The sequence below is a fragment of the Gossypium arboreum genome, chromosome 7 (genome assembly GCF_025698485.1).
Source record: "Gossypium arboreum isolate Shixiya-1 chromosome 7, ASM2569848v2, whole genome shotgun sequence".
In the NCBI taxonomy this organism is placed as follows: Eukaryota; Viridiplantae; Streptophyta; class Magnoliopsida; order Malvales; family Malvaceae; genus Gossypium; species Gossypium arboreum.
The window spans coordinates 3,216,765-3,360,943 of NC_069076.1; the positions used below are offsets into that span (position 1 = coordinate 3,216,765).

The 144,179-nt window shown below is 32.7% G+C and overlaps 11 protein-coding genes and 1 long non-coding RNA gene across 20 annotated transcripts; 5 read left to right on the forward strand and 7 right to left on the reverse strand.

Annotated features, from left to right (window-relative positions):
* Positions 1 to 18,653: 18,653 nt before the first annotated feature.
* Positions 18,654 to 20,437, reverse strand: LOC108483652 (protein LIGHT-DEPENDENT SHORT HYPOCOTYLS 3). 2 transcript variants are annotated; one of them, XM_053030443.1, is made up of 2 exons: positions 19,537 to 20,437; positions 18,654 to 18,857 (listed from the first exon to the last, which is right to left on the reverse strand). In XM_053030443.1, the coding sequence occupies exons 1-2, from the start codon at positions 20,087 to 20,089 to the stop codon at positions 18,811 to 18,813; spliced, it is 600 nt and encodes a 199-aa protein (XP_052886403.1). In that variant the 5' UTR covers positions 20,090 to 20,437; the 3' UTR covers positions 18,654 to 18,810. The 2 variants fall into 2 exon arrangements, with proteins under 2 accessions (XP_052886403.1, XP_017642652.1); XM_017787163.2 differs by having other exon boundaries at positions 18,654 to 18,883.
* Positions 20,438 to 64,161: 43,724 nt separating this feature from the next.
* Positions 64,162 to 68,453, reverse strand: LOC108458571 (U-box domain-containing protein 3). The gene is made up of 4 exons (XM_017757988.2): positions 68,173 to 68,453; positions 67,149 to 67,265; positions 65,066 to 66,961; positions 64,162 to 64,640 (listed from the first exon to the last, which is right to left on the reverse strand). The coding sequence occupies exons 1-4, from the start codon at positions 68,446 to 68,448 to the stop codon at positions 64,578 to 64,580; spliced, it is 2,352 nt and encodes a 783-aa protein (XP_017613477.1). The 5' UTR covers positions 68,449 to 68,453; the 3' UTR covers positions 64,162 to 64,577.
* Positions 68,454 to 72,994: 4,541 nt separating this feature from the next.
* LOC108460496 (mitochondrial inner membrane protease subunit 2) lies at positions 72,995 to 76,903 on the reverse strand. Its single transcript, XM_017760377.2, has 5 exons — positions 76,724 to 76,903; positions 74,780 to 74,952; positions 74,052 to 74,235; positions 73,669 to 73,775; positions 72,995 to 73,572 (listed from the first exon to the last, which is right to left on the reverse strand). The coding sequence occupies exons 1-5, from the start codon at positions 76,793 to 76,795 to the stop codon at positions 73,491 to 73,493; spliced, it is 618 nt and encodes a 205-aa protein (XP_017615866.1). The 5' UTR covers positions 76,796 to 76,903; the 3' UTR covers positions 72,995 to 73,490.
* A 6,412-nt stretch (positions 76,904 to 83,315) lies between these two features.
* Positions 83,316 to 86,300, forward strand: LOC108459147 (TOM1-like protein 2). Of its 2 annotated transcripts, XM_017758534.2 has the most exons (4): positions 83,316 to 83,522; positions 83,746 to 84,250; positions 85,092 to 85,364; positions 85,765 to 86,300. In XM_017758534.2, exons 2-4 carry the CDS (start codon positions 83,765 to 83,767, stop codon positions 86,131 to 86,133), a joined length of 1,128 nt encoding a protein of 375 aa, XP_017614023.1. In that variant the 5' UTR covers positions 83,316 to 83,522; positions 83,746 to 83,764; the 3' UTR covers positions 86,134 to 86,300. The 2 variants fall into 2 exon arrangements, with proteins under 2 accessions (XP_017614023.1, XP_052887255.1); XM_053031295.1 differs by lacking the exon at positions 83,316 to 83,522 and having other exon boundaries at positions 83,543 to 84,250.
* Positions 86,301 to 86,532: 232 nt separating this feature from the next.
* Positions 86,533 to 97,216, forward strand: LOC108450899 (structural maintenance of chromosomes protein 1). Its single transcript, XM_053030415.1, has 18 exons — positions 86,533 to 87,311; positions 87,413 to 87,649; positions 87,736 to 87,969; positions 89,058 to 89,296; positions 89,910 to 90,176; positions 90,330 to 90,600; positions 91,401 to 91,524; positions 91,829 to 91,939; positions 92,030 to 92,137; positions 92,202 to 92,341; positions 92,741 to 92,830; positions 92,990 to 93,198; positions 94,276 to 94,445; positions 95,090 to 95,199; positions 95,304 to 95,680; positions 96,001 to 96,252; positions 96,490 to 96,717; positions 96,844 to 97,216. Exons 1-18 carry the CDS (start codon positions 86,874 to 86,876, stop codon positions 96,890 to 96,892), a joined length of 3,654 nt encoding a protein of 1,217 aa, XP_052886375.1. The 5' UTR covers positions 86,533 to 86,873; the 3' UTR covers positions 96,893 to 97,216.
* A 488-nt stretch (positions 97,217 to 97,704) lies between these two features.
* Positions 97,705 to 99,333, forward strand: LOC108476748 (patellin-4-like). Its single transcript, XM_053030416.1, has 3 exons — positions 97,705 to 98,681; positions 98,780 to 98,921; positions 99,017 to 99,333. Exon 1 carries the CDS (start codon positions 97,705 to 97,707, stop codon positions 98,548 to 98,550), a length of 846 nt encoding a protein of 281 aa, XP_052886376.1. The 3' UTR covers positions 98,551 to 98,681; positions 98,780 to 98,921; positions 99,017 to 99,333.
* A 147-nt stretch (positions 99,334 to 99,480) lies between these two features.
* Positions 99,481 to 102,350, reverse strand: LOC108469384 (protein root UVB sensitive 2, chloroplastic). The gene is made up of 10 exons (XM_017770277.2): positions 102,155 to 102,350; positions 101,942 to 102,076; positions 101,674 to 101,762; positions 101,497 to 101,581; positions 101,221 to 101,280; positions 101,032 to 101,125; positions 100,853 to 100,950; positions 100,542 to 100,721; positions 100,227 to 100,349; positions 99,481 to 100,141 (listed from the first exon to the last, which is right to left on the reverse strand). The coding sequence occupies exons 1-10, from the start codon at positions 102,164 to 102,166 to the stop codon at positions 99,716 to 99,718; spliced, it is 1,302 nt and encodes a 433-aa protein (XP_017625766.1). The 5' UTR covers positions 102,167 to 102,350; the 3' UTR covers positions 99,481 to 99,715.
* A 356-nt stretch (positions 102,351 to 102,706) lies between these two features.
* LOC108453986 (uncharacterized) lies at positions 102,707 to 106,257 on the forward strand. 3 transcript variants are annotated; one of them, XM_053030617.1, is made up of 6 exons: positions 102,707 to 102,911; positions 103,712 to 104,193; positions 104,284 to 104,682; positions 104,948 to 105,547; positions 105,673 to 105,804; positions 105,968 to 106,257. In XM_053030617.1, the coding sequence occupies exons 2-5, from the start codon at positions 103,732 to 103,734 to the stop codon at positions 105,802 to 105,804; spliced, it is 1,593 nt and encodes a 530-aa protein (XP_052886577.1). In that variant the 5' UTR covers positions 102,707 to 102,911; positions 103,712 to 103,731; the 3' UTR covers positions 105,968 to 106,257. The 3 variants fall into 3 exon arrangements, with proteins under 3 accessions (XP_052886577.1, XP_017607753.1, XP_017607761.1); XM_017752264.2 differs by having other exon boundaries at positions 105,673 to 105,800; XM_017752272.2 differs by having other exon boundaries at positions 102,707 to 102,905; positions 105,673 to 105,800.
* A 357-nt stretch (positions 106,258 to 106,614) lies between these two features.
* On the reverse strand, positions 106,615 to 109,045 carry LOC108454002 (uncharacterized). Of its 3 annotated transcripts, none has more exons than XM_017752299.2 (6): positions 108,749 to 109,045; positions 108,593 to 108,687; positions 108,389 to 108,492; positions 108,083 to 108,176; positions 107,194 to 107,240; positions 106,615 to 107,033 (listed from the first exon to the last, which is right to left on the reverse strand). In XM_017752299.2, the coding sequence occupies exons 2-6, from the start codon at positions 108,656 to 108,658 to the stop codon at positions 106,934 to 106,936; spliced, it is 411 nt and encodes a 136-aa protein (XP_017607788.1). In that variant the 5' UTR covers positions 108,659 to 108,687; positions 108,749 to 109,045; the 3' UTR covers positions 106,615 to 106,933. The 3 variants fall into 3 exon arrangements, with proteins under 3 accessions (XP_017607788.1, XP_017607772.1, XP_017607782.1); XM_017752283.2 differs by having other exon boundaries at positions 108,784 to 109,032; XM_017752293.2 differs by having other exon boundaries at positions 106,842 to 107,033; positions 108,083 to 108,152; positions 108,784 to 109,022.
* Positions 109,046 to 110,807: 1,762 nt separating this feature from the next.
* Positions 110,808 to 111,718, forward strand: LOC108488818 (uncharacterized). Its single transcript, XM_017793107.2, has 3 exons — positions 110,808 to 111,002; positions 111,085 to 111,143; positions 111,456 to 111,718. The coding sequence occupies exons 1-3, from the start codon at positions 110,906 to 110,908 to the stop codon at positions 111,624 to 111,626; spliced, it is 327 nt and encodes a 108-aa protein (XP_017648596.1). The 5' UTR covers positions 110,808 to 110,905; the 3' UTR covers positions 111,627 to 111,718.
* Positions 111,719 to 117,060: 5,342 nt separating this feature from the next.
* On the reverse strand, positions 117,061 to 120,382 carry LOC108462460 (inorganic phosphate transporter 1-4). The gene is made up of 2 exons (XM_017762429.2): positions 120,150 to 120,382; positions 117,061 to 119,014 (listed from the first exon to the last, which is right to left on the reverse strand). The coding sequence occupies exon 2, from the start codon at positions 118,963 to 118,965 to the stop codon at positions 117,343 to 117,345; it is 1,623 nt and encodes a 540-aa protein (XP_017617918.1). The 5' UTR covers positions 118,966 to 119,014; positions 120,150 to 120,382; the 3' UTR covers positions 117,061 to 117,342.
* A 10,761-nt stretch (positions 120,383 to 131,143) lies between these two features.
* LOC128295525 (uncharacterized) lies at positions 131,144 to 136,332 on the reverse strand. Of its 3 annotated transcripts, XR_008286009.1 has the most exons (4): positions 136,032 to 136,332; positions 135,797 to 135,902; positions 133,268 to 133,354; positions 131,144 to 131,493 (listed from the first exon to the last, which is right to left on the reverse strand). It is a non-coding gene; the product is annotated as an uncharacterized LOC128295525 (long non-coding RNA). The 3 variants fall into 3 exon arrangements; XR_008286011.1 differs by lacking the exons at positions 131,144 to 131,493; positions 133,268 to 133,354 and adding an exon at positions 134,158 to 134,600 and having other exon boundaries at positions 136,032 to 136,330; XR_008286010.1 differs by lacking the exons at positions 131,144 to 131,493; positions 133,268 to 133,354 and adding an exon at positions 134,158 to 134,603 and having other exon boundaries at positions 136,032 to 136,329.
* Positions 136,333 to 144,179: the final 7,847 nt, after the last annotated feature.

Sequence of the window (144,179 nt, forward strand, 5' to 3'; positions counted from 1 at the left end):
GACATTTTTAAATTTTAGTTCTAACCAGATGATAACTGTTAAATTCGTTAAGTTAAGTTCAGTTGTTTTTTAAGTTTGATATGTCAAACATATTATCACACGTGTAATGCTACGTCTGTTTGCTATTTTCACATATTACTCACAAAAAATCAATTAATAGACTTAATGACTACCGTTTGCATTAAGATTAAAATTTTAGAATCCAAAAAATATAACTACTAAAAATTATCCAATTGGTAAGCATAAACTAAATTTATAACTTTACGCATAATACAATACTAATAACATAATTTAACCAAACAGATTTAGCTGTTATCATTGGGTCAGGACTAAAATTTTAAAATTCGAAAAATACAAGGACAAAAATTGGTCAAGTTATAGAAGTACTAAATCCACAAATTACATAAAGCACGGGGTGTAATAGCAGAATTTGAGCTTTCATTTTTGTTCTGGTGAAATCAATTGGGCTCTTTAAGATCACAAGAAAACTGCTCCAATGGTTCTTTATTATGGGTTGGGCTTCAAGACCAAATTAAAAACCGAACTCATAATGCTTGTTTCCAAAAAGGTTGAGGTGGAATTATATTTTCTTCAACCACAATTACGATTATAACTAATATATTTAAATCAAAATCGAAATAAATTTTGATATATTAAAATAAATGATGAAATTATAATTTAATATATAGTAAAATTGTGCCCTTAAACCCAAAAATTTAAATATATATATAATGAAATCGGGGATGAAGCTAGAAAAAATTTTTAGGGTTAAAATTAAATTTTATTTTTAATAGCTTATATCTTTATAGTTTTAAAGGATTAAATCAAATTTTATCATTTTTAAGGGAGTAAAATATAATTTTACTTTTACTAATTTAAAATTTTAAAATTTCTAAAAAGCTTAAATGAATAATTTTCTATTTTAATAGAAACCGGACTTGCATAATTATATTTTAATCTCTCAAAAATATATACCTAATTAGTATGAATAGAAACCTTAACTATAAATAAAATGATTCATTATATAGATTGAAATATAAGGTGATGTTATTGGTGGGGGAAATTGAATGGAAAGTCGGGTTTTTTACTAAACTAGGACAAAAAAATAAAAAAAATTCAAAATAATACAAATGAAAAACTATGTACCAAAGTATATTTGGGGTGGTGCCGCCTATGGCAGAGGCATGACCACCCCATGTCCAATAAAAAATTACTGTTACTGTCTGTTAAATTGCGGCACAGGATTGAAATGTAATAATATAATGTATTCAGGGACCTGTTATGCAATTGTTCTATTTAGAATGACAGCTGAAAAAAAGGGGTAAGGGTGCCGTCTGAAGTGTGGCGGCACCAAACTTAAAATATGACTAATTTCTTTGTTAGCCCTCATTATTTATTATTTTCTTTTTATTCCCCTTCAACTCAATATATTATATTTAAACAAGCCCTTAACCTATTTTTGTAGTTAAATAACCCCTTAACTTATGGTTTTACTCATAAAAGCCCTTCATTTTAATATTAAAGTAAATATATTTTACTCAAAGTAAAGCTATTTAAAAAAATATAAACTAATTCACATTTTATGTTGATGTGAATAGTTTATTAAATAAAAATAAAATTTTAAAATTTCTTGAGAGTGCTTATATACATGATATTCTTAACTATTCTTTCGAAAATTTTGATTATTTTTTAGATTTTATGTTGATGTTAAAGTGTATATAATTTTATTGCATCAACAAAAATTAAGATAAAAGCTTGAAATTTTAAAATATATTTACTTTAATATTAAAATGAAGGGCTTTATGAGTAAAAGCTATAATTTAAGGGTTTATTTAACTACAAAAATAGGTTAAGGGCTTATTTAAAAAATATAGTGAGCTGAAGGAAAATAAAAAAAAAATAATAAATAATGAGGGCTAACAAAGAATTAGTCATATTTTAAGTTTGGTGACACCCTTACTTTTTTTCTAAATGGAACAATTCATAACATGTCCCTGAATACATTATATTATTATATTTCATCTGTGTCATGGTAGACGAATAAAGATTTTTGATTGAACATGGGTGGTCATGCCTCTGTCATAGGCGGCACCACCTCAAATGTACTATTTTGATACATAATTTCTCATTTATATTATTTTGATTTTTTTTTATCCTAGTTTAGTAAAAAACCCTGGAAAGTCAAATTTTCTTGTGATGTGATTTGACTCTAGATTTGCTATAGCATCATTCAAGTGAAAAAAAGGAAAGGAAAGGATAGTATATCGTATGATTTGAGGCATGAAAAACTACAACCATTTATATACACTTGATTACATAATACTAGTACAGTAACAGTAAGGAGCAAGGCTGCCCACCGGCCAGCACCGCAGATAAGCGATGACCACAAAGTATGAAGTTGCAAAATCAGCCAAGCTTCACGTATATATCATGTCGGGAACCACGTACCCTCACTCACATTGTATAAAGCAGAGGGAAGCGGTTGGTATTCAGCATAATTAGCTAGTTAGCTAGCTAGCTAGCTAGCCCCGGTGGTCCTCACCCTCCCCTTACCTAGCTCACTGTTTGTTTACCAATTTCACCCAAATCCTTCCAAAAACCATAATTACCACACAGACACTATTCTTCCTCTCGTACCTACTACATCGCATCTGCCATGCACCAATACCTTGTAATTCTCTACATATGCTACTGCTGAAAACCCTCGAAAATTTTTTGACTGGGGTTGGAATTTATAAGTCAGGGTTGTGTTGTTTGAATGGGAGTTGGTGGTGGGTCACATCCCCAACATCCAGATTTCAGGCCGACAATCAAACCCCATTTTTTATTTTTTGAGCTTTTTCCAAATCTCAAGAACCGGAGGCAGGTGAGGGTTCATAGCTAAGGAGGATCATAAATAGGGGCACTACAGCTGATTGAGGGAGTGGTGGAGAGGTAGCAGAAACAGTTAAATTTGTCTGCTACCGTTATCTTTGTGTGTGAGGGGGGGTCAGAACGAGAAAAGATGGTTCAAAAAAAGATTATGCATTGAAATTAATTACAAAAAAAGAATGAAAATGACCTGCAAATACATGCAAGTGAAAGGTGGATTAATAATGGACCCCTACAGGCAGATACTTCAGCTACTTGACAACTCTCTTCGTTCCCTGTTTACTCCTGCTGTGGCCGTTCAAGGTATCTCTGTCAATGGAGACTGTTGTAACTGTGTATATAGCTAGATTCTTTAACTGTCTGCAATTGCTTATTGGGAGCAGTGATTCTCACGCTGCTGCAGTCTTGCACTTTCATGCACTTCTATGACTCTATGTATTGGCATTGACAGTGCAAAATTATAAAGTAAATTGAAGCTTAACGTTACTTAATAGTACTCCTCAAGGCCTTTGATAATATAAACAAATATTTGTGAGTTACTTGGCTCTAAATATGTGGACAATAGCTTAGAAAGTACAAAGTAAAACGATGCTTTTGTTGTTGTTGACTGTTGTGGTGTGTTTGAACCAAGAAAAAGAACAATTCTTAGTTCAAAAGGGGACCGTACCATGAAAAGAAACAGAAAGCCCTTAATTTAGCTGTAAGCACCGAAGAGTTTAGTTTGTTTTTTTTACCTCATGTCCATGCCTCTATAAGCTAGGAATGAAAAGCTTAAAGCTCCAAAACCGAAAAGAAACAAACCAGACGTGGACACATAAGAGATAGAGAGAGAGGTGTGGACAGCTGCAGGCGACATAAATAAAGGTATATATAAATGAGGAGCCAGCAGAGCAGGGCCAGGAGACAACCACCGTGTATAGTACAGGGAAAAGCGATTACCCACACGTGGTAAAAAACAGAAATGGCAGTCCCCTATCTATATCAATTTGCAGACGACGTACTACGTATCATTGCTTTACTCTTAAGGGAGGCCCCCATGCAATGCATTCATTCATTCATTCTCATCCCTCTCAATAATATATATTTATCAGACAAATGGTTTAACATTTTGTACTTCCTCTCAATAATATATATTTATCAGACAAATGGTTTAACATTTTGTAATTCGATTGAAGAAAAAATTTTATTTCTTCATTGCGTCTCGGTTTTCAAAAGTATTTTTTAACCTATTTATTCATGTTTTAGTATTTAAGTCAATAATAAATTAATTCAATTAATAATATTTAATCATTCTCGTATTTTATTTTTAATTTATCTAAATTCTATGGCTCGGTGGGAAATATTAGTCCATTTCCCTAAACCACGAAAAGAGAGAGATGATGACGACAAACATTGATAAATTGTACTTAGTAAATTTTTTTCACTCGGATGCTCCCTAAAAAACTACTTACAACCTTTTAACCCATTTTCGTAAACCATAAACACTAACTAGTGGGTAAACTTGCTAACCACAAGTTGCAATCTGTAATGCATAAACTTGACACTTATATGTGTCGAGGTCTGTGTAGTTAATTGTCTTTTCAAGTTGTCATCCACATTAGGAATTTCTCTAAAATGAACATTTGAAGTGTAGCTTCATTGAATATGATACCAATGGTTTATGAGTTTAATACAATAATTTAAGGTTTAAGATTCTCATTTAAAGTTTCAAGGCAACTGACATGTATTACACTAAACTCGCGACCCTCCAATTTTGAGTTTAGATGAACAAGTAAAGTTGTGACCCAATATTTTTTACTATTACTTTTTGATATTGTGATCCATAGTTGTGGTTTTAGAAATCTATAAATGTAAGTTGTCGTGCTAAACTCAGGCACTAAAAACCCATAACTCCATAACTCATGTGTCTAATCCTTGTAGACTAAACCTTAAATCTTTCTCAATAACCTCTAACTTATTTTCCTGAACACCTTATTGTAAACAACATTTGTTAAACATTGGAGGGTAAAGATGGAGGAAATACAATTATGTCGAGAGTAAATCAAACTCTATAATTTATGGTTAGGTGTATAAGAAAATGCATTAGTGTTTAGTGACGTAATGGGTTTAAAGTTTAGAGCTAGTAATAGGATGAACAATTCACCCAGATAAATAAAACACCTAGTAAAGTCAAATAACCATGAAATGTAAGTAGGTCAAATAAAATAAAAGAACTTAACATCTACTAGTGTCAAGCTCCATAAAAATGAGTATGCTTAAGGAATCTCTTCAAAGGCTTGGAAAATAAAAAGATTCCTACACTTGACACCTATTGAGTTTATTTGTATTTAAATTAGAGTTGGGTTAGGACTCAAGAATCTCTAGCACTTTTGACTAGAGGGAATTATTAAACTCAACACCCATTGTTGTCAAGTTTTGCATCATAAAGTAGGGTTAGATTTTTTAAATCTCTGGAATTTCTAAAAAGGTTATTGAACTCAACACACATAGGTGCTGAACTAGTTGATTCATGATGGCTTGACAACTCTGATTAAGGTTGTTGAAATGAATACACTAAACTCGATACATGTAATTGTCTTATTGGATCATTAAGATATTGGAAATTGTATTGTGAGTTTGGAATATTGGTTGTGGATTGTGAATTTTATTGAAGGGGTTTGTTATTGTATGCATGAAAAGATAGGGTTTTAATACCTATTTAGTAGGAGATTGAATAAAACTTAAGAGTTATTAAGAAAACCAATAGGGACAAATGCTATTGTCAAATGAATTTTATAGAAATAGAAGGTCAAAACCATATGAAAATTTCCATTAGACCTAACCAAGAGTGTTAAAGTTTGAACAATTACACAATGTCTAATCTCGATGTCGTTTAGGGAAGTATTAGGTGTCCAACTATTGCAACCAATAAGTTTGATATAAAGTAGGCCATACTACAAATGTTACAAACAATCGACCAATTTAAAGGTTTGCCTGGTGAGGACCTGAACCAACACTTGAAGAATTTTCTTGCTTTTTATTATACCTTCAAGGTTAATAAGGCCTCCAAAGAAGCAATTAAGCTTAGGTTATTTTCATTTTCTCTTAGTGATAAGACATTCTTGTGGCTCAATGACGAATGGGCTAACCAATTTTTGGCTAAGTACTTTCCTTTAAACAATACGATAAAACTTGGGATGGATATCACAAACTTCTAGTAATATGAGGGAGGGACATTATATAAGGCATAAGAGCATATATGAGTCATGAACAAGACCTAAGTGGTGAATGTCATGCAATAGGATATGTTCAAGGAATAGTAGACTAACTAAAAGCCTTGAACTAAGATAGACACTAGCTTTGATAGGAACTCTAAGAAAAACTTGTCACTACCTAATAACCATATCTGAGTCATGAACAAGACCTAAGTTATGAGTGAAATTACGTGATTAATAGGTTAGGCAATCCCTGTGCCCAAATTATACTCTAGTTGGAAAAATCACCCAATTTTTTGTTAGAACAATGACCTAGTTACCAACTATTAAAGGACACCATCTATTGGAAAAATTCAGTTTAGAAAACAGTTTTGCTACAGAAGGAAAAATTGTTTTCTACACTTGAGCAATTGTAATATTTATACGTGGTAAAGTATATTCTCGAATTTTGACCAATATGATCTTTTCTGCTATTCTTGAACTTCGACTTGCTTAGAGTATGGGCTATAATCACGAACCAATGAACTATTGGAAAAAAATTTGGTTTGAAAATGATTTTCTTGCACAACGAAAAATTTAAACTTTGAAAACTGAGCCGATTTGTCATATTTATAGTAATAAACCCTTTTACCGAAATCGCACATGTGTTTTCGGCTAGAAGGATCCTTGTCGTTCCCGAATTTCAACTGAACAACCTTGTCAGCTATTCTCGTACCATAAATTGCTTCGAGTGTAGGCTCGAACCAAAAATTATATACTTTACTTTCAGAGGGAATGCAAATTTCTCTTCAATAGAAACTGATAGAATTTTTATTTCAAAAAATAGAATTTATATTTAGAAAATAAATTCTCACTATTTTCGGGTAGAATAACAATACATCAAAGTTGTATATTTAGCCTTACTAATGCCATCTATTTATAAGAAGAAGAGGTGAAACCCTTTTTGAATTATAGAAATTTATTTCAATAGAAAAATGAACTCCTAGTAAAATTAGGATTAGGAGGCTGCAACCCTAGTTAAATTAACTAGGGTGTGCCATCCCATGTGTTGAAAAAATTCGATTCTGAAAAATTTTCTTTTACAACGAAAAGTAAAAACTTGAAAACTGACTCAGTTTGTGATGTTTATATCAATAAACCCTAAACCAAATTCGCACATGTGTTTTTGGATAGACAGATCCTTGTCATTCCCAACTTTCAACCAAACGATTTCTCTGCTATTCTCATACCACAAACTACTTCAAGTGTGGGCTCGAACAATTCGAATAAAACACAGAACTAGAAATAATTTTTTTTTCTTTGATGTGGAAATGAAAATTCTCTTCTCAAGAAACCAACAAAATCGTTATTCCAGAAAATATATTTAATTCTTAAAGAATAAAAGTCTTTATTTTCACGTAGAATAACGATATTTGAAAGTTGTGTAAATAGCCCTACCAGTGCCATCTATTTATAGGGAGAGAAGATAGACCCATTGTCGAATTGTAGAAGTTTATTTCAACTAGAAAAACAAGCTCTTAGTCTAACTAGGAGTATAAGGGGAAACAGTCCTAGTTAATAATACTAGGGTTTGTTGTCCCACACTTTTACATAAGGGACTTTTAGGCTTCTTCCATATTGAGTCCAATTACAAGTACTTCCCGGGCTTTTAATGTAATAACCCGTTTTTCAATAGTGTCGAAAACAGTGGTTTCGTGACCACAATTCTAACGAGTGAGTCTATAAATATTATTATTTAATATTTATTAGTCAAATATTATGATATAAATAATTTTGATTTAATAATTTCATTTAATTGGATAATTAGTTAAGTACAAGTGGTTTTGAAAAATGAGATATCAGGACCTCATTTTTATAAACCAAGCTTATAAATATTTTTATTAAATATTTACGGAGTTAATAATAGCATGTTAAATCATTTTTGTTGTATCTGATAAATTTGAATGCATGTTGAAAAATGCCCATTGTTTCTAATAAATCTGATCACATGTTAAAATCATGCCTATTGTACTGATTCTATTACTGCCATTGTATGCCATACTGCATTGCATTTGGGTTGAGGCGTTTGTGAAAGGAGGAATCTTTGACAGTTTAATTGCAATTCTAGTGGTTTAACCACATATATCTTGTAGCTTGACTGCAATTACTAATGGCTTGTCCACATATTTCTGACAATATATTTGCATATCTGAAGGCTTGTCCATATACATTTCTGGCAACTTGAATGCAATTACTGGTGGTTTTTCCACAATACGGCCTGTTTTTGGATGGATGAGTTCTGGGAAACTCTTACTGTGGGGTGTAAGGAGTTAGGTAGGAACTTATCTGAAAATATTACATCGACATGCTTATGCATATTGAAACTGTGAATCTGTATTGTTTTAATTTTTTGTTTAATTACTAGCTTGAATGCTACGTTTACTATCTTATATTGATTACTTGAGTTATGACTCACACTAAGCTTATTAGCTCACTCTTTAATCTACTGATTTATTTTTCAGATAGTCCTCAAGTTTAGGACTTAGACACAGCTTTTGAAGGAGCAACTCAAATGTTTTTATATTTAAAGTATTTTAAACTTAATTTTAATACTTGTTTTGGGACTGATATAAATTTTATTTTGATTGTAGCATGGGGTTTTAATTTTCGATTATTTTAATTGCATGACATTAAAAGTTTTAAAACTGCTTAAATTGGTATTTGAAATGATTATGCATGAAAATTCATTTTTAGTAAATAAAAAAAAATTGTCAATATCACTCTTTTCTACTACAATATTGAAAACTAGTTATTAATAAAATTCAAATTAGTTTTCAAAATAATTAATCTTTACAAATGCAATTACTAAAATCAATCAATTTTCGAAATTAACATGTTTTTTGCGGAATTAAGAGAAACATTTGATTTCACTAGTTTTGAACGGATAAGCAAATGGTTTAAAAATATTTTTGAAATACGAAATTTTAACTAGGCCATTTTGGTGGTCAATGTTGCCTTCAGAATTTGGCCATAACGTCCAGGACGGTTTTGTGAGGCTTTACTTCTAGCTAATAAAGTCTTGGCAAATAGGTCCACAAGGTTTTTCTTATATGCGACCTTGACTACATCTACGATTTTGTCTGCAACTGTCTCCCTTATGATGTGATACTTTCTATCAACGTGTTTTGTCCTCTTATGGTTTCTCGTGTAACAGCCCGTTTTTAGTGGTGTCAAAAATAGTGGTTTCGGGACCACAATTCTGATGAGTGAGTTCTTATTTTAATATTTATTTAAAGTTTACAGGATTATATTAAGATCGTATTAAAGTTTCGTTAAGAAATTTTGACGTTTAAATGGTTAATTAGGTAAAAAAGACTAAATCATAAAAGGTGTAAAAGTTTAATTCTATTAGTTAAAAGGGATAAATGACTATGGAAAGGAAAAATAATGGACTAATATAGTAATTATACCATTTAAAAAGTTAGTGACTATGGAAAGGAAAAATAATGGACTAATATAGTAATTATACCATTTAAAAAGTTAGTGGATGTGCATGGACAAGGTTTTATTAAATTTTTTATTATTATTAAGGGTGAATTGGTAAATAAAGCTAAAATAAACTATGAAAAATGCTATCATCTTCCCCATTTCTCTTTGGTTTGGCCAAAATCACCATTTTTGAAGGGGGGAGCATTTGGTTTCTTCTTCTACCTTGCATGGTATGATTTTGTGTCCCGTTTTTAATAATTTTTATGTTTTTAAGTTCGTTTTAGCTTAATCTAGCTAGCCTGATGATTAATTTGCAAAACTGTTAAAGGTTGAGGGACTTACCATAGATGTTTTTGAATGTGTTTTGAAGTTATTTAATAGATTATTAATCTTGGTTGTTAAATAAACATGTTTTATTAAGTAATTTTTGATGAATTTTGAAATATGGATTAAATTGTTAAAAGTACAAATCCATGGGTATAGTTGTGAATTGTTGGTAATAATGGGTTGTTTCAAGGTCTCTTGTAATATTGGTTAACATGGATTTAGGTTAAAATGAGTAAATATTCAAGTTATGAGTTTAAGGATTAAATTGTGAAAAGTTAAAGCATTAGGGATAATTTGATAATTTTATATAAATATGAATTATGGATTAAATTGAATACTAGATGTACTTAATTGAATGAAATTATTTATTTAGATCAAGATAAACCACAATCGGACTTATATCGAGGAAAGGCTAAAGCTTCAGATTAGTGTTCGACTCTACTTCTACGACCTTAGTTATCGAGGTAAGTTCGTATGAACTATGATCATATTAATGTTAGTTAAATTGATTATTTTCTATGTTATGTTAATATAAATGGACATGAAATTGTAAATGTATCGACGTATGAATAATTGACAGATAACAAGTCCCGTTTGAACCTTAAGAATTCTTAGGATACAAATGACATGTCATTAGGGATTTCATATTTCGAGTGCTAGTCTTGAATGTCCTATCAATGGCTGAGGTCTTGCATTTGTTGTGGATTCTCAAAAACTCGTGTGAGCAGCATCGTGTAACTTACATTTCGACCCACAGCTCGTGTGAGCAGGGCCACTTCACAGCTCATGTAAGCATCATTGAAACCGAAAGATTACAGTTATATGGAAAGGTAGACTATGTGTATGAGTATTCCCGAGTATCCGATGCAATTCTAGATGGTTCAACGAGTAAGAGAAGGAATGGTATGGTAAGTAAATAAATGAAATGGTTCATAATCTATGAAAAGGCAAATGTAATAAATGATGTGCATATGAAAATCTACTTATATTATGGTTAAGTTCATATGTACCATGGATGAGCTTACTAAATTGTGAGTTTGATGATGTTGTATAGGCCTATACTAAGCTTATAGCAGTGGTAATGATTTTATGCTTTATTTATGAATTGTGTTAATGAAATGGTAAGTTATGTTTAAGTTTGTACGAGCTTACTAAACACCCGTTGCTTACGTAGTTACTTTCCTTTATTTTATAGATATTTGGAAGCTCGACCGGTTGGAATCTCAATCGGTTGGAAGTTCATCGGAGACTTATCATACTATCTAGCAACCATTTCAGTAGTTTTTGAGTATTTTTGCCAAGTTTAATAATGGCATGTATAGGGTCTTTTGTAATGGTAGTTTATGAATATGTTAATGGTTATTTGATATGTTCATACTTGTGAAGTTGATGTTTGAATTTGATGAACTTTTAATACTCGTTTAAGTTAGGTCATTTTGGCCATTCTTAAGTACTTATATATAAGGCTCTTTTGGTATGTATGTGACGGTTTGGAAATGGTCATTTGTGGTATCATGTAGTGGTTAAATGAACTAGGTTTGTATGCTTGGAATATGACAATATTGACTTGTTTTGGTAAATGATGTTTGGTATAATTGTGGTGCCTTTGAATGGCATATTGGTTAGATGAATTAGGATGTTTGAAATGGTATGTTAAGTATAATGGGTCTATTTTGCCCGGAGCCCAACAACATAAATAATAAACCAATTTTAAACCAAAAACAATTAAAAACAACAGTAAAGTCCATAATGTCCAAATACAATAGCCTAACAGGCCCAACCAAATACTTAACCCCACTTTACAACCCAAAACTAAAGTCCAAAATACAAAAAACAACCGGCCCAATAACAGAATCGGCCCAAAAGGTTAACATTCACAGAAAACCCTAGGGCTAGCAAGCTTCAACCGCTGTCACTCCTCCACGCACGCCACCTCCGTACGGCGACCGTATCTCTGTAGCTGCAAGCCAATAAGAGGAGAACACAGCAACAATAGAAGACAAAAAAAAAAGCTTTGTATTTTCTTCTTTCAGCTATAAAAAGCCAGAAAAACACATGTATTTTCTCCTTTTCAGAGACAATAATACGAAATAAAAAGGCAGAAAACAGAGAAATTTTAAAAGGTGGTTTCATTATTGTTCTTCTTCTTTTCATTTTTATTCTGTTTATCCTTTAGAGAAAACAAAAATATAAAAGAAAAAGTCGAACCTTACCCCTTTGGTGCGGTCGCGTCGTCATGGGAAGTGCTGAGGTCGTTATCTCTAATGAAAGATGGCATTTTTGGGCTTAGAGAGTCGAAAAAGCCCAAAAAAATGGCATTTTTTCAATTTTTCGGCCACCGCGGTGGTCCGCCGCCGGAGCCATGGCCGGATACTTGGGGGAAGAGAGAAAGTTTGAAAGCTTTTTTTTTTTTTAGGGAAATGAGAAATGAAATAATTTTTTTTTAAAACTTAAATAGATGAAGCAAAACGACATCGTTTTGCTTTAGCCCTTAAAGGGCTAAAATGGCGCCATTTTGCCCTTGACCCATCCGACCCGACCCGCTCCGGCCTAGGATCCACGTGTTTTTTTGCGAAAGGGTTAATTGCACTTTTAGCCCTTCTGCTTTTTTATTGTTTTACAATTTAGTTTTTTATTTTTATTTCGACCCTATGATTTACTTCACTTTACAAATTGGTCCAGAATTGAACGGTGTCGTTTTGGAGGTAGGGTGTAATTGCTCAGTTAGTCCCTCCTTGTTATTCGCACGTTCAATTTTGTCATTTTCTCCTTTATTCATTTCGGATTAGCCCCAAATTTTTATTTTAAAATTCAATTTGATCCATTTTCATTATTTTTGCTATTTTATTTTCAAATTAATTAATATAACATCATTGTTATTATCAGCATTATATTTATTTGATATTCATGCGCCTAAACTTTATATATATATATATTTATTTATTTATTTTAATCTAACATCTATTTATTTGTATCCCTTTATAATTTTTTAAAATGTTAGGTTTATTAATATTATTATTATATCATTAAATCGATTAATTTAATTAATATCAAATTTTTGTTTTATCTATTCTTTTAAATAAACTTTATTTATTTCATCGTCTCCTATTATTGTCATTTTACTATTTATTTATTTATTTATATCTTTATATATATACCTTCAAATTTTAGATTATTATAATTATTGTTATTATTATTTTATGTGTTTTATTTAATATTTTTATTTCTTTTATTTATTTTTTAAATTTTTATTTAGACCTTTTTTTTATTTGTTTATTTACTTATTGTCTTTATTGATAATTAGTTTGTCGGTTATTTATTTATCTTATTGTTATTTGTTATTCTCATTATTGATCCCCATATTATCGTTTGCATCATTATTCTTTTTGTTGTTTATGCTTGACAACATTATGGTTCGTTAATGCCAATGCTATGTGTTATTTTTTTATGCGATATTATTGTCACTTCAAATGTGTGTTGTACTATTGTTATTAGCTGCGTATGACCCCTTTTAAAAGTTTTAAACAATTTTTTTTTAACATAATTAAATAAACTAAGTATATGTATCATTTTTAGCATTTCACTAATTTCCACCTAAATTCATAAAAAAGGAGTTTTTAATAAAGGCAATATTCCGTGTTTAGAAATTCTAGAGATCGTGCCCTAACGTACTTGGTTTCGATTTTTCTCGTTTGACTCAAATGACCGAATACCCTTTTAAAATTAAAATGCATGAGTTTTGAAAATCAAAAGACAAGCTTATTCTCGAGGTTTTGAAATGTCGTGTCTTAACGTACTGGATGTGCATTTTATTACTTCGAGACAAGAAGGTCTTTAGCATCCGCTTCGATTTACCCAAGCATTTTTGTAAGATTAACATTAATAAAAAAGGATGATTGTATTTTTAAATTCTTTACAGATTTTCAACTTTCGGCATTAAGACATTAATTAATCAATTAGGTACCAATTTTAGGCATTACGAGGGTGCTAACACTTCCTCATACGTAACCAACTCCCGAACCCTTTTTTCTCAAATTTCGTAGACCAAAATCGTTGTTTTAGTAAATCAAAACATTTTATTAAAATAATTAAATCACAAGGTGACCCGATCACACCTCATAAAAAAGGATTGGTGGCTACTCCCTTCGTTTTTTTCTTAAAATAAAAGTCGACCCCGTTTTTTAAAAAAAACAGTTTCGACATTGAGTGTGTGTAAATGATATTTTAAGTCCCTTGAATGTATGCCCAAATTGTATGGATGGCTAGGTATGATTTGGCCTTGAAATGACATGAATTTTGGGTTAATTTTTAGATCACACGGCCTGGGGCATGGGCCATCACACGGCTGCGTGACACGCATGGCTTGGTGACACGACCATCTGTCATTTGAAATTTCTTAGTGTTTTAAGTCAGTGAGTTACACGGCCTAGCACACGGCCGTGTATAGCAATTCAGAGAGTTATAAGGCATGCGACATGACCGTGTGACCTTACTCAGTGAGTTACACGGGTGAGGACACGGGTTGGGACACAGTCGTGTGTCCTTTGTTTGGTTGTTACACGGCCTAGCCACATGGCCGTGTAACCCATGTTTTTTAACTTTTTACCAAATTTTTTGTTTTGTTTCAAATTAGTCTTAAACTGCTTCTAAGTTATTTTTGGGCCTCAAAGGCTTGATTTAGGGACCAAATGCATATGTTTGATTGTATTTAATGTGATTAACTTAAGTAATGTTTGATTATTGTATTGAGATGTATTAAGGTTAAATGTTTTTTTATTGTACTGTAATGCTTCGTAACCCTAATCCAGCGATGAAGATGGGTTAGAGATATTATATTTATTGATATCAGAGCTATGGTTTAGTTGATTCTCGGACTAAACATAGCATGTATGAAGTCTAAAAATACATGCCATTATATAACATGAGATAGTGTGATATTTCCTGACTCAAATTGAACTATGTTTTCATATAGATAAAAGATGTCATCCAACCAAGCCAATTTCAGTGAGGTTGAGAGTAATGCGCAAGCCTCCATACATGGAGCAACTAGCAGTGGGCCCGTAGCTGAGGGCCAAGAAGCGACTAGGCATCAATAAAATATCGTTCAATATTCTCACTAGAAGAAGTCGAACTATTTTGTATGGAATTGTTTTCAATTCCAATTGAGAGTTCGGGTTGGTTGCTTGTGCAACAAACGCAAAATTAAAGTCTCGAGGACTAAACTTTTTTTCTTCTATGAGGTGATACCGATCGCCTTGTTGTTTAAATATTAATTGCAAAATAAGAAAAAAAATACTTTAGTATTATAAACATGAATCATTAATTAACTTATTTAGGACCTAAAATTATTATGTTAGAAAATTTTAAAATTTTAACATTCTTTATATATATTTTTAAAAATTTTAAATTTTTTTAATAAATATAAATTTTAGAATTTTATAAATATTTTGATTTTCTTTTGTATTTTTGTTGAGAGAGACAAATTTACTTATTTTCAAAATTGATAGGGATTTGTTATTAGAATCATTCGAGTTATTCGAATTTTAAAATTCAACTCGACTTGAGCTCAAAACTCAAATCACTTATTCGAGTTGACTTAAAAAAAATCGAATAACTCAATTTAATTAACTCAAAATTTAATTTTTTTAATGGAAGAAAGTTGTGCTTACCCTAATTAGACACATTTTCCTTACTTGACCAGCTGAAATTTAACATTGACAACATTTTTTTTTAAATTGGGCAAATTAATTTTTACAACTCACATACCTTTAGCACAATACAAGTAGACAACTTCAGCGATTGTTTGGGATGAACACGAGCAATAGACCAAACACCGAGATTCTTTTGGAGAATTATACTTTTTCCTGTTAGCCTCATATACATGGATAAGGATAGGGCTAAATCGTCCTATGTATTGCGAACATGAGGGTAAACGATAGGGATCAGAGAAATGGCAAAGGAGGGGGCCGGTGGTCGACCTTTGCTTTTGCAGGGGGTGGGGTTCAGACAAATAGCTAGCAATAGCCTGGATAAGTATATATATCACATATAGCTAGGCTTATGGGGAAGGTAAACTTTGGGGCTTACTGTCTTCAACCTTTGGCTTCTAGTGCCTCCATTTTTGTACTGTTTTTACTATACAATATATTTCTCATGCCTCCCTTTGTTTTTTTGTCAACTTGAAACAAGTCAGGATACTAATCCCCCAAAGTCCAAAGTCCACTAATTATGGTAACATACAAATTGATAATCCATCCATACACGTATTCCACAACACAAATAGTCATAAAATATACACAAAATCGCATCCAACTTTTACAGAATCGAGGAGTTGTATATATTTTATATGTAGGCAGCCATTTATATGAAAAAAAAAAAAAGCGTCTCCTGATTTTGATCAAGGAAAACATGCGTAAATTGAACGTCTTTTTTTTTTTTTTAAATTTTCGATGGAAAAACCTTTTGGTCGATTGTACTGTTCGCAGCTGAATTTTGACTTTGATTTAGGCAATAAAATCTATTCTCTGCCCCTTTTGTTTTAGAACAATATGATAAACTGGTGATTCAAATTCCATTATCTTCAACTTGTTAGCCAATTCCAAACATCAATATATATATGTTATGTATAATATGATTTCAAATATGAACCAAGTGACAGATGTATTAGGGTTCATATATATATAATTATGACCATTAATCAAATTCCAGTCTTTCAACTTGAAAAAAAGATTCTTGAAGTTATAATACCATTTATCTTCAATTATTCACCATAATGCATGCACTTGGAGCTAGATAGGTCTTCATCTTGCTTGCAATAGCTGACTTTTCCCAAAATGTATTCATCATAAATATGCATATATGAAAGCAAAAAGGTTATATATCCATATCCTATATAATTATAATTAGGGTTTATATTTAATCAACTAACCGTATATCACTTCCATTCATGGATAAATACATATATATGCCCAATTGCCTATACACTTTAATTACGTGCATGGTAAAATATTGTTTTATTTTTATTTCAAATATTTATATTGATAAATTGAAGACGCAAAACCAATCAAGGTGGCATTCAAGGTAGAGCTGGAAAGCATCTTATGAGAATGGGAACTAGAAAACCATATTAGATAGCTTAAACATGCATACATACATACGTGCATATATGCATAGATAAATACACATGCATGCATACTACATTTGAAGATCAGACCTCTTGTAGGAGAAAAGACAATATGTATTATTTGTTGATAATAGAGAAATGGGGTCTCTAAGTCTAGTTGAATCAATTTCGAATAGAGGAACAAAATGAAAGAAAGTGTTCTTGGTTGCTTATTATGAGCAAGTAATGTCAAAAGAAAAAAACAAAGTTAATGGTGACCGACTAATTAGGCTTTAAATATTTGAATGATCAACTATAAAAATAAGTAATCTTTCCAAAACAATCTTAGATAAGCATATATGATGACATCTAAAAGATAATATTTTGTGTAACCTTTTTCTCACAAAGGGGTCCCTATTTGTATATTTAAAACATATGAGGACTAATTGCAACCACAATTAGTAACATCCATATATAGATCACCTCGGCTCTCCCTTAAAGGGAAAAGAAGGTTCTCAAGCATTCATCATAGTAGTATTAGTTTAATACATTTATTGGCTAAAGTACTCCCATTAGATGCCCCAAGACTTAAGAGGGAATGTCTCAATTATTCTTTAAAGCCAAATGCTAATCATAAAATCCAAAAGGGATGATCCGACCCTTTGACAATCATATATGTGCTGTCGGCCACATTAATCAAAAAAAATTCCATCGCATAATGGTTCTTGGGTAGATAGGTATGAAAATGCTATATCGTATGGTGGTAATCAATTAGCCATGATTTACATTTTACTAATTTGATTTACTTAATGTTAAATGCTTAAATTAAGACTAACTTTTTTATAGCTTGCTCATATAAGAGTTAAGCCTTTTAAAATGATCAAATAATGGTTAAATCTTCTCAAATGTACTCTCCTTTTTTTTCTTTTTTTTTTGAAAATGCTCAAATAAAGATTTTTCAAATCCATAAAACGGATTTCAAATTATGTTAGTTTCTAATTTGAGCATTTAGCATATGTGTGTGAGAGAGAGAGTCATAGCTCAATTAGTATAAGCATTATTGTCGATGTAAGAGGCCGTGGGTTCGAGCTAAAATACAAATTCAACTAAAAAGGATGGTTAAAGGGTAAAGCAAGCCTTGAAAAGAAAAAAGAAAAAAGAAAAAAAGATTGTAGAGATGTAAATATATCCAAAAAAAATGAGTTCTTCAAACTATCATATATAGGTTTCAAATGCTATATGAAATGAGAATTCAAAGGCATGATGATAAATGTGTGTTTTTTCTTTTTGACAAGTATAAAGATAGAGATTGCCTAATGCTATATTTCTGTTTTTCTCCAATAGGAGTTTAGATTATTCACCATTGATACGACTTGTAAGTATGAGGCCGTGAGATTTAAAAAAAAAAATCAATCAAAGATTTCAATGTTTGGTGAACTGAGTTTCTCAGTTGATAATGCTGTTGTTGTAAAAAGGAGTTGTGTTTGAATACATTGAGGGTAAATTCCTATGCTTTAGAAGAATTACAGAAGGCTAACTATTCACCTCATGGTATAAAAAATGACATTTCAATGGTGAAAGGCTCATGTGAGTGTTACTAAATTTAAACTGTCTGAATACTTTTGGACCTCCTTTCACACTCTGACCTGACAAATAAGGAAAGTGGAAGATGGAAAACTCCACAACTAGAATAGTTAACTATTAAGGTTTCATGTATTTATATTATGAGAAAAAGTATCAGTTCATTTTATAAATGAGATTATATGTTAATAATCTCTAAATATATGTATATAAATCATGAAACATTGTCTGCCATATTTTGCTGCACTGAAATGACAGCACCAGTGACTAGCGCCTTGGCGAATCAGCACATCTAATCGACCATTTCCTGGCCACTAACGAACTTTCAACTTGTTAATCACTGAACAAAATAGGGATGAAACCAATGTTTAGATTGTTTTGATTTTTTTTTTTTTTTATGTTTTTGGTCTTTAATATTATTAACTAATTCCAGACAGTAAAAGCAGTAAAATTAAAGTGACAAGACAATAATAAAAGAGAGAAAACAGAAGGGAAGTCAGAGGGAGAGGGGTGAAAACACTGACTACCATCTGCAACAAAGACACTAAACAACTATAGTGGTGGCACAAATCTGAACGGCAATGGCCATTTGCCATAGCCAATATAGAGAAACGAAGTGCAAATAGACATGGTTTGGATGCAAAGTACATGAAAAGCCATGACCGAGCATATTAGCTGCTCTCATAAGGTTCAACTTAGGCAACAAACTGCTAGTACAATCACTTCCTAGAATGACTTTTTTTTTTTTTGCAGTACTACTAGTAGTCATTACTGAGGAATACTAACACTGTTTGCATCAAAAGTAGATTCTAAGGAATCCCCCTCAAAAATCTGTAAAAGCATTACTGAAAGCATAGGAAAAAAAAAGAACTACCCTAAACATATACTGATATGGCAAAATTAAAGATAAGTAGTACCCCACATAGATCAATCAAGGATGAGAAGCATATGGGGTTTTTTTGCTGATGCATAGTGATTGTTTTTAACTAGCACCTGGTGGTGGTGGTGGCACTTGCAGTTGCAGAGATGGGATTTGTTGAGGTGGTGGTCTCTTACGCTTCTTCTTCTCGTAGCTAATCCCTCTTGCTTTCGACTGCAAATCACGAACCTCACGAAGATAAAGCCTCACAGCTCGTGCACCGAAAGGGTTTGCTTCAGGCTTTCCTCCATTTTCTTCAAAAGCGGCTCGGAGGCGACCGATGAGAGCGTCGAGGCTACCCCAGGCTTGACGGAGTGGACATGGGCAAGGTGCAGGCGGGTTTGGGTGGCCATAGAAAGGGCAGATTGGTGTGTGGACTTTGGTTTTGCCGAATTGGTCAAGGTAACGAAGGAATTCCAGGACATGAGCTCCACTGCACCTAGACAAGGCAAGTGGAGGTCTATGATTCTTCAGGTACTGCCCAAAGGTATTCCAGTCACGGCGCTTTTGGTTCTCGTAGCGGCTTGAGGTTGAAGAAGACGAAGTGCCACTGTTATGGCTAACGTTCATAAGGGTGCCCCCGTTTTGGGAGTTGGAAGAGATATCCATTTCTCCAATCGAATCCATGGAAAGTTCACAGTTTTTAATTTATAGCTAGCTACAACAAAGAAGATATGTTTGGATCTTAACTAGGGTTTTGATGATAACAACACTTTTTTCAGTGACCATAAGACAGCCTAATACAGACCTTGAAAAAAAAAAAAAAGACAGCAAATCAAAGTCGAGACTGTTGGAAGACAAGTGAAGGAACTGAAAACTTTGTTTTGTTTATCATTCTTTCAGCTAGCTACCAGATAAGTCCATTTATTTTTTGGCAGATTTCACTGTCTATATGAAAGCAACACAGTCAAGAGGAAAGGGGGGGAAAAAAAACACTAGAGTTTAAGGGCTTAATGATGAAGGAAAGACTCTGCTTGTGCTAATTATTTCTTTATATTTGACCCAACTTCCATTTTTGAGGAGCAAAAAGTTGTGACTTTTAAGTTGAAATGGTAATTTTCTTATGATTTGGTATTGGTAGAAAAAAAGACAAGTGGATGACCTGATGAGATTGATGGGAAGTTCTCACCACTCCACACAAACTTTCACACTTTGGAGCCATATAAAGCTTTCAGGGTTTTTCATTTCACATTTTTTTTTGGATAATAGTGATTAATTCTTTTTATCGATTTATCTTTTAATATATCATTATTTTAATTTTATTTATATAGTTTAAAATTTTATTATCAGTAATAATATGATTATGGTCAACTCTTGATCCTATTTATGGATAATAAATTAAATACTTTTTATATTTAAAATAAATAAAATAAAAGTATTGAAAGGGGTAAATTTTAAGGCAATTACATGATTTTGTTTCTTGAAAACTGTTGTTTCGAAATGACAATTCCTTTTTATTCACCATAATACCCTTTAATTTTTTAATTTAAAAAAATATTTTATTTTTATTATACGCTCAGAACCTTTTTTCCTTTCTCAATTTTTTATTAATTAATTTTAGATAAATAAAATATTAGAGGTACTAATTTTTTTTTTTAAAGAGTTTCAGTAAATACCCGCACATCTATTTTCGTAACTGATGTCATTTTAATTAAACAGCCTACGACTAAATTACTTTTTCTAGACATATTTTATATGCTATTGATCAAAGCGGAATTCGAAACGGCTAAAATAATCTCGAGAGAGATGTGTGAGTTTTTGCATTTTGGGTTTTAATAATAAGAATGTTAGGCGAGATGAAGATATATAATTTTATTTTAGATCATGTTTGCTGTTTTCAATGAGTATTTATTTTAAATTTATTTATTAATACATCAAAGGAGATATCAGATTATTAAAATCAAATGTATATATCTTACACGTTTATATACTTCTTCTAGATGCACTTTTTTTTCTTAATTACTTGATTGGTTTTCCCTTTTCCAAATAAAAATATGCCTTTAAAAATATTTTTATTTTCATTTTAAAAATTATTTTTTTATTTTTAAAGTTTCTAAAAGAACACGTGATATTAGACCAATCATTAGATAATAAGAATACTCACCAGATCGTAGAAGGTCATTTTCATGATGAAATAAATGTTGTCAACCTTTCACGAATAAAATGAACAATTGCAAGACCCTCTCTTTATTGTTGATAATTTTTTTTTTAATTTTTTATTTCCAATTTTCAAGTGTAGTACAGTAGTTTAGACCTTGAAAAGTTTAAATTTCTAAAGTACTTTTATGTTATAAAGTATTTTTGGTATGACTAGATACTGTAAAACCAAATTTTATTATTTAATTGTTGCAAATATTAACATATGTTAGCATGAAATATTCTAACGACTATTCTCATTATTCAACAATTGATTTGATGTGACATGTTGTCATTTTGATTGATTTATTGATTGATTTTAATAGTCAACATGGTTAAAACGAAAATCTTTAGCGAAGAGCTTAATTTATTTTTAAAATGAAAAACAACGACAAAATTGGGTAGAAATTAAATCGAGGAATTTAATTATAAAGTTTCTTTTATAAAGTAACAAATATTAATACTAAAGAATTATTTTTACAAATTAAGAATAAATTAATATATTCAAATTTTATTTTTATTATTTTATTAAATTCAATAATAAGAATATAAAAATATATTTAAAATTTATTTTTATTATTTTAGGCAATAAAAGATAAATAAAATGCTTGAATATCAATTTACGAGTATTATCAGAGAATTGGTTGGGCCTTAGGAGTAAATTGGTCCGAAAGCAAATTGACATAAAATCCACCAACATAACCTCAACTGTAAAGCAAAATTTAGTATGTCTCTTAGACAACTTGTAGTATGCATATCTACATACCGCAATACGAGAAATTATTTTTAGAGGATGGAAATTAAATTATAATTTTATGATAAAAATATAATTTTATTATTTTAATATATTATATTTTTATAATATTTAAAGAATTAAATTATTTTTTTATATTTTTAGGAGGATAAAATATAATTTTATCTTTTTATTTTAATTTAAAATTTTAAAAAATTTAAAACAGCTGAATTAGACGTCCCCAGCCTTTAGCAACCTAGTTTTGCCCCTAGACTTACATGCATACTTGAATTCTTCAATTAATTGCATATCAACCATCAAAACCCCACCTCTTTGAAGGGAAAAAAAGATTAGGAATGTACAAATCAAATCAAAATAAGAGAGAAATATTATGGGATTAAAATGTGTTTTATGTTCTTCATACAATTATAATTTATTGTTTATATTTATTTTTTTATTTTTTAATTTCAAAATACAGGTTAATTGTTAATTTCATTAAAGTTCTTTTGTTAAATTCGTTAGCGTGACTTTTTTAGATAAAAAAATATTCAGTGGTCATGTAATAAAAAAATAACATTGTAATGAACTTAAATTTAATATAAGAATGTAAGCATTGTTAATAAATCCGCAAATAGAATTAAATTTCTTGAATTAAAAGTATTGAGTCCCAATTGATATTTGAAGGTTGGTAAGAACAGTGCTAGAAGCAATATTGAGAGTAGTCTCAATTGCTTCAGCCACTAGTAATAAAAAGTGTAGAAAAATAAAGAACACTAGAAATGTTTACATAGTTCGGTTTCCGTATATCTATGGGGCCTTGTCCAAAGAGAATATTCACTATCTTAGCACCTTGTATAACAAGTGTTTTCAAGCTCTAACTCCACTCCCAAAAATGTCCCTTACTAAACAAATTAAAGTGCTCTCCCTTAATACAAAACCTATACAGTCTCCACCATATCTTCTACAACCAATTATCCCTTAAGCAAGATAAAATACACAAATAATATCTTCTAAACAACATAAGATAAGACTTGAATCAACTAGATATCGTTCTTTCTATGACTCGATCCAATTCAACCCATAAATTAACGGATGATGATTACTTCGATCCAATCCAAATAAATCTCTATAAAATCTCTTAAAGTTAAGGCTTAACATAAAAAGTGAATGAAAGTAGGTAATCAACTTTAGCCTAAAAACTTATTACTAGTAATAATTATTATCAATGAAAAGTGAAAAAGCCTAATCCTTTATACTTGGTAGAAATCTATTTTCTAAACTATAACTAATCATTAAATAGTTTTGAGATTATTAATTAAAGTATATTATTTTCTTTAAGAGGTTACAAGTATAATTTATTCACACTTGAATTTGATTTTTATTTTATTATTAAATCAAAGTTTTATTGGTAATTAAAATATATTATTTAATTACTAATTATGTTTTAATTTGATGGTGTACATAGTATGTACACCCCAACCCGTATCCTTCACTTGAACTGGGTTACGGAGCATTACCGGAGTTTACAGATCAAACAGACAGAAATTTCAAACATTTCATATCATCAAAACAAGTCATCAAAGCATCATTTTAATCCAAATTATAAACATATCAAATCCAAATCAATTTTGCCTAGTTCATGAGCACTTAAACATAGAATTGAATTCACATGCACCTATTTAGATTTAGTTAAATTTACCATGCCATAATATAACTTCAAAAACAAACACATATTTATACGTATAAAACCAACCAAAATTAAACTTATAACCTCATTTACAATCAAACCACAAAAATAACTATTATTTAGACACCCTAAGTACATGTCGGCACAAAGGATAAACATTACCACATTTGAGTTCGAGATCGTTGTTGGATGTTGAATCGGTGATCAAAAGTTAAGTACCTAACCTGCGCACAGAAAATAAAACCGTACGCTGAGTATAAACTCAGTGGTATTTCTATAATCTGAATATTTAAAGATAAGAAATTACAAATATACAATTGAAACATAAACACATATTAGTATTTAATTATTACAACAACCATATCATATTTCATTTGTTTCACAAATATCTCAATTCTCATACTTGCTATATAAATAACATTTCACAATTTATTTCACATTTCATTATACAATTGCAATACCCATTCCATAGTCATTTCATGAGTATATAACTCATATATTCCATATATTTGCAACATATTTCACTTTCTATTTTCAATTCACTATTTCACTTCCATTTGTCATGCCATACCATTTCAATATCAATTATAAAACTTTATTATTCATTTACCCCTATTAACACGACTCGGACTCGGACGGATACACGGATCCAACCAAAACACACTAGTTTGACACCTAGTGCCTCATCAGATAATTCAAAGTAATAATTTGACACCCAGTGTCTCATCGGCTAAATCGAAGTAAATTGGCACCCAATGCCTCATTGAATTAATTTAAAGTAGTAAATTGACACCAGTGTCTCATTGACTCGAAGTCGAAGAAATCCCTAAACTCTTGCAATCCAATGGCATGCCATCTATATCCGACTCAGCCCGATACAGCTAGTAGGGTTTAATTTCACTTTTCAACAACTATCAATATCCAATATCAATTTTTTTTATATAATCACTTAATTACACATATAATTATTTCAATTCAAAAAATCAATCAATCCATTCAAAATATATATTTATCTTCCAATTCAATTCATTCAATCAATTATCAAAATATCAATTACTCACCTAAACACTTACCATATACATTAAATAAAAATTTCAACAATTAATAACTAGCTTCAGATCATAGAAATACAAACCAGAAATTTCGAGCTATTCCTCGTCGACTTTATCTTTCCTCTTTTTAGTCGAGGATTCTAATACAACGTTAGCTACAGAATTAAAACAATTAAAATTTATCAATACAATACAATTTCATATTGAATATTGAATAATTCAACTTTTTATTCAACATTTGTCTAAATTCCAATTTAGTCCTTAAACCGAGACTAATTTTATTTCTTCACAATCAATCTTATATTTTCATACAAATTCCACTTTAGACTAGATTTAACTCCATAATTTCACTTAAATACCTAAATTTTGAATTTTTACAATTTAGTCCCTAATACTCAAAATTTACAATTTATTCTACAATTCAATTCTTTTTCATTTCTAACTTAAAAATATATCAATTTAATCCCTAATACTAAAATTATTCAACAAAGACATCACTTAAAAACTCAATAGTTTCTAAAATTTTGACATGGGTCAAGTAGTATTTAACACCGGGATTCCAAAAATATAAAAATTATAAGAAAATAAACTAAATTGACTAACCAATTAAGCTTGGAACTCTTGAAACCCCTAAGGCATTCATCTCCTTCTTTCTCCTTTTTTTCTTTTTTTCCCTTTCTATTTCGTTTTGCTTTCTCTGTTTGTGATACATGCACAGATGGGGTGAAATTTATTAGATTCCAATCATCAAAATTGTCAATTTTCAGGCTTGGGAAATCAGAAGAATTTCAACGACTTTTTGGATGGGATCCTGGCATTTTTAGGTTGAGATGTCTCATTTGTTTGAAGATCTATCTCTTAGCTTCGAAATGCATTTTGATTCACTCAATTTTGGGTTCGGGAGCTCAAGTTATGACCATTTTAGTGAAGACTGCGCGAGCAGAATTTCTAAGACGGGAATTACGAGTTTCGGACTTTTAATTTGAGTTTAAATCATATTGGGTTTAAGTTTTAGGCTTAATTTTTATTATATATAAGCACAATATTTTGTTTATTAGCTCTTATTATTTTATTATTATTTTATTCCGAATTTTTGATAATTATTAAGTATTTTAAGTTATTTAGGAATTTTATGTTAACAAGAAAGTTTAGTTTAAAACTACTTCTTGTTTAGATTAAATTAGAGTTCTAGTATACTTAGGAGTTTTATTTAGATTTATTTATCTAGCCTATATATAGGCCTTTGCATTGTATAAGGGGGACAATTGATTATTATTCTATTTCTCTTTTGAGTTAATAAATTCTCTTTGAGTTTTTTTCTTTTCAAGAATTTCTCTTGAGTTTCTTTTAGAAGAGTTTTAACAATCTTTTTAGATTGTGGGGATCATCTTCAAACTTTTTCTTGCCAAGGTTTTTATCTTGGAGGGGAAATTAGAGCCGCTTGAAGGGGGTTGTGGATTCTTCGTGTTTCCAAGGCTTCTTAGGACTTCCACACGCCACGTTCTATCTTTCCATTTATCTTCTTTATTCACTTCCTGAATCCTTGATTTATTATTTGTTTTAATTATTTTATCTAACTTGGATTTAATTTCGTTTCAGGTTGTGTCAAGAAAAATCCAAGTTTCTTTCCAAACATCTAGAGCCCTAAGTCAAATCCGCGACTTTTACAAACTTTACGATCCGCTTTCGCGTTCATCCTTCTCAACCTTTATCAGTTTGTTTCTTTCTATCTTTTTTCTTTCTTTCTTTCTTTTGTTTGTTTAATTATTATATAATTTATATACTTATATATTAAGTCTATATTATATTAAATTCACAAAAATCTTCCTTATGCCGCCTCATTTATGAGAAATGGATAATTGCTTATTTAGCCCCTTTAATTTTTCTTTAATCTATAATTCAACTTTCACCCTATATGCAATTTAGTCCTTGTACCTAATTACTTTTAATTCAAGCAAATTCACTTAATTGAAACCTAATTAACTACACAACTAGCTTCGTAAATGTTTATAAATATTTACGAGTCCGATTTACGGGAATGGAGTCCCGGGAATGCATTTTTTTGTCCTTTTTAATTAATTAACCATCGAAACGTTAAAATTTCTTAACGAAACTTTAATACCACCTTAATGACACTCCGTAAATATTTATAAAAATATTTACGGTTCAGTTTATAAAAATAACGTCCCAATACCTTATTTTCTAAAATCTCTTGAACTTAATAAACACTTATATAATATAAATTATCAAATTAAAAACCTTTTTAAAATCACACTTGTCTTGTAAATATTAAATAATAATATTTAAGAACTTACTAGTTGGATTTGGTGGCCTCGAAACCACTATTTCCTATACCACTGAAAAACGAGTTGTTACATAGTAATTATGTCTCTTTTATGTTTTAAGTTGCAATTATAGACATTCATTCAAAAAAAAAGGATAACAAAAAAAAACTATCAAATATGTAATTATTACTTTCTTTAAGAGCTATTGATACAAACTTTAGGGTAATATGGTTTATACTATGGTTAAGGTGTCAAGAGTCATTGAGCAGGAGTTTTGGAGAGAATGACTGATCTAGTCTTTTTGTGGGAGGAGTGGTCCTTTTATAAGTGAAAGCCTAGAGATAATGTAATTGGGTTGTCAATTCTAAAATGATACTTGCAAGCAAAAACAAGCAGTGATAGAAGCAATACCAACAGGTTCAGGCACTAATGACAAACAAAGCAGAAAAAAAATGAACTCACAATATGTTTACATAATTTGGTTTTCCTACATTTGTGAGGCCTTCTCAGGGAGACAATCCACTATCTTGTATAACAAGTAATTACGACCTTTAACACTCACCAAATTAGACTCATCACTTTTACACGTATGAGCTAGATCACTCTCCTCTAAGTTTTCCCCCTAAAAACTTACGATAAAAACCAAGTAACACACTTGATTTTTCACATTAATGTAGTAAAAAAGATGTTCCTCAATAAATAAGAATAAGTGCTCTCAAATCAATACCTCACCTATACAAGTTTCCTCAATTTATAAAGAATCGAAAGTTGCTAACATACTAGATCAATTACATCAATCTCCACAATAAAACAACAAGATAATCAACATGTAGAATATCTTCAATGAGTACAAGATAAGTCTTGAATGTTTACGATATACTTTCTTGCTCACCCAATCTGAACCAATCTGCTCAAACTAGGAAAGTCAATTTCCTTGATCCGATCCAAACCAATCTTCGAGCTATGTTGCTATAAATAGTTTGGATATCATAGATGGGCTTGCACACATCTAAAAAATAAGTAAAGATCAAATCCCAAGGGTTTTGTTACCAATGTTTGCCAACACTAAATATAACAAGTTTATGAGTTGAGCAGTGCCAGACACCAATACGCACAACTCTTTGAAACTGTTCATAAACTACCTTAACATCGACTTTAGCAAATAATAGTCTTACTTTATAAACTAATAAGTAGAGTTATGGGTGATGTGACTGCTTAAGAAAAGGTCACATGGTAAGTGATTGGTGGCAATAGGCCATGATACTTGGAATGTTGTGGACATGACGGGGGAGGCACCTGACAAATATTTAGGTAAAATATAGGTGATTCTATAGATGGATGAGCCTTTTTATTGGTGAACTCCTAAATTCAAAGAATGTTAAATATGGTGCAAGATTGGTGAGATGTTGGTATAACAAAAAAAATTTTTGAATATCAAGTTTTTGTTCGTAATATATTTGAAGTAAATTTAAATAAAAAATATTGAATATTTGATGTCTAAACACACACCAATTTGGTCCGAACAAACTAAAATATTTGAATCCATTTTATTTATATGTATAATTTTTTATTTGAATCTAATTTCATTGATTAGTTAACATATTTTAGGGTAATTAAGGTGTAAGACCTCAAAATTTTAAGTAAATCTTTCCAAAAGTAAAATTTCTTCAATTGAATATTAATAGTAAAGTAAAAAATTTACATTGGAAAAGAAAGAATGAATGGTGAAATTTTAGTAAAGATTAAATTGAAAATTTGTGAAAGATAGATTAGAAGTGCAGATTTACTATTTTTTTTAAAAATGCAAAATTTTAAGAAATAGTTTTTTGAATGTGACATGAATATGAATTGATAGGTGGAGTCGAAAAGTTGAGACATGGACTAGATTAAAAAGTGGTGAAAACTATAAGGACTAAAGTGTAATTTTACCTTTTGTGAGAGAAGGGCTTAATTGTAATTATACCATGAATAAATAATATCTACATAAGTAATAATTACTTAGTACATATAAGTATGCCATGTGTCAAACAAATGAGTTATGGAAATGGGTAAAATGACCATTTTACCCTTATGCCTTAAATATGAAAAAGATATCTTAAAAGAAAATTTGGTCATTTTGTCATTAAATATTATTTTTGAATTTTAAATTATAAAAGAGATATTTTGATGGGAGAACTTATAACCATGAGATTAAAATCATTTGATTAAATGTGAACCATTTAATTAATTAATTATTAAATAAAGAAAAGTTTAAAGATATGATGAGGAAGTATTTTGTTCTATAAAAACCCCAATATAGGGTAAATGGAGGGAGAAGAGAAGAAAAAATTTTCATTTATTTCAATTTGGTCCATTTCTTATTCAAGCATATTTCTAACCTAAAATTCTTTGAAATTAAAGTGAGATATCACATCGAATTCTAATTCAAGAGTGTCCTTTCTTATAAAACCAACCATGGAGGGTTGAAGATGGAAGTGGGAGAAAGAATGGGTAAGTTATCCCAATTATTATGGTATTTTTATTTGAATGTATAATTTGATGTGAAATTGTAAGAATTGAGTGTGTATAAGTATTTTCTATGTTCTAAGTGATGAAAGTATTATATTCATGTATGATTTGAATGGTTAATGATTTTATGAATAATTTGGTGGATGATTTTAAGTGATTAATTTGATAAAAACTTAAATAAGGACTATATTGAAAATTATGTAAAATTCCAAAATCAAGGAATTAAATAGAGAAATTAAAGTTTGGATTTTTATGATAAAACTATAGGAATATGATATCTAAAGTATTGGGAGAAAATGTACTTAAATTAGCATGTTTTAAATTAAAAGGACCTGAAATGTAAAGATTTCAAAATATGAGTTTTAGGACTGATTCATATGATTTGATAATTTAAAATTATTAAAACATAATTAAAAGCTTAATGGTTCAAAATCAGGGAGTAATTTGTGGAAATTTTGACAATTTTAGTTGTAGGGACTAAATTGTAAAATTTGAAAATTTTAGAAAAAGGATTATTTTGAAAAAATTGTGCAAACTAGGATTTAGGACTTAACTTTAAAATAAGGACTGAATTGTAAAAGTGTGTAAATTTTGGATTTTAGAGACTAAATTGTAAAACTATAAAATTTGAGTTTTAGGGATTATTTTGTAAAAATTGTAAAATCTAAGGTATAGGGGCTTTTTAGTAAATTTTGATACATTTAAGAATCAAATATTTCATGGAATCAAATGATAGAAATTTGAAATTGGTAAGTTAGATTGGTTATGATTTGTATGTGATTTGGAATATTTGTTTAAGTTGAGTATATGAATTTATGAAGAATTAGTGAGAGTGATTAAAACTAAACCTTAAGACTATGAAATAAGCTCGGGTGGTGGATATATGTATAAATTTTTATATCAAACACAAAAATGAATTTTCAAAGGTTGAAATCAAGTCCAAAATAGTATATTAACTATCTGGGCGTTATAAAAAGTTTTGAAACTTTTTAATGTAATATTCTTTATCTGGATTTGTTATCAGATCGAGTAAAGGGTGTTACAAAAAGGGCATGACTCTAAAGGTTTTTTTTAAAAAAAAAAAACCCTAAAAACAAAATTGATCATAAGTAACTCCAACAACGTCATTGAAATCTGTTGCCTTTATTTCTTTAAGTGGTTGCTAAAAGATTAGCATCCTAGGCTATCTTAGTGCCGACCACATTATTTTATTCTCTATATATATTTGAAGCATATCTTTTCTTCCTATGTACACATCTCCTTGTTGGTTCAAATAAGAGAAAAATGGTATATATCTTCTCCTTAATTTTGAAGCATTTTAATAGTTTTAGCGTTGTCACTCGCCACATTTAGTTTTGGTATCATTTATCCTATGTTTTCAAAAGCCCATCATGTATTACCCATTGCCTAGCTTGCATTGTACTAAAGGTGTAACAGCCCGGTTTTGGCTAAATCAGAACAGTAGTTTCAGAACTACAAATCTGATGTCAAAAAATTATTTTAATATTATTTTATGTGTTTACAGCATGATAGCATGTATGTGTGAAAGTTTCGTAAAGAAATTTTACTGTTTGAATGCTTAATTTGGTAAAAAGGACTAAATCGCGTAAAATGTCAAATGCATGTTCTATTAGTTAAAAGTGTCAAATAGCTTTGGCTTTTAATTATGGTGGCCTTAAATGGTAATTAAACCATTAAAATGGTGGGTGGACAATATTGGACATTAAATGGATGATATTAATTGTATTTCATTAAGGTTATATTGGTAATTAGCATAATTAACATATAATAAATAAAAAAAAATGAATTTCTGTCCATCTTTCTCTCTTTTGTCCAAATGTTGATGAAGAAGAAAGCATTTGATTGAGTTTTAGGGTTCGACACTTGTAAGTCTAAATTGGTAAGTGATTTTGACTCGATTTTTAATGATTTTTACTTTTTTGAGATCATTGCTTCGTATTCTAGCTAGCCCATACCTTAGATTTTGAAATTGTTAAAGATTTTGAGAATTGCCATTGTTGAATCTATTTGTTCTTTGGTGTTTGAAGATGAAATATGAATTTTTTATGATAGATTTTCATGTTTTGTGAAGTGATTTTTGATGAAAATGCATAATAGGGATTTAATTGTGAAAAGTGCAAATTGAGTGGTTAAAAAGTGAAATAAATGGAAGTTTTGGGCTGCTAGGGATCTATAAATAATTCGGCCAAGCTTGGGTTTATTGAAAATATGTGAATTTTGTGTTTTGTGAAATAATGATTAAATTGTTAAAAGTATGAAAGTTTACGGGCAAATATGCAAATAGGCCTAAATGTATGTTTTGGACTAAATTGAATGAATGGTTGATTAAATAAGTTAATTTTGAATTCATATAGATCAAGAAAGAAAGAATTCAAATTTAGATCGGGGGAAAAGCAAAGTTATTGAGTAGTCGACCTGATCTGTCAATTCCAAATACGAGGTAAGTGTAACACCCCTCGCCCGTATCCCTCGCCGGAACAGGGTTCGAGGTGTTGCCCGACTTAAACTCAGTCAATCACACAAAAACAATGCCGAAAAATTTCAATCAATTTAAAACTTTTCTTTTCACATGCAATCTGTCCCATATATGGGCTTACGAGGCCCAAAACATCACTAGCCAACACCTTTGGCTAAATTATAATATCACATACTCAACATTAAAACCCTATACATGCCATAGACTCGAAATACTAGAATTTACTTACACCAATAGCGTGAGCTCGACAATGTGATAATATCTCCGGCGAACTCCAACCCGAGTAGGTAACCGAAGTCAACAATCTATAAAACAGAGGAATTTAACAACGGAGTAAGCTTTCATAAGCTTAGTAAGTCTTAAGCAATGCAAACAAATAAACGCAATTATACTTCGATTATTCAATTTCTTAAGTGGCCATATTCTAGGTATATTGCCATCTGGCAGAATACACACAAACACATAATGCACGTTCAGCATTCTTATCACACTTAATCTGAATTCGTATAACATAATTAAATCGAATACTTTCACATATTTTCACACTCTGACTCGGTGTATCATGATCATAGATATAGTTATAACATTTATTCACGTATGTATCACAATGCACGCTTATGATTCATTGCGATCAAACTCACATATGAGTACATAATGCGCACTGCCCACTTAACGTCTTGAATGTATTCATTTGTCAACCTAACACGAGGTACCTTAGTCATGGACTTTTCTCAAATCACTGACATTTCACTTTGTTAGGCTCGAGGTCCGATATCGGTTCACTGTATTATAGCTCGCTAGGCTCGAAGGCGAATGTATCTCACCGCATTATAGTTTGCTAAGCTCAAAGGCCCGAATAATCAAGTCAACAAGTTCCATATAACATATTCATATCCATTAAGTACTACATCATTCGAACGTATATAATTATACATCTCAAACACTTTTCTTTCATCTCATTTTCACACTTAGCATTTGATAACTTATGCATAACATTTCACTCACGTTCATTTCAAACTTATCATTCTATTATAAAAGCATATTGCATTTTTACCAACATGTTATACTTGCCATTAGGCCATATAAGCATGATACAATACACTATCATTTCATCTTTAACATTCAGCTAAACCCTTATCTTACAAGGAACACCAAATTCACATAACATATCATTTCACCCAAGATTACGCTGCTAGGCACGGCGTCGAATACACATCACCGGCACGAAGCTCCTGCTAGGCACGAAGGCGAATACACATCACCCAAGACTAAGCACGCTAGGCACGAAGGCCCAAATACACATCACCGGCACTAAGCACGCTAGGCACGAAGGCGAATATAATACCAAAGACTAGGCTCGGGATTTATCCGGATATAATACCAAAGACGAAGCTCATGGATTTAACGAATACACATCAAATATCATGCATATTTAATCATATATTAATACATCTCATTCAACATATCACATTCGTAGTCATTTGCAACATTCGGGTATAAGCTCCATATGAACACCATCGTTTACATTTCGGTTCAAAAGTCATTCATAAATACCACATATCCATTTCACCATTCAAACTTAACCCATAGTGACCATTCGACTATAAGTCATAGACATAAATTATTTATCGCACAACTTAATTCAAGTAGAACAAAAAGGTCACGATTCATCTAATATATACATATTGCTCACTGATTCACACACAACCTTTCAAATTAGCAATTATAAGATGGTTTCGCACATAGCCCATCCTTATCGATAATTTACGATGGTTTTACCCTTACTCACATATATGTCATAGGCATTGTTACCTATGCTTCGCAATTCACATTCATGAGTCAATTCCAATCGATTTAACATGCATAAGTACATATCACATACATTAAAAATTTACTTTACGGAACAAATCCACATATCGTATTAGCCCATAGTCTTATAGCACCACACTTTTAATAGTTTACCTCATCGAAGTTCACATTTAATCACTTTAGTGCCAAGCCACATTCGGCTACCACAAAGGACTAATAATAATAATTTTATACACATCATGGTTTCCTTTAGGTATTTAATAATCACAAATCGTGATATCCCCACCAGCACATATACGGCACAGTTTATTCAGCTTCTAACTCATCTCCCACAATTTATGGTGATTTTCCAAAATCACGTTACTTCTGCTGTCCCAAACAGATTTATTATCAAATCACTCTTTCACACATACCTTGCATGCATGTTATTTAAACATGCATATCACCAATCAATCATCACATATCTATAATTTTACTTAAGCATAATCTTCATTTCATCATTTTAAAGCACAACATGTTAACCGATTTTTCCCTTAGCATCTAAGGCACATGCATTCTCATTTGCTTGGCTCAACTTCACCTATCTTCCATTTTTCATCAAAAGGACATGAAACAACAACCATTTCCTTCATTTTAATTCATGACTGAATGCTCACAATAGAACCAAAAATCAAAATATGCTTCATGAGTTAGGGTAGAATCAAGAAGAACTCATGAACATCAAGATAGAAGCAAACTACCATGAACTTACCTTGGATTTTTCTTCCCCAAGTGACCGAACATTCAAGAGCTCTTTTCCTCTCCTTTCTCTTCTATTTTCAGCTTTCATGAACAAGAATGAACAAAACCTTCTTTTCTTCCTTTTGTTATTCTATTACTAAACATTTTATGACACAAAATAACATATATTATTTGTGTCATACTTATGCCATAACTTCAATAAAAAATTTGCACATGTTGTCTACCATTAACACCATGGCGGCCACTACACATAAAATGGGGAGTTTGACATGCAAATCCTCCTATTTTGCACTACTATTTATTAGGCCACTACATATTAGCCTATAGCATTTTCAAAAATTTTCACATAGGTCCTATTGCATAATTTCACTCACAAATGGCAGAATCAAAGCATGGGATTTTCACACATGCACTTTCACATGAAATAAACACATAATATAACATTTGATTATTTTTGGGACTCGGTTTTGTGATCCCGAAACCACTTTCCGACTAGGGCCAAATTAGGGCTGTCACAGTAAGTTCGTATGTGTATATGGTTTTGTCATGTGTAATTGGTTGATTTGCATTTATTCGATGAGTTAAGTCATTCACATACAAGTTTACTAAGCTATGAAGCTTACTTCGTGTTATTTTTCTATGTTTTATAATGAATCAAGGCTAGCTCGAATCCAGGAATCGTCGAGAACATCATCGCATTATCAAACATCTAAGTTGGTACTTTTGAATTATACAATTAAGGTATATGGCATGTATAGGCTAGATGCGGTATTTTGATTGTGATTATAGCCATGAGATTTGGCCTGTGAATGATGTTGATATTGATATGTGTTTGGCTATTAGAAATGGTTGTTAATGACTTTTGCAAGATGTTTATAAGGCCTTGTAAGATGGTTTGTTTGGGCATGGTTGTGACCAAGACATTTATGGAAGTTAAAATGGTTATTTGAATTATGGTAGATGAAAGCTTGAGAAAGGTCTTATTGTGGCATGAATTTACATGTCAAATTGGTAGTTAAATGGTATGTATTACAGTGAATGAATTGATTGAGTTGAGGATGGATTTCGGTTGTGAATATTAAGTTGGTATATATATATACATATTGTATGAATTAAGTTTAAAGATTATGCTGTTTTGGTATATATTTGAGTAAGTGAAATGGTTGTATTTGTATAGCATGGACTGTACATGAATTGGGATTAATTTGGCTGCTCTTTTGTCTATAGAAATTGATCATTTTTCCTTGTGTAGGTACATGGAAGTTGGGGTGGTAAATTGGCCTTGTAAATGGCCTATTTTTATCCACACGGGCAGAGACACGGTCGTGTGTCTCAGCTGTGTGCAACACATGGTTATGGTATACGGCCGTGTGTCCCCGATGATGCTTAGAAATTAAGTTTGTGAGTTACACGGCCTAGACACACGGGCGTGTGGTCGGCCATGTGGCCAGATCAGTATACCCTCCAGTTTTCACACGGCCTGGCATACGAATGTGTCATTGGCCGCATGATACAAGTCAGTATGTATGCCTTGTTTCCATACTGCCTGGGACACGGACATGTCTGGAGCCGTGTGAGGCACACAGGCGTGTGACCCCTGTAGCGACGTAAAAATTTTGGTTTTGGTCGCTAATTGTGGCGATTTGATTGAAAGTTTAAAAACCGACTTTCGATTTTATTTAAAAAGGGAGTCGCCACCGATCTTTTTTCTAGGTGTGATCGGACACCTAATAAATCATCTTTTTTTGAAAAGAAAACTTATTCTTGAACAAAAATGAAGGCTGAATTTGGGTCTACGTGAAAATCCAGAGAAAAATAGGGTTCGGGAGTCGGTTACGCGCGAGGAAGGTATTAGCACCCTCGCGACGCCCAAAATTAGTATCTTGTTAAACATATGTTTCTTGGTTTTCAAAAAAATACGAGTTCAATGTAAGATTAATCGTGATCCGATTGAAAAGACGAGAAATTTTAAATTTTGATTTGTTAGAAGGGCGTTCCGTTTTCAACACAAGCCGATATGATTCACCCAACATAGCGATGAAATCGGCGACTTAATGTTAAATCGGTACGTGGCCTTATTTATTGAAATTAATTAAAAACATGAAAAATATTTCTAAAAACAAGAAATCATTAAAGGACAAACAATACAAACAATGATATAATTAATGAAAAATATTAACATGGAATATCGAATATTAGAATAACAATAACAATGATATTTACAAAAGAAAAATAAAACAAACTATGTACTAATAATAAAATAAGAAAAATAATATATTTGGTAATAATAATATAAAATAATAATATGTACATAAAAATATATATAAATGTTAATGATGATGATGATAATAATAATAATAATAATAATAATAATAATAATAATAATAATAATAATAAAAAAAACAAGTATGATGAAAAATAATATTAAAATAAAGTGATAAATAATAATAACGAATATATTGAAAATAATACATATGACAAGAGTAAAAATAGATACAATAATAATAATACAAATAATATATACATAATATGTGTGGAAATATATACATAATATAGTATTAAAAATTTAGTATTAAAAAATATAATATATACATAGAAGAAGTCATAATGACATTAAAAAAAATATTCGAAAACTACATAAATATATACATAAATATATTAAAATATATACAATATATATATTAGAAATGATAACAATATAAAAAACTATTAATACACTACATAAATACGTGCGTGTATATACATATATAAATATTAAGTGAAAATCAATACTAGTACTAATAATATTAATAATAAATATAATAATAATAATAATAATAATAATAATAATAATAATAATAAAATATATGCATATATTAGTAAAAAAACAAAATATTTTAAAAATATAACTAAATATAATATAATAATAATATAAAATAATAGTGATAAAAATAATATATATATCATGAATAATATTTAAAGTTAAATGAAATAGCAAAATAATAGAAAACTCAAGATAAATTCAAAAAATAAACGAAAAATGGACTAAAATTGAATTGAAAACTGAGTTCTGGGGCCAAATCATGAATAAAAATAAAAAAGGAGGACCCATTCGAAAAGCGCGAATGACATGGGGGACTGAAAAGGGAAATAATCCCTCTCCCAAAACGCGCAGCAGCATAGGGACTGAAATGAAATCAAATCAAAGTCTTGGGGAAAAATTAAAAAAACAAAAAACTTAATTGCAAGATCATGAAAAAGCGGAAGGGCCAAACGCGCAAATTGCCCTTCCGCTTAAAAAACACGCGGATCTTCTTCCCAGGCAGGTCGGGTCACGGGTACCCTCCCCAAAACGACGCCGTTTTGTGTCTGGGGAGGGTTACCAAAACGCTACCGTTTTGGACGGGTATTTAAGGCCCAAAAATTTCAGTTTTCATTCATTTTAGTCCTTCCTTCAAAAAAAACAAAAAAAAAACTCTTTGAGGCTCTGCCTCATTTCGATTTCAGGCCATAGCCCAGCCAGGTTTCCGATGAAGCGCCGCCGTTGTCCACCGTAGCCGTCATCAGCGCCGACCACCGTACACGGTGGCCAAAAAAGGTAAACTTTTCCTTTTCTTCCTTTTATTTTGTTCTTAATATATATATGTAATAGTTTTAAGAAAAAAATAAAAATATGAAATATGGACGTATACTGTTTCGAAATAAATATGAAGAAAATAAAGCAAAAAAGGAAATACCCTTGGCACGGTTCAGATCTATGCTTCTCTCTTTGATCTACTGATTATTGTCACTATTTTTGGGTGTGTTTTTTATAGTTGGAAATCTATTGTTCTTTTTTATTAGAAAAAAAAATCCCCTTTTTAGTTTCGGTTTTGGCTTTTTAAAGCCAAGTTACAAGCCATTTCTTTTTATTATCTGTCCATTCTCCTTTCTGATCTTTGCAGGCCCGTGGACGGTGGAGCAGGTGGAGCAGGTGTCTGACATGGTGGTGGCAGACCTAGGTGCGGCGCACCTAGGTGTTAGGAGGCTAGGGTTCTATTTTTTTGTTAATGTTTTTGGGCTGATGTTAGTGGGTTAGGGTTAGGCTGAAATTGGGTTTGGGCTGTTGGGTAGGTTTAGTTTTGGGTTAGTAATTGGGTTATTGTAAATGGGTTTAAAGTTGGGTCAAATTGGCCTATAACAGCTGCCCCTCTTTGCTCATTGTCGTGTAACGAGAATAGAGCAAAGACACAAAGAAAGACCAATTTTGCCCGGTCTTTCCCAGTCTTGACTTCTTTGGTGCTCTTCTTGTTCAGGTAGTCTCCTTCCAGTCCACCGTATCTTGTAGCTTTGGTTCAACCCGCTTCATCTTCTGATATATGCCTAGTAGCTTCAATCTACTCCAATGTAACTTCAAGGATATGAGATTTGTGGCTTCGATCTTCTTCATTGTAACTTCAGAAAGATAAGATTTATAACTTCAATCTGCTCTTCTATCCCTTCAATGAGATAAGGTCTGTGATCTTCTCTTCTGTAACTTTAGAAAGGCAAGATCTGATATCCTCGATCAGCTTCACTGCAACTTCAGGGAGTCAAGACTTGCAACTTTGACCTGCTCCACTGCAACTTCAGGGAGACAAGACTTGCAACTTTGACCTGTTCCACTGCAACTTCAGGGAGGCCAAATCTGGTGTCTTCCATCAGCTCCAATCTTTATCCTTTACTCGGCATGTGATCTTGAGCTCAACTCATTTCTCGCAATATGTAACACCCCTTACCCGTACCCGAGGTTGGGATAAGGTACGAGGCGTTACCGGACAAACATACAAACATTAAACTAAAATACGGGCCATAAAATTTCATTTATATTTCAAAACGTTCATTCACTTACACATAGTCCCTTATTTGAGTCTACGAAGCCCAAAACATACTTTAGAAAGGGTTCGGGACTAAACCGAGAACTTACAAAAATCTTGGAAATTTCATGCTTAAGGCTCCACACGCCCATGTCCCAAAGTCGTGTTCTATACACGGCTGAGACACATGGTCGTGTCTCTGCCTGTGTGGAATATACCTAGGCTATTTTCCAAGCTTTGGTCAACCTTAATCTCTTACACACTTATACAAAATCAAAAGCATATAACATGGTATTTATTTAATGATTAAATATTCTCAATTAAAACAAACATAGCATTTGTATGTCATCATACATGTGTATCTCATACTCATTTTACCTTGTTTATTATAGTACCACTTATACATTTATACCAAGATTATCATCTTACCAAATATCTTCAGCTTAATCATCAAGCATTCATATTTAAAACTAGATCATATCTTTATAAAATACCACAATTCAGATGCGCAAAATAACATGTTTGCCTAAAACATTTCAATTCAACTCCATACCTAACAAGCATTACATTGAGACTAGTCATATATATACATGTCATGATACATATCATTCTCTTTCTATTTTCTTATAAACACATATCATTTATTTCATTATATCAATATTTCATATACCATAGTTTCCATGTATTCCACATATATTTATTTTCCTCCCCCTCCTCTCCATTCCACATCCTTAATGTATATAGCATTCTTGTAAGTACGATTTCACAATTTACTAATAAATGCTCACACCAAACTGTCCACACGAGTCATAATCACTTACTTATTTATAATTCGAGCTACAGAGCTCCAAATTAAGATCCGTAAATTTTCCCTGAAACTAGACTCATATATCTTTCCACCATAAAATTTTCATAATTTTTGGTTTAGCCAATTAGTACAGTTTATTCATTAAAATTTCCCCTATTTCATATTCTGACAGTTCTGACCTCTCTTCACTAAAAATTAATTATCTCATAGTACAGAACTCGGATAATGTTATTGTTGATTTATCTTGAAAATATACTCATTAGGGATTTTAAAAATATTATTTTAAGCCTCTAATTATTTTTATCCAAATTTTTGTGATTTTCCAAAGTCAGAATAGGGGATCACGTAATCATTCTGAACCAGTCTCACAAAAACATAAATATCTCAAAATATAGAACTCATTTTCTTGCTCTGTTTCTTTTATATGAAAATAGACTCATTAAGCTTTAATTTTATATCATTCAGTCTCTGATTAAATTTCTACTATTTTTGGTGATTTTTCAAAATCACGTCAATGCTACTGTCCAAAACAGTTTTATTGCTAATTCGCTCTTTCACACTTCCTTTGTATTAACCTTATTTTAACATACATATCACAAATCATTTTCACCACATTTCATACATCACAAGTATAGGCCCATGATCACAAGGTCACCATAAAATCATCCTCATGTATAACTTACTTGTTTATAACCTTACCACATCCTGGTCACTTAATGAACACATCATTCACATAACCAAGTTTCTGCACTTATTCATCACAAAACTCACAAAGCAATACATAGAGAGTCTTCCGTTGAACACTTCGGATTAATCCTCGATACTTGGTGGTTTCAGCACATAGCTCCACCCATCATATAGTTCGGCTCTCTTGTACACATGGTGAACACTTAGTGCCACCCATATGACCTAGCCAATTTATCTCGTAGCTCTCTTGTCTACATGGTGTACACATAGTATCACCCATGCGACCTAGCTACATCATAATGTCTTGTAGCTCTCTTGTACACATGATGTGAACTCAGCACCATACATGTGACCTAGCTACATATTATCTGTATCATCCAATCTTTCCGAAGGTTCAACCGGGATTTCTCTCTCTTTTCCAACAATTTCACCAATCAAGTAATTATCCACAAACATATTTCCAATATTATTATAAAATATCATAATACAAGTAATATTGATGTATTACTTACATATAAACTTACATCTCATTTAATATCAAGGCAATGACATTAAATTACACATTGCCTTATTAAAATCATAAGAACTTACAATTTCCCATAATATCCATAATCATAGAAATCACATTTATGTATGATAATTCAATGCACTTCATGTACCATAGACATATTTTTAAATCAATTCATAAACTTGGCACCATAATCATTTAATTTAACATAACTCAATTAATTCACTAAATTTAACTTTCAAATATAAATTACTGACATTATTGTTGTATTATTATCATACCAACTTACATACTTTCAACACCTCAGAAATTATAATAAATATATCAATTTTACATTGAAGCATGCATAAATTAATGCTTATTATACTTATGAACTTACTTCGATACTAAAACGGCCATTTTACCAACTTTCCCAACTTTCGATTTTTCTCTCATTCTAGGTTCAAATCTCATTTTCCGGGATCTAAAACTTCATATTTTACTTATTTAATTAATTTAATATTCAAAACAGTCCTTAACTCAAACTTTGGAAAAATTACAATTTTGCCCTTAAACTTTTGCATATTTACACTTTTTCCCCTAGGCTCGGGAATTAAACTTCATCCCTTATTCTTATGTTTTGTGACATGCTAATCACTTTTCCCTTCTATGGCAACATTAAATTCTCACTCTAACATATACTTATGACTATTAGGTATTTTTACCGATTAAGCCATTTTACTCGTTTTCACTCAAAACCGAGTAGCACAAGTTGTCTAACATAATTTAAAATCTCATATTTTATCATAAAACAGCAAAATAAACACATTTCACCTATGGGTATTTTTCCAAATATGAACCCTAGCTTAAATTATTGCTAGAATAAGCCTAATCAACTTACCGGGATTCCAAAAACGTAAAGAACTTGAAAAACAGAGTTAGAATGGACTTACTATTGAGATTCGAAAGCTTGAAAACCCTAGCCATGGCATCCCCCATGCTAATTTCAGCCTCCATGAAAAAGATGAGTCAATTTTGGCTTTATTTTCCCTTTTTATTTCTTTTAATTACCAAATGACCAAAATGCCCTTCCTTACTAAACTTTCAAAAATTCTATCCATGTCCAATTTTTTTCCATCACTTCTAAATTGTTCAAATTTATATTGAAGACCTCCTAATTAATATTTCAAAGCAATTTCATACTAGAAACTTCTAGAATGCAAGTTTTGCAACTTATTCAATTTAGTCCCTAACTTCAAATTGAGCACTTTATGCATAGAATTTCTTCACGAAATTTTCACACAATCATGCAATCATATCATAGAACTCAAAATAATCATAAAGTCATTATTTCTCTCTCGGATTTTGTGGTCCCGAAACCTCTGTTCCAACTAGACCCAATTTTGGGCTATTACACAATATGAATTGACTCTTTAAAAACGGACATTAAAAATAGAAATTGAAAATAGCTCAGTACGTGAGCCAAGGCTTAACTCACCTCTCGCAATATGAGTTGGTTTTTGGAATTTAATTTGAAAAGCAAATTTTGAAAATACCTCGACATGTGACCCGAAGCTTAACTCACCTCTCGCAATATGAGTTGATTTTCGAAAGATATAAATTGAAAAAACAGAAATTGAAAATACCTCAGCGTGTCTTAAAGCTCAACTCATCTCTCGCAATATGAGTTGATTTTTGGAAGAAACAGAAATTGAAAAACGGAATTTTGAAAATACCTTGGCATGTGGCCTGAGGCTCAACTCATCTCTTGCAATATGAGTTGATTTTTCAAAAACAGAAATTGAAAAATGAAATTTTGAAAATACCTTGGCATGTGGCCCGAGCTCAACTTATCTCTCACAATATGAGTTGATTTTTTGAAAACAGAAATTGAAAATACCTCAGTGTGTCCCGAGGCTCAACTCACCTCTCGCAATATGAGTTGATTTTTGGAACAAAAAATAAAAAAATCAGAATACCAAAACATGTCATCTGGTGAAACTCATGTGTCTTTTTCTTTGATTCCGTACAGCTATCATCACATCCTCTTGCTCTACTGGAGTACCTGTATATGTCATACATGATGTTATCATGATATGCACATGTTTATCTTAAATGCCTTTATGCCTACACGATTATGCTATGTGCCTTAGGTATGTTTGTCGTATGTCTTTTTTCGTCACGATTTTTGTGATGATTCGCATTCATTACTTTGGCTCTTGACTTTCTCTTTAGGCCCTGTACCCGTTCTCAAGCTTCACGAATAATCTGTGTTTCTCAGATATCACTCTTTTACCCCTGGTTGAACTTTGTCCTTGCTTTGAGGCTCTTGTTCTTATCAAATTCTTATCCGGGTAATGCTTAACATTTCTTTTGTTTAGAGTATGTCATTTCACTATTTATCATGTAAATAAACTACATAATTAGATGCATGAAAATGGTCAGGTAGGAACAAAAGGATACCTGACATTTATTTATTTCAAATGTAGCAAACAAAGAAAGTTAACCAATGGTAGTGAAAAAGTGTCATAAAGAGAAAAGGGATCACATTCAACGGATACAAATGCTCTAGATATTCAACGCATGAACTCTTCCATGTTCCTCAATCAAGAATCTTTTCGAGCATGGCTTCTTACGTCGAAGATTTCGAGCTTTCAGAAATGTTTCAAATACTGTAGTCTCGCTGTTTGACCCACCATTCAAAATGCCTTGCTTTTTAAGCCCGGGTTTGCTTCATTAGAATGCCCTTTCAGGTTTTCATTCTAATCTTTTGTGTTAATCAAGACGCCCTTTTCGGGTTTTCACCTTGATCTTTTTTTTTTTTCAGGCATAATATTTCTTCACAGCATCTGAATTCACTGGATTAGGTAACTCCTTCCCATCCATCTCAGTGAGAATCAAAGCTCCACCCGAGAAAGCCTTCTTTACGACGTATGGACCTTCCCAATTTGGCGCCCATTTTCCACGCAGGTCTTTTTGTATTGGGAGAATCTTTCTTAGCACGAGTTCTCTTTCGTGGAATTCTCTTGGCCGTACTTTCTTGTCATGGGCTGTGATCATTCTCTTCTGGTACATCTGTCCATGACAAATTGCCTTCAAACATTTTTCTTCGATGAGGTTCAACTGGTCATATCGAGCTCGAACCCATTCTGCTTCCTCTAATTTCAACTCCATCAAAACTCATAGAGAGGGGATCTCAACTTCGATGGGTAGCACAGCTTCCATTCCATAGACTAAAGAGAAAGGGGTTACGCCCGTAGATGTCCGCATAGATGTGCGATATGCATACAAAGAAAATGGTAGCTTCTCGTGCCAATCTTTATATGTCTCGGTCATTTTCCCAATGATTTTCTTAATATTCTTGTTGGCCGCTTCAACAGCTCCATTCATTTTCGGGCGATAAGGTGATGAGTTATGATGCTTTATTTGAAATTGCTCACACACTTCTTTCATCATCTTATTGTTCAGATTCAAGGCGTTATCTGAAATGATTCTTTCAGGTAAACCATATCGATAAATTATTTCCTTTTTCAAAAACCTGCAAACTGCAGTCTTCGTTACATTGGCAAATGAAGCGGCTTCTATCCATTTTATAAAGTAATCAATAACCACAAAAATAAACCGGTGTCCATTAGAAGCTTTTGGGGAAATTGGCCCTATAACATCCATGCCCCACATAGAAAAAGGCCACGGAGAGGTCATGACATGAAGGGGCGAAGGGGCTACATGAATCTTATCGCCATAAATATGACATTTGTGGCATTTTCTTGCAAAACTAATGTAGTCGCTTTCCATCGTCAACCAGTAATAACCGAGTCTCATAATCTTCCTGGCCATAGTGAAACCATTGGCATGTGTCCCACAGATTCCCTCATGGACATCTTCAAGTATTTTTCCGCTTCAACAAAGATCCACGCATCTCAAGAGCACCGATCTTTTCCTCTTTTGTATGAGATGTCCCCATCAAGAACAAATCCCGCTGCCATTCTTCTGATTGTTTTTTGTCGTTCTCATTTGCTTGTTCGGGATACCTTTGATTCTTGATATATTCTAAGATATCATGGAACCATGGCTGTCTATCTGGCTCTTTTTCAATGCTGAAACAATGTGTAGGAACTTCATATATGCTCATTTGCAGAGGTATTATTTCTATTTCTCTGTTTACTTTAAACATTGAAGCCAAAGTGGCCAGGGCATCAGCTAATTGGTTTTCTTCTCGTGGGAAGTAATTAAAAGTTATTTCTTCGAATTCTTTAATCATCTGCCACTAGATCACTGTATTTAACCAATTTCGGATCCCTCACTTCCCAATCTCCACAGATTTGGTAAATCACCAACGCTGAGTCTCCATATACCTCTAAAGTTTTGACGTTTCGTTCAATAGCTGCACGAAGTCCCATGATACAAGCCTCATATTTCGCTATGTTATTGGTATAGAAGAAGTTTAATCTGGCAATGAATGGATAATGGTTCCTTTCTGGTGATATTAAGACTGCTCCAATCCCATGCCCCAATGCGTTCGATGCACCATCAAATCTCATCTTCCATGACTTCTCTTTTGATGACTCACCCTCTTTTTCTGTAATGCATATCAAGTCTTCATCCGGAAAATCAAATCTCAATGGCTCGTATTTATCCGTTGTTCGAGTTACTAAGAAGTCAGCTATTGCGCTTCCTTTTATCGACTTTTGGCTCACATAGACAATGTCGTATTCTGATAGCAGGATCTGCTATCGTGCCATTCTTCCTGAGAGTGCAGGTGATTCCATCATGTACTTTATTGGATCCAGCTTTGAGATTAACCACGTCATATGATATAACATATATTGCTTGAGTCTCCGAGCTACCCAAACCAAAGTGCAGCAGTATTTTTCAATGGACGAATACTTTGCCTCATATTCAGTGAACTTTTTGCTGAGGTAGTAGATCACCTTTTCTTTCTTTCTTGACTCGTCGTGTAGCCCCAGTACGCAACCCATTAAATTTTTGAACACAGTCAAATACAATATCAATGGTCTTCCCGGAATTGGCGGTACTAGCACTGGAGGACTAAACAAATATTGTTTTATCTTATCAAAGGTCACCTGGCATTCCTCATTCCATTCTTCCGGGTTATGTTTTCAAAGAAGCCGAAAGATTGGGTCGCATTGGTTAGTAAGTTGAGTAATGAACCGAGCGATGTAGTTTAACCTCCCTAAAACTCCTCTGACTTTCTTTTACGTACGCGGGGGTGGTAACTCTTGAATGGCTTTTATTTTATCTGGATCAACCTCGATACCTCTTTTACTGACAATGAAGCCTAGCAACTTTCCCGAGGTAACCCCAAACGTACATTTGGCTGGATTAAGCTTTAGCTGAAACTTTCTCAGCCTTCAGAACAACTTCTTGAGGTTCACTACATGCTCTTCTTCCCCTTGAGATTTAGCAATCATATCGTCGACGTAGACCTCTATCTCTTTATGCATCATGTCATGAAATAACGTCACTATAGCCCTCTGATATGTTGCCCCAGCATTCTTTAACCCAAATGGCATCACCTTGTAACAGAATGTTCCCCACATTGTTACGAAAGTAGTTTTCTCCATATCCTCAGGGGCCATCTTGATCTGATTATACCCTGAGAATCCATCCATGAAGGAAAACAATGAATGTTTTGCTGTGTTATCCACCAACGTATCAATGTGTGGTAAGGGAAAATTATCTTTAGGATTTGCTCGATTCAGGTCACGATAATCCACGCACATTTGTACTTTACCGTCTTTCTTTGGTACCGGGACTATATTAGCCGCCCATTCTGGATATTTGGAGGCTTGTAGGAAGCCAGCATCAAATTGCTTCTTGACTTCCTCTTTTATCTTTAACAGTATTTCAGGTCTCATTCGTCTTAGCTTTTATTGAATGGGTTTGCATTCTGGCTTTCTTGGGAGCTTATGGACCACTACATCTTCATCCAATCCTGGCATATCCTGATATGACCATGCGAATACATCCTTGTACTCGCGGAGCAAAGCAATCAAATTGTGCCTGGTGCCCCTTGAAATAGAGGTCCCAATCTTCACTTCTTGCTTCCTTTCTTCATTTCCCAAATTTACTGTCTCAACAGATTCTTGATGAGGTAGAATCTGTTTATCTTCTTGTTCTACCATTCTTAGTAAGTTAGGAGACGAGATATAGTCTTCAACATTTTCCTCAGCTTCAAACTCTCCTAAACAAATAGCCTTTTCAAAATCGATTTCAAGACTCGTAACGGGTTTGTTCATACCGTTGATATCTGAGCACCTGAAAGTTGAATGGAAAAGGAAACTATAGAGGAGCATCAAAGTATTGGGACCAGCAGGCATGATGTGAGATATATGCAATGACAGGCTGTGAAAAGAGGGAAAAATTATGAAGTTAATAAGAATGTAAAGACTATGACAAAATGCATCTTCATTAATGTTCATTTAAATGATAAAGAGAAAATCATAAGCTCTTACAAAAGAATCCCTCTATTACTTAGGGACACACAAAAGAATAGTGTTAATATTGAGCATTACTCTGGAGAAGATTTAGAAACTACAAGGAGCTCCACAGCAGTCCAATTGTTCAAAACAAATCCAGGAGGACAAGAGCGTATCGTTGAAACATCTTTAATTGCATCGCTTCCTTTGTCAATGACATTTATACTGACATTTTGAAAACCCCTTTCAATTAATAACATCGTGCTTCGTTGATTATCTTACCCGGGGTATATCATTCCTGCAGATGTAAATGTTTTTGACAAATGAGGGTACATTATGGGCTCCCATTCTAATTCTTGGCCTAAAGTTCTTGCGATCCTTCTTTCTTGATCTTTTTTCCATTGTTTTCTTCTTTGACGCATATTTGGTTGGAACCCTAAACCGTATTGAGCTTTGTGATGTACTGGCTTTAAAGCCCTGATTATTCCTTGCAAGTACCTTCCCAAACCTTTCCTTGCTCGGGCTCCTCTTCCCACAGTCATCTTAATGCCCATCCTGGTATTTCTCGACAGTTTTGGCACGGGAATTCTGTTTTCCTCAGCAACGAATGTGGCATTGACAAATTCAAAAGATCGGAATGAACATTCTATAGCGTCTTTACTCACTTCAATGTATGGTGCGTCGGTAGAAATAGATGCTACAATGTCTTCTTCTCCCTCGACAGTGACCAAACAGCCATCTATGATAAATTTCACCTTTTGATGGAGGGATGATGGAACTACTCCAACAAAATGGATCCAAGGTCTTCCCAAGAGGCAATTGTATGATGGTGTAATATCCATGACTTAAAATTCAACATCGTATATATAAGGGCCTACTTCTAGAGGGATTTCAATCTTTCTCATGACTTCTCGTCTTGTCCCATCGAATACCCTTACTGTGGAATGACAGGGCCTTAAATAGGATAGATCTATCGAAATTCTGGAAATCGTGGCCAAGGGCATGACGTTGAGTGCCAACCTATTATTGATGAGCACGTTCGGTATTATGTAGCCCTTGCAGCGAGTCATAATATGCAGTGCTTTCACTGAGCCTCTACCGTTTGGCGGCATCTCGTCATCACTAAAAGAGATGAAATTGTCCGCGTTCAAATTATTCACCCACCTATCAAGCTTCTCAACAGATATGTTGTTTGCTATGTAAGCTTGATTCAACACCTTCAGTAAAGCATTCCGGTGTGGCTCTGAATTTAACAGTTGAGATAAAACCGAGATTCGTGCTAATTGCTTATTCAATTGTTCCACCACATTGTATTCACTGTGCTTCATAAATTTCAAGAATTCCTGTGCTTCCTCCTCATCCACGGGCTTTTTAGCTTCTTGCACGGGAGGAGTTTCCTACTCGACTTCAGCCTCGTACATTAGTACATTTCCTTTTTATTTCAAATCACTATTCTTCTTTACTGGTTCGACCTTTTTCAAATAACATCTCCCACTGTGAGTGAAATGACCTACTTCTCCAACGTTTCCAGTCGTGGTTTCGGATTTTTCACCTTCAGGTGTGACGATGTTGATATCGTATTTCCACGGTACTGCCTTGTCGGCCTTGTAAGGGAATGGAGATGGTACTTCAATGATCATCTTTGGTTTTACCGGCTCTTTCTTCGCATTGTAATAAATTATTAACGGTCGGCGTTATATGGGAAACCTGACTATTGATTGTCAGATACGCATATTTCTCCTCTATCGGCCTCTTTGCCTTTGTAAAAAATCCCCATCTCCTTATTATCCATCATATTTTACAGTAATCTCCTGAACTCCTCGCAGGACTGAATGTCGTGCCCTTCAATACCATGGAATTAACAAAAACTTTGACTTTTTGTATTTCTTCCTTCGAAAACTCTATTGACATGACAGAGCAACCCCTTTTCAACTAGTACCTCCCAGATTTTCTGCAGAGGTGTTCTTATTTCAGAAACCCATCTTCTACTTTTCCATTTGTCCTCCTCTCCCACTACGCTCACATCCCCTTCGGTGTGGTTTGGGAATGGGTTCCCGGCTGTACCGCCAGTACCATCAAATCGCAGAATGCCCGCATTGATGAGTCCGTGCACTCTCCTTTTGAAGGCAAGGCAGTTTTTCATAAAGTGCCCCTAGTTCCCGGCATGGTATGCACAACTAGCGTTTGGATCATACCATTTCGGGTATGGAGGCTTAAGGGGTGCCATGTGATGCAGGGATATCAATTGCTTCTCCAAAAGTTTTGGGTACAATTCTCCATACGACACAGGAATAGGAGTAAATTGCGGTTTCTTAGGATTAGGTCTTGCTAGCCTTTGTTCGTTTCTGGGTTGGCTTTGAGTGGGTACATTGCTTTGTGGGAACGTGGCGACGGGTCTTTGGTTGTTCGTAGCATATACGGGGTAGGAAGGAGGTGGTGCTTGGTAGTAAGGGTTTTGAGGAGGATAATAGAAATTTGAAAGTGGATAATTTCGAGGTCGGGGTTGGTTTGGATATGGGTTTGGAGTGTAATGGCTTCCAGCTTCCACCATATGGGTTTCTGGCTCTCTTTTCTTTGCGGGTGTTGTCCTTCTTGAACTGTCAGAACCTTCCATCCTACCACTCTTGATGACATTCTCTATAAGCTCGCCGGATATTACAATATCTGCAAAGTCTTTCGTGGCACTTCCCACTAGTTTGTCATAAAACGGCGCCTTTAAGGTGTTGATAAAAAGGACGGTTATCTCCGTTTTTGTTAGCGGGGGTTCCACTTGGGCCGAGACGTCTCTCCACCTTTGAGCGTATTGCCTAAAGGTTTCTGCTGGTTTCTTTTCCATCATTTGTAGAGTCATTCGATCAGGTACCATATTCGATACATGCTTGTACTGCTCACACAATGCTGACGCCAAGTCCTTCCAGGATCGGATTTTTTCCCTACTAAGCTGGTTGTACCACCGAAGAGCCGATCCTACTAGACTATCCTCAAAATAATGTATAAGTAGCTTATCTTCGTTCAAATAATCGGTCATCTTCCGACAAAACATAATGAGATGTGCTTTTAGGCACTTGTCCCATCGTACTTTTCAAAATCCGGTACCTTAAACTTTGGAGGCAAAACTAAATCGGGTACCAAACTGAGCTCTTTAGCGCTCAGTGCAGAGAAGACTTCAGTGCCCTCTATTTCCTTGAGCCTTTCCTCTAAGCTCTTATATTTCTCCTTTGCATCGTGATCATCCAATTTCAACCTGGCTGTCTCTACTGGATTGTCCAAATCTGGCACGAGTGGATCCGTAGGACTAGCCCCCGGGTTTGATATGAACATTCCTTGCCCTAGACTAACAAGTGGCGTAAGTCGTTGCTCCAGGCCTGTAGGTTCCCATTGAGAGTACCCTCTTTGAGTTGCGTGGGCGTGCGGTAGAGTAAATCTTGGAGGATAGGGCGAATCCTGATCGAGGTTAACCCTTGACTGTGGTTCCACAACGTCAGGGTTCATAGGTCCCTTTCTTTTTACCAGAGCCGACATCATTTCCATCATCTTGGCCATTTGATCCTTTTGTTCAAACGATTCCTCTCGAGATCTCACCATTAAGTCTCTTGTCTCTTGCTGTGACTTGGCCAACTGCTCTTGTAATTCCCTTTGGATTCTTTTCATCCTTTCAATCCGTTCATTGAATTTAGCCTCCATTACTCTAGCTTGTCGGCGTGTCCTATACAAATGACGTAGTTCCAGTCTTGTGGTATTATAACTGCAAATTGTATGTTTTAACCTCAGCGAACGATTATGGGATATGCAATGAATGAATAAATGAATGAATGCATAAATGTCAAATGAATGTTAGTCATACATGAATATGTAAGAATTTAGTGTTGATTTCAAGGCCCCTATTTAGACATTTCATTTATCAAAAGAGTCCATTACAAAATATTTTTCCATTTTCGATTCAGTCATTACACAAACTTCCTAGCTATATCGCCATATTTCTTTACTCGTGCTAAAAATTCTGATATGTTTGATCTTCGACTTGGAGGGAATTGGCAAATGAGAATTTCAGCTTCTTCCGATAGTTGTACCACGTGCATGGCTACCCCACGAACTTCATTAATCAAATAGCTAAGTTGCATTTCTTTTTCTTGGAGGCCCTCTTCGTATGCATGAATGTCTCTATCATATTGACTATTCTTTTCTTCCAAAGCCTCCAAGAGAGTATCTAGCTGTTGTTGACGATCTTGCAGCATGTCTTCTAAATCTCGTATCCTCTCTTTTAGTTCTTGACATTTAAATCGACTAGTCATTACCTCAGCAGACACAGCTTCATATTCGGCGTTCTTCTTCCTTAGCTCCATCATAGCCCGCGCAGCCTTTTCTTCTTCTTTCTTCGCTTTCCCTTTCCAGAATTCCATCCCTCCTTTGATGTTGTTAATTTCCTCCTTCCATTCTGCCGACGATTTGCCCAACCCACTGTTTTTTATTGTGCCTCTTAACTTTTTATTTTCCAAATGGAGGTCCCTTAAGTCATTTCTTACGACTTCAGCTTCTTTTTGCACTTTCTCGGTTCTGGATCTTTCTATCTGAACGTCGATCTTCAGTTGGTAGTTTTCCTCTTGAAGAGCACTAAAGTCCCGAGACATCTTGGCCTTTTCTCGTTCAAATTCTTGTCTTGCCATTTCTAGCTCAGATGGCACTTCTTCCGAGAATGGATTCTGAACGGTGTAATTTATCGACGAGACGTGCTGACTATTCACTCGTTGCTTTCTCCATATAACATAATCTTGGGTGAGAGTGTCAGTGTATAGAGCTAACTCCATGAGATGAATTCTCTTCCAAGACTTTACGGTATCTCAGACCCTCTTCATATATCCCTCACCCCCAAAAGTAAACTCAGACTGTGCTAATCCTCCGGTGGCGGGTATAAATTGTCGTGAAGAGAATTGCCTTTGGACCATTAACGGAGCGTATCCAACTCCTCCCCATAGCCCGAGTAGTGGCACCCAATCTTGATTTCCAACCTTGTATAACAGAACCAAAGGGCGGATCCACGGTGCTCTCCAGGTTACATCTTCAGCTCGAAAGTTCTGAAAAACTGAAACCCAATACTCTTCAGTGACATCCTTTGGCCATTCTCTCGTAAGATAGGCTTCCAACGGGGCGAAGGTTTTTAAAAACATGTGGTACAGTGTGCGCTCTACTTTCCAGAAATGGCTCAAAATCCAGACATTTAGCAACTGCGCGCATCCGATAAAGCGCCCTTCCCCTTTTCTCCTACAACTGCTTAGGGATTTGAAGGTCTCGGCCAAAATAGTTGGGATAGGGTTGATTCCTTGTTTTAACTTTTCAAAGAAGTCCACTACTGCAACCTCTATATGTGGGAAGACGACCAATCTGTAAATGGCCAAAGCGAACAGATTCACTCTTTTCAAAATATCGGGATGATTTAGGACTAAATCCCGCAGGGAAAACCACGGAATACAGTTGTTTTCATTCTTCTTCTTTATCTATTTTTCGGCCCATGTATCGGTCATGTCTGTCAATCTCATTAACTTTTTCTTGAAGGCCATCGGCTTAGGTTCTTTCACGTATACCTTATAAAGTTGTACATTATCGAACGAAGCAAAGCAGCGTACTCTTTTATAGTCGGGGTCATGTCTTCCTGATTGAAAGTAAAACATTGGTAGGCCGGATCCTAAAATTTGATCATTGCTTGAATCAAACGCTCGTCTATGTTGATAGTGATCAGGTGGGCTATATCTCCGTACCTCTCAGTGAAGATACCCCTAGTGTCCGAGTCCCACTGATTCCAAACCCGAACCAAGTCTTCAAGGTTATTCTGGCGAACATTCACAGTTACGTGCTCGGGTAAATTGGCAATACATCCCTCTACTAGACTATCCCCTTTTTCTTTCTGAGTTTTTAGAGACCAGTCTCGAACCATGACATTCTTCTCAGTTGTTTGTATAATTGACTCTTCCATTAGAAACTCATTTTTTGGCAACCAATCTCTAGTCAACACTTTTCTAATATGATGCCTATAATGCATGATGAAAAATAAAGAAAAGACGAACAACCCTGGTTAGTAGTCAAATATAGGCAAAAAAATTATGAAAAATTTGTCAAATTACACTACCCGATCTAGTTTATTAAACCAACCCAATGCCCTTGCATAAAAAGTGAAAGTGCAAAAGGTAAAAGGCGTTTCTCCCGTGTACTTATTTTGGTGACTACTAAACGAGCGAAAGTTCGACATGGCTCTAGTTAGGTGCTCATACGATTCACTATATGCAGTTTTGGTTCGAGATAGGTACTCGAATTGTTCGCACTATCGTCTACTAAGACTAGTACGAAGCCTCGGTCGTAGCCCATCACAAGCTCACGAGTTCAATTCGAGGAATTACATTTACTTATGCTTATGTGGAGGGACAAGTTAACTCACGAAAGCATAAGTCATATGTAACCCGAAAGTATTCACTAGCCTGTGCGGAGGGACGAGTTAACTTACGAAGGCATAGCATTTACTTTCACTTAAACGGATGGAGCTCGGGTAGAGAGCTCATGTTATGCAAAAATGCAAGTGCACGGTGTGTGGGAAGAAACTTGCAAACCTTTTCGCTCTATTTAAAACTAAAAACTAGAATCATAAAAACTTAGAGCTGAAAAACGAAAGATAAACAAGTTAGGAAAATATTTACAACACCAAAATTTAAAATTTTAAGGATCACGACTAAATATGTTTTTGAACAAGGAATTTTCGCAAATTTTGACAACACATGCTTAACTCGACTCGACTCGACTCTCAAAAAGGGTCCCAAGTGGAGTCGCCAGCTGTAGCGACGTAAAAATTTTACTTTTGGTCGCTAATTGTGGCGATTTGATTGAAATTTTAAAAACCGACTTTCGATTTTATTTAAAAAGGGAGTCGCCACCGATCTATTTTCTAGGTGTGATCGGACACCTAATAAATCATCATTTTTTGAAAAGAAAACTTATTCTTGAACAAAAATGGAGGCTGAATTTGGGTCTACGTGAAAATCCAAAGAAAAATAGGGTTCGGGAGTCAGTTACGCACGAGGAAGGTATTAGCACCCTCGCGACGCCCAAAATTGGTATCTTGTTAAACATATGTTTCTTGGTTTTCAAAAAAATACGAGTTCAATGTAAGATTAATCGTGATCCGATTAAAAAGACGAGAAATTTTAAATTTTGATTTGTTAGAAGGGCGTTCCGTTTTCAACACGAGCCGATATGATTCACCCAACATAGCGATGAAATCGGCGACTTAATGTTAAATCGGTGCGTGGCCTTATTTATTGAAATTAATTAAAACATGAAAATATTTCTAAAAACAAGAAATCATTAAAGGATAAACAATACAAACAATGATATAATTAATGAAAAATATTAACATGGAATATCGAATATTAGAATAACAATAACAATGATATTTACAAAAGAAAAATAAAAACAAACTATGTGCTAATAATAAAATAAGAAAAAATAATATATTTGGTAATAATAATATAAAATAATAATATGTACATAAAATATATATAAATGTTAATGATGATAATACTACTACTAATAATAATAATAATAATAATAATAATAATAATAATAATAATAATAAACAAGTATGATGAAATAATAATATTAAAATAAAGTGATAAATAATAATAACAAATATATTGAAAATAATACATATGACAGTAGTAAAAATAGATACAATAATAATAATACAAATAATATATACATAATATGTGTGGAAATATATACATAATATAGTATTAAAAATATATAATAGATATAGTATTAAAAAATATAATATATACATAGAAGAAGTCATAATGACATTAAAAACAAACTATTCGAAAACTACATAAATATATACATAAATATATTAAAATATATACAATATATATATTAGAAATGATAACAATATAAAAACTATTAATACACTACATAAATACGTGCGTGTATATACATATATAAATATTAAGTGAAAATCAATACTAGTACTAATAATAATAATAATAATAATAAATATATGCATATTATAGTAAAAAACAAAATATTTAAAAAAATATAACTAAATATAATATAATAATAATATAAAAATAATAGTGATAAAAATAATATATATATCATGAATAATATTTAAAGCTAAATGAAATAGCAAAATAATAGAAAATTCAAGATAAATTCGAAAAATAAACGAAAAAGGGACTAAAATTGAATTGAAAACTGAGTTCTGGGGCCAAATCATGAATAAAAATAAAAAATGAGGACTCATTCGCAAAGCACGAATGACATGGGGGACTGAAAAGGGAAATAATCCCTCTCCCAAAATGCGCAGTAGCATAGGGACCGAAATAAAATCAAATCAAAGTCTTGGGGCAAAATTAAAAATAACAAAAAACTTAATTGCAAGATCATGAAAAAGCGGAAGGGCCAAACGCGCAAATTGCCCTTCCGCTTAAAAAACACTCGGATCTTCTTCCCAAGCGGGTCGGATCACGGGTACCCTTCCCAAAACGACGCCGTTTTGCGTCTGGGAAGGGTTACCAAAACGCTACCGTTTTGGACGGGTATTTAAGGCCCAAAATTTTCAGTTTTCATTCATTTTAGTCCTTCCTTCAGAAAAAAAACAAAAAAAAAACTCTTTGAGGCTCTGCCTCATTTCGATTTCAGGCCATAGCCCAGCCAGGTTTCAGATGACACGCCGCCGTTGTCCACCGTCGTCGACGAATACCATGCCACCGTACACCTGTGGCGAAAAAATAAATTTTCCTTTTCTTCCTTTTATTTTGTTCTTAATATATATATGTAATAGTTTTAAGAAAAAATAAAAATATGAAATATGGACGTATACTGTTTCGAAATGAAGATGAAGATAATAAAGCAAAAGAGGAAATACCCTTGGCATGGTTCAGATCTATGCTTCTCTCTTTGATCTACTGATTATTGTCACTATTTTTGGGTGTGTTTTTGATAGTTGGAAATCTATTGTTCTTTTTTATTAGAAAAAAAAAATCCCCTTTTTAGTTTCGGTTTTGGCTTTTTAAAGCTAAGTTACAAGCCATTTTTTATTATTATCTGTCCCTTCTCCTTTCTAATCTTTGCAAGCCGGTGGACGGTGGAGCAGGTGGAGCAGGTGGCTGACATGGTAGTGGCAGACCTAGGTGCGACGCACCTAGGTGTTAGGAGGCTAGGGTTCTCTTTTTTTGTTAATGTTTTTGGGCTGATGTTAGTGGGTTAGGGTTAGGCTGAAATTGGGTTTGGGCTATTGGGTAGGTGTAGTTTTGGGTTAGTAATTGGGTTATTGTAAATGGGTTTAAAGTTGGGTCAAATTGGCCTATAACAACCCCTGTTTGGTTGAAATTTTTTCTAAGTTTCCAAAATTTTCATATATTATCAGTTTAGTCCCAAATCACTTCTAAAGCATGTTTAGGGCCTCGTAAGCCCTTATAAGGGACAATGTGTTTGTGATTAAATGGTATTTAAATATGAATGCATAAATGTATGAGTTATGTATGCTAAATGATGTGTATTGATCGGTAATCCCCCTTAACCCTACTCCAGTGATGGATATGGGTTAAGGGTGTTACAAAAGGGCATTGTGTTCCTTGTATATCCAATAATCCAAATAGCATTTGAGTCTCGTAAGACACCTCTACTAATGATCTGAAGGGATAAGTCCTCTTTCATCATATGTATTGAGCTTTAGCCATCCTTGGTTAGGTGGCTTCCATCATATTTGCTTTATCCACTTTGCTTTTCATTTCTTAATGTTGAAGTCATTAGAACATATATATTGCACCCAATGTATAAGTTTTTGTTGCTTAGCAAATTGGCTCTTACACCCTAAAGCATTTGGCTAACGACAAGACATTCAACTTTCACAACTTAAATTATCACAAACCAGCCTTCAAACTCGACCGTTCAGTACTTACCCTCAAAAATGGAGATTCCCAACGCACTTAAATAGTTAGAGGAATGTACACCTCACAATCCTTGCCTAAAAGAACCACACAAAAGAATAATCAATCAACATCCACAACCAAAACTCCTTTAATAAAACCCGAAAACAACACCCTCAACAAATGAACAAATACTACTTATAATAATAAAATAAAAAAAAAAGAAAGGTATGGTTGACACCAAAATTCCCTTACCACACACGACCAATAACGAATCTAGAAGAATAACGACACAGTAACCAAAGGTCTGAACAATAATAAGACAGTAGATAGCAATGTCAAAAGAGAAAAATAAAGAAAGAAAGAGGTTGTTAGGAAAGAAAGTAAAGATGAAAATTGGAAAAGAAAAGAAAAGAATAGAAAAAGGGAAACGACAGAACAACAAGGGAAGAGCAAAAATAATTCAACTTTGCACACACAAGATTCAAACTTGGAACCTACAGATAAGTTAAAACCTTACCACTGAACCAACAAACTTATTCTTGCTCATAATTAAACAAAAATTATAGATAAGCTAGTTGTAACTAGCCATATATGGGGACAAAAATAACCAAAATTCAAAGGAAAGAAATTAAACACAAGATCTCAAGCTTATATTCGAAACACCTAACCACTAAACCAAATCAATTTACTTTATACAAATTTAACAATTCAAAATACTAAGAACTTGGGGCATTACATGCTCTAGAAAGGGTAGATCCTCAAGTAGATCATGATTTTTGCCACAACTCCTGTAACATCTTCATATGGTTGAACATCTAGAACAGGGTTGGTAGGAAGTTGATCCTTTTAAATAGTGTCTTTGGAAGTCATCTCTCTCCCTTCCTCACTTTCTTTCTATATAGTTTTATCTATATCTTTTGAGTTTGAGGATCCATAAGGCATAAGATTGACTGACGGCCTTTCAACAACTTGGGTTGTTTCTTCAGAAGCAGTGCCAATAGCAGCACCAGTTGCTTCTATATTTGTTGTTCAATGAACTAACACAGATTTACATAAGGTAATACTTGAATTTGGGATTTTGTAATTCCCAAGACGTCAACCATGCCATAAAGCCAAGGTCTTGTTGACACTTTTTTAGTTGCATTTTATTTTATTATTTTAGATAAATAAAACAGAAATCTATATACTTATAATAATTTCCTTTTTATTATTCAGTTTAATTATCATACTAATCTTGATTTTTTTTATTTGTTTCAAATTGATTTATTATAGTTACAAATTTGATATGTTGTATGCCTTTTGGTTTTAATTTAAAGTTTTATTTGGTGTATCAAAACTATTTTTGCAATATTTTTTACATAATTTATAGGCTAAATTAGTTTTAAAGGCCATTTTTTAATTTAAGTCTAAAGGTCGTTTTTCTATTTAGGGAAACAGGCTGATTTTAGGTGAGAGAAACGACCAGCTAGACGCATTTACCCTTTAAGTTACAATTATTTTTCAATTTTTATTTTAATTCATCTTTTAATTAATAAATCTTTTATTCATAAAATAAAATAATTATTACAAATATGATTATTTTTAGTAAATATATTTTTATATGTGTGATATTTATTTTTCAATCCATATTATGTGTATAGTAAAATTAAATATTATATATTTATGTATGTGCATTTAAAATATTTCATATATACACATAATGATATTTGAAATAACTAATTAAAATATTTCGCTTATAAAAATATTTAAAATATCATACCCATAGTGTAGATAAAAATAATAATATTTTAAATATTTTCTATAATAATTATATTTAAAATAATTGTTTCATTTTATAATATTAGAAATTACCATACCCACAATATATATGGAGAAAATAAATATCGACATATAAATTATTATATATATATAAATTTATCAAAATTTTATTTTCAAATATTTTTAACATAATGATATATGTAAAATATATATTTTTATTATATAATTACATATTTATTATTTAATTTTATGAATAATAGAGTTATTAATTAAAAAATTTAAAAGATGAATTAAAATAAAAAGTTTGAAAACAATATATTTATTAATTAAAAATTAAAAAGCTTGAAATAGCAAAAATTACAAATTACAAATATATTTAAAAAGGGAATTAAACTTGGGTTTCAAAAATAATACTAACGTGAGTGGAAGAGAAACCGAACCTAAGATTTAAGAACAAAACCACTACTATTTAACCATCTAACTAAAAAACTAATTATATTAAAAAAGTCAAAAAATGTAACTTAAAGATAAAGCGCATCCAGTTGGGCATATTTTCACACACTCTCTCTAGAAATAGTCTATTTTCCTAAATTAAAAAAAAAACGACTTAAAAGCTTAATTAAAAAATTCAGATTTTAAGCCTAATTTAGCCTAATTTATAAATAAAATATGAATTTATATTTTATTTAAAATCAATTATAAGAATTATTTTCTCTAAATAATATTAAATATGATCATTTATTAACATATTTTTATTAATTTACCCACCCACCAAATATATTTTAAATGCAAAACTTAAGGATTAGGGTTTGGTTTCTGTATTTTCGAACCTGATTCGACCGACTTACATAAATATCGTGAAACATATCATGTGGCAGTTTAATTTTCTGGTGTACATAAATCGATTTTGGATGTGATTGCAAATGGACCCAAACATATTGCATCACCTTGGAAACGTCACAATGTTGAATACCACATATAATGTCAAATGTAGGAAAATGTTCATCATAGTACTACTCAATATATAATATACTAGGTGGACTAGGAAAGTCATGAATTTCTCTTCATTAAAAATAATTTTTGAAACAGGAAAAATTGATTTTTTTTTATTGTTTGAATGATTTTATGTAAAATAATTTTTGTTATTTGAAATTAACGAAATTATTCTTTAAATTTTATTATAGATTCTTTTTGACATAATGCTTAGAATTATCTATTGTCTCTCCTCAACTCATAAATAGGAGGATAATGTGCTCAAGACCTATGTCATCTTACATTGGCAACAATATTCATGCTAATCGAGCTAAGACTTAATCGACAAAAGTAATGCTTAATTAAAACTTAATTAATTTATATGCATTATATATATGATAATAGATAGTGATATATTAGAACCGAAAGGGATAAATGAAATTGAGTATAATTTAAACCAATACTCGTATTTATATTATTAAATAAATGAAATAATTAGTAATAATATTCTTCCTGATTTGTGGAATCCAAATCATATGTAATGCTTTTGGAAACATGTGGTGGGGTAGATTGGCATACTCTAATTATTATTCAAAAAGATAAATATTTTTAATTAAAAGTCATCATAGAATAATATAAAATTATAATTTAAACTAAAAGTAGGACACAATCTCTATAAAAGTTTCATTGTTTTAAGTTTATAATTATTTTTAATTTTATAATTATATTTTTTAAGTTTCTCTTATGATTTTTTAGCCTCTTAGTTTATCATATTATGAATATAAACCTAATAATTATTGAAAAATTATTTAATTACTTAAAAATTCTAAAATTTAAAATAGAGCTATAAACATTTTTAATTGGTTGCTCCCTCACTCCTTAATCATGAAGTCGATATTCGATCTTTACCCGTAAGAATGAACAAAGTTTCATAATCTTTACCTGAAATTTGATAATTTATTGGTAAATTTGGGTGTTAATTAATTAAGGTAGTCATTAATTAATGGCAAAGTTAATAAAATAATAAAAGTTATATGTTACTGATCAACTAATTTACTGTAGTTTTGTTGACTTAAAAGGTATTTGCTAAATGAAAAATATCTAAAAGGAGGCTACCACCTACCACATAATCTGTTATTAAATTTTATAGTATTATTATAAATTCGATTATATCTATTTTTTTATATAATGCTTAGAATTATTCATCGTCTCTTCTCAACTCATGAATAGGAGGATAATGCACTTCAATACACTCGAACTCACTTTATCTTGTATCAACAACAATTCCCATGTCAATCGAGTTAACACTTAACTGACTTTTTTAACTCAAAAATCTTGATAGAAAAACAATTGTTAATCCTACAGTGTAAACGGATATGAATTATAAGCTTCCTTTAAGAGGGTACAAAAGACTGTACCATTCAGTACATGAGGGTGTTAGCAAGTTATTGTCTAATATTGAAGAGAGGGACAAAAATTTTGCTTTGCTTAAAAGCTGGCCTTCCATTTTTGGACCCTCAATACAATAGATCCCATTCATGTAGTATTTTCATTCGAAAAATGGAGAAAGTATGATGGAAATCTTTATACTTAGAGTCAAATTACAGTTTGTTCTTTCTATTCAAAATGATAAATTAATTCATGTAAGTTAGAGTTAAGAAATTAGTCTCTGTTCATTAATATATGGTATACAAGGCACACCACATGTCACTATCTTGTAATTTTGTCAACCAAACTAGTTTTAATAATACAAAAGAATGAAATTTTAATAAAAATAACCTGTTTGCTCTTTGATCTAATATACAGGGATTAATTTACTTTTTTTTTTTGTGGAGGACAAAATACGATTAGACTCCTACTATAGAGACTTCCATGATATTTTTACCTATGCGTTTTTGTGTAAAAATTTTATATCAAAAATATTATATTCATATCTACACATTTCATTTATGTTATATTCATGTTTTAATTATTTGTCATTAAGCAAAAATCCCAAAGAAAATCTCAAATTCTTCTAAATCCTAATTAGACTTGTTTATGAATTCGATAACTTAAATAATTTACTTCAGACCAGACCATGAAGAAATCCAAGCTCTTAACCATATATCCCTTTGTTTCATGTGTGAGTGTATATATATCCATTGTAGTGACAAAACATCTGGATTGCTTTCAAGTTTTGATTAACCCCAAGCCAAGGGTTTGAACCTCAAATATCCCTACCTGACCTCTTATCAAAAAGAGAAGGAAAATGATAGCTATTCCTCAATAGTTGACATTTTAGTCAAATCTGGAAGGATTTAATGTTTGGTGGTGCTTGATGTTTCCAGTTGGAAATCAGATATATACAGCCATGGCCGACCTCAATCAAATGAATTTGGTCTGAAGTTGGATGATTTCACAGGTTAATTGTGACTAAAAAAGCAGCATCCACTACTTGAGGTAGGCAATGCTCCCTTTTCTTTATTTTTTGGACAGATTCAATGAAACATAATCTTCTATTCCTCACTAATCTAAAGACCCTTTTTAACATCACTCTCAAATGACAAGTATGATGTCCATTTAATCTTTGGTCAGAAAGTATGAATTTACATCATACTTCGATGTGGGGTTTGGATCTCACCTTTTTCACACGAAAAGAACACTGTTGAAAGATCATGTAGGATCAAAGTAGAGATTTCATGAATAAGAATTGATCACGTCAGGGATCAGACTGAAAGGTCAATACAGGGAACAGTAACAAGAAGGATATTATGGATCCATGCCATGCACAACATATGAGTGAACCAGAGCTAGCCTTGGTTACTTTCTCTTTTTTCTAGACGGTAACTCATACCAGTAGGAGTAGGACCAAGCTGCAAGTTTCAGGTGACAATGATGGGAAAAACCAACGTACAATCATATCACAGCTGCAGTAACAAGCAAAGCTTTGTATGTATCATTCAGTTTGTCTACTATTTGCCTTTAGTCGATTTGATAGCTTTGAAGGTTTTGGATGTTGTTGGATCATTGAACATGTTGGCTTGCTTTAGTTGTAACTTGCAAAGAAATTCACCCAGAGAATGTAAAATAGAGGAAATAAATCGTGGTTTTACTGGATATGGCCATAGATGCTAGCCAGCTTAATGTGGTTTGTGCTTTTCCTTCAAAAATGAAGTGAATGGATGGGCTTCAATCTTGATTATTATGGTCAACAATTTGATTTCCTTAGTTAAGAAAGTGAATAGCAGGGCGGCAAATCATTAGAAGAAGTTTAAAAAATGAAGAGGGAGAAAACACATAAAAAAGAAATTTATTTCAGCTAACCTTAAAACACTTTGAAAATCCAGTGCCTGTTAAGGTACAAGATTAAGAACAAGGGCACAAAAATGGAATAATTGACAACAAATAGCAAAAATATCTTTCAACAAGATCCTACAGCAGATTACAAGAGTCTATAGCATATGTACAACATATCTACAAATCTAAGGCCAAATCTGTTACTACATAAACTAAAACTAAATGGAAACGTACACTCGATGCTGTGGCAAGTTAAGTTTTCCAAGGAAAATTATGCAGAAAATTATAGACAACCCACCACCTCATCGGAATGGTTATAACCTATTTCCCCATATCCTAACCATATTTAAAAAGGGTATTAAAAAAATAGAGTTCATATTCTAATGCATATAGCTGGATGACTAAAGAATGTATGAAAAGTGAGCTCCAAAAGGACCAATTGAGATAGAACAACTTACATGGAGTACGATATCAAAAAATCATACAAGAAAAATATAACAAAGTTAGTCAGCTTTTACTTGCTCTTCCCAGTGGCACCTTCTCTCTGATTCCGGAAGTGACTGAGAAGCTGCTGTGCCTGCAACAGGGGAAAACTAAATTACCATGTCTTTTCTCATGTGCATCCAGAATTTTTTTTTCTTTAGATTAAAAAGTAATCAAACATGTAATTAATAAGCAATCATGATTAATGAGCTTTACAAAAACATCTTATGCCTTTCTGATGTGATGTCACTACCTTCCACAATAGGTGTGGGAACATAACACATTTTTCCTACCCTTCTAAGTAGTTACAATTAGAATCACAAATGCAAGGTCTAATTTCTGATAAATAAATGGAAAACTGGTAAAACCCGTCAAGAATACAATTACAATTCAATTTTACAGGCAAATGACTACAAAAGGAACGTGATTACAATTTTGCTTGTTAAGACCCAGATACAGAAGCAGAGAATGCAAGGACCACATCAACATAATAGAAGAGAAAAGAACTAAGCTGCATACCTTTTCTTTTGCTCTTGGCGTGCCAGACTGGGACAATGCGACAAGGGGTGGCACAGCCCCTTCTTGCAAAACCAGGGTACAGAACTTGGGACTATTAAGGCATAGTTGCAGCAATACAGATGCAGCATTCTCCTTACCCCTCTGTGATCCTGATTCAAGAATTTCAACTAGTAATGGGACACCACCTTCTCGTACAATTGCCACACGCCCTTCCGCAACTGTCGACAGGTTTGAGAGAAGGGCAACTGCCTTGTCAACCATCCCACTATCAGGGTCCATTAACTGGACGAGGTATTTTACAGCACCCGCTTGAACCATACGAGCCTTATTTTCATGGAAGATTGATAAGTTAAATAAAGCAGTAGCAGCATCTTTTTTCCCTCTCAATGTTCCTGAGCTCAGAAGATTCACCAAGGCTTTGACAGCACCAGAGCGTCCAATCCTTGCCTTGTAATCTTCCAAGGCAGAAAGACTGAACAAAGCTGCCGCGGAATTTTCTTTGGCTCCATCATTTCCAGACTTTAAAACATGAATCAGTGGCTCTATTGCTCCTGATTTTGCAATAATAGCCTTATTATCTTCACTGATTGAAAGATTTAAAAGGGCTGTAACAGCATGCTCTTGGGTTAGCTTCACTTCTGAGTACAGTAGAGATAGTAATGGTGCAATAGCACCACAGCGACCAATAATTATACGATTCTCCATGTTGTTCTTTGCAAGAAGGCGCAATTCTAGAGCAGCTTTAGTTTGGACTTCATTTGATAGGCTTTTGAGGTTGTCTACTAATTTCATCACATGGGAAGTTGTGGTTAAATCATCACATCCTGACCCAGAAAACGTAATGGAGTATGCTCTGTTATAATCATGGTTTCCATTAACTGCCTCTTCTACTTTTGCTCCAGAGACCTGCAACTGCTTGCCTGATGTCCATGAAGAAAATCCAGAATCTTTTCTTATAGGAAAAGTGCCAAGACCCTTGGATGAAATTTCAGCTACCTCATTCATTTCAGGTTTCTTCAACCTTCTTGACAAGTCATTTAAAGCAGGAGGCATATAATCAATACTGGAAACTTCACTTGCTGCTGATTCAGTTCTGCTGTGAATATATGAATGATCGGAGGATTGGTCATACTTGTCAATCTCCACACTTTGGCATCTATTGCATTGTCCGCTATATCTAGATGAGATGTCAATCTTCAGCTTCTCTAAACCAGACCCAACCTCAATTGATGATCTCGATGTGGAACTACTACTGTTTGCAAAGCAACAGAAGCTATCAGTATGAGTTAAATCTTGGGAGGATTTATGATTTGAAGGAGAAGAGATTGAGACAAGTTTAGCATGCCCAGTGCGATTGGAAAGTTGTAAGTTGTTTTTGTCACACCAATTTGCTAGCATAGCTTTCACCGTAGAATTTGGAGTGAGATTTGTATGTTTTAGTGTCTGACAGGTCTTTGGGCAAATGGTCAGTCCACTGTCAAACCACTTCTGGATGGAGGCCCTGTCATAAGTTTGCCCAGAAGCCACAATAACAGGATCCATCATAAGTTCCAATGAAAGGGGGCAAACAAAATGTGGAGGGATCAAAATGCCACTTGTGGGTTCAAAATGCTCAATTTTAAGCATATAATCACGTATATGAGAGATGAGATCCACAATTTGATTGATTTGATCTAATTTCCCTTTCGCGTTGTTAGCTTGAGCATTCATTCTCTCTTTTTCCACTGCCACAGTTTCTTTTAACAATTCCTGGTTTGACGTCAAGTTCAGTGACTTGATAACTTTTACCAGATGATCAGTACAAGGAATAGCGCCATCTTTTAGACTTCTCAAAGCATCTCCTATATTTTCTGATAGTCTCTCCAGGTTCAGACATTTAATTTCCCGAATACAGTGCTGAAACAGTTGAACATCAATTAGTTTCACTACTCAAAGCCAACTCAGCACCGAGAAAGTGATAGCAGTTGACATCCAGCTGCCTTAATAATGTCTAAAAGGGCAACAAAATTTGTGAAAAAGAAAACGAGCAGCATGTTTGTCATCTAAGCATACTATTTAAGCAACACACTTGATTTATTCTTACCTGAACACTGGTTATACTTGAAGTTGATGGTGATGACTGCAACGATTTATATAATATGTGACATATCTGAAGTGAAGAGCTTTGCATTTTTATCAGAAAAGGCTCACTCTGGAGAACCTGTACATGTTTTCAAAACAAAAATAAGTATTTGAACGGGATAGTAGTAGAAGCATGAAAATCCTATTTCTTTTATTCAAGAGGGAAAGGCATGCATAATACATATCAACATCCAACATTCAAGCTTCTTTTCTTGGAGCAACTAGGGCACAATAGAGGAAGTCCTCCCTTTCCCTTCCTCCTACCCCTGAACTGCCACTCCTTGTGATGAAGGCACCATTTGATCTTAGGTCCTTGGTATATCAAAGAACTTTAACAATTAGGATAGCTGGCACAATTCTTATTCGTTTTACTAAATGCTGCATTCAATTGCAGAATAAACATGAGGAAAGATATGTACTTTATTGCAATCTATTGTAAACTGGATTAGCTTTGCCACTTTATCACTCTAAGTGTTCTTCCACAAAGTATTACATTTTAATACCTAATTGGCACCATCCTTGTTACCTTTAAATTTTGACTGTGTTACATATACGAGAAATGGATTTTCTTGCAATCTATAACAAGTTGGGTTATATTTGCAATCAATCATTGAAGTTTTCTTCTATGAACTATGATAACCTACAATTAACTGAAACTTTAACAAATCTCACATAAGGCCAATTTTAGATCCTTAATACTCATGTTTCCTGCCATTAAAGAAGCTGGACATCCACCCTATCAATGGCTTCATACAATAAAAATTTGATGGTGGGTACTATTTGATTCCTCTGTGCATAAAAACAACAACTAAGCCAGACCGAATTGAAGGAAAACTGGTTTTTCATACATGAACAATAAATAACAAACAAATAATAGAACCAAAAAACATTGACAAATCGGAGGAAACATGATTCCTTGATTCCAGAACTACTTTTTTTTTTTTTAGGTACCATTTCACGAAAGTAAAGACTAAGATTAAACTTACCATGTGGATTTTGCTCATCTTAGGACACCAGTTCTCCATGAATTCTCGAGCCTCATTAACAAGCATGTCTATCTCTTCACACTCTTTACACAGAATTTCATCTGAAGGTATCTCACAATCAACAACATCATCAAGCAGCGGTTTTAAAAGTTTTAACACAACAACCATATTCCGGTAATCCTTTTCAATAGGAACAACTTTTCTTGTCTGGCATGATACGAGATGAACAAATCGAGCAATACTGTTAATAAGACATCTCACGGAGGTTGTGTCCATCTGACCTGTATATCAATGAAGCATACAGAATTTATAAAGAAAAAAGAAAAAACTTATAAATCAAAATAGTATAAAAACTGCTCAGGCATAATCTGTTCATAAGTACAGGAGTGCCTTTGAAAAAACTTAAGCTTGCATCATTATCTGTGTTGACTTTTTCCCATAATCTAAGGAAGCCCACTCATTAGATGTCAATCAAAAAGATAAAAGATTAATTTGTACATCTTTTTATAGTAAGAGAAAGGCTTTGATTGATGTATATCTGAGGAACACATACAAACACATACACTGCTCACGAAAATTACTTGTTCACCTATGCCATGGAAATTGATATTTTTCCACTATCTAAGGAAATCCACTTGACTAAATTCCCAATTAAAAAAACATCAAATAAAATATCAGATTTTATAAGATTCAGTGTAAGAAAAAGGCTTTTGGCTGGTCAACAATAATGTTATCTATTCGTGGACTGTTGGACTCTTAGTTACAATAGTCAAGGTTCAATGTTCAATCCCCATAGCATTAACACTTCAAGTATTAATAAAAAGGAAGACTTTTTTTAAAGAAAATATATTTTTTACACATTCATGGCATTCTCCATATTGACTTTTTCCCATTTAGGAAAGGCTAGACTATTCCAACAAAATATAATACTATGAAAAAAAAAATAAAAGATAAGATCTCCACAAATTAATAATAGCTTGGCATGTGAAAGAAGCTTTGTACTAATTATCTCATGAGAAACAAACACAAATAGCAATTGTGATATTGGAAAGCACAAAAACAAAAGCTACTGAAATCTTATAAAATTGATTTCATAGTTTATTTGTTGTAGAAAAGCTTGATTAAAAAAAAAAAAGCTCTTAAACTTCAATGATAAAAATCTCTTCACCCTTCATTTAGAAACTGAAGAAAGCTTATTAAGAGTTTGAAGTTCAACAACATCAAAAACTACGTTTAAAATGGCTACCATAAGATCCAAATTTCCAGTTTCTGCCATTTAGCTATCAGCATCAGAGAAAAAGGGTATTACGCAAATTCACTAAACCAACAAAAAAAAGGGTTTCTTTTATTTTTCTTATAATTGAAATACTTCTCCACAGTCCACCAAGAAAATACAGATGAAAAAGCAGGAAAATTACCCGGTTTCTCTTAAAACCCAATTCCAAAACAACAAAACCAGTTTATATAACCAAGACCAGAAAAAAAATCATCAGTTTATACAATCGAAAACAGCAGAAATGTTACAAAATTTTTAAAAAAAATGAAAAACTAATATTTAAACATACAGAGGAAGCATGTTATACCTCTTTCCTGAAATGGGTTTAAGCAGGTGAAACGAAATAAACACAGATCTTGGTAGACATTTGAGTAATGAAATATCTTCAATGGAAATAAGCAAATATTAACCCTTTAAGCATCAAAACATAATAACTTCAACCTCAGCTTCTATATACTTTCTTTTCATTTATTTGCCTTCCTCAGCAAAGCTGCATGAGAGAGAGCTGCAAGAAAATAAAGAAACTGGAAAAACAAAAAGGGAAAATACTGGAAAAAGGAAAAGGGTAAACAGGATGGGCCCTATTTGGTGGAAGATTTGTTGGGTTTTGAGGAAAAAATTAATTAAGAGTGGGGGAAGATCTAATTAATATCAATCATGATTTAGATGAAACAAAAATAAAATGGAGCCAAGGGGCTTGGCTTTTTTTGTTTAAATATGTATTTAATGTATTTGGTTTTAGCTTGACTAGAACATTGTTATGAATTTAAGAGGATATAAATTGAGTATATTAAAATATATAATCTTGAAATTTTTAAAGTTATTAATATTTTTAAGAATATTTTAATATTGATGGATGTCAAGTTTTATGAAATTTTTATATGGTCATGTTTTTCAGATTTCGTTGAAATTAAAATAATTATTTTGAAATTATTACAATACTCATAGATATCAAATTATTTATTAAAAAATTAAAATGTATAACATAATTTGAATAATTTTTATAAAAATATAAATTGACCTCTAAGTATTTATAGGTGTCAAATTTCTTTTAAAAACATCGCTATTCATGGACGTTAATGACACTAACATAGTGTATGAGTTCCACAACCCGGTGGATAATGATTTTAAGCTACATTTTGCTACAATAGATCTTGGATTGGCACATTATCATTATCTCGTTGTTTACTTTACATGCCTATAAAATGAACTCAAATTGTGCACTCGGGTACCCTATAAAAAAAATGATGCAATTGATGGATGAGTGAGGTGTGTTTGGCCTCATTTGACCAAAGAGCTATGTAAGTTCTATATTTGTGATTGTCATTTCCATCGTTCGATCCATTATCAACATAATACGAGGACCTACGAAGATAGTACATTGAAGAGGTAAATAGAGCAAACATCTATATTGGTTGATCTAGGTTTTGCTGGAGAGATTCGGAAGCTTAGGCATAACCTTTCTGAAGTGCTCATTGACAATTGAATGCTACACGTGGTTCCTTTACTGCTAGATACTCTTCTTCCCAATAGAAACACCCAGACCATCTAATTGAGCTATTGTATATATTACCTTGTAGGGTAGAAAATTACCATCATGAATAATTTCTCAATATATGCACTAATCCATCGACCAATGTTGTTCCTACCACTTAAAATTTTATTCTATAAAATCAATTAATGTTTTATGAATATATCGAATTAAATTAAATTAATTAACTATCCATAAAAATTATGGAAAATGAATTCACACATTTATACACTAAAAATTCAATCTGAAAATGATGGTGTTTAAAATATTGGAAATATGCAAAAGATGGGTGGTAGATGATGAAACTCAATTTTCAAGTTTCAATCAAAAGGAAGAAAATATCAATCTCCTGTCATTTTCCATTGATATTTTTAATGGACAAGATAAATTATATATATATATATATATTAGAGGTGTAGTTTGTCTTCTTCAAACCAACAATATGTATGTAAATACATATTTAGATTGTCAGAAATTCCTCCACTAATCAATGTTGACCATGGACGGCATTTCTGTAGATTCATTTACTATTAAAGAATTATAAAAATAGGTAACCAAAAATAATAAAATAATAATAGTCCAGATTTATTTATTGTGGTGGTTAAAACTTTGTTTGACACTTTAATGGGATAACTTTTTCCATATGATAAAAAAATTATATATAAATTTTAATTACTTAATTTTTAAAAAATAAAAAGAGTATTTTTATTTTTAAAATAAATTTAATGATTTTAAATTTTTAAATGAATTTTAAGTTTTAAAATTTAAAAATTAATTAATTATCGACGTAACATTTACGTATGCGTCACGTCAATAAAATTAACCGATATTAACTTTTTAATTATTTTGAGACAAATTGATAAATAATATAAGTTTAAAGGTTAAATAACGAAAAATTAAATGAAAGGTTAAAATAATTTTTTTATAAAATTAGAAGACTAAATAAATTATTATACTATAATTTTACAATAATGTATATTTTATAATTAAATTAAAAAAATAGTGCATTCCTTTGATTTGCTGTTCTAACTTTATAGATTTTTATAGGTCAATATTGTTGTTTAATTGGTAACGAATATTTTACTTGAAAATTTGTATTTCTAAACGATCCCTTTTTTTACGGGACATCCAACCCTTTATTAATAAATAAATAAATGAGAAAAATATTTAATACCGTTTTAAATTTTACAAATAAAATTAAAAGATGACAAGGCCCTATAAAAATATAATAAAATATTTGAAAAGAAAACACGTATCAATTTTAAGACTATTTATGAAATAAATAAAAAATTCACAATGATTATTCTAAATATTCATCCAATAATAGAGAAAAGGGTCAACCTTAATGATTTAATCCAAAAGATAAAATATGCATATCATATCCAAATGAAAAATAATAATTCAATTTATTTATATAATTTTTTAAAAAGATTAATTTTTTTAAAGTGTAGCAGCCAATTGAATTGACAAAAAGTTGAGCCCCCCATATGGATTGTTTTCATTGGTTACATATGAATAATGCACAAAGAAAGCCAAGTTTTAGTGTCCTTAGCTGCCTTAATTATAACAGCTTGCCCCCATTTTTATCCTATTGAGATGATGATCCATTGCCAGCTATTACACCATATTTCATCAACATCAAACAAAGTCTCTCAATCCCCTCATCAACTGGCATAAGCAGATGTAATAGCATTTGAAACAACCAAGTCTCCACCCATCCCTACTAAAACATATTTCAATGGATATTTGTGGTTCTGCCTGAAATGAACCAAATGCAGGAGTTTCTAATACTGCCAACTTCAAATGCAAGCTCTTTGTTAGTACAATACATATTAATAGGATATAAAATTTTGTGTGTAAAGTTGTACTATATAGCAAATTGTGGGCATTGCAAGCCATGTGATTGAAAGGGGACACCAACTTGAATGGTCCACTTCTAAGACTAAGATGACAATTGTCTGGGGCGGGACATCATTAAAAGCTTCTGACTACATTTTGGTCAGCTTTTCCAGGAGTTTAAAGTGCCCAACAAACAAGGCAAGAAGCATTTCTTTGATTTACCAATTTTCAGATCATATATTGTCAGCTGGACCCATTCTTTCATAATAATTCTACAGCAATTAACAGAGGCAAAATACCAAATCATAACAAATGAAGAACAGGAAGATTAAAAACAATGACCAACCAAAGACAATGATGCCTCCCTGCCCTAATTCCTAATAGTCTTACCTTGTTTAGCCAAGTTATTCAAGCTAGAAACTCATTTCAAGACAGGCTGCCTTTCGAGTTCTTCGGCTGGAAAAAGTTATGAAGAAAATTACCCAGATTGTTGTGCTTCCTAAAGGACAAAAGCAGATCCTGAATAACACATGAACCCAAAACACCCTCGTTTCTTTTTTTATTTTTCTCTCCTTTCATTTCCATGTCGAACTAAAATGATACCCACGGAGGAATATGGGCAATAAAGACTATAGATAGAACCAAAGGAGTCAGCATCAAGTGGTGGACGGTTTAGGCTTTGTGATTTTTCATCATGTCATTGACATCCAGCTCTATTTCCAACAGCGAAGAATCCTTCCGCATGCTGTAATGACTGTTCAAGGAACATGAAAGTTTCAGCAGTCAACATACTTTCACCAGATGCTAAATCTAATGGTTTGAGACAAATAATTACAAGTAATGGAGGTACCTGTTCAGAACAGGACCATGGTCAACAGCTGTTCGCAGACTATATATAACTCGACCAACTATGTCGGTCATAGAAACAGGACCAAATAACCGACTGTCCTTAGCTTCCTATCATCTCAAAAGAAGAAAAAATGAAACAAAGGAAAATGAAGAATACTAACCAGTTTCTACAAAAGCCAGGTAATAATTAAATCGATGGTATTCATTACTCAGACAAATTGGATTAAAGAACTTTGCTGACTATTTTAAAGAGATAAAGAGCCTCTAGAATAAAGATTATGAACAAGATAACTGTTATATGTTTCCCCAGATCTTAATGATGCATAGTGATTGTTATGAGTAGCAATGAAAACTTTGATTAGTTGTACTACCTATATTTTATACCTTGGGCTTCAATTTGTCGTTGTCAGCCAATACCCAGCATTGGTCCTTTTCAAGAACAAATGGCTCATCTTTTTCATCCTTTGACACCATTTCATATCCTTCTGTGGCAGCCAATCTTCTGACCAGATAGTTTTCTGAATTGTCAGGGTCCTTCAAGACAATAACATCTCCAAGAAAAACTCGACTGCCCAGAAGTTATGCATGAAGTTAGGGAACAATGAAATCACACCCAAAATAAAAGGGTAATATGGTATTGCAAAGAGATGGCAGGGAAAAAAAAAAGTTATCCTAAGAAAATCTGATTGGACAACATCAACTCGTGACTCATGAGTGAAGATGCCATGTCCAAGTGCTGTTTACCTATGGTAATCATCACACATATTTGCATATAGGCATACCTTCATATGATTAATGTGCATGCATATTTACAACACTGCATAAAAATAAAATTTAAAACCCTTCACAGAGGTTAAGTCAGAAACATCTACACGCATAGATGCTTGGGATGATTGAAGTGGAATCATCACAATTTGCAATGGGCCAACTCAACCAGGGTTATGAAACCATAAGATAATTCTCAGGTGCAGTAAGAAGTGTAGTGAATCTTTAGGGAACTGTGCCGAGAATAACAACTCTCAAAATGCTGCATAATTGAAAAGGGATAAACCATTCACTCAATGATAATAATAACAAGAAGAACACTATTTAAGGGAAAAAATATGTATTACGTTGGGTCAGCAATTGGAATCTTTCGAACAAGAAGAGTACTTGCTTGTTCTCCAATTGTTGGGGCCATTGCCTCTCCCTTATTCCAGTGTAAGTAAGTCAATTTTCCTTGAAATACATTTTTCCAAACTGTATCATATAATTCCCGGTCACTGATTAGACCTCTCTTATAGCTCTGTTCCATATCAAGTAAAGATCTATCAGAAATTCTGCATTTCTGAAACCAGTATAATTTATGCAGAACAAAATCAAAGCAGAACCAACCACAGGAACAAATAAGATTTAAGAAGTTCAATTATCAACAGAAGTACCTCTGCATCATAAGTTAAGCAAGAAGATTTTACAAATAAAGTTGATGAACCTTTTTATATAAAAATATTCATATAATCCTCTCAAATTCCAACTTTTCCAAGTAAGAACTTCTATTGATATGAAAAATGATTCGGCTAAGAAAAATGTATAATAATACACAGTTTGTCTTGATGAAATGAAACTTGAAGTTGATAGCTTATTCTTGAATGTTTCATTCCAGTTTTTGGCATCAGGCTAAAGCCGGAAGAATGGTTTGCTGAAATTTGTCTATGGCTATAGAAGCCTGGCAATAAGCATGGTGGTTAACTAAGGCAAGAGTTTCAAACAATATATCTTTTGTGACCAATTGACCGCAAAAGTAGTAGTACAGCAAATCTCATTGCAATTCATCATTAAGGTGATAACATGAACTACAATTTCCCTCCACTTAAGCCTGATTGGATCTCATGAAATAGGAAGCAAGCGCAAAGAAAAAAAATTAACCTTCAAAAATTAAATTAATTCCTTCTCCTGTCTATTCCAATCCAATGTTGAAATGAATCATTCACAAAGTGTACATGCCTTAACAAAGATTTTGACGCCATGCCTACTAGATCTTGAAGCAGCACTCAGATAAATAATGAGTACTAAACAAAAATTATGGAATCATTATTTAAAAATGATGCCCAACAATAGTTCAAGAAATAAACGGTTGCCCTGATCCTAGCACATGTTCACTCACGAAAAAACACCAAATATGCCAGGCTTTTTCAACTCAAAAGTATAAGCACTAGTGAATGGAAATTTAATGCCGTATATGGTACAAACGGAGAAAGAACCAAGAGTGATTGCTCTCACTCATCTTTCATAACATGATTTATTTTTCCACCCACTTCCCAAATATACTATTAGTTACAACATGGAATATATGATCTAACACCTTTTTAAACCCCAAAAAGGTGGACTTAGAGTGCCACCTTTACCACTCGAACAAGCTTCAAAATAATACTTGCATCAAGACTATAATGCAAGTGAATGCATCATACTCTTTTCCACGACTAAACCGAGATTCAAACACTGATTTCAAAATTCTATCTGGGAAACAGGTTTTTAGAAATATCAAGATCAAGCTAGCATTATACTCGATGCATTTTTGAACAATTGTAAGAATTTATCATGTAACCACCATTGGAGTTCATTAAAAATCATTAAAAATAAAAGGTTAAAAAAATATGACATTCGGATATCAGAACCATTATCACTAAAATTCAGTACAACGATGAAGCTAAACATTCTAAAAACCCTAAACAATAACAATCAAATAAACCAAAAAAAATCTCATGCATTAAAAGAACAAATTCAAAACATCACAAAACTACCCAAATCCGCTCCCTTCCCTCCCCCCCCAAAAAAAAAAAAAGAAAGAAGGAAAAATCTCCGCCTTTAGCCAATAAATCAACCATCAAAAGAAGTCAAATTCCAAATATCATCAAAACAGAAAAAAAAAGTCCAGTGCTCCAAAAACATAAATTTCTTCACGTATATACAAGAAAACATGAAAATCAAAATCAAAATCAAAATAAATAAAATCAGAAGCAAATGAAAAAAAACGATACTAAATGAAAGAGATAAGAATAAGATAATGAAGATGTGACCTTCCAGCTAAGAGAGAAGGAGTACTCGAGCTTGTGACGTATGTACCTACACCAAGTCGACAAAGAAGCCATTGCCGAGTTGCTAACTACACTGCTTCGCTGGAATTCTTGTTGCGAGGTCTTTTAGCTAAAGCTCCTTTCAATTTTTTTGGGGATAAGTTATAGGTTTTGTCACTCATCTATGTTCTAAAATATGTTTTGGTCACTTAATTGTAAAAAATTATAATATAGTCACTATTGTTATTGTTACATTTTGGTCACTGAATATACTATTTGAAATTAGTTTATTGCTAACTCGTATACTAAAACACGATGAAAAATAATACTCCTACCAAATGTAGTGTGGTACCCCTCACCTAATTCGATAACAGATCCAAGTAAAAAATGTTACATTTAACACTAAACTCATCACTTAAACTTATTTTTGTTTCATTATAACCGAGTTAACTTATAACACAAAATATTATCTTTCATACATAATTCACATTATTACTAATAAGCCTAAGTACATGCCAATTTAAGGTCCAAAATTTATATACGAAAGAGCTTGAACTTGAAGCTTGAGAAGTGATGTGATCCCAACTGAAGTAGAAACTTTCAAATCTTTACTACTTTTGTCTTTTACCTACCCATTTAAAATAAATGCGTTAAGCTACGTGAATAACTTAGTAAGTACCTAATTAAATTAAGTAGCTTACGTTTTATTTATTTAAGCATATTTTAAATCATTTAAATTAAAATAAATCAATAAATCGCTTATACTATGAAATAACATAATCTTACTTATTTCATGCAACCTATTATTAAACTTACAAAGTATTTTAGTTGATTTTATTAATTATTTCTATTATTTGGTCATATAATTTCTTATATTATCATTTTAATGTCATGTATCGTTTTTATTGTTTACGATCATAAACAATATCTTACATATTTCATGTATTTCACTTTTTAATTTTACATATCATTAAACTAAATTCGTTATTTTTTTTCTTTCATATAATCATACATTTTCACTTACTTTACGGCTTATCATATCATATAACTTTCCATTTACGTATCACATGTTACTTATGTCTTTTACATATCTTGACCATAATGAGAATATCGATAACAGAACTCACAGAGTCCTAGGCCAAAACAAAACTCTCGTCTTTAACGAAACTTTGATAACAAAACTCCAGTATCTAACCTGTACACCATGTTCTGCAAAACATAAACACGAACATATCATAAATAGAACTCTAGTATACCTTTCACCCCTCGTAACCCCCGTTTCACCAACCCTATTCCCAACCAAACCCTCGGCCTTTCATCACACCATAACCATAATCATGTCATATATCGTATCATTCATTGACATTTAGCTTCACATATAATCATATACTAACTTTTCAATTTCCTTTCAATGCATGTATATGTAAACATTTCATTTTAATTTCACACGTCCTTTCTTTTCTCTCTTACATTACCAACTTACTTCTATTCACGTATTCATCATTATATTCATTATACATATTCAATTACTAAAGCATGTCTTATTCAATAAAAATATTTACTTTCATTCTTACTCACTTATAAATTTCGCATTCATGACTAACCTCTATTTAAACATAATTATTACAATAATTTAATTTAATCACATAACTTTTAAATTTCATTCATCATAGTATACTTTCAAATTTGTATCTTACTTAGTTATTTCATACTAAATTTAAATATTCAAACACCTAAATTAAGGTAAGTAAACATAAACTCAGTTAAGTACTTATCTATTTCTTCACTTGAAATGAACTTTTCTCTTTACATTCCCTACATTTCCCTTCACTCTCGTCTTCATATAAGTTATGGCTTTAAAGAAAAACTCAAGAAAAATGCATGGGAGATTTTCCTTTTTATTTCTCTATTTTGTCCGTTTCTTTCTTTCCTTTCTTCTCCCCCCTCCCCCCCCACCTTTTTCTTTTTGCTGCCCCAAGCTACTTTCATTCAACCTTCAAAATTTATAGAAAATTTATATACTTTTCTTTTTCTATCAATTTCATCATTATCTTATCAACCAATCACATTTCATGCTTAATTATCATTAGTTTTTTCTCTCATTTACACCTCATTGCATGGAAATTTTAATTTCATCATTATGCCTCCAAAATATCAATTAAATATGAAAACTTTTCATTTGGGTCCCCTTTCCATAAAATGAAAATTTTTAACTTTAGTCCCTATACTTTTTCACTTTATTCAATTTAGTCGCTATATCAATTTTCCATTTACAAATGTCAATACATGCCCATATCACATTCATAAAAAAATATTTCTTAAATTTTGCCCCTTTTCCTGAAATGATAAATTTGCACTTTTAGTCATTTAACTTTCATAAAATGTCAATTTAATCCTTATCGAATTTCTTTATCCATACTTTCTCTCCCAGTACTTAATTCACTTATGAAACTTATTTTTTCTCAAAGACCAAAATATGGAGATATTACATATGGTATTACTATTCAAGAGAACCTAAAAGGTGCAAATCTAATAACTACATTCATCTTTCACCTTTGTTACCCTATGTGAATGACATTGATTAAATCATGCACCAAGCCTAGAGAAAGATTAGCAAGTGGATATCAGTTTGAGGTTAGTTAAAAGGGTAAAAAGTTCAAACTGTTAGCGAAATAAAAATGACAAAATCATGGCTTTCTATATATTTTACAAGTACTTTGAACAAGCTCCTATTTTCAATGGATGTCCTTACAAAAGCAAATTAGTTTGCAAACCAACCTATGGGGATTTTAAGGTATCTTCTGGCCAAGTAAAGACATGATGGCTTACCGTGACTTTTTAATTTAAGGGTGAGTTTGAATGTGCGGTGCATTTACTTGCGGTTAATGAAAAAATAGTGATGGCTTAAAGATTAGATATTGTAGGATATTATAGCGTAAGACAAAAATGAAACTAAACGCACCACATCTCACTGCCCATCTGAACCACCCTAAATGTATTCAAATATGGATTATCACACGGGTCAACTCAATAATCAATATCACTATTTGAATTTAGTTTAAATAATACACCAGTTGTTACCTGTTGACTTTGCAAGAGAAGATAGAAAAAAGACAATGAGAATAAAAGAAGTTAAATAAAGAAAGAAGATAAAAATTAAATGGTAAACTATACCCATGTTCACTCTAAGATAGAGTCTGTCCTATTTTGGTTACTAACTTTTTTTTCTCAATTTAGTAATTTTACATAAGATAATTGTGCGAATTAGTCACTACTGTTAAATTTTTGTTTTCAAATAAGTTTGGCTAAAATAGAAATATATGTCTTTTTAGGCCTTTTTTTAAATTAGAGAAATAGTTTGCATTTGGAGAGAGTGTGTGAAAGCATGTTCAGCTAGATGCACTTTCCTTCAACGATCATTTTCCCAATTAGTTTTTAAACACTGACAACGGTAAAAAATTTTAAAAGGGCCGACAATAATTTTTTTTTCCTATAAATATTAGGCCATTTTTCATTCTTTTTACTCAAATTCAACTCTCTCTATTCTCTCTCAACTCTCAGCTCTCTCAATTCTCTCAATTTTCTCAATTTTTGTTTGAAATTTTCCTATACGCTTTGTTTAAAAATACTATAGTTTTATTTAATTATTTCATATATTCATTTCGATTTAATTTTCACGAATGACAAGCTCTTTGGCTCATTTCGATGAAAAACACATTTCCCGCTCAAGTGATAATGGTAAAACGAATTTTTAAATTTCGTTATTTTCAATTAAGTTAAATTTAAAGTTCTTTTAAAATTTTAAAATATTTTATTTTGTCAATACAAATAGGCGGATGATTGTATTTTTCAGGGGTTTATACATAATTTGTCAAATAGCCCAGACACCGAAATTCATGGTTATATGCAAGACATGGGATTCTTACATGTGTCTCGTATACTCGGGGGTTGCAAATTGGATCTTACACTCATTAGCGTGTTGGTGGAAAGGTGGAGACCCGAGACACACGCATTCCATCTTCAATGCAGCGAGTGTACAATCACACTCGAGGACGTAGCTTTACAACTCAATTTACTGGTGGATGGGTCAGTCGTTATGGGGTTAGCGGTCGTTCCCGATAAAGAAGACCTTTGCGAGGCATTTTTGGAGAAGGTGTCAAATAAATTTCAAGGTGATTAGATAGATATGAAGTAGTTGAAAACTATTTTCAAAGAACTTCCTCTGAACGTGCCTGATGTTGTCAAAGAACAATACATTCGGGCATTTATCTTGAGGTTAATCAGAGGCATTCTAGTGCTCGATAATTCTCGAAATTTGGTATACATAATGTGGCTACTACACTTAGTTGTCTATAAAGAATGCAGACGATTAAATTGGGGATCAATCATGTTGGCCACGTTGTACCGATAGTTATGTCAGACGATGAGACCATATAAGATGTTAATGGGTTGTTGTTTGCTCCTGCTGCAGTCATGAGCATGGTGACAACCATCATTTCTACATCCCAGAGTAAACGAGCCTTATACGTTCCCATTGGTGATAAGGTAAAAATAATTTGATAATAATATGTAGTTAATATAGTAAATGTTGTTTACTTATTATATGTTTGAATTAACATATCGCTTGAATAAGTGAAATCGTGGGCCGAGTTACGTGGGATTATCGAAGTAGCTCGAAGATACTCAATTGTTGTTATATTAATGCTCAGAAGCCAAGCTTAATTACTGATTTTTTCAAGCCTATGATAATTAAGTAATGTTTTGTAATTTAAAATTCTGCACATAACATGATTTACAATTGTGAACTATAGTTTGAATGAATGTCATGCGCTGATCCGAATATCATAAAATGTGTCCCATCAAAATTTTTGGCCATTCAGATTATGCGGTGTCATTGGTAGTGTACGCAACGGTGGAGATGCACAAATCAGATGAAGTGATGCGACAGTTTGACTGGAGACAAAAAATTTCGCCGCCAGCGCTCAAAATGAAAGCACGGCACAAACTTGATTTGCAAGGGAAGACCAACGAAAATTGGCGAGATTACCATAATGAGTACATTAACATTTGAGATTGTGGGATGAAATTATTACCCATTCACGAACCCTTTTTTTTATCGGACACGATGACCTGTTTGGAGTACATATATTGGTTCAAAGTTGTTAGTAAGCTATATATGTTGTCGGTGGAGGCGATGAGTTGGCAACTTCGTCAAAAGATGCCACAACTATCGCCCCAGCAGCGTAGGTTTGGAGGAGGTGCCGCGACGGGTTCGTCTCTATCTCCAACACAACAAGCGCCACCAATGTCTACACCACATCCGATTAGTTCACTCCATTTATTCCTGTTCATTTCATTAACTTCATATTTTTTTCACAAGAACCACACTTTGTACTATCGTAACACCCTGCATCTACACCTCTCACAAATGTGTTTTTTGGGGCACATATGTCCCCAACATTCTATGCCCCCATGCTGACACAGATGTTGACACGTGTACCAATAACGATGACGACACCGATGCTGTCATCAATGTCAATATCGATGCCCACTTCAATAACAACATATCTGGGTTTTGTGACATCATATAGTTATTTTTTTGATAGTGTCACAAACACTTACCGTGTTGTTGTTTTATCGAGGTGGGTCATCGACACAACCACATTCTCGTAGAATGGATGACACATGATAGAAGGCTAGGACGACACCGCACTCAAGCACAGATAAATGCGATGGAGATGAAGACAAAGTCGATGGTGGTGAAAGATGAAGACAATGATGGAGATAAAGATGAGTACAAGGGTCGACGTGAAGACAAATAATATGAGAACAATAATCATGATGAAGAGGAGGAGTCAGCACCACCACTTGTACATAGAAATCCTACGCGCAATCGCCAGCCATTGCTCTATGGCACACATTTGGCCTGATAACATTGATGATATATTTTTCATTTACTTTTTGTGATGTAAGTATAAATGACATCAATAAAAAAAAAGATCAATTTTTGAGTTTTTTTTTTATTGCAACTTATATTTTTCTTTGTTAAATTCTAATATAAATTATACGTAATTTTTATATATAATATTTGATATGAAATAAGTAACTTTGGATATGTGCCTTTATCGAATTAGTGAATTATTAAGGTATAGAGGCTAAATTATAAAAATAGTAAAAATTCAATCGTTAGAGAAATTATAATTGATACTTGAAGTAGCGCTTAAAGTAGCTATTTTTCCATTATATGAATGTTAGTAGATAGTGGAAAATCTACCTATAAACTTTCACAACTTTACTCCTAAATCCTAAACCTTAAATCCTAACAAAAAATTTTAACCCTAACCCTAAATTTTTTTTAAAAAAATCATTGAGAGAAAAAAGTAAAAGTGCGTTTAATTAGACGCGCTTTCTACGTATACTTTCACACTCTCTTTTCAAAAATAATCTATTTCTCTAAAAAAATAAAAGAAAACGACCTAAAGGTCAATTAAAAAAATAACCGGCATATAGCCATTAAATATGGTAAAAAAGACATAATCATAAATTGCTTTTTATTTTTTATTTTCATTTTCACAATATTTAACACAGGGGCCGGATACGACTTGTTTGAGAGGGATGCGTCCCATAGGGCCCATTAGCCACGTGTATCTTAGGCTTGGACCATTCCTCTCATCGCCATCTGTCATTTTCACCTCTCTCTCTCTCTCTCTCTCTTTCTTCTTCAACGAACTGATAAGAGGAAAATTTATTCTACTTCTAACCCAAAACCCCAACTTGTCTCTTCTGCCATATCTCACTTGAGGTTCGTTAAATTATTATTATTATTATTATTATTGTTGTTTTTTCTTCTTTTTCTCTTTCTGTCTATGCTATTATCTTAATTTACCCATTTACTATGTGTTTGTTGTTTCACTGTTAGTAAACAAAGCCATGTTTTATTTTGGGTAATATTGACGAATTTGATTTCTTTTAAATTAGTTTTTTTTTTAAGAAAATAGCTTGAATTGGGGATTTGATTTAAACAGTAGGGAAAACAAGGAGAGTATGGATAAAATGAAACTAGCTCAATGGGGTGAGAAATTGAAAACTGGTGGAGCTCAAATGAGTAGAATGGTTAGTGGGAAAATGAAGGAAATTCTACAAGGGCCAACACCCGAATCGAAACTTGTAGATGAAGCCACATTAGAGACCTTAGAAGAACCTAATTGGGGAATGAATATGAGGATATGTTCTATGATCAATAGTGAGGAGTTCAATGGGACCGAAATTGTTAGGGCCATAAAAAAGAAGATATGCGGGAAAAATGCTACCAGCCAAAGGTTGAGTCTTGATTTGTTGGAAGCTTGTACTGTGAATTGCGAGAAGGTAGCTTCCGAGGTGGCTTCGGAGAAAGTGTTGGAAGAGATGGTTAAGATCATCCAGAATCCGCAAACATATCACCAGAATAGAGAAAAAGCTTTTGACTTGATTCGTGCTTGGGGACAGTCTGATGATCTTGCATACCTACCTGTGTTTCACCAAACTTATATGGTAAACCCTTTTTTCGCTTTGATTCATATTCTTTCAACTGTTGATGTTATTTCTTTGTATGTTGGTTTAGTTCCACATAGTTTTTACTGGTATTTTGATGAGAATAACTAGGCAATAATGGCATTTATAGTTTCATTATGGCATCATACTAATAGAATCTATCAATCCACTGATATACAACTTTTCTGTTTTTGCTCTGATGTTGAAAGGCTGACATGTTTTTGGGGAGTTAGACTTTTAGTAGTGCTGATGATACCGAATTGCCATCATTAATCATAAACATGATTCTTGTTCTTCCACTCCTTTCCCTGCCTCTAAAGCCTCTTTGGTATCACATTAAATGATTTGGAGAATGGGTACTAGAAACAGTGAGGTTTCCTTTTTCCCTACTCTTAAGTGTAGCTCTGTTTTACTCCATTTTCTCAATATATGATGGAACTAAAATGCTGGAAATGCCAATTTGCAGGCTATTTGTCCTCAAGTCGAGCTATATAAGCTTCTAAGTTTACTTTTGATTCTTACTTCATTATGCTCCCATTACTCTTATGGCGTTTTGATGCTTCATAATCCATTTTAACAGTAAAAATATGCGTTTCTTGAAGAACTTTTAACAAGAAGGGTCCTACTACATGTGGTTTTATTTCTTATCTTTTTGTTGATATTTTATGTTTCATAAATTATCTTGTACATGCACATTAGGAATTGTCAATTTGTCATCTTTTGGATACTTTCGAGCTTACTAGGGATGGTTCTTCCAATTGCATGCAAGCCATCATGCATTAAAGGCTTTAATTTTCCAGCTTTTTTCTTACTTTTTTCCTCCTTTTTTAACGTAAACTAGAGCTTGAAAGAAAGAAGCGCACAACTGCCAGTGGGTGATGATGATGAGAACTCATCTCCCTTGTACCAGACTCTGGAATCTTATATGGGAGAGCCATTGCCTCCCCCTGAAAATTATCCTGCCAATAACACAGGATTGCAGGGTAATGATTTTGCCTATAATTACGGGAGTTTATCTGTTGAGCAAAAGAAGGAACTTTTTGAAGTAACTCGGAACAGCCTTGAGGTGCTCTCTAGCATATTGAGTACAGGAACAGAGCCAAAACCGGCAAAGGTAATTCTTCTGCTTCTAGCACGAAAGCATGATTTAATTGTAATCATGTAGTTTGTAGTTTGTAGATCTTGTTACATATCCAACCATTTTTGCTGTGTAGCTTTCGTCATTCAATACTATATCATTGGATGATAGGACAAAATTTTAACTTGTAGAAGTGTTGGAGATTTAACTTCCATAATTCATAATTTTTACTTGCTATTGACCTGTGAGGCATGCTAGGATAATGAAATGCTTCTGCATTTAAGTTTTTATTATATTTTTCAAAATGCTTTTTGTTAGCAGCATCGTGAATCTTTTTGTTCTTCCAACCAAGTTTGTAGGAATTATTACATGTTCTTTTAAAATTCGATTTATACAATGCTGAAAGACTCTGAAAAATGTCCCTGTGTGCTTGCAGGATGAGCTGACAGAGAGCATGCTGGAGAAGTGCAAGCAGTCACAGCTTGCTATTCATATGATCATAGAAAGCACTAGTGATGACGATGGTATCCTCTTTGAGGCATTGAATCTGAATGATGAGCTTCAACAAGTCATCTCCAAATTTGAGGGACTGGAAACTGGTTCAAAATTTGACACAGCTGCGGCTAATCCTGCTGCTCCTGTGGAGACCGATAAGGAAAGTACAGTGGGAGCAGCGCTTTCGGCCCACGACAAAACCAAGACCAGTGCATCCATGCCCACCCATAATGAAACCAAGATGAGTGCTTCCCCAAAAGCAGATGGTATTGAGTCCAGCATTGATATGAAAACATGGAACGAGAACTGAGAGGGTCTAGGTTTAATTCAAGTTGCATGACTTCTTGGGCTGGTAACTTTACGGTTGGCTTATTGTAATTAGTGAAAAAGATTGTGTTGTCCAATCACGATGACTAGTTACTCAGTTGTGTAATTACATTTCGTTTGTTAATTAACTACCATTTTTCTTTTCTTTTATTAGATTATAATTAAAATATTAAATATATATCTATAATAGGACTGAACTGGTCAGACTAGCTTTGAATCGATTGATTTGGGAATTGGTATGGATCAATTTTCTTTTAATTTTTTAATCAAATCAGTTAAAATTATTAAACCGATTGAAATCATAATTTGACCAATTCAACCTAACCATAGGTTAGATTTACGAAACATTGACTTATCAATAGAAAGCTGAAAGTGGCAAAACATAGAAAGAAGAAAACCTTTGTGAAGTTGAAAGTGGGCCTGCAAGGCTATCCCAGAAGCCCACTAAAAACAAACGTCTCCTGCAATTTTATCGAGTATTATGTATGTTAAGTTTGGAAATGGAATCTCAAACTCTAATACCTCACTAAAATCTCCCAAATTTCTGAAACTCCCGCCACTTCCCTTCCACCCAAATCCCTAAAACGTTCCATTTTCACCAATTCTCCCGGAAATTCACATCTCATTTTCTCCATCCCAAACAGAACCTTTACCGTTGTTATTGTTCTTCCTAGACTACCGAAACCCTAACATTTCAAATTCAAAGGAAGGAAACCCCAAACCATGCCGTCTTTGACTTCTCCAGGAAAAATACTTCGCCTAGAGCTTGAGAACTTCAAGTCCTACAAGGGTCTTCAAACTATCGGTCCCTTCTCCGACTTCACCGCCATTATTGGACCGAATGGGGCAGGCAAGTCCAATCTCATGGATGCAATCAGCTTCGTTCTTGGAGTCCGAACTGGTCAGCTACGTGGGGGCCAACTCAGAGACCTAATATATGCTTTCGACGACCGTGAAAAGGAACAACGTGGCCGACGCGCATTTGTGCGATTAGTTTACCAGCTTGCCGGTGGCTCCGAACTCTGTTTCACTCGTTCCATCACTAGTACTGGAGGTAGCGAGTACCGTATCGACAGCAGTGTTGTCAACGTGGAGGAGTACAATGGAAAGTTAAGATCACTTGGTATTCTCGTTAAGGCCCGGAATTTTCTTGTTTTTCAGGTAATTTTGTTCCTCCTCAACCCACTAATAGCATTTTTGTGAAGTTAAGCTATTTTGTAAGACATAATGATATAATTTGGTGAAAAAAATTGTGTTCTTAGGGTGATGTCGAGTCCATTGCTTCAAAAAATCCCAAAGAACTGACAGGGCTGCTCGAGCAGATTTCGGGCTCTGAATCAGTAAAGAACAAATATGAGGAGTTGGAAGAGCTAAAAGCTAGGGCTGAAGAAAAATCAGCGCTTATTTATCAAAGAAAGAGGACAATAGTGATGGAGAGAAAGCAAAAGAAAGAACAGAAGGAAGAAGCTGAAAAGCACTTCCGCTTGCAAGATGAGCTGGTTTAATTCAAATCTTTGCTTTTTATAAGCTTGTTTTACTTTTTTAGACATTAGAATATCCTTTTGATGGTGTACAAATTATGCAGAAATCTTTGAAAAAGGAGCATTATTTGTGGCAATTGCATAACATAGAGAAGGACATTGACAAGATTACTGATGAACTCGACTCTGAAAAAAAGAACCGTGAAGATGTGATGCATGAGCTAGAACATTTTGAAGCTGAAGCAGCTAAAAAGAAGAAGGAACAGGCTAAATACCTAAAGGAGATTGCTCAATGTGAAAAAAGGATCTCCGAGAGAAGCATTAGAGTTGATAAAAGTGTGAGTCCATCAGAAGTCTTTTTCTTTTCAGCAAGTGAAGAATGGTATTGTTGGACCTGAGCTATTGTTCTAGCCTAGGTTGGAATGCCTGTTTGTCAATTAGCTTTGATTAAGTTCTTTTTGGACTATTCTTTAGATGGTTAAGTGGGAGAATGGGGGATTTGGACTGGAGCCCTTTTTGGGTACTAAAAGGCTATTGTCTAGTATGCGGATTTTGTGGTAACTGGGTTGCTTCTTTTAAAGTGTCGGAATTCTATTTGATGTTTGATCTCAGTTTTAGGAGATTATTTCTAGACTAAGGTTAACACGTTATTTTGCACAGATGCTTGAGCACTTTGAAAATGATTTTGTTATGAGCTGTTCACGAGGTAAAAATGTCATGTTCCCTGGCCATCCTCTCTCATTTTTATCTTTTTAAATGTTTGGGTGGACAGTTTATGTAGGTTGTGCTAAAAATCTCTGCTGTTATTGTAAAAATTGAAGGCCACCGCCTGCCACCATACTCTTGTAAGGCAGGATGTCATAAGTTGGAAGACAGTGGACCCACACTTGGCACTTGGTCATCTTTTGAGGATGATGTGTATTGGTACTATTGGCATTTATGGTGTAAGCTTCAATAGAGAATTTGACAGACTGTATCGATTAGGTTGTTCAAAGTGGGATTAAGCTTCCCTCTCTTGTCTCTATGGTAAACATAATTTAGATTGTTTTGGCTGATTATGCTAGGGGGAACATGCTTTGTAACCTGTAGCTGGAAGTGATTCTTGATTGCCTTTTATACTTAGCTCCTTGTCTGAAATGTGTTGTATTTGTGGCTCTGTTTAGCATGGTTATACACATATACGAACAGAAATGATATATTAGGATGGAAACTTCTGATGGATGTGACATGCACTGCCAATGGTCCGCGTGAATTCTTTTAATGTTTGTACATCTTTGTGCTTCTATATCTATAATGATTACTTATTTGGTAGCTAGTTCTAAGTCTTAAATATCTTTCTGTATTTATCTGTAATTTTATTGAGTTGAATAAAGGCCTATGACTTAGTTTTGGACTTCTTCTTTTCTTTTTTCTTCATTGAGTGCAGCAACCTGAGCTTCTGAAATTAAATGAAGAAATGTCTCGTATAAATTCAAAAATCAAGAGTAATCGAAAGGAGCTTGAAAGAAAAAAAGAAGAAAGGAGGAAACATGGTGATGATATAAAAGAATTACAGAAAGGCATACAGGATCTGACTGCAAAGTTGGAAGAGTTAAATGAAAAAAGCCGCGATGGCACAGGGAAACTCCCTTTGCTTGATAGTCAACTTACCGAGTATTTCCAAATGTAAGATCTTTTGGGCTCCTTATGAAGACATGGTTCTCTAGTTTCATTGCTTGCATGGATTTTATTGTGTTTGAAATATCAAATACTTGTTTTCTCTCTAATTCAACCTTAGAATTGGCTATTGTTCTTGAATTGTGGTTCTTTTATATGTTTGACAGTTTCAGTCTCATTCTCCATCTACTTCTGCTGGGTTATCCTCAATGTATTCTTTTCCTTCCTTCTTGTAGCACATTTCATTAAAGAAAATTTGCCATCTACCTCTGTTTCCAGGGCATCGCTTGATTTTTCTGTTATGAGTAATTGTAATGATTTAACTGATTCTCTGCAGGTTGGAGTTGGATATTTTTCTTTCTTACATGATTTCAAATTTCCTACAAACTCTTATAAATAGGATTAATCAGTCATTGGTTAACTTGTTTGAATTATTAAAACCCCTTTTCCAAGGGGCCATTGTAGTTATACCTTGCAATTTGTTTTCCTTCAACCTCATTAAATGGTTGGTGATGCATAATTTTATATATTTCTCAAATAAACTTCATAAGTTAGACGTGAATCTGTTCAAAGCCTGAAAAGTTTCTGTATACTGACACAATACCGGAATCTTGACATTCAGTAAGGAGGATGCTGGGATGAAAACTGCTAAGTTAAGAGATGAGAAGGAGCTTCTCGATAGGCAACAACATACTGATATTGAAGCTCAAAAAAATTTGGAAGAAAATCTCCAACAGTTGAGAAATAGGGAGCAAGAGTTGGAAGCACAGGAAGACCAAATGCGAACTAGACTGAAGAAGATTCTTGATACCTCTGCTAAACAGAAGGACGAACTTGCAGAATTAAAAAAGGAACTACGAGAAATGCAAGATAGACATCAGAAGTCCAGGTTATTGAAGTTGATGATAAATTAATTTGGTGCATAGGTCACATTCCTATGTGTTTTCTGTTGCCCTTTTTCTTGTTTATTTTTTGTACCTGGAATCTTGAAATATCTTGTGCCTAAGCTGCTTTTCTTCCCTCTTTAAATTTTGACATGCAGATCTAAGCATGAGAACCTCAAGTCCAAAATTGCTGAAATAGAAAATCAGTTACGTGAGCTGAAGGCTGATCGACATGAAAATGAAAGGGATGCTAGGTTGTCTCAAGCTGTTGAGACTCTGAAACGCCTGTTTCAAGGTGTTCATGGTCGCATGACTGATCTTTGTAGACCAACACAGAAGAAGTACAACCTTGCAGTCACTGTTGCCATGGGCAGATTTATGGATGCTGTTGTTGTAGAGGATGAAAATACCGGAAAGGAATGTATTAAGGTCTGCTAATTTGCTGTGTTCTCTAGTAATCTTCACATTTTTTCTAGATTTTGCTATTAACAACTTCAAATATTTGCATGCAAGTATTTAGACCCTTCTTGAACTGTACAAAGATGTGTGAGCGATAATATATATGATTGCTTTTATGTGATGAAAGTCATTCACCTGTCTGGCTTCTTGTTCTTTTTGTTGATAAAATGGGATGATGCCTTCTTATTTTTGGCAATCTTTTGATAATGAAAGATGTATGGTACATATTTGTAAATAGAACATCCTTTTATGCATCTATAAGAAAATTGACAGGGGCACCATCATTGCAGAGGAATGACTCCACATAACAAGAAGCATAATGAAGTATGCATTATTATTAATCATTTTGAGCCCATGCATGCTGGTTGGATGTTTTTGTTATACAATGGAGTATACTTTCACTTCTTCCTTGTACCTCAATTTTGAGTTGAAATGATAAGAAAGAAAATAAGTCAGATAATTTAAATTTGAAGTTGCTTTTGTGTATTGATGATTGGTGCTTTTATAGAATTGGCTCCTTTACTTTTACCCTTTTTTATGTTTTCTATGAGTGTAAGAAAGCAGAGAAAATTGAAAAAGTTGTTGAGTTTGTGATATAGTCATAACCATATGTTTGCAATTGCTAGGTTTTTGTTTTGGTTTGGTTATTTTTGGAATATTTACTATTGTTCTGGTATAAGTCTGTTCTTGTTGTTCCATTTGATTGGATTTGGTTAACACTTATATTTAAGCAAAGTGGTGGTTTGAGCATTCCTTATTGTTCTTTACAGTATTTGAAAGAGCAAAGGCTTCCTCCTCAGACTTTCATTCCTCTTCAATCAGTGCGTGTTAAGCCTATCATTGAAAGGTTGCGCACCTTAGGTGGCACAGCGAAGCTTATCTTTGATGTGATCCAATATCCTTTTCTGAAGCTTGTATTAGTTTTCTGTAATATTTCTACATGCCATCCTGCTTTACAATTTACAAACAACTTCATATTGTTTTATCTTTTTTTATGGTTGCAGAACACTCCATGCCACTGAGGTTCTGCTCTTTATTTGTTTCTCTTCCTCAATGGGATAATGCCCTAGTCTGTTCTATTTTGTCTTATATAAGTAAAAGTGAAAAATTATATCTCTATTAGAGAATGTGAAAGAAAAAATTGAAAACGAAAATGAGCAGCGATATGCCTAAGCATTTTGTGTACTTAACATTCGTAAATTTGACCCTGCTTTGGAGAAGGCAGTTCTTTTTGCTGTTGGGAATACTCTAGTTTGTGATGATCTTGAAGAAGCCAAGGTTCTTAGCTGGACTGGAGAGAGGTTTAAAGGTGGATCTTTAATATCCTTTTTCATTTAGTAGTTCTTGATCCTATCTATAGAACTCAATATTAATCTATAGATTTGTATTCTTGCTTTAGTTGTAACTGTTGATGGGATTCTACTCTCAAAGTCCGGCACAATGACTGGTGGTACAAGTGGTGGAATGGAAGCTAGGTCGAATAAATGGGATGATAAGAAAATTGAAGGTTGGTTTCATGCTTAACTTGTCCAAGCCTTTTCATTATAGAATTAACTGTTATTCTTTCACAGGTTTGAAAAAAAAGAAGGAACAATTTGAATCAGAGCTGGAAGAGCTTGGATCAATTAGAGAGATGCAGCTAAAGGAGTCTGAAACATCTGGGAGAATTAGTGGACTTGAAAAGAAAATCCAATATGCTGACATTGAGAAGGTAGCTTGACCATCCAATATATAAACAGCTCTCCTTATGCCTTTTAATGGAATGCCTTTCTTTAAAGGGAAAAATGTTTCTATAAAGGTGGTATTTGAAGTTTGTGTAGTTGCCATTCTTCTCTATGTATAGTTTTAAATAAGAGATAATTCTTTTTGATCCATCAGGAGCATCATGGCTTGTTAGTTCTGTTGATTTCATTGGTAAATTTATTTTCATTTTTTGTTTTGGGAAAGTAATATATGCAGTTTATGGTCGATAGCTGACAGTATTTAATCTGAACCATAGTGGATTCTTTAAATGATTTCTTGATTGTGCTGATAAGCAAGCAAGTGTTTATTAATCCTTTATTTACAACTGATCTCTATGATAGACGCAACATAAATGTTTTTGTTGCAGAAAAGCATAGAAGACAAGCTTAAAAACTTGAAGCAGGAGAAGAAGAATATTAAGGATAGGATTGGACATATAACTCCTGAGATTCAAAAGGTGATTTATGATGGCAATTGTGTTTTTCTCTTTGGTATTATGTTGCTTCTTTTGTATTGGACATATAACTCCTGAGATTCAAAAGGTTATTTATGATGACAATTGTGTTTTTCTCTTTGGTATTATGTTGCTTCTCTTATATGGTTTAATTGCTGGCAGTTAAAAGATGTGAGTGATAAAAGGAGCAAAGACATCATGAAGTTGGAGAAGAGGATTAATGAAATTGTTGATCGACTTTTCAAAAGTTTTAGTCAGTCTGTAGGGGTGGCAAACATCCGTGAGTATGAAGAAAATCAGCTCAAGGCTGCCCAGAATATGGCAGAAGAGAGGCTTAGCTTGAGTAATCAACTTGCAAAGTTGAAGTATCAGTATGTTTTCCTTCTCTCCATCTATTTGTCTCTATTATAAGTGTTTCCATTGATGTAATATATGTTTATTTGCTGATTGAAACCTTCTTGATGAACCATAAGTGTACTCTTTGAAAATATTTATGATGCCTTCTTAAATGGGTATTTCAATTTTAGTAGTCTTCGTACATTTTCCTTTACATAATGGCCACTGGAGGGTTTCATGTCTGTTTGATGTAAAAAGTCGTAGCATACTGAATTTCAGATTCCATCTGAATTTATAACTTCAGCTTAAGTTAGGACCAGGTAGTTGTCATCCTCTACTATGCCACTGTGCATGAAAGTGGTAATACTGTAGACCTCCATGAACTAATTTTACATGGTAAATGATGTTAAGAAAGGAAGAAGACACAGCTTTGATACATTTTTTTACCAAAAGAATAGGGTAGTAGTTGCATTACTTTGTTGGCATACAAGTCCTTTTTTCTGTGGTCAAATGTTTGAAATCACTTTGTTATATCAGCTTTTTGGATAAATTGTGAATGTATAATTTCCTAAAAATGCTCCTTTAATGCCTTGTCGAGTGAAGAGGCACTAAACCTTGAGTAGATATGAACTAATTTTTTACTGTAATACTGGTTATGCTGAATTGGCTAAGAAGTGGCCCTAAAGAAAGGTGACTCCTTTATGTAACAAAAAAAAATAGAAAAATACTAAGTGACATTTAGTGACTAATAGATGCTAGGCGATTCCTTAAATAGGATTATGGCATTTGGTTTTGGTGGGCATACTGCTGAATTATGTAGATGTCTGGTTTGCCTGTGATTATGATGATAGCATCTTGTTCTGTTTTTGACACTTTGATGAGAATCTAATGAAAAGTAAGGTGGAAATTTTCCTTTTTGCTGCTTTACAAGGTTTCAACCTTTTATTCTCTATGGTATAACATTATTACATCCGGAAACTTGTAGATATACCAATTGTAGCTTGTCATTACACCTTATTCTAGTTAGTACTTTCATTTCAAAATCATACCACAAAACTGCTCTACGGCAGTGCAATAGCTGATTGACATGTACCCTTCTTTCTTACTTTCAGGTTGGAGTATGAGCGTAAACGAGATGTAGATTCAAGAATTAAGAAGCTGGAATCTTCTATCAGTTCCTTGGAAAATGATTTAAAACTGGTTCACAAAAAAGAGGCTGAAGTCAAGTTGGCAACAGAAAAGGCTTCTGAAGATATCAATCGGTGGAAGGAAGAAGTGAAGGGTATCGTTTTATCCATTCATTCATCATGCATCTATTTTTTTGTTGAGTAAATTAATCCTTTTAATGATTCTTGTATGAAAATAAATTTTTTTGGTCACAAACCCCTATAGTTAATCATGTTTCAGTACATTGATATTTGGATCTAATAATTTACTTTTGTAGATCATGATGTGCCATGTTTTAAAGTGACTCAATCTCTGGCATGTTATTCAGTAGCCATTGCATACATAAAGAAAACCTTAGTTTCACTTGTGTACTGGCTGTAGTCTGACATGCATGATGTACGTTAATTGATTATCCTACCCAGCAGTTCAGTTTATGAAAGCTGACCTAACATTGAACTAAGAGTGGTGCAGGGGACTTCTGAAGACTTCCTAACTTGATTCTCAATAACACTGTTTCTTTTAAAAGTTTTCTAATATAGTTTGAGTTTATTAGAATTATGAAGTGAAATTGATAACATTCAACATTTTTATATGGTAGCTGATGGTTTTTTGTCCATTTGAAGTTCTGAAAATATTAGAGTTCTTATTGCAACTTTCTTTTGGTTCAGTTATACTGCTTGTCTCCCTTAATTTCTTCAGAACAACTCTGCTTTGGTTCATTGTGTATAATTTGACGTTTCTCTGTTTCTGTTTTGCTAGAGTGGAAATCCAAGTCAGAAGACTGTGAGAAGGAAATTCAGGAATGGAAGAAGCAGGCTTCTGCTGCTACGACATCCATATCCAAACTTAATCGCCAAATAAATTCTAAGGTCCAAAGATATTTTCTTTTCCTCCTAACAATCAGGTTTTCTAATATTTGGATATGTCAAATGTTGAATAAATTGCCCAATACATCTCTTTCTTAATTTTACAGGAGACTCAGATTAATCAACTGGATGAATGGAAGGGGGAAATCATTGAAAAGTGTGACTTAGAGCACATTGAGCTTCCTCTCATTGCAGACCCAATGGAAACTGAATCTTCAAATGGGAAGGAGTTTGATTTTAGTCAGTTAAATCGATCACTTCTGCAGGATCGAAGGCCTTCTGATAGGGAGAAGCTTGAGGCAGAATTCAAACAAAAAATTGATGCTCTAGTGTCGGAAATTGAAAGAACTGCTCCCAATTTGAAGGCTCTTGACCAATATAAGACTCTTCAAGAAAAGGAAAGAGATGTAACTGAAGAGTTTGAATTAGCCAGAAAAGAGGAGAAGCAAGTAGCTGATGAATACAATTCAGTTAAGCAGAAGAGGTACCATTATTGTGTTGCAACAACTCTGGTCTTGGTAACATAGAGAAATAAATTAAATAAAGAATAAATGGTATTTGAAATGATTAAACCTGGTGAGACTTGATGTCTAGGTGGTCTAAGAATGCATGTGATGGCACTGTTATATTGATTTCTTGATTGCAACTGAGGCAATGGCTTATCACTGACAGTTGGATCTCGTGATGGTTTTGGAAAGCTGTTTTGCCTGCAATAATATTTATACGCATCTGTAAGGGAAAAGGGTTCCTTTTCCAAACATTTTGAAACTTAGTTGCTTGACCCTTTTCTTAATGATTATGCAGATATGAGTTGTTCATGGATGCTTTCAACCACATTTCTAGTAATATCGATAGGATTTACAAACAGCTAACAAAGAGTGGTACGCATCCATTGGGTGGGACAGCATATTTGAACTTAGAAAATGAGGATGATCCTTTTCTACAAGGTATCAAATACACAGCTATGCCGCCAACAAAGCGCTTCAGGGATATGGAACAACTATCTGGTGGAGAAAAAACAGTTGCAGCACTTGCTCTACTCTTCTCCATCCACAGGTACACCTGACAGATTTATATTATTCATTTTTTCCTTTATCAACTGTTGGTTGACTCTGCTGCCAGTGCTGCAGTGGGTTTAATAATGGTAGGAAAGATTACGAATGGATTTTCCTAATACTAGAATGCCTGGATATTCCTTTAACATCTTATGAGAAGATCTGATGGACTAAGTTCCTTGGAAAAATATTCTGTATATGAGCTAATGTTGGTTCTCTTTATACATGTGTGGGTCAGCTACAAGCCTTCACCCTTTTTCATATTGGATGAAGTGGATGCTGCATTGGATAATCTAAACGTTGCAAAGGTAGCTGGATTCATCCGTTCAAAATCATGTGATGGAGCAAGGACTAGCCAGGACAGTGAAATTGGAAGCGGTTTCCAAAGTATAGTGATATCACTTAAAGATAGCTTTTATGACAAGGCCGAGGCTTTGGTTGGAGTTTATCGGGATTCAGAGAGGAGGTAAAGTTGTTGATACCACACCTTGTTTTTCTTGAATCCAGTAAAATTACATGTTAATCTGGTCTAATCTACCAAACATAAACAACAATTTATAATACTTTGTCCTTTTTCTTTTTTTTTAAACAGCTGCTCGAGAACTTTAACGTTTGACTTGACCAAATACCGAGAGTCATGAAGGAAAATACAGGTTGAATAATCTGTGGTGTAGATTAACTTTGTTTACTACAATCGTGAAAATATACTTGTATATACCATGATTGATTCTCATAACCAAATGCTAATTAGTTAATCTTGTTATTTGTATCTTAACAAAACTGTATGAGCAGTTAAAGTTAGGCTAGACATATCTATAATCATTTCAGGTAGGTCTAGGTGTTTAGCAATCATTATTAGGGTATTGAGTGTTTCCGAACTAAAAATTGGGCTTTCCCCAATTTCTCTGGATATGCTATTTTTATGTTTTTTTAATGATGATGATAGTATTGAATATATTTTTAAATGGTTTTTGAAAATTATGATTATTTTAATCAGATATATATAATCTGTAAACAAGGATTTACTAAATATGTTTTATGATAAATAAAACGAGCAAAATTTGGAAAATAAAATAGTTTATTGACAATTGTTTCATTTTTATTTGTGGTTTATTCTTGTTTTATCATTATATTTCTGCATGCAAACGTCAATTTCCTTTTTAACAAAACGATTACCTTTTTAGTTGTTCAAAAAAAAAAAAAAGAAAAGAAAAAGAAAAGAAAGAAACCTGTTTGTTTTACCTATAATCAAGTATTTGAAACCTGGCAATTAATAGTCTGAAAAACCTGAGCCTATGCATTATTACCCTGAAGATTTTGACGTAAATTTGGAGGTAGCCAGATACAAGATGGTTGGTTAGGGAAAAGCTCATCTTGGGTTTAAAAGCTTGAACAGAATCATCTTTTTTATTTGAAACTTTTCATCCAATCGTGATTCTTGCAAGCAAAAACCATGGGGAAGAACAGGGGTAAGATTCTGGACCAAAACATGGAGCTTCATATTCGTGAAGGTAATGAGAAAGAACATGAAGAAAACTATGAAGAACCTCTTTTGGTTCATGAAGATGAAAAGCTAATAAAAAGGGCTCTGATTGACTTCAAGTTCAAAGTAGAAGATGCGATGCATGGGAATTATCTGTTTGGGATCCCTGACACTCATCCCTGCCATAACCAGACCACAACGGAGATTGAACAGCTTAATGAGATCAAACTCTGGGGTGTATCTTTGATGCCAAGCAAACCCCACGAAGGGACCGATACCCTGTTGTTGAAATTCTTGAAGTCGAAAAACTATGTAGTCCATGAGGCGTTGGAGAAGCTTCGGAAGACGTTGGCATGGCGGAAGGACTTCAAGGCTGATGAAATTCTGGAAGAGAATTTGGGTCCTGAATTCCAAAAAGTGGCTTACCTCAATACCGTAGACAAGGAAGGTCGCCCTGTCTTTTACCATGTTTATGGCGATTTGAAAGACAAGCCAATGCAGTATCTTAAAAAAATGATATCAGAAGAGAATTCTGACAAGTTTTTAAGATGGAGAGTTCAACAAATGGAGAAGTGCATAAAAGAACTCAACTTTGAACCCGGTGGAGCTGACTCATTGATTCAGGTAATAGATTGGAAGGACTTTCAAGGACCTCACACTAAGGAACTTCGTTCTGTTTATCGAAAATGTTGGACGTTGCTTGAAGAACATTATCCTGGGATCATCCATCAATATGTAAGATCAAAACATACACATACAAACCATTATGTATACATATTCTTTGATGACTCATCATATTTGTTTATTGCTAATTAATGACAGATAATTGTAAACGTTCCTTTACGGTACTATGTATCCCAGTCGTTTTCTTCACGGTTGATAACTCACAAACCGAGTAACAAGATCATTTTTGCCAGACCAGGGAAAGTTACTGAGACTCTTCTGAGGTAAGAATATGTTATTTTTCTCTTTATTGGTTCTACGTTACTTTCCATTGTCATCTCATTTGCTTATATATATATATGTTTTGTTTGGGAACGAAAAGATTCATATCTCCAGAAAACCTTCTAATTGAATATGGAGGTCTCAAAAGAATCAACGACAGCGAGTTTTCGTCGGAGCACAAAGTGTTCGAGCTTAATCTCAAAGCACATGCATCAACACATATTGAAATTCCAGCCCCCGAGGTACAAATACAAAACCTAATGCAGCAAAATCACGACTGCGATTCAAATTCCTGTTTTGGGTTAATGTAACTTCGTTTTTTTAATGAAATGGTCAGGTTGGAGTGACAATAGTATGGGATGTAACAGTGGTGGGATGGAATGTAACATACAAAGAGGAGTTCATACCAGAGGATGAAGGGTCGTACCAGGTATTGTTGCAAGACAAGGAAAAGAAACGGGGGGAGAGACAGTGTGTTAGGAACTCATATTATATAAATGAAGGAGGGATGATCAGTATATTTATTCACAATCACATTAACAAGTGCAAGAAGGTTTTCTATAGATACAAAACCAAACCCACTGTTCCCACATATCTCTTGTATAAAACATAATACACTGTACGTATCTTAAATATAAAGTTCATTTGTTTAAATATGGCAATTGAAAATATTTTGTAGTTACACAAGTGTAATGAAACTTGAGTACTTAGAGATCAAACAAGGGTTAGCACTAAATTAAACTTTTCTTCATGCTTTAGCCCCGGATGTTAAATTCAATAGAGATTAGATGAGATAAAATATTAAACAACAAACAGGGATGATTTTTCCCTGTATTTTTAATTTCATAAAATTCCAATCCAAGTTAGTGCAAGTACACTAGAATCTACATGCAAATTACAAGCACATCACTACCTCTCTAAAACAAATGCAATCCTCTTTCTGAAAATGCAAAAGATGTCCTCGTATCTCTTTTTCCAGCTTAGTTTCAACAAATCAAAATCTATTACCTTAGAATAGGGTGTGAACTAAGAGATATCAAAATGCAAAACGGCTTCCCGTTCCGTCAAGAAAACGATCGGTATGCCAACCTTTAGCCTGTAGCTCACACAGGAATGGAGTGAAAATGCTGTTCATCTTGTCGTAAGCATCTTGCAACATACTAGCACTTGGCTCATGGAAGGACTTCTCCATGCTTGTGGCGTACGCAGCAACTAGCCAACCTCTCAGTGCATCTTCTGCGGTAGCATTATGTTCTAACAACATGTCAGTCCATTTATTTCCATGGCTCAAAACAAACTTCTCTTCCGGGAATATTTCTTTCCATTCCTGAAGCTTTGAAGGTTTGACAACCTTGTGCAAAGCCCTTCCTACTTTCACATTTCCAGCATCTTCGATTAGCCGTCCAGGAAATAGGAGGTCTTCCCGGTATCTGAGATCAGCAGGGCTAGATACCTTTCCAGTCTGAGTGAGTTCAATTGGAAAATCAGACAGATGAATAACCCTTTCAGGCATGTAAAAGTCAGGGTTCATACCATACAAAACAAACCTTTAGAAAATCAGCCACAATCATGGCAGTCCTCTGAGGATTCAATGTATTAATTGGTGCAGCTCGCATTTCTTCGACGACACTAAACACATGTATGATGGAAAGAAGAGGCCCAGCAATCAACTGCAATTTCTTATTATTATCAGCAATCCAAATTGCCATGAAATGACAAACACATGCAAAGTAAAAAGGACTCTAGAGGATACAAAACAGAAAGGATTAGCATGCAAGTCCAAAAGTTGCAGTACCCTTATCTTGATTCAATAACATAACTAAAATAAATGGCTGAAATTAGCACCAATATAATCTTAATACCTTCCCTTGCATTGATGAGCAAACAGTAGATGCCAACTGAATCCCAACACCTAACCCAACCACGTTGAAAAGTGTTGATATGGCCTCTCCTTTTGCAAATAGGTCACTAAGATTCCCTTCTTTGGCAAATGAAGAATATATTGGTAATCTAGTTGCCCTTGCAGCAACCACTGCCATTCCCTTCACATAGGGAAGTAAAATTCAATGAAGTACAGTAGTATTTAACATGTAGCTAAATATGCTCATCTTAGAGTAAACAGTAAAAGGAAAATTTTAGACGTAAAAGCAAAGTAATCACAAAGATTAATCACCTTTGCAAAATTACCGAGCCCTGCTACTTCAAGAAAAAGGTGAGGACATAAAGGTGAAAGAACTTCCAAACCAGTACCCAAATCATAGAGCACATCAGCTGCAATATTAAAGGCTTATTCAAATATTCAATACGACATGGGTAGCATTGACATTCAGCAGAAACTGAATTAAGACAAACCCAAAATTCTCCAACGTTTTGGTTCTGAGTCCATTCTTGCACCTAAATTACTGCATATGAGCTTTCCCATATGCTGCATTCCGTCTTTCAATATCTGCTCATCAACAAAATAAATGCAAACCTCTAGCCAAATAGTATGATTTGGAACACACATTCAGTATGAATTCTTCAACTAAAATAAAAGCTTACCCAGCTAACTGCAGTTGCCTGCGCAGGGGTAGGTCGCAAGCCTGCAGCAAATAAAAGTGACTGCAAAGGAGTGAGAAATGTAAGGAAATGACCTGATATATTAAGCTGGTAGTCAAATGCCAAGAAATCAACTAAATATCTTTGCACCCAAATATACAGAGTCTTACCCTGCCTCCCCACCACCCCCCCCTTTTTTTTTTGTTTGAAAATTTTGGCAACATCTATGAACTACTTTCACAAGGATATGCAGAATCCTTCTAGGTATGAGAAGGAGACCTGAGTCGATAAAACTGATAATGCTGCGCTTGTCATGTGTTGCAATGCCCGAAATTGTGTGTATCTAAGGTAACCCTCATTCACACTGTTCAAATCAAATACCAAAAATTAATAATTATGCACTCTCAGGCTGGTTCCAGTATCATAAATTCAACAAGTCAAAAGGAAGCATTTTACCTATAAGGATATCCAGAGGGGAAAAACTTATTCAGGAAAGATTCAACCACCCTATGGTATACTGGTCTTGAATCATTAACCACCTTCACCTGCAGCAAAAATAAAAAGAAACAACATTCATGAACTACCCAAACAAAAGAATCACAAGTAAAACAATTACTCGTTCAGAATGCCAAAATAAGAAATGAAAAAGAAAGATTAAATTCGCAGACCAAGTATATGTAAAATTGTCTGAATGTCAAGCTGAAGTTAAAGAGATAACACTCACAGAGAGGTAGCCGTCGGGTTCAAACTCATAACGACGAGAGACAGTATCGGAGGTCTCGAGCCAGTAAACTGGAACTTGGACTTGGGGTGCTTTAACTTCACCCGGTTCCTCCTTCGTTTGCCTCTTCAGCTTATCCTGTTTCATTTTGAATTGCAAAATAAAAATAAATAAATACAAAGGAAAATTCAAACCATGGGAAGTATGAAACGTTACCAGCAAATTCATTTGGAGCCAAAGGGAAGATAAAATATTGAAGGCGCGAGAATCGGGGGAAGTCCGAGCGGAGCAATCGAAAAGAGGGAGCTTTCCGGTTTTCACTTTCGACGATGGAGTTGCCTTTTGTTTTTTCTTTAATATGGGATGTGACTTACTACTATTCAAAACCCAAACCCGAAGATATGTTATTACCCGACCCGAATCCATTAACATTAATTAGTCTCATTAATTAATCCTCCTGCTAACAATTAAATTCGTAACTACGAGAGTTAAGTGAGATGATAAATATTTCTCCTATATTAATTAACGATTCAATTTTTGTCTTAAATATAGAGCAATTTTAAAATTTGTGACCAGCATCTACCCTTTAATTGTTTTATTGAATGTGCATAATTAGTTATTGAGCTAACTTCGATAGATAACTTGAGAAAATAAATTGAGTGAAACCAAAATAGATTGATTGTTTGTGATATTAAGCAACAAAGTAAGGACTAAATCCTTAATTTGTGCATCATATAGGGACTAAAAGCATAATTTACCTTTATATATATAAAATACTAAAAAAGTTAAACCCTAAGCTGAAGAAAAACTTTGAAGAAGTAATATCTTTCATTCCACAGTTCCTCTCAGTCTCAGCTTCCCTTGCCTACTTAGCCTCCGCCCACAGCCACGCCTCCTTTGCCGTTGTCGTTGGCTCCACCCACAGCTGAGCCGACAGCTACTGAAATTAACCCACACAATCATCACCGTAAGTGTAAGTTTTCTTTTGCTACTGAAATCTATTGGGTTAATCCTGTATTATATGTGTATATATAATTGGCATTTGGTGTATATATATTGGGAAAAAGGGAGATTTACTGCAGGTACTTAATAATTTTCTTTTGTACTAGCGCCGAAGCTTAGGATAATCACGTAAAAACAATGGTCTTGTTTTGTACCATATGTTTGCATAAAAGTGGATGAGCTTATTGGTGAAGCATTATAGTTTTTTTTGGAACTCCAGTCAATACATCAATTCGGTGAAACGTTATAGCTATTTTTTTTTTATTAAATCAGTGACGATTTCTAATTTTTTTCCCCAGAATATCTTGGGAAAATGGGAACATATTAGTATTTTTGTCAACTTTTCTTTTCTGTTTTCCGAGTATATTGCTCTTGTACAGAAATTTCAGTTTCTGGGTTAATTCCGTTAACTGACTGAACGTCCAATTAAAGCCAGATTGGTTATTGTGGTTTTCTTTAAGGTTGTTTTGGTTCTCGGTTCTCAATTTTTTCAAAGTTGATTAAGTCGGTTTTTGGAGTACTTTAACCAAACCAACTGACTGCTCACCTCTGTTCGGCTTACTTATTAGAATAGTTGTTGTATGGTCATGGGATGGGTAGTTCGGCTTAGCTTCAGCCCATGTTTTGACCCTAATGGCTGATTGAACCAGAAATGGAATTGCAAGCCTATTTGAGATTGTTGATTTGTGATGATAAATCTACTAAAAAAATTAGGGTTTATAGTGCACTAATAAATATAATATCTCTATTTTCATTGTTCCATTTTTTCAGTATCTGAAAAATACCTGATAATGGGAAAAAAGAAATTCATCGATAAAAAGAAATCAGCAACATTCCAACTACTTGCTCGAGACTCTTCTGATCCCAATTACAGTGACTCACCTGGTAGCGACCGAGTCTTTGTCCGAGTCGACAATAATCCTGTCTCCTTTGACACCGTCTTTGACGAAGATAATAATTGCTATAATAACTGTCAATATGATAACGAGGACTCTATATTCGCCGATGCACCCAATGACAATGGTGACAGTGGTGACGATTACGATAGAGTGTTGGGAAGCTCCTCTCATATGGTCGTGAACGATAAGGGTGCATTGCCGGAGAATGTCAGGAAGGAGATTTTGGAGCTAGGGTTTCCAGATGATGGTTACAATTATTTGATTCATTTGAGAGAGATTAGAAACACCGGTGGAGGCTCTGCTTTCTATCATAACCCTAAGTTCAAGCCTGACCAGCTTCCTCATGATGTTAAGGTTGGTTCAAGTTACCAGTGTTCTTTAAATAATTTTGTGTAATTTCTGATTAATTTATGTTTGATTGCTGTTTTTGTGTGTTATGCTCAGGCCTATGATGCTTCAAGAGTACAGATATCAAATTCAAAAGGGAATTATAATGAGAAATCAATTTACAGTGTTGCTTCAAATACACTTAATGCTAGGATGAACAAAGTGTTTGATCCTGAAGTGGCTGCTCTGCTTGATGATAGTGATTTGTTGCGTTTTGGATCTGATGTTGAGGATTTGGAGGAGGATTTCGTTGTTAGGGCAAACACTGGTGAAGAAGGGGAGGGTGATGAGAGTGGTAAGAAGTTGAATTTTGTTGAAGAATTTGAGTTTATTGATGCCAGTGTTAAGAATGCTGATACGAAATCCGGCAATCAAGAGATTGCAAATGAAGTAAGGAATTACCAAGGGGAAGAAAAGCCACGCTCCCGGCGCCTTTTGGATGAGCAATTCGACATTGTGAGTCTTTTTAGAGTAATTTATAGTCTATTTTGGTTTTCTTGATTCCAATTGTAATTTGTGCGTTTAGAACTTATGGAATTGAAGATTTCCTTTCAATTTAGGAGTTTTATTTCGAGAAATTTTAGTTATGTCTATTTTGTTTAGTGTATTTCCTTGAATTAGAATGTTGCATGAAGATTTTACCTTTTGCTTGCTTCCTTTTGATTGAACTTCAAGAACATGGTACTAATGATAATTTTATCGAATTCTCTGGTTATTGCAGCTTGAACTTAAAGAATATGGCTCTGATGACGACGATGATGATTGTGAGGGTTACATGGCTGAAGAAGAAGAGTTTCTGGCAGACAAGCTGAAAAATGTTCTAAATGAAAATGATATGGATGATTTGGAGCATGATGATGTATATAAAGCTCCTGCTGATTTATTGCATGGTAGTAAAAGTCCTAAAAGCAAGGAGCTAACTGCTGATATCATGCGGCGTTGTGCTGAATACGCCGAAAATTATGAAAATGAAAGTGAAGATGAAAAAGTGATGGTTGTGCAAGAAAGCAGCGGTGAATCAGAACAATTTGATTGTGAGAGCATCATCTCCACGTATTCGACCCTTGATAACCACCCAGGAAAAATTGAAGCTCCGGGGGTAACAAGGAAAAAGAAGTTAGCTGAAACTGTTTCTGGGGCTTTGAGTGCCAAAAGTCAGGTGATATCCCTCAGGGGAAAAGAAAAGCTCCCACTAGACTTTTTACCTAATAGCAGGAAGGCTACAGCAGAAAAAGTCAAGATTGCATGTAGCATAATACCCGAACAGCATAAGAGAAAGCAACATGGTCAGGAGACTAAGGAGGAAAAGAAAGAACGGAAGGTATCGTATCTATTTGCATGCGTGTTTTAATGGTGTTCAGCCCTATTTGCTTGGGAATGTATTTAATTGCTTTGAAATGATGTTTAATTTGTTCACTGCTGAATGGATGAATTATATGCTTTCAGCTTGCTATAAAAAAGGAACGAAGTGAAGCACGGAAAATGAAAAAGGCAATGAAAGAGCTATACCGGAGTGAAACCCAGCAAGCTCAGAAAGTAGCTGCTATATCTGGCCCATCTGCCATTCGATTAATGTAGGTAGTTTGCTGTTTTACAAATTTCACATTGTGTGGAATGATTGGTTTAAGTTGACAATTTTATGATCCCCTTTTCCAAGTATCATTGGTTTGTTTCTTGCAATCATAGACAATTAAGAGACAATTTGATTGATGGTTTGACTTTTGATTTTTGCTTTAAATAGGTGAATGTTGAGATGGCTGTTGTTTGAGGCAGTTTCTTCCATTGGGGTGCTCCTATTTGCTGCTCAGGTCTTGGAGCATCCATGGTTGGTAACCATTAAATTGTTAGTTTTCTTTATATTTGATACTTTTTGAGTTGAAAAATGATGGAAAGGATGGAAGAGCTCTGCTTTTACATGCATCTTTTTGGGTAGTGTGTCTGCGTCCGAATGTTACTTCAATATGTTTGTCCCTAAACAAACTTGGATATCTGCCTTTTATTGATTTATAAATTATACTACAAACTTGTATATATTTTGATATCTGGGTTGCTAGAATATTTTATTTTTCTTTATTTTTAACATCAATTAAATTCATAGACCGTTGCTTGGTCGAGATCTTATCACTATAACATTTTCACGGAATTGAAGTAATATATATTCATTTACTTCCCTAATTGCAAGTCTACTTGAGATTTTGGTGATTTAAGAAGCTACTATTAAATGCAAGATTAGCAGGCAATTCAACACTGAAACCCAATTTAGCTTTAAAATTCTAGATTATTTAGCAATTTATTGTGTTCCAAACCAAGCATATAATCATCCAAATTCAACCAAAAGCCTCAAGTTTTTAAGGTTTTGGCCCCCTTAGAAATAAAAAAAAAAAAGGATCCAAAGCAAGTAGAATCTCTGTTAAAATGCTGAGTGGAACAAAACAAGATGAGACTAGTTGCCAGAACTAGCCCAGAAGATTCAGACCGTAAAGTGTCATTCACATTATCACTCAACATTCTGCCCATATGAACCCCTGATTCGATTTTGAGCACCATGAAAAACCAAAATCATTTTTTCATCTGGCATACTTGAAAATCATGTAAATAACATCTGCTATCACCGGTTGTTATGATACGAAAAACATCTAAGATTGGACATTAAAGCTTGAAAGCATTAAGGCAAGGCCAAAAAGTACTTTGTTAGATTCAACTCATTTCATAAAGTCACATCAGGATCATCATCATAGTCATAATCTGGTTCACTGAAGTGTCGCATTTTCTTTGCTTCTCTACCTCTTCCCTTCTTCGGTTTTCCTCTGTAAAAAACAAAATTAATGCATTTAATGCCCATTGGCAAAGTAAACTTGATCCTTAGACCGAACAGGACCAGTCTAATTTCCCACCTGCTAAAACGCACACACACAACAACAATAATAACAAACAATAAACATCAAGAAGGGAAATGTGTTGATGCACCTGCATATTACAGGCTCACCATCTCTAGCAGTGGCAATCTCTTCAGCCTGAAAAAACAACAATAGCAGCAAAAAATCAGTCGGAAAAACCTCACAGTGAACAAAATTCTGAAGAAAAAAAGTTGTACACATCTCCAGCTTCTTCGAAGTTACTGAAAATAAGCTGCAGTAAAAGAAAACTACTTCATTGAGAATTTTGCCTTTCATGTATCCATGAAGAGTTATTCCCATGTATACATATATATGTAGTCATAGTAATTCTAATATCCATCACTCTTTAAATAAAGTGCTGACATGTTTGAAATTGCAGCAGGATCTGCATACTTGAAATGGCCTTAATCAGCCGGTTATAGATCTAGTTTGAAACTTTTGGTAGGATTTTCTGTAGAATGGGCATCAATACATAATTTTGTTGCACTAATAGCAATATGAATCTTGCACAAAGTTGCAATCAGTTGATGAACTCCTTGTGGGTACTAGAATGGTTGTTGCTCAATCTGTACCTGAGTATGCGATAGTAATGCAAGATGATACGAGCCCCTCGTGAAATGAGGATAAAAAAGAAACAGGAAACACCCCCTCCTTTACAACCAAAGAAAATGCTATAGATAAAATGCAAAGGCTATCTCGTTTATATTCTAACATTTTCATCCTATTAAAAGTCATAAATGCTTATAATGGACATGCAAAATCCTACATAAAGTAAGGCAACTTGACATTGCCTATAGCCCCATTCTTCGGTTATAACAATGTAATCAGTTAGGTCCAAGCAGTTGGAGAAATCAATCTCATGTACTTCACTTCAATTGACATGAACAGGAAGTAGCTATGCCAGCAAACAAGAAAAAAAGAAAAGGATGGAAAGCAACTTAATAAAGAAGAATACGCACTGCCGGAGAAGCGACCGAAGATAATGAGAATAGCCTGTCTTCAGGCTGGAACTTCCTGGACCGCTTTGAGCTGCAAATCAACTTCAATAAATGGCTGAAGCATAACATACAAATCCCTAAGACAAATTTACATTTAATTGAATTCATCTCAGGGAATTTCAGACAATGTCTAGGAATGGAACATTAAAAAGTTCAGTTTTTGCAGATTTAAATCCTAAACAAGCATAATATAAAATATAACATTAGATAGGCACATAAGTAGAGGAAAAACATAAAGGAAAAAGTGTTAAAGCAGGCATTCCATACAGGGCAGTGTTCTTATTAGATGAAGAGAGGAACCCCTCAAAACCTTTCAAAACATTGCCGCATTGACCTGTATCCTGTAAATAACTAGTCTCCATATCGTACACCTGCATTTAGCTTTCCCACTTACATTCAAAACCAGAAACAGTGATGTAAAATATAATCTAATTTGAACCAAATTGGGGGGAGGGGGGAATATGAAATTACTTGTCTCTCGATGTTTCGAAGCTCTTCTTGAAGCTTAGCTCTTCTACTAAGCAAAGTAGCCAGCATAGCTGACGGGTTTGATGATCCTCTCTGACCTGAAAACCAAGATTTCAATTCTTCTTTAATAAGAAAAGCAATCGAAATTAAAACATTTACCTAGAAAAAAAAGAAGAATGTATCGTAACGGCTACCATTGTGATCCATATTTTAGCGCGAAAAAACTTTTGAGATTATTTAGAACCCTAAAAATCTAAAACTAGGGTTTCTCCCAAAATCTTGATTATGAAAGCTTTGTCGGACTCGGACCGGGTTCCGAAATTCAAGCGTGGTTTGAAGGAAAAAGACCCCGTTTTCCAAAAGGGTCCGAATTGTCTACATCAGGTTGTCAGATCTTCTAGCCAATACAATTTCTCCATTTGTACCGAGTTTGATTATTAGATGGGGTTAGCTTTAGAAATACCCTTTTTTTTTCTATAATAGAAAATTTGATACGAGGCAACTAGAAGACCAAGAGATTGAATGGATGATGACCTCTTGGACGGCTGAGATTCGCCTAATAAATTGGTTTGAAGGTAAAAAGTAAACAAAAAAAAAAAAAGTTGACTTTTTATTTGACGATTCTCTTTTCATTGCGTGGTCTGTTGTGGTTCCGCTGTTTTGAGGCTCTAGGCTATACTTACGTCTACAACTTTTCTATAGGTCGGGTTATTTGTATATATTAAAAGATTCGCTTGAAAATCTGAGTAATTTAAGTAAAAATATAAATTTAAAAATAAATTTAAATAAAAAGTATATATTAAAAGTTTCGGATAATAATTTTTTGATATAGGCTCAGCTTAGCCTAAATCTGATTAAAATGTTTTTCGCTTCTGTTATTTTGTTCTTATACTATTATTATTTTGTTGTTATTGTTTAAATATTATATAATTCTTATTTTATTGTCAATTTATTAAGAAATATTTATTTTAATGCTTTTAATGTATTTGATGTATTATGTTTTTAAATTTGTTTATATATATATATATATATAATTTTTTTTTACATGGGTAGGTTCAGTTGAGCTCGAGTTTAGCTTTTTTATTTGGGATGGGTTTAGGCAAAATTTTAGGTCTATTTTTCGAGTTGGGCCGGGCCCATGTCTACAAAACGAGTCTAAATTTTTGCATCAACTCGGCCTGGCCTAACCCATGAAGTTATGTGGTAAAAAGAGATTGTTGGTCTCTCTTTTTTTTTAAAAATAAATTGATAAGTTTAGTAATTTACATATTTATCTAGTAGATAAATTACAAGTTATATTTAAATAAAATATTGATAACTTGTAGACCTGTCCATGGGCCGAGCTGGGAAGGCCTGCCTGAAAAAAGAGAGAGTTTAGGTAAAAATATAAGCCTGAAAAATGGGCTTAGGCAAAAAATAAAATTTTTTGTCCTCAAGTAACTTTTTTTTGCTATTTTCTCACTGTTTTACTGTTATTTCACTATTATGTTACTACTATTTTATTGTTATTATTTGGATATTGTATAACTCTTTCTTTGTTATTAATTTTGCTACTATTTTAGAGGCATTTGTTTGTTAATTGCACCCATCTTAGTGTTGTTTAGGTATAAAGACTTTTTTAAATTTATTTTCAATTTGTTGGAAAACATTTATTATAATATTTTTAGTATTTTTAATGTATTGTATTTTTAAAATTTTTTATATAAAAATAAAATAAAAATTTTAATATGGGCAGACCAATCCCAAATTTAACATCTATAACCCGGGATGAGCTTGGGCAAAAATTAGACCCATTTTTAGGCCGGGCTTAGAATTTTGTTAAGGCCCTACCCGACCCATAGATTGGTCTAATAATTTACATATATATCTAGTAAATTTCACTTTTTTTTCAAAACACATTTTTATTTTGTTATTAAATAAATGAAAAAAAAGTTTTTATTCTAAAATCTATATTGTTTTCAAAAATTTCCTCAAATAAAAACTCTAGAAATTATAAAAAAATATATCAATACTTCACGTTTAAACCTTTTTAAAGTATGAATTAATGGGTAGGATTTTATTCCTCATTTTAAAATAAAATATATGGAAGGTGTTGATTCTCTGAGTTGTTGTAAAACTGCTTACCATTTCTAATATTCTTACCATAATTGACAACAAAAACCATAGCATTTACTAATTTAAAATTAAATTAAAATTTTAAAATAATTGACTTAATTTAATACTAATGTGAAATCAACTCTATATAAAGTAGTAATTACCAAGTCCACCATCACCAAATTTCTTCTTCTTTTCTCATTTTTTTGTTTATGAATCAGCATGGAGAAGAAAGGTTTTAATGTTAGATTGATGCTACTTTTTCTGGGTTTATGTTGCCTTATGATTTCTTCTGCTGCTGTTCCTATAACAAATAAGGGTAATATCTTAATTTTTAAGTTTGGGGTTTTTTTAGTTAATTAATTTATACAAAATTTGTTCTGTGTAATATATTTATATAGGAAATCTCAACTCAAACAAGGAATTATTCCCTTCTTCCGTCCAAGATTTACTTGTTCAGGTCATTTTTCTATCTTTCAAATCTTAAAACAAAAGAGGATGCTTTCGAATAACTTTTTGCTTTTTAGGGTTAGTTTACAATTACTTCTTAGAAGCATTTTTGCGTTAAAATACACTTTTAATCTTTTTAAAAATGCTTTTGGGGACAAAAAATTGTGTTGCAAAAGCACTATTTTGGCCAAAAGTAGAAGTAGAAAATTTTAATATTTTCTCAAAAATATTTTTGAGAAGTAATATTAAATTAGCACTTAAATTACATTAGCTGAATATATATAAATTTAATAATAAGATTGTACAAGATTCTATTTTGCAGGATGTGGAAAAATCAATCGAAGCTGAGGAAATGTTTGGGGAATATTTAGGACATGATTTCAATGGAGAAAGGATGCTAATGGAAATCACAGATTATGCACCAACTGGTGCCAGCCACAAGCATGATCCCTTTTCACCTCCACCCGAAAACAAAAATACTCTAAAACTTTAAACCCTAATTTGTTAATCTTCTTATCCAACAATAGCCCTATTTATTGTTAAAAATTAAAAGAAAATCAATATTAATATTTTATAATTAAGAAATTGTTTTTTTTATGGAATGGTAATTTAGTTAGAGTGAATAAATCAAATTTAAAAATTATAATGAAAGAAAAAAAAAATCCACAACTCCTAAACTTATCAACCTATCGTTTAAACTTTCAATTCGTTTTTAAAATAGCAATTTACTTAATATCAAAATTAACACAAGTCAAAAGCTGTCTTTTTATTAGGATTTATTTGACATTTATTTTCTCATTATGCATGCTTGTGTGCTATATTTTTTTGACAATATAAACCGGTAAGGCTTAGTTCGTCGATCCAATCAATCTGATCGGTTTGTCCAGTTCACTTAAATATAATATTAAAAATTCATAAAAAAAAACTAAAATCTAGTTCAAGTGAGGTTTTACTCTATTTAACTGATTCGTACTAGTTTTTGGATCAATCAAGTCAAAACCCTTCTCCGAATTGATCTGATCCAACCGAAACAACATTGATTTTTCTTCAATTTTTGAATGGTATTTAAAAAATCGGTTATAAAATATGTTTTCAATTTTCATTCATGCAAACATGTCATAATACAGATAGCACTTGTACAGACACAAACACCACTTGTAGTCTCACACAAACATTTCATAATACATTTAACATTATAAAGATTTTCTTTTCTATATAGAATAAATAGTTAAATAATTTTAATTTATACAAAATTAGATATTCAAAAATCTACGATAACATGACATGAAATAAAAATGACATATTAAACAAAAAAGTTATGAATGATAGCATGAGTTAACAACAAGTCCAGTAAGGCCATGATGATGACCAAGCTTATTGAATATGTAACAACTCAATTTCCAGGGGTATCAAAAAATGCAGTTTTGGAACTCTGTTTTTCATAAACCGAGTCTGTTAATATTAAATAGATATATTTACAGAGTTATTATATTATTTAATTGAAATTTAGTTAAGCAATTTAGCAAAAAAGTGGTTAATAAGGCTTAGAGACTAAATTGTAAAAGTTTAATCATTATAAATTTTAATTAGAATAAGACTTGGGGACTTTAATAACAATTAACCAAAGGATTAAAATGGGAAATAAACCAATTCTAAATAAATGATAGTGGGATGTGATGTTAATTGTAATTAGTTTAAGTTAATTAAAGATTAAAGCTTAATTAAGCATGATTAAGTTAATTAATTAATCTTAATTAAAATTAATCATAATATATATAGGAAATGTTAGTGGAAAAAGATGGAAATCTTCAACCTTTCTCATTATCCACCATTTAAGAAACGTTTTGAAAACCTAAGTTGACATTCAATTTTAATTTCAAGTAAGTCTCTAGCCATTTTTCTTTGATTTTTATGTATTTTTTTTATCATGGGAACTTGATTAAGGTAACTCATGGATCAATTTGATCAATTGGTGAAATTTTGGTAAGTTTCCATTGTTGAGAATTGAATGATTTAGGTGTGAAATTGATAGAATTTAAGCTTAATTTACGAAAAGGGATTAAATTGTAAACCTTAATTGTTAGTTTCGTACATTAAGGACCAAACTGAACAAAATACAAAACTATTATAAAAATTAAAAAGGAATATAAAATATAAGGTCTTTAATGAATAAATGTGAAATCGAATTTTAATCCGAAGCTTTAGAATGAAAGTTATGCTAGTCCCGATTTTAGAGACTAAATTGAATAACTTGCAAAATATGCATGAATTAATATTTGGTTGTGAATCGAATGGAAATTGATTATTTGATATGTTTTGTGAATATACGTAGCTAATGTCGAAGTGGAACATTCAAGAAGGAAAGGAAAAGCCAAAATGATCGACGAGTGATCGAAAACTCTAGTTTGTACATTTATGACTTAAGGTCGTATTAATTGATTGCATTTTCATGTTATCTGCACATGGGAATGTCAAGGTGAGTATATAGTGGTAAATTATACTATTGGAGTGAGCTTGAATGTGAATTACCGAGATAGATGACTAAATTGAATAAAATGTAAAATAACATGAATTGCTTGAATTATGATATGTGCTATGAAATTGGGTGAAAATGTATAGAATGATATGAGATATATTTGACATGTTAATAAATTGGACTGTGATAGTGGATTTTACTGAGAAATGATACATGTACTAAATTATAAACGGAATTGAACATTGGTACCCTAGTAACTAGTCGAGCTGAGTTGGATATAGTTGGTATGCCATAGGATTGATTTGTGTGTGGATTATGTGCTAATGCCCCAAGATGCACTTCGTGAGGGGGGATGCATTATGTGCAGTATGCATTTTGTGCACTAATAATGTGTTTTATGCACCAATATACATGTTACATGCCAGTTATCCTACTTCGGTTTATTTGATAATGCACTTCGATGCCAGTTTGGTGTGTTGGTGGGACAGTCCAACTATTCGTTTAAGTCTGAGTTAGATTAATAAGAGTTGCAAAATGTAAGTTTGGTAAACAATATGAATGTGATAACAATTGATGTTATTGGACTAATTTATGCTTAAATATGAGTAGAATACTGAAATCATATAGTTGATTATGCAAATTAAAAGAAAATGAGCCCTGGATGTCGAGACAAATGCGAATTAGTTGACAAACTCCATAAATGAGTTGAATGGTATGAAATAAAAGTAAAAGAGATTATTGCCATGGAACATGAGTAATATGGTGTTAATAAGATGTGGTAAAGTTACATAATTATGTGTTTGATTCTTAATATATATTGAAAGATTGGTAAACGATAAACAAATTGGAATTGGTCATTTATGTGCATTGTTGGATAAGTTGGTTGATAATGTCTTAGTATGCTTACACATATAGATTGATGATGGAAAATGGTTGACATTTTGGAACATGATTTGGTTAGATATTGAGCACATGTATGCATGATTTGTCTTGAAACATATTGTTAATGCTTATGTTATATGTATCTATTTTCTCAGCTATGGTTTGTTTGTTTCGTATGTTGGTACAAGTATTCTCAAAGCCCCGGGAAAGTGAAGTTAGCATCTAGACAATAGCATCGATTCAACCTAAGTTTGTATAGTCTTTTCCATTTTGCCAATGGCATGTACCTAGGGATGTTTTACTCAATGTTAGAAATGGTCAAAAATGGTTTGTATATAAGTTGTGAATATGTGAGTTTGCTTATAATCATATAAGGAATTGATATTGATGCTTTAGTAACTATGTTTTAAGTTTGAACGTTGGAATATCTTAATTGGATCATTGAGGCCAATGGTCATTATGTATGTTGAGTTTTTGTCATTGGAAAATAGGGGATTAGTATTCTGCCTTCAATGTTGCGACTTCACTTATTGAATGTTCAGAGATCAGGCCATCTCGTCGCGACGTCGATATTATTTTATTTTGAAAACTTTTCAATTTGATTCTCAGGTTGGGAAGCTTGGCTACTGTTTTCAATATCGTGACACCAAGCCTTAGAATTCAAGACACCCACTTGAAATACTTTGAAAACTTTTTAGTTTAGTCCTAGTTCGACCCTAGGATGGTATTGAGTTTTCATAAGCTCGTATATGACCCAAAATGACATATATATATTGTGTTTTAAGCTTGTAATACTTGTAACTAAATGATTAAAGATGAAAATTGTATGTAATCGATTGTAGTTGCTTCAACAACGAATGTGATGTCTTGTAGTTGAGACCCAACGATTGTGGTGTTACAGAGTAGCAAAGCCCAAGAAGAAGCTCTCGACCGAAGGTGCCCTTTAGAAGGTTGAATGATTATATACTGAGTGCCATGTCAGCTGAAGGCAGGTCAGAGGCAATCTAACGGTACTAGCAAGAAGGAATGGTAGATATTACTTATAGGGAATAGTTGAAAAATTGGGTTCAAAAAACACAACGGAAAATAAGTTTAAGGAAACATGGAGTTTTAAAATTTTTCCCCAAAATAAGAACTTGGTTGTGTTATCTAAAGAAATAAACACTTGATAAAAAAGGTACCTTTATGGTTTGTTTAGGATGAACGTTTCGATCAAGTAATCTTTTCCATTATCTTCAAGCTTACGTCTGTTGGGTGTGAGCTTGCTTCGAATCAATTTTTTTTTCACAAAATTACCAGTGGGGTAATTTCGTAATTTTTCCAAACTTCTAGGGTCAAGTTGTAAATAAAAAGAATATTTTTAAAAATATTCTAAAATAATTTCTTCAGAGAATGACTCATACTCTCTTTATATAAGAGGATAATGCACTTTAGCATATTCAAACCTGCATCCTCTTACACTAACAACAATATTAATGTCAAGTGAACTAAGACCCAATCAAAACATATATATAATTCTAACTAAAAATGAAGTTTCACAACTCCCTAAACATAGTCCAACTCCCTAAATATATTTTTTTCACGTTGATAAAGTTAATTGTAGTTTTTTTTCCATCTATTTTAGGGTGATTTTTCAAAACAATGTAAGTTCAAAGATTAAAATAGATGAAAAAATAAATTAAGAGCTAAAATGATTTTTTTTTGTAAAGTTGAAAGGCCGAATAAACAGTGGTAGGTCTTGACATTAAGTTTTGGGTGTAACTAAAATTTTTAAAAACTTTGAATTTTTTTTTTAAATTTTAAAATTTTTGATAGGTTTAATTAAAAATTTTAAAAGATTTTATGAAATTAAAAAAAATTAAGAGTTTAATTGGAATTTTATTTTATTTTAAAAAAGTAAAAATAATTTTAAAAATTGTGGGCCTAACGAGGATGGCCTCTGCAAATAAGTCATTATCCCCTTGACAAGAGGCATGTCCTCTTGACTTTTTCAAATAAGTCAACATGTACACGCATTTCTCATGGTGCAATGCCACTCCCTTCACAACGGAGTTGGTTTCTGTTACGAAAATAAATATTAGATAAAGTTGCACTCTATGGATAGGTTTTCGTATTTAATGGGACCAATTTATTTAAATCTTATTTAAAAGTTCAATTTTTTTTTTTGTTTCTGCTTTCCATTAAAATAGTGTTTTTGTAAAGTTTTTTTTTTTCGAAAAGTATAAATTTTTTTATTATTTATGTTTCAGTCAATTTCGTTGGCTGTAGGAAGGAGATTAGGGTGTTTTAATTAGATGGATGAGTTTGCCTTGGCTCAACGTTATTGCTAAATTGAATGCAACCAAAGAATCAAAGCACTGTGTTTAAAGTCTTGACACCATCTTTGAAATCCTTTGTTCCAACATCAAAACAAGTAATCAAAGTCAAAGGGGAGCAACTAATGGCTTACATAGTTACTCACCTCGACTTATGTGGCTGTAAGTCGAGGCTTTGAAAGGGCTTTTGTCATATAATTGAACACCTAACCATTGGTTGAAAAAGATGGCATAAACAGACAGATTGTGACGTATTTAGTTTCACCTCATTAACAGAATCTCAACCTTCATTTCTGGGTTCAATTCTGATGGCTGTTCTTCACAAAGCAATATGTTGGTAAATGCAAACCATGGGACTTTTTCTATTATAACTCTAAAATTTAAGGTACTGAAACTGAAAAACTATTTAAGTCGGAAGAAAAAAAGAAAAAGAAAAAAAGAAGTGAACTGAAACTTTGACATCTTAAACTTGACTATATAGCAGCATATTCAGGGCTTTACAACGGTGTTCAAGAACTGGTTCATTAGTCCATGCCTTAAGCAACTGGAGCTGTCCTGCGGCCACTAGATGATGGCGGCTCTGCCTCTCCTTGTGGTTCTTTTTCTTCGTTCTCGCCTGACATTTCTTCTAAAGATTTTCCTTTTGATTCTGGCACCAAGAAAGTGAAGAGGAAGCCCAAGGCATTGACTACACCTAATACTATAAGTGAATTCTTCACCCCAATGCCTGCAGGGTACCCTGCATCTGCCTTGGCTTTATCCTGGTTCTGAGCTAAATACAAGAACCCGAATGCGCCAACAATAGCACCAAGCTTTCCCGAGGCTGCTGAGATACCGTGGCAGGTGGACCTCAACCTTGCTGGGAAAATCTCGGCTGGTACGACGAAAGTGGTGGCATTAGGTCCGAAATTCGCAAAGAAGAAAGTCAATGAGTACATAATAACAAAGCCGATTCGATTTTCCTTGTGGGTCCAGTGGTCATACGGGATAGCCAGTGCAAACATAAACACAGTCATGAAGAAAAATCCCATTAATTGGATGGCAAATCTTCCCATCTTATCAATGAAAGCCACTGTGAACCAGTAGCCTGGTACAGTGCTGCAAAGAGCAATCAGTGTTTGTGCCCTTGCAATTCTGTAAACTTCATCAATGGCATTCATGGACTTTGCAGAAGGAATCCAGCCAATAGCACTAAAGATATCCTTTTGGAACAAATTCTGGCTGTAGAATGCAATGTCAAGCAAGAACCAAGTGCTTGTTGTTCCAAGCAAGTGAAGCCCATGACGTCTAGCAAACTCCTTAGTAAACAAACCGAATCCGGATTTCTGCTCTTTTGTTTGCTCAGTCTTTTGTGGCTCAGCCTCAATGTCCATCTGTAGGACCTTTGACATATCAGATGCGGCCTGCTTTGCATTCTTAGCAACAAGTGCAGTGTAACGAGCAGTTTCAGGCATCTTCATCCTCCAATAGTAGGTAAGAGCAGCCGGGAGTGCTCCAACCATCAAAATAATACGCCAAACATAGTCTGCTTGCGGAACCGTGGAGCGAAGCGCATCAACCTCATACGATGGAGCTTCAAACATGGCGTTGAATGAAGAGGATAATATAATTGCAAAAATACCACCTGCTAAAATTCCAAAACCTTGCATTGCAAACACTGCCGCAATGAAAGCCCCGCGAGTCTTCTTGTTAGCATATTCAGACATGATGGTGGCAGACAGTGGATAGTCACCACCAATGCCAAAACCAAGCCAAAACCGGAAGAAGCAAAGGGTTGCCATGACAGATTTAGGAGTATGACCAAAAGAGAGACCTGATGCAACAGAGCATATGACCATGAGCATTAGAGTCATACCATACACCTTCTTTCGGCCTAGCTTATCACCAAGCCAACCAAAGAAGAGCTGGCCTGCTAGTGTTCCGCAGAACGCTACACCATTAACTGCAGCCGATACATTGGGAGGCAAACTTCCAGGCTTCTCCGCACCATCAACATGATAGTATATGCGGCCAAGCAATTTGGTGACAAGAGATATGCAGAAGAGATCATATGCATCAGTGAAGAAACCCATCCCAGCAATGATGATAGCTGTGAAATGATACCATTGTGTTTTGGCTACATCAAGAGCATTAAGCACCTGCAATTGTTCTCCCGCCATAGCTACCTAGCTCACTCACAACCTTCTTTTATCTATGCTATCTCTTACTCTGCAAAGATATATATAGGCACAGGTTACAACCAAATAAAATAAAATATTTAATAAAAATATCATTTTCCACTCTAGACTTTTAAAGCTCTTGTCTGACTTTCCTTAGCCAACTTGATTATCCTACATCTAAACATTAGGTAGATTCATACACCAATAATTTGTTACAATTACAAGTACCATATTAACCCTCATATATTTATATAAACCCAAACAAGTCATATTCACACTAGGCCATCACCATACCTATAGTTATACCCTCATATATATATATAAACCCAAACAAGTCATATTCACACTAGGCCATCGCCATACCTATAGTTATACTCATAGCCCTCCCAACTAAATATACAAGGGAGACCATACCCCTATGCTAAGCAGATCATGTGGAAGTCAGTCAACAAAATCCTATATAAAGTAAGAAACAAAAGACACGCAAGAATAAAAATTATGATGAATATTCGGGGAATATTATTCTAAACAGGCTGTTTAAAACGATTCCTATGAAAGGTATGGTGAGGAAAGGATGAAGTAGTTGTAGGAAATTTCCATTCTTTTTAACTCTTTCAAAGTCTGATTTCTCACTAAAAGTAAGAAAAAACCTTTTTTTACTTTGATTCTTACAAAGTCCAAGGGGGATGGAAAACGTATTATTATAGAACTGAAAAACCCCAAGAATATAAATATTATATTAAAAACCAAACATTAAAATAATGTGATTCTATGTTATCAATAAAGTGTTGCAGACAGATCCAAAAGTTTAGATACGAACCAAAAACCAGGATGAATATCAGTCTTTTTTGCATGATTTACAAAAATCCCATAAAACCATTAGGAAAAAGATCTGAAAAAATGGCTAACTGTGAATAATAGAATCAAATCAAGACCCTGACAATAAACTGGGGTATATCACTTTTAACAAAATGGAATCATGCAAAGAAAAAGAAAACCCAGATGCATTAAAAAGCTATTTCTTGTCCTCATTAAGAAAAGGCAAATCCCATTTGCATGCATGAACCAATAAAGAAAAAGAACTGAGAGCAACCATAGGGGTAAAAGATCAAAAACAAGAAATACATAAACATGGAGAGGGAGATAAAAGAGGGGTTTAAGCATCATAAGTTTGTAAAACTAACCGGTGTTTTTTCCGTCTGTTTCTAGAAGAAGTGAGAAAAAGAGGGCAACGAAGAGGATGGGAGGCAAGTGAAAGAGCATGGAAGAGTATTTATAATAGAGGGGGAAGCAACTTAAGAAGTCGACATATTCCGAATGGCAATCGGTATATTCCTCTAATTGTTTGTATAATATTAGAGATTCAATCGTGATACAATTCAATCCTCCCACTATGACTCTGACTCTGCCTTTTTCACCTTTTTCCTTTCCAATTTTTTTTTTCCTTTTATGCACTAATTATTACTTTTATTTTTTGGGATTGCATTTTAATTTTTAACAACCAAAAAGATTTTCTCTTACTAAATTATAATAAGACAGTAAAACCCGTATAACTAATATAATTAACGTGACTCAAATTCTAATTACACTTAGAGTGATGAACATTTTTTACTATTAAGTCATCGTATAAGATTACCTACAAGATCTTTTTAAAGAAAAGGATGAGATCGGAACTAAGTGAAACTAATCGAAAAAAGTTGTAATTAGAAATAGCACACAAATAGGGTCTTAACCGAAAGTTAGGAATAAATTGAGCGATTGAAATTAATTTTCCCATTGAATTTCTATTCCTTAAATGTTGACATAAAACAAAAATTAACAGTTTAGAAAATTATAAAATTATAGAAGAGTATATAAAAATTATTAAAAAGGTATTTAAAACTATTATAACAATAAATATATAACTATAGAAAATTATAAATTTATTAAACATTATTAAGTATTAATAAGTGGTAATTTTGTGGAGGCTAGTTTACTTAAAGGGGTGGAGAACCAAAAGGAGCAAGAAGACAGGCTAATCGAGAGAAAGAGAATGGATTTACTCAGAGTAACTATAGGGTTGAAAAATCGATCCTTTTTTCATCGATGGGAGAGTATTTATAGGAGATGTCCTTTTATTTATTAGTGTGACGTGACAAATTGTTATAAAGAAAGTTGTCATCATGTAGAGCGTGAAAGACGTGTACCATGGAACTCATTTTATTATGTCTTTAATTTATACGAGGTTCTTACGCCCGAGTGGACCCTTTATTGTATTAAGAATATGTTTACACTTGAGGGATATTCATCTCATTATCAAGGAGTGGAGGGCTTATTAGGAGTGGTTATCTGGCAGGTGGTCTTGATAATGAAACAGTGTCACTCCTCTAGCCAAGACGGGTGGTTAATCAAAACGTTGTCTCAGGTAGAGTCAAAGGAGAACTTAATACGTCTTATATTACTGACATGTGTCTAGGTGACGAAGGAATACAACAAATATTATTAAAATATTATAAATTATAAAAAATTAAAATAATTATAAAAAAATTTACTTTAGTTTTTCCTCCCACACCATTGTACGTCATGCTTTAGTTCATCATTGTTGACTTCCCTCACACCAGCTCTTTTAATCAAAACTATTACCCATTATTAACTTTAAGCCACCAAGCAGTCAACTTATTATCACTCAAATTCCTCGTTAAACCGTCTACTCAATTACTATCACACTTTAAGCTCCCCCATTTACTTATTATCGAAATAAAAATTCCAGACTTGCAAAAAAAAAAAATTCTTTTATGAATTTTATAATGATTTATATAAATTTAAATATATTTTATAATTCTATAATTATTCTATAAATTTCTAAAATTTAAGATTTTTTAAATAATTTTAATGATTCGTATAAATTTAAATATATTTTACACGTGAATCGTTATGTTAGCTGTTAGTCTTTTAATTGTTTTTAATTATTTTACGATTCTTTTTGTATTTGAATTTTTTAGTTAATTGTACTAGTCATCCATAAAATATGATCCTCATTCTAAATTGATCCCAAATTTTAAAACATTCTAATTATATCTCTAAACTATCGGTGTTATATCAATTAGGTTCTTTCATTATTGAATTAGTTAATTTAACAATTAAATGACATGTAAAATCTTATTTGATATAATTTAAAAGAAAATTAAAAAATAAAATAAAATGTTGATGCATAACTCTTAAATTTTAAAATTAAAAATGAAGTAAAATTGAAAGAAGAAGAAGAAGAGAGTTAATGATCATTTCTATAAAAGCTTCAAAATCTCAAAGCCAAGATATTTTCAATATCCATCTTTACAATATTCATTCTTCTTTAAATTTTTTTATTTTAAATTATATCATATAAGACATAATACCTCATTTAACAGTTAAATTAATAATATTAATAACAAAATGACCTTCTTAATAAAACATTGATAGTTTAAGAATGTAATTAAAATATTTTATAATTTAAAGACCAATTTAAAACGAGAGTTATAATTTAATGATTTTGGTGCAATTAACTTAAACTTTTTAATAAAAAATTATAATTACATGTTGGACATCTAGTGCAATTAACTCAAAGGTAACGTGTTAATTTTGAATACTTAATTCGGATTTTAAGGTTAATTTAATAAAAATTAATTACTAATGCTATTAGATTTAAATTTTTCATAATTTCATTAATAAAATAAATTTAGTGTTAATTAGATTAATTTATTTTTACGATTATAAGACCAAAATATTTAATCGTCAGCATCTTGTCCCAAGAGCTGTCATTATTTCCGTTAATAACCTTTTTTTTTCCAAAAAGAGTAGACTCCGAAGTCAAGATTGTGAAAGCGGCGTGTATTAATTAAGCATATTTTGAAGGAATATTAAATTTTTATTATTTTATAATATGCTCTCATCAATGATAAACATGATTTAATCTTATATAATAGTAGAAAAGGGTATTTTGTTTGTCTTTATCTTTCGAGAGTAATAGTTATCCCATTGAATTGCAATACAGATTGAAATTACATAATTTTAAATTTAGAGAAAAATAAGAAAAATATTTATGGTAAAAGGAAATAAAATACAATTTTCTATTTCTATTTATATAATTTTAAATTTATTATTGTTGACAAGTTCAATAAATAAGGAGGAATAAATGGTTGTGGTGTGGCAATTCATCATAGGGTAAGGCAAAGAGATGTTATTCTTGATGAGTTTGAAGAGAGTTGGAAGGAGAGATTGGAGTTGGGTGGAAAAGATGGTTCTAAGTATTTTGGTGTGGGTTCTATCATCTCTTAAGTGTTATGGTTGAGCTTCTATATGAAAAACAAAGAAGTTCATGAGTCTTGAGCTTGCTAACGATAGAATCATATTTTGTTTCTTTTGTAGTGGCGGTGATGTAACATTCTAGGTCGAGGATATGACATCTTAGGATAATTCGGTAACCAATGGGCTCAAGGCTCCATGTGCACCTGGTGAAGATGGTTTAACGAGGGTTCATCGTGGTGTTGCCTGACATCTAAGGTTTGCTTGACGTAAGGATCGCCCAACGGAGACACATGTATAGTATGTGGTTTACCTATTAAGGACACATGTTAGGGCTCGCGAATGTAGTATAATAATTGCCCCCTATACAAGGGGAGGTTATAAAGTGGCTTTTTTGAGTCTGCTAAGAAATGAGGCTAAACCTATTAAAAGAGGTGGGTTCGCTGATGTGAGCTGTAACTTTGTTGAGGTTAGTGTAATTTCGCATAACTTTGAAAAATAATTATTTGTAAAATTTTTAATATAAAAGCTCTTGAAAATTTTGAAATTCAAAATTTGAGTTTTACTATTTAAAGGGAACTCTGAATGTAGATTTGATGAAGAAGTTTTGAGAGCATGCACTGATATGACGGTACATCTGTTGGGTAATTGAGGTGATCAATAGTGATGGCACAAATAAGTTATGTGTCTCATCATGAATGGCTAAATTGCACTGCTTGTTGGAAATCGTGTGTGAGTGTCGCATGTATACTAATACTCTAATAGCTAGGAGTTTTGAGAAACTTGTAGAGAGTACGAGAATGCAAAATATGAGTCATCTATTTTACTAGGACAAGTGGGACACTGTTAGATCTGGTGACCTAAGTGTAGTATATTCGTTTTGTATACTTTTATTTTTCAAATAGATTGGTTTAATAAAATTGTCCATAAGTTACATTAATAAACTTTGTATATTGTCCTTAATGGTTTTTGCACACAAAGAAAAATGGAAGCAAATATCAGCTCATTGGTTATTTAATGGCTAACTAATACTAAGTGGTATTACGTGATTGAATTGTAATACGAAAAGTTAGTTTATATTAGTAGATGAACCAAACACATGTCATTAGTTTAATAGGAAGAGCAAAATGATTGAAAGACTAATATGTCATCTATCAAGTCTAATAGGGAAAATACTTTCTTTAGCATCAGAGCGGATAACTTCTAGAAGATAAAGACATAGATGTGCCTGACTAGACTGAAAGTACATCAAACAAGAACTAAGTAGAATAGATCTTGAATTCGTTTATGGATTTGTTAACTTGTGATGTTTATAGTGTGACATACCTTAATCCTGAGTGGATGATGAACTATTTATGTGTGACTCATATGCTTTGATGTAAGTAAAAGCTTGAGTTTAGATAGATAAAGAACCAAAAGTTAATGCATTGTGTATAAGACTTCTGCAGTATGTAGTATCATTTACAATAGTGAAATTCATAATAAATGGGTAAACAATATCATCTCCTTGGCATTACATGATAGATGAAAAATAAACATGGCCATGAGTCGTTTGTCTTTGTGGTAAATAGCTTAATTACTATTTGATAGTGATTGACTTTTCATGAAGGAAGATACATCTAACTAAATGGCTGACTCCAGATCTTACCAAACGATACTAACTTTTTTCTTCTCTTTAGACAACTACCTTTGGTTATTCCAAAACAATTAATCACAAGTACTATTCTCTTGGCAGATACTATATATTGATCTTACTTTTGGCTAATTCTTATACTGAGTTTGCTAAATCAAATCATTAACCAGATCATACCCTGATTCAACCTAATATATACTCATACTGATGAAGAAACACTCCAGGTCATTTAGAAGAAATTCAAACATCTATATTTCACAGCATAAGAATATCAAATTTATCGAAAACTTAGATTTCAACTATCCCCAAATAAGGCATGATACTACTCAAATATGATAGATATAAGATAATTCATATTTCAATCTTTCATAGCATAGTCCAAATTTGTACTAATAAACATTTATACCTTCCGTAATTTGAATACGCTTATATTCTAATATGATAGACTATTATGGCAAATTCTCTTTAGAAGTACAAACACAATTTCCCATTCAAAATATATCTCATATGGCTTATCAAACTTTACTCCTAGATCGAACAACCCGATCTATTTTTGAACTCGTCAGATACTCATCATAAGACTAACTATCAAAGAGATATAAGAAATTACCCCAAATATTAACATAAGGGTGAATAACCTAACTTTCCATACACATACATATAATCGAATACGCCAATAGGATGATACAAAACTTGCCACAAAGGTCATACAAAATACGCCATAAAGGCTTAGCAGATTACGCCACATAGACCATCATACAAAATCACGTGTTTATTATCTTGGTGGACTTTCACAAAAGGCGCTATGGGTATCTCCTTCATGGACTTATACACATTTTCATGTCGTGATCTGCCGATCCAATTTACATATTATCGAAGCCATTACCATGAATATTCATACAATCATATCTTTTCATGGGTCCCAGAAGGCTTTTTAGATTATGCCACACATGTCATCATACAAAATCACGTGTTTACTGTCCCTACAAACTTTTACAAAAGGTGCTATGGGTATCTCCCTCATGGACTTATACATATTTTCATATCGTGATTTGCTAGTCCGGTTTACATATTATCGAAGCCATCACCATAAATATTCATATAGTCATATCTTGTCATGGGTCCCAAAAAGCTTAGTAGATTACGACACACAGGCCATTATACAAAATCACATGTTTACTGTTCCAATGAACTTTCACAAAAGGTGCTATGGTTATCTCCCTTATGGACTTATACATATTTTCATGCCATGATCTACTAGTCTGGTTTACATATTACCGAAGCTATCACCATGAATATTCATACAATCATATCTTATTATGGGTCCTAGCCACATGAGCTTACACAATCTCAAGTCATGATCTGCCGGTCCAACCTTCATATTAGTGGAGGCATCATCACGAGTGTTTTCATATCATACAATACCATGAGTCTCAACTACATGGTCTTACACTTATTTTCGTATCGTGATCTGCCAGTCTAGTTAGCAATACAACTGCTCTACTAGAGACATCACAAAGGGATATTTTACCCAGGATTCACTTACCCAAATTTGTTCATACATCTGATTGATTCATACTTTCCCATATCGTACTTCACCTATATACTTACCACTCAATTTTTTATTTAGTCGGTATTCATACATATCATCATCGCACATATAACATCTTTACTATGTCTTACACCCTTACCATTTATATGATACATTATCATCATTTGTATAACTTTAATAGTTCGCATCAGAACCAGTTTAGAAACTTACCTGATACTCAACTAGACTATAACTCGAAGCTCTAGACTCAAACATAATATTTGAACCAACATCAATAACTATAGATGGAATGACCATTGATTAAGCCAATAACCTTAGCTTCTAACTTAATGAGGAAGAGATACAGTTAAATTTAAGAAAAAGAGTCAAAGAGTAATATTGAATAGGGAAGAACCTTTCTCACGAACCCTTCTCACAAATATATATAACTCAATCCTACTTAGTGGAACTTAACAATTGTCACTTAATTCAGAATTTGTCCTTCTTAATGGCCTATAGATTCTAAGAGAAACAAAAATGAAAATTCTGCATAATGAATATTGTTGCACATACGTTAGTGAAATAAATAGTAATGTAAAATATTGTTTTAAATTACAAGATCGAATCAGAAAAATATAGATATATGTATATAAAATCTAGAAAACAGAATCTGGAAATAAAACTGGATTGAAATTGTGTACTCGTAGGTAGACAGAAAATTTCGACTGGTAGTTGAGGCCTGCTTCTACAGTTTTTTTTAAGACAGATTCGACCTCTCCTTTGTTACTGGAGAAATGTTGGTCGACTGTCTCCTAAGATACAACAACGAGATAAGTACGGCAGTAGCATAGCTGCAGTGATCAATGAACTGTAGCTTAGCCTTCTTCTATCACCGAAAATAGGTTTGAAATATGTAGTGAAAGGTTCTCGAAATTATTGCAGGAAAATAGAAAAAATTTTGTTTGTCTTATTCCTGTAGATTATTTTGATTTTAAATAAAATTCAAAATATAAGAACTTTTGGAAATTTTGACTAATGGAGCCAATAACATCTGTGAATTAATGAGCCTTTAACCTTAATTTAATATTTGTCCTTTTAATTCCAAATAGATAAGCTCTGTTGAGGAAAAATAAAATTACGTATTGGGATACGTAAAAATATCCGTAGGCCCAAAAGGACCCCCAACTGATCTGAACATTTCGTGTTGCCCACGACATGCGAGTGCACCCCAAGCCAAGCGGGATTGGATTTGCACCCCTTACGTACGAGGGAGAGCATTAGTTTAGTCATTCAATAACTACTAAGTTGGTTCATATATATAAACATATGCCATACTTGATATCTAACTAATGTGGGACTAAGCTTTTCATTTTCTTTAACATAATTCACAAGTGGCTTACCTTGAGCACCAATTTCTCATTCATCACTCAACCATTTTGAGCATATGATATACCGTTGTAAATGTCTTATGTGATAGAATATAAAATCATAATTTTATGATTCAAATCTCCACCTTGACTAATCGAGAATATGCTTCAAAATTTCCAAAAATTTATTTTTTTCTAACAGATATTAGACCAGTCAATCTAGTTAGTTACTAACCAGGTCACTTTACAAACCAACTAGCATAGTATTCAGACAAATTTGACGTACTATACATTTGATGATAACTGTCACCAGGCTTATACTTCGCTTGAAATATAATTCTCTTAGATAAAAGAATAATCTAAAACCTTTATTTACTCAACGGAGGGTACTACACGCCACGTTTCAATTTTCCAGAAGACTCAACATGGCGGATTACACTACGTCAAATAGATAATTTCACTACTACACGCCTTATTCTTCGATTTGCAAAACTTGAGGTGTGATAACTTCGTCCTCAAGATAGAAAAGAAGCAATAGTTAGTCTCTCATTTTTCTTAATACTATAAAAATCAAAGTAGGGTTTCACTTGTAAAACCCGACAATCAGGATTGGGTCTAACTACCCAGGATTGGGTTTCACTTGTAAGAATTAGATACTGATGAAAACTCTTATTTAAGAGAACTTCTATTTAGAATTGATGGTGGGCAACCCTTTTTGAGTAGTCAAAGCTACAAGATGACCCAAAACCTCTTGAAGCATTTGCTTCTGAATAGACATTGTAACGTCCCCCTACCCGAGACCGTTGCCGGAGTCAAGCAGGAGACATTACAAAACTTATCATAGCACTTAAACAGTTTTCGTAGTAAACTATCCATCTGCGTCACGGTCGCTAAAAAAATCATATCTCGAGTTACGAAACTCGAAATCCAATTCCGTAAATTTTCCCTGAAACTAGACTCATATATCTACTTACTAATTTTTTTCTAGAATTTTTGGTCAGGCCAATTAGTACAGTTTATTAGAAGAAGTCTCCCCTGTTTCAGGGTTCGGCTACTCTGACCCTTGTGCACTACGAATCAAATTTCTTCCTGTACAGAAATCCAATGACTATGCCATTTGTTTCAATTAAAAATAGACTCAATAAGGAATCCATAAAAATAAAGTTTGAGTCCTAATTCTTAATACACAATTTATGGTGAATTTCTAAAGTCAGAACAGGGAATCCAGAAATTGTTCTAACCCTATTTCACCAAAACGTAAATATCGCATAAAATACAACTCTTTTACCTATTTTGTTTCTTCCATATAAAAATAGATTCATTAAGCTTCAATTACATATTTTATTCATCATCTTCACTTTATACTATTTTTGGTATATTTTCAAAGTTGGACTCTTTATTCTTGTCCAAATCTGTTTTAGTATAAAATGTTGATAACTAAGTTTATAACATCTTCATTTCTTCTCTCTACAACATTTACCAACAATTCCTCTTATTACTCTTCACTAACATATCAAAACATACCATACTTAAGGTTTTGGTAACATTTACAAAACATACCAAAATATCATTTAACAACTTAGATACTTTCAAAATAACCAAAAGACATCCTAGGTACAATGCCATTTTCTAAAAGATAGAAACTTCACCAATTTGAGTTTGGGGATCGGCTTGTATCTTTGAGTCCTTATACTTTCGTACCTAGCTGCTGCATGCGGAAACAAACCGTCTGCTGAGAATACTCTCATGGTATTTCTATAAACAATAGCTTAATCAACTTTAAAACATGGTAATTCAAAACACATTATTGCTATTATTCAATATCAATCAGTACTTTAATAACCTTTACTTTATTTACCCTTATTAACATAACTCGGACATCGACGGATACACGGATCCAACCCACACTCGGGATAAGCACATAGTGCTTCATCGAATAAATCCGAACTTTAACATTATAGTACACAAAGTACTTCATCGGAACAAATCCGGAACTTTAACAGTAGTTGACACATAGTGTCTCATCGACTCAATGTCGGAATATCCCAATACTTCCAATTCCTATGACATTTCAACTATATCCGACTAGCCCGACACTTGTTAATAGGGTATTCAAAATCACATTCATTTCAATATGGTAAAATACTTACCTCATTCACATTTTCATACAATATAAATATCAAATATAGCAATAACGATTAAGCTCGGTTTATAGAAATACAAACCACTATTTATCGAATTTAATCGATATCTTCGTTCACTTTCTCTTTTCCTTCTTTGATGACGTATCCGATGCTACGTTTGCTACTAACAATCATACAATTAAAAATCATCAATATATTAATTCATAAAACACATTTTCACTTTCTACCAAACTTTTACAAAAATTCCAATTTCGTCCTTTTCCATTACTAATCTTTTTTCTTTAACTTAAGCTTCATATTCTCTTTTAATCAACTCATTAACAATTTCTAACTCATAAAAATTCATTATAAAACATAAATTTTGAGCTCTATTCAACTTAATCCCTATTTAAACCTAACTTAGAATTCTTTTAATAAATCACTCAATTTTCACTTCTAACTTCAATTCCTATCAATTTAACCCATAAAATCTCAATTTATTCAACTAAATCAATATCTAAAATTTTCTATTTTTCTTCATTTTAACCTCATACATGTAGAACTTTGAATTAGACATCCATAAACATAAAAATCATAAGAAAATGAGCTAAAACAACTTACCAATTAAACTTTAGGGCCTTAATCCTCAAATTTCCTTTTCTATTTCTTTCTTTCTTTCTTTCTTTCTTTCTCACGTTTGCTCTCTGTAACTCTTTCTATGTTTCTTTACTCATTATTCTTTATTCATTATACTATATTATATTATTATTAACCTATTATAAATATAAAATTAACATGTGTAATAGCTATAACATAAAATATCTTATAGCTATTACACATATATACCAACTATTACACATGTTATATCATACATTCACACACATGGCACTTAGGGTCTAATTGCTAGATTAGTCCCTTTTACTTCTTTAATCTATAATTAAACTTTTATTCCTTATGCAATTTAATCTTTTAAACTAAATTCAAGCTACTTCACTTAATTAAACACTAAATAACCATTCAACTATAATTCATAAATATTTCTAATAAATATTCATGAATAAATTTCACGGAAACAGTACTCAAGACTCAATTTCCGATACCGTAACTTTCGGTTCATTACAGACATCAAAGAATTTAGTGTATCAATTTCATTACACTACTAAGATTGAGGTTCTTGCATAGAATTGACAGTTTCATCGAGCACCTTGAGACAAGTTCCATCCACCATATTTGCAAATGGCTTAATGAAAGCACCAATGCACCATTTTCTTCTACAAGTTTAAGAGAAGAAACAACAAGAAAAAGAGAAGAACAACAACCTTATTTCTGATAATTCCTTACAAACTAGTAATTGCAAAAAAGTCTAAGAAAAACAGAGAAATTGAGATAAAAAAAAATAAGAAGAAGAAGAAAACAATTTCTAGATAATGCCTAACCAACTCTACCCTTTCTCCTTCTATATATATTGAATGCTCTTCCTTCAAAACTGATTCTATTATATTTGCTACAGTGGCTCCCATCACAAGTCCTCATACTTTGTAGAAGGGATTCTCATACATGCATTTCTTGGTTTAATTTTTCCTTCATCATGTGTCATGTGTACTTCTAACTCACCTTCAAAATCATTCACAATAGATTAAATTAAAATTTCATTTACCAATAGAAAAATAGGTTAAACAAAATTATATTGAAAAAAAATAATTATTTTCTTAAATATTAACCATTTGTTTCTTAAAATAATAGTTAATGGTATTTGATTGTCAAATTAATTTTTGACTTAATTTTTTGAACACTGTTGTCTTTAACAACTTACAAATTACAAATGTGATAAAAGATGATACCTTAAATAGGTCAAAACAATCAAACGATGTAGGGATAAATATCAAATTTATACATGAATTTTAGTCCAATGTGCAATTTGATACATGAATTTCAATTTGGTGCATTTGTACACATGGAACTTGAATTGTGATTCATATGTATACATGAAACTTTGATTTTCATTCAATTATTCAAAAATTTTGTTAGTGATTTATGAAAATTGAATTAAATCAAAATTTTACTTATAAAATCACACAAAATCAAAGTTCATATATAGTTTTGATATCTATCCCAACGATACAAAACACAAATTAAAGTTTGAAGTTTGAACTATTAATTATTACTCTTCTTTACGAGGATTAAGAGGTCTATGAAGATTAACTTTTTTGAAGATCTGTGATTGTCCCACTTAACAATATCACCTCTGATGTTCAAACCCATGTTCTCGCTTTGAAAGTGCAATATGTTTTATTATCGGTACTTATATATTTATTTATAATTTTTTTCTTGGTATTGATAAAGGAATTTCTTCTTTGTTTTTGGACTAAAATTAGAAATTTACAAAATCTATAGGGAAAAGAAGAATCTAATTCTAAATCCCCCGTATGATCTTCTTTTCCTTATACATACATATATACATGTATTGTTGAAAAATGATATTGGAATTTATCTTTGTTTAATTTCATTATGTATTTTCCAAGAAAAAAAGGTGACTGTTGTAAATAGAAAAAAGGAAAAAGGGTAAACGTAGCATCATCATAAATGTTGTTTTCGTGAGTTGATTTAGTTGCTGGAAAATGATACTGCTGACGACCTTATCTCTTCGACAAAACATGTGATTTTCTTTCTCAAATGTGGCCGTAGCTGCTCTAAGCTTTCATATTATGACTTATGTGGCTTCAAAAATACCCTCTTTTATCTATTTTGAATTTTATTTTTTTAATAATTTCATTATAAACTCTTATCATATATATATATATATATATATATCTATTACAATGTTTAGAACTAAACATCGTTCCTCCTCAACTCATAAATAAGATGATAATGTGTTTCAGTATACTTAAACTCACGTCTTTTTTATTAACAATAATATTCATGCCAATTAAATTAAGACTCAATCAACATTTACTTTAAATTTAAATTTAACAGAAATAAAAAATATTAAATTTAATCAAATATATATTAGATCCACATGTGAACTAAGCCCAAATTATATTAATTTTTTATGATTATTTTCATGTTTTTTTTAAAGTCCACTGTTGAGTTGTGAAGCTTACAAATTGACTTTTCAGAAAATGATTGATTATCATTATTTTAGGGTAAATTACACACTTAAGGTCATTAAACTATTAATAAATTTATATTTTAGTTATTTAATTTTAAAAGTTATAAAATAGTCACTTTCAAATGTTTTCATTTAAGTTACTAAACTATTTTAAAATTTTTATTTAAGTAATTGGGTTGTTAAGGTTTTTTTTTTTTTAAGTTTGACCAACAATCTTTAAGTATCTATTCAACAATCAGTACGGTAGATCAGTACTCATTGATTAGTAGAAGAACATACCTTAGATCCAAGTCGATCTGATGATTAGTGTCGAAGGTAAAAAAAAAGTTATTTAGATTTTAGTTCGCAGATTTGTGACAATCAAATCTGTTTCATGAAAAAAAATTGAATTATAAATAAAAAAAGAAATGAAAACTTCTGATCAATGTAGATGGTGCAAACAGAGAAAACCATACAATAATAATTTTAACAGCTTAGTGACTTAAAGATTACGGTTTGAAGATGAGTTCTTTTTCTTAAAGATTAAATATATGCTATCATTATACCCAACACTTAATGATACAAATTTAGTTCTCTTACAGTATTTAAAATTATATACTATTAATTAATACATTAAATATAAAATAATTACAATAATAATAATTATTATTATAGATGCCATTGTTGCCTTAAAAAAATTACAGGTGGCATTGTTAAACACAAAACACAGGTGGAGTGGGGCCTTTAGAACTAACCTACCACGGCCACCTGTAGAAGGCTTGGGACGTTGACTTTAATTTTCTATTCTAATAACTAACTTTTAAAAAAATAAATTTAAAGCTATTTTGTTTATTACAAAATAAAGATAAAGTTAACAATGTTCTTTGCTGAAAAAAATCAACGTTCTGACAAATTATATATATATAAAAGGTTGGACTTAGGTTCTGTTTATTTGCCACTAAAATATTTTTTGAAAATAATTTTAAAAATAATTTATTTTTTAAAAATAATTTACTTTTCGGTATTTGGACGAATTTATATAAAAGTTTAACAAATTTCCTAAAATATTTTTAGAAAAGCTGTTTTTACATATATTAATTAATAAATTTATATTTTAAATTATTTTTACATATATTGTAATAATTTATTTATAAATAAATAAATCAAATTAAATATATAATAATACTCAATTATTAAGCTAAAATATTAACCGTCATAAATTGAAATTAACCAAAGTTGGGAGAGTAACACAATGATTGGAGAGTAAAATGTTAAATTGTTTAAAACATATCAAAAACTAGAACTGGTTCAACCATTACCACCCTACAATAAAAAATGGGTCAAAAGTGGAACAATATATTATACAAATTACATATATATATATATATATATATAGTTCAAATTAACTACGACAAGAGAAGCTATTGTATCAATGGACTTCATTTTTTTTTCTTATTGTCCTTTTCTTTATCTGTATAAACCCCTCGAAGAAGAACTAGCAATGGAGGCCTCATGAATTGCAGTCAAAATTTGGTATATATAAATGGGGAACACGATACAGACGAGGGAAAAAGGGGGCTGATCAAGTGCTGCTTTGTTTTTACGAGCAGATATTAGCTTTGGCAATAATAGGCTGCTGAAAGAGTAAAATGATTGACGATATTTCAAAAGAGTTTGATAGCAAGAAAATAAAAAGTTATTGTGTTTTAGCTGCTATTAGTTCCTAATTCCCTTGTTAGCAAAAATTTCACAAGTCTTATACACGATTCACTACTTACGTAACTATATGCCACTTTTAGCTAGCTGCCAATGACCAATTAAAAGCAAGACGTTCACAATATAGAATGCAGAAATGGGCTAGGGCTGCAACACACACACACAAAGAAAGTTTATTCCAGTTCACTGCTACAACTATTTTTAAAGTATAAGAGCAATCATTTTCAACTTCCATAAAAGTGGATATTCCAAAAGCTGCAAAGAAAACCCATAAATAAAGTCTAACAAGAAAAGAAAACCGAAGATTCAAGGGTGATGATGATGATTATGACGGAGAACAAAGCAAACCCACCTGATCCTTATAAAGATTATCGTTGAATATGTCTTCAAGAGACCATTGAAACACAATATCAATGAAACCCATATATTTTCTAAGATATTAAGCAACACCTAACACGTTTATTTCATCATGCTTTGAACAACAATAAACAACCATAAGGCAGTATATTAAATCAGCAAATCCCTCGACAGCCAGAAATTTCATCAAAATTCCATCACTTATACTAGCATAAAGATCCAACAAAACAACCAAGGAAGAAAATGTAAAGAACTCGCTACCATTTATTTAATTAAGTAAATAACATATATAATTGTTGCATTTTTAGCAAGTTTAAAACATCTTTAAACAGGGAAATTAAATGCTGAAAGTCCAGCATTTGGACAGAGACCAAGGTTTGGCATTTAACCTCCCATAATTTCCCATTATTTCAACCAGTAGCAGTCTATCTCCTCGAAAAATTTAAGCATATTCAGTTCAGCAATTTCATACTTAAAATTGAGCATTCTTAACAACTGTTATCAATAATTAACTTAACATTTTTTTAAAGTATAAAAAAAGCTTAATAATGCAAATCCCAAAAACAAACAGAGCATTAGAGTTCATTTGACAAACTAGCTAAAAAAAATGGTTAAATTTTAGCACACAAATAATTTTTCTATGAACTAGATCAGATCTGTGATGCAAAATTAAGCAAAAATTCCAAAAAAAATCATATTAAAGAAAACTTAAACAGATCAAAAGTAGAGAAGAAAAAGAAATGAATAAAAGCGTACTTTGAAAGAAGGTAGCTTTAAGCGTTATTGATAGCCAATCTTACAGTACGGATGAAGAAGGGGTGAATAAAAGAGTACTTAAACAAGTCCTCCTGGATGAGCCAATCTGCAATCATAATTACAACTTAAAAAAGCAAAAAAGAAGAAGAAGAAGAAGAAGATTCTTAAATAGAAAAACTTACAGAATGGATGAAGAAGGGAACATATGAAGAACGGAAGAAGGAGAAAGTCTTACCGGTTTTTGGAAAATCTTACAAAACGGATGAAGAACGGATGGGAGGAAGATTTTCCGGAAAATGTCTTACCTATTAAAAATCTGTAAGACATTTTCCCTAAAAAAACTCATATAATTTACCTTGTTTTGGAAATCTTTTACTCATGTAATTTATTTTCAAGCAACCAAACACCGTAAAATCAAGAAAATGTTTTCGGATAATCAAATCCTTGCAAACAAACGCACCCTTAAAATCACTCCTGATGCATGTGTATTTTTTTCACTTTGGCCCTTAATTTTTTTCCCATTTTCACTTATGGTGTTGCAAAAAAATTCAAATAAGGGTGAGTGACGTTCAACATTTTTGTCCAATGTGAGATGCCACCTAAAATGATGATATCATCAACAATTTGAAATTTTATATTAAAATTATAAAACATTCCATAAAGTTTAGAAAATTTTCAAAAATAGAAAATTCGAAAAGGTGTAGAAAATTGTAAAATTATTAGATATTATAAATTTTACTAAAATTGAAATTTTAAATAATAAAAAATTCAAAGTTTTTAGAAAATATCAAAATCATTTTACAAGTATATAATTTATAAAAAAAATGGAAAAAAGATTATAAAAACTATGAGACATCGAGCTCAGTAGCTCTTCTTTCACCTCTTTGAATCAATCATTTGCTTTAACCATTATCTCCGACTTAGACCCTCGCAATTCTCTTGACCCGACATAATCTTTATTCGATTTAGGCCTCATTGCCATTCCTAACCTTAGCATAGCTTAGAAACTTGTTATATTGTCGATCACTATGATATTTAGTAGTCTAAGGTTGGTCTCTGACACTATCGAGCTTGGATTATGGGTCATTGGCAGAGTTCTTGTAACACCCCTACCTGTATCCATTGTCGGAATATGTACGAGGCATTACCAGAGTTTACTGAACATTTTCAGATAATTCTGAGTCATTTATTATTCATATTTTGAAAATAATCATGTCTCTTTATTTGTCCATTGAATCCCCAAACATACAATAAAAACTAACCGGAATTAAATCGGGATCATAAAAAAATTTCGCAAAATCTTAAATTTTATTTCCATCTAAGTACTTACCATTTCAATGCTTCTTATAATTAAACATGTTACCATTCAATCAATAGCTTGACCCTTGTCTAAGCGTCAAGCCACATCATTGTTAGTATACTTGCACATATTTCATATAAATTCAACATTGATATACTTATTTTCTTGATATGTCACACTTGAGTTTAATAATTGTCTTTACTTACATAATTTCCTTGTATCAACATATCAAAGAGAATCATATATGTACCTGTCATGAAACATTTCATTCTCTTACCGTTTCTTCATAAGTATATATCAATCATTTCATTATATCAATATTTCATGCTCCATCATTTCCATATATTTTATGTATATTTATTCCGTAAAGTTTATATCAAACTTAACATAAATTATATTCCATGTACTTATTCTTATTTCGTTTATCTATCTTCATAATTATTTCATACAACTATTTTATACATATATATCCATATGACCAGTTCTTGTAAACATTTCACACAACCGTTTTATATAACCATTCGTCATCTGATGCATATTACCTGAATAGCAATTGTTCAATAGATGTCATCGCGTCTCCCATTCACAGTCTTATTTATCTTTGACATGATGCCATAGTGTCTTTCAACTATGGTCTTACTCATTTTCTGTCATGTTGCCATGATATCTTTCAACCATGGTCTTATTCATTTCATATCACGTTGCCATGTTATCTTTCAACCATGGTCTTATTCATTTCCCGTCATGTTGCCATGGTCTCTTTCAACCATGGTCTTATTCATTTTATATCACGTTGTCATGGTATCTTTCAACCATGGTCTTACACATTTCATATCAGGTTGCCATGGTATCTTTCAACCATGGTCTTACACATTTCATATCAGAGAGCACACTCCCGTGAACCTCATCTTTACAGTGAGATTACCAGTCCAGGCTAAATGCCCTGTAATATAAACTCATAGAGTATTGTCGGGATTACGGTCAGGCTAAATCCTCAGCAACGACAATTACTCTAATGAGCTTGGATCCAATTACAGTCGAGTTAAATTCAGACCCTAATTCGGATTACCCGTCTGGGCTAAATCCGTTTTCCACATATTCTTCGGGAGGGCTATATCAAGATAGGATCACCTGTCCGGGCTAGATCCTTTTTACCGTCAATTCCTTTTCAGAGATCCATCGAATTTTCCTTTCATTCAACCGAGATTTCTTCCCATTTTATCAAATATATCAATGTTTCATCAATTTTCATACAATGAACATTAAAATCATATTCACATCAATAACATACAATCTCAAGCATTTAAGAATATAATTCAAGTTACACGAACTTACCTCATTGCTTGTTTATGTTTATAATTTCATTAATCCGATATCTTTTCTTTTTCACGATCAAGTCTCATATTTGAGTCGTCCGGATCTTTATAAATAAATTTGATTATCATTTTCATTCATTTCATATTCTAATGCATTTAATTAATGCTCTAGGTAAAATTACCATTTTGCCCCTAAACTTTTAATAAATGACGATTTCGTCCTTAGGGTCAGGAAAATAAAATTCTTGCAATTTAATCCTTATTTCCAGCTATTATTGTCATATATATTGATAACAGTCCATGAATTCTATAAAATATCAGAATTTTCCATAATTTCAACACTTTTCAATTTAATCCCTAAAACATGTTTTCCCCCGATCTTGAACTAAATTAATAATTTCATTTAATTTTGTAATTTAAATAATAAAATAATCCATTTCATGCAATTTGGTCATTTCAGACATTTTTACAAAATTTCTTATAAAGTTTTACTTTTATTCAATTTAGTCCCTGAGCCTAAAATATACAAATTAGCCATGCTAGATGAATATTCATACATATTTTTCCTCCTCCTCCTCTCCATTCCACATCCTTAATGTAGATAACACACTTGTAAGTAACATTATCCATAATTTTTATTATTTACTTTTATGAATATTCAAGCTGTCTATCTGCATCATAGTCGCTAAATTATTTATATCTAGAGCTATAGAACTCCAAATTAAGATCCGATAATTTTTCCTGAAACTAGACTCAAATATATCCTTACCATAAAATTTTCAGAATTTTTGGTTTGGCCAATAAGTACAGTTTATTCTTTAAAATTACCCCTATTATGCTGTCTGATAGTTCTGACCCTTTTTCACTAAAAATTAATTATCTCCTTGTACAGAATTCGAATGATGTTCCTGTTTATTTATATTGAAAACAGATTCATTCAGGATTATAAACATATAAATTTAAACCCATAATTATTTTTATCCAATTTTTGGTGATTTTTAAAAGTCAGAACAGGGGAACCCAAATTCATTCTGACCTTGTCTCACAAAATTCATTATATTTCATGATTTACAAATCCATTACTTACACCATTTCTTCTATAAGAAACTAGACTCAATAAGATTTAATCTCATATTTTATTAGACTCAATAAGATTTAATCTCATATTTTATTCATCCTATAATTCGATTTCTATAATTTTTGGTGATTTTTTAAAGTTAGACTACTGCTGCTGTCCAGAACTGTTTTAGTGCAAGATACTAATTACCATGTTATAACACCCTTATTTTCTTTTTCTACACCATTTCTCATCACATTCTCTTATTTTCTCTTCACTAACATATCAAGAACATAGGACCTCATGTAAGAAAATTCTACTATAACATTATTTCCATGCTTTGTTAATAATAACAAACTTAAAAACATATTGAAATCTTGATGTACTTACCTTTTCTTATTGACTTCAATCTTTAACTTGATTTTTCTCTCTCCTCCAGCTTCTATTTCTTGAATTCAACTTGATATTCTTGCTCCCCATCATCTCCTTGCTATCTTTCTCTCTTGATGGCTATGGAATTCTTTCAATTTTTAGGTGAAAATAATGAATTTTTGGAGGAAAGACTAAATTGTAAGAAAAGGAAAACTTTCTTTCTTCTTCTTCTTCTCACGTTAGTTGCATGAGAAAGGTGATCCTCCTCCCCTTTCTTTCCTTACATATATATTAAATAAAATAATAATAAAATAATAAAATATCATTAAAAAAATCAATTTAAAGTATTAATAAACTAATATTTATTTATTTAATTTATCTAAAATATTTTCCAACATCATCATGTCTCTAGATTTCTCTCTCTTCCAAATGACCATTTTGCCCTTTGTGATCTTTTAAAATTCCATTATTGAGTCATCACTTAATTTGGTAAAATTGTAATTTAGTCCCTCATAATTCTTCACCTATTCAATTTGGTCCTAATTCATCAATTTTCATTGGTTTCTAGATCATTCCACCCTTAAAATATTTGCACTATTAGTCCTTTAACTTTTCATATTTACACTTTAATCCTTCAAATTTTAAGTATTTACTCTTGGGCCACAAAACTTTTCTCACTTTTACAATTTAATCCTTTCTTGAATCAATGTCATAATATACTTCCCAATATTGACATAACTCAAAATTTCCCTTTTTGTCACTTTATTTCCTTATTTTACTATATCACGGATAATATTTTACTATAAAAATTTTCGGGGTATTACAGTTCTTTCGTATGCCTTAAGGATGGTGGGCTTGAGCTCAGGGCAAGCAGGGAATCATTGACCCGATTAGCCTCTATCTTAGCCTTAATTGTATAAATCTCTATCTATTTCATTGTTGAATTAAATAGTTGTTAATTGGTTTCGAAACTAAGTGTTTAGTTACTGTGATCACTCAAAAAACGGAGTAAGCAACAGACACAAAGAATTGTTTATACAATTTAGTTTCCCTATGTTTATGGAGCTTAGTTCAGTGAGTAAATCCACTATCTTTTTCACCAATACAACAAGTGAATCATGTCCTAACACACTTCACTGTAATGACCTCACTTTTGTACTTAAAAGACTAAATTGCTCATATCTAAATTCTCCCCCTAAGAATTTAGGCCATAAATATAAATTGTTTACTCTCAAATACACTCACAAAATACATTCTTCAATGAACAATATAGTGTTATCTGTTATTGGTACAAAAGCCCATACAAGTCTCTCAATATGTAGAAGTTTTTCGAGACTTGCTAACATAATAAAGGCCAATTACAATCCAACCCTTTAAGATTTTAAAAAAAATACAATATATTGATAAAGACCAATGTAAAGTAGACTGTTGGAGATTCGTTCTTCAAAATTATCTTCAATGTAATCTTGATCCATTGTCTACAATCTAAAGGATTTTATTGATTGATTCGATCTGATCCTATGTGATCCAATTAATCTTCAAGGTTAGTTGCTTTAAATAGATTGTTGTTCAAAGTTAGGCTTACATACATCCGGACTATTAGTACAATTTAAAGCACAAATATTTTGTTTCAATAAATTGCTAACTTCATGTATGGCAAGTAACAAGTTGTTGCAGGGACAATGCAAGTGGCCACTTTCATTTGTCATTAATAATCCACTTCAAAAATGTTAGAGATTGTGTGACCCGAATCTCGTCATTTGTTGATTCTGATTTTGCTAGAGATCTTGATAAAAGAAGTTCACTCATAGGGTATGTCTTTACTATTGGAGGTTGCGCCATCAGTTGGAAAGCAACTTTGCAGACTACAGTTGCTTTGTCTACTACTGAAGCTGAGTACATGATGATTACTAAGGCTTGTAAAGAAGCTATTTGGTTAAAGGGACTCTTTGGTGAACTCAGTAAAGACCTTCAAATCGATACAGTGTTTTGTGATAGCCAGAATGCCATCTTCTTTACGAATGATCAAATGTTTCATGAGAGAACAAAGCATATTGATGTTTGGTATCATTTTGTGCATGATATTATTGCTCGTGGTAATATTATTGTAAGCAAAGTTAGTACTCATGATAAGCATACAGATATAATGACTAAGTCACTTCCTATAACCAGGTTTGAGCATTGCTTAGACTTGGTTGGTGTTCATTGTTGAAGAATACCCCTTTAGAGGTTTTGTGGAAGAGATGGAGAATTTGTTTATCGAGAATTCGTATCAAGGTGGAGATTGTGTAACCTGAATCCAGTCATTTTTTGAAGAAATAAATACAGTGGCAAAATAAAGAGATATCTGGCCCCGCGGTATGGGCCATACCGTACAAGTTGAGTCTGTGTAGAACTATACTTCTACTATTTGACTTTAATTAGAATAGGATTTTTCAACCCTTAAATAGATGTAGTCAAAACTCCTTTTGTATTATTCGTTTTTCATCATTAGTGAATTTCTCCTCCTCCGCTTCTGGTTTTTCCCGAAAAAGTTTCCATGTAAAATTCGTATGTTCTTATTTTTCTTTTCTTATTACTTTGCGATCGTTCTGCCACCATTATCGACATTTAGTATAACAAAAAACTTGCCTCAACACATTTCAATCTTTCAAATACCCCCCAAATTCTTTTTCTCAGTTTTCATTGTTCTTCAATTATCTTATCTTTTCTACAACAAATTCATTATCCATTCCATTTTTCATCAATTTTGAAGGTGATAACTCTAATATATTAGAATTATTTGTTCCTTATTTTAGTAGGATTTTAGTTTATTTTATAATTTATTTTTTAGATTTAGGAATTTATTTCATTGATGTTTTAAGTTAACTATAAATGTATATTGTTGAATTAGACTATTTTTCGATGTGTTCTTATCCAATGCAGGTTCGTCAAAGCATGGGAAAGAATAACTTGACATAAGCAGTTTTCGTTCCAAGGGAAAATGTCTTCGTTCCAACGAACATAGGAAGACGACTCTTTGTCCCAACGAAAAATGTCTCCGCCCAACGAAAGCAAATAAATGACTTTCTGCTCCAACGGAAAGATTTTTCATTGGAGCGACTAATATACCTGATAGTTTTTTAAAAATTACAATTTTTAGGGGTTACAAAAAGGGGGAAAAAACTAAAAAGGAGGGAGGAGAAGAGAAAAAAAAAAGGAGGAGCCACCCAAGCTTTCACACTTCAAGAATTGACGAATTTCAACAAGAAGGCAAAGTTTATCCCTCGTTTTCCTTCTTATTTCCTTTTATTATGTCTAGTTATTGTTTTAATTTTAAGATGTTTCCCAAATTCTTCATGGACTAAATTTCTTTTCTAAGGTTACAATGGATTTCTTGCTTAATTAATTGAATGTTATCTATTTTCATCTTTTTTATTGTTGATAAAGTTTAGATTATATATTCATTGTTGTTTTTCTTTAATAATAGTTTGGTCAACTATTAGTTTGACAAAACCTATAGAAATCGGTAAAGGATTTTTAAATTTAGGTCTAGAATGATGATGAGGTCGTGAAACTAACTAAAAATTCGACTTAAGGCAAGCACACCTATTGAACAATAGTATAGCTATGGTGAGACCGGAATATCGTATCCACGAGGACTAAGAGTACTAGTAGTTACTCTCTTTTTATTATCTAGCCTAAGAATTAAAGGGTGTTTTTAAACTAAATTAATTATCTAGTTGACTAAGACTACGACAAAGATGAAAGTTGGAAAATACTTTCGAAAAATCAATGGAGAAGACAATACCCAAGGAAGAATCCCCCTAGACTTCACTTATTACTTCTGAATTAGACAATTTATTAACTTAACTTAATCCGTAGAAATCCCTAATTTATGTTAATTTCTCTCTCGAGACTAAGAACAACTGACTTTAGGTTGATTAATTGAAATCTCTTTCTAATTAAAACCCATATTGTCGCATTAACTCGATCTATGGATTCTTTTATTAGATTTGACTCCAATCCGGCAGATTTATGTCGTCCTATCTCTAGGATTGCATTCAACTCCGCTTAATTATGAATGATCTACTCTTAAACAGGGACTTTTGCTCTACTGAATAAGCACATCAAAACCTGAATTAATACCCTGGAATATTAAAACAAGAATTTAAAACTCATAATTAAGAATAAGAATAAGTCTTTATCATATAATTCAAATAGTAATAAGATTCATCATAGGTTTCATCTCCCTTAGGTATTTAGGGAGTTTAGTTCATTATAATAAGGGAAAACATCTCAAAGATTGGAAAACAACAAAACATAAAGAACCCAAAGAACTTCTAGGAAATTGGATGA

Bases quoted from the DNA above. Each gene is read 5' to 3' on its own strand.
- LOC108483652 (XM_053030443.1), bottom strand. From the start codon at position 20,089: ATGGATTCGATTGGAGAAATGGATATCTCTTCCAACTCCCAAAACGGG. The intron at 18,858-19,536 runs GTGCTAGTTAAA...AAAGTTCGTTAG, and splicing joins AGTGCCACCACCACCACCAG to TGGCCAGGAAATGGTCGATT.
- LOC108458571 (XM_017757988.2), bottom strand. From the start codon at position 68,448: ATGGACACAACCTCCGTGAGATGTCTTATTAACAGTATTGCTCGATTT. The intron at 66,962-67,148 runs GTAAGAATAAAT...CAACTGTTTCAG, and splicing joins CAAGTATAACCAGTGTTCAG to CACTGTATTCGGGAAATTAA. The intron at 64,641-65,065 runs GTATGCAGCTTA...CCCCTGTTGCAG, and splicing joins CGCCAAGAGCAAAAGAAAAG to GCACAGCAGCTTCTCAGTCA.
- LOC108460496 (XM_017760377.2), bottom strand. From the start codon at position 76,795: ATGGCTTCTTTGTCGACTTGGTGTAGGTACATACGTCACAAGCTCGAG. The intron at 73,776-74,051 runs GTATAAAATATA...TTGAGATGATAG, and splicing joins ACGACAAATTGAAGCCCAAG to GAAGCTAAGGACAGTCGGTT. The intron at 73,573-73,668 runs GTACCTCCATTA...TTCCTTGAACAG, and splicing joins CATGGTCCTGTTCTGAACAG to TCATTACAGCATGCGGAAGG.
- LOC108459147 (XM_017758534.2), top strand. From the start codon at position 83,765: ATGGATAAAATGAAACTAGCTCAATGGGGTGAGAAATTGAAAACTGGT. The intron at 84,251-85,091 runs GTAAACCCTTTT...AACGTAAACTAG, and splicing joins TGTTTCACCAAACTTATATG to AGCTTGAAAGAAAGAAGCGC. The intron at 85,365-85,764 runs GTAATTCTTCTG...GTGTGCTTGCAG, and splicing joins CAGAGCCAAAACCGGCAAAG to GATGAGCTGACAGAGAGCAT.
- LOC108450899 (XM_053030415.1), top strand. From the start codon at position 86,874: ATGCCGTCTTTGACTTCTCCAGGAAAAATACTTCGCCTAGAGCTTGAG. The intron at 92,831-92,989 runs GTGATTTATGAT...AATTGCTGGCAG, and splicing joins TAACTCCTGAGATTCAAAAG to TTAAAAGATGTGAGTGATAA. The intron at 96,253-96,489 runs GTACACCTGACA...TGTGTGGGTCAG, and splicing joins CTACTCTTCTCCATCCACAG to CTACAAGCCTTCACCCTTTT.
- LOC108476748 (XM_053030416.1), top strand. From the start codon at position 97,705: ATGGGGAAGAACAGGGGTAAGATTCTGGACCAAAACATGGAGCTTCAT.
- LOC108469384 (XM_017770277.2), bottom strand. The intron at 101,763-101,941 runs GTGAGTGTTATC...TTTTTGCTGCAG, and splicing joins AACCCGACGGCTACCTCTCT to GTGAAGGTGGTTAATGATTC. The intron at 100,722-100,852 runs GTGATTAATCTT...CCCTATGTGAAG, and splicing joins GGCTCGGTAATTTTGCAAAG to GGAATGGCAGTGGTTGCTGC.
- LOC108453986 (XM_053030617.1), top strand. From the start codon at position 103,732: ATGGGAAAAAAGAAATTCATCGATAAAAAGAAATCAGCAACATTCCAA. The intron at 104,194-104,283 runs GTTGGTTCAAGT...TGTTATGCTCAG, and splicing joins AGCTTCCTCATGATGTTAAG to GCCTATGATGCTTCAAGAGT. The intron at 105,548-105,672 runs GTATCGTATCTA...ATATGCTTTCAG, and splicing joins AGGAAAAGAAAGAACGGAAG to CTTGCTATAAAAAAGGAACG.
- LOC108454002 (XM_017752283.2), bottom strand. The intron at 108,177-108,388 runs GTATGGAATGCC...GTTATGCTTCAG, and splicing joins TCTAATAAGAACACTGCCCT to CCATTTATTGAAGTTGATTT. The intron at 107,034-107,193 runs GTGCATCAACAC...TGTTTTTTACAG, and splicing joins GGTGAGCCTGTAATATGCAG to AGGAAAACCGAAGAAGGGAA.
- LOC108488818 (XM_017793107.2), top strand. From the start codon at position 110,906: ATGGAGAAGAAAGGTTTTAATGTTAGATTGATGCTACTTTTTCTGGGT. The intron at 111,003-111,084 runs GTAATATCTTAA...ATATTTATATAG, and splicing joins TGTTCCTATAACAAATAAGG to GAAATCTCAACTCAAACAAG. The intron at 111,144-111,455 runs GTCATTTTTCTA...TCTATTTTGCAG, and splicing joins TCCAAGATTTACTTGTTCAG to GATGTGGAAAAATCAATCGA.
- LOC108462460 (XM_017762429.2), bottom strand. From the start codon at position 118,965: ATGGCGGGAGAACAATTGCAGGTGCTTAATGCTCTTGATGTAGCCAAA.